Source organism: Parambassis ranga, chromosome 9 (genome assembly GCF_900634625.1).
Source record: "Parambassis ranga chromosome 9, fParRan2.1, whole genome shotgun sequence".
NCBI classification, from domain to species: Eukaryota; Metazoa; Chordata; class Actinopteri; family Ambassidae; genus Parambassis; species Parambassis ranga.
This window is the reverse complement of record NC_041030.1, coordinates 321474-459407: the sequence shown is the minus strand read 5'-3', so window position 1 is coordinate 459407 and position 137934 is coordinate 321474. Positions and strand designations below refer to the sequence as shown.

At 41.3% G+C, this 137934-nt stretch overlaps 15 protein-coding genes and 1 pseudogene across 28 annotated transcripts; 9 read left to right on the top strand and 7 right to left on the bottom strand.

Annotated features, from left to right (window-relative positions):
• The first annotated feature begins 10180 nt into the window (after nt 1–10180).
• aplnra (apelin receptor a) lies at nt 10181–12069 on the top strand. Its single transcript, XM_028414389.1, has one exon. The coding sequence runs from the start codon at nt 10284–10286 to the stop codon at nt 11367–11369; it is 1086 nt and encodes a 361-aa protein (XP_028270190.1). The 5' UTR covers nt 10181–10283; the 3' UTR covers nt 11370–12069.
• Nucleotides 12070–20384: 8315 nt separating this feature from the next.
• Nucleotides 20385–24104, top strand: hpdb (4-hydroxyphenylpyruvate dioxygenase b). Its single transcript, XM_028414583.1, has 14 exons — nt 20385–20438; nt 20559–20585; nt 20745–20807; nt 21133–21237; nt 21491–21533; nt 21909–21991; nt 22082–22171; nt 22242–22345; nt 22454–22531; nt 23010–23172; nt 23257–23328; nt 23409–23531; nt 23779–23895; nt 23994–24104. The coding sequence occupies exons 1-14, from the start codon at nt 20436–20438 to the stop codon at nt 24102–24104; spliced, it is 1182 nt and encodes a 393-aa protein (XP_028270384.1). The 5' UTR covers nt 20385–20435.
• A 578-nt stretch (nt 24105–24682) lies between these two features.
• LOC114441074 (histone-lysine N-methyltransferase SETD1B-A-like) lies at nt 24683–31804 on the bottom strand. Its single transcript, XM_028413843.1, has 18 exons — nt 31718–31804; nt 31358–31510; nt 31148–31252; nt 30794–31064; nt 30601–30713; nt 29530–30516; nt 28731–29447; nt 28527–28640; nt 28383–28440; nt 28120–28286; nt 27891–28023; nt 27428–27802; nt 26215–27237; nt 25892–26052; nt 25676–25795; nt 25320–25439; nt 24950–25087; nt 24683–24856 (listed from the first exon to the last, which is right to left on the bottom strand). The coding sequence occupies exons 2-18, from the start codon at nt 31493–31495 to the stop codon at nt 24683–24685; spliced, it is 4914 nt and encodes a 1637-aa protein (XP_028269644.1). The 5' UTR covers nt 31496–31510; nt 31718–31804.
• Nucleotides 31805–32436: 632 nt separating this feature from the next.
• On the bottom strand, nt 32437–36162 carry LOC114442014 (calcium release-activated calcium channel protein 1-like). Its single transcript, XM_028415249.1, has 2 exons — nt 35847–36162; nt 32437–34573 (listed from the first exon to the last, which is right to left on the bottom strand). The coding sequence occupies exons 1-2, from the start codon at nt 35958–35960 to the stop codon at nt 34025–34027; spliced, it is 663 nt and encodes a 220-aa protein (XP_028271050.1). The 5' UTR covers nt 35961–36162; the 3' UTR covers nt 32437–34024.
• A 3525-nt stretch (nt 36163–39687) lies between these two features.
• LOC114441599 (histone-lysine N-methyltransferase SETMAR-like) lies at nt 39688–41737 on the bottom strand. Its single transcript, XM_028414593.1, has one exon. The coding sequence runs from the start codon at nt 41441–41443 to the stop codon at nt 40412–40414; it is 1032 nt and encodes a 343-aa protein (XP_028270394.1). The 5' UTR covers nt 41444–41737; the 3' UTR covers nt 39688–40411.
• A 637-nt stretch (nt 41738–42374) lies between these two features.
• kdm2ba (lysine (K)-specific demethylase 2Ba) lies at nt 42375–51026 on the top strand. 2 transcript variants are annotated; one of them, XM_028413536.1, is made up of 10 exons: nt 42375–42502; nt 46150–46374; nt 46503–46646; nt 47292–47378; nt 47617–47892; nt 47972–48780; nt 48894–49057; nt 49139–49300; nt 49392–49610; nt 49882–51026. In XM_028413536.1, exons 1-10 carry the CDS (start codon nt 42449–42451, stop codon nt 50061–50063), a joined length of 2322 nt encoding a protein of 773 aa, XP_028269337.1. In that variant the 5' UTR covers nt 42375–42448; the 3' UTR covers nt 50064–51026. The 2 variants fall into 2 exon arrangements, with proteins under 2 accessions (XP_028269337.1, XP_028269336.1); XM_028413535.1 differs by having other exon boundaries at nt 47608–47892.
• A 329-nt stretch (nt 51027–51355) lies between these two features.
• On the bottom strand, nt 51356–56487 carry rnf34a (ring finger protein 34a). 4 transcript variants are annotated; one of them, XM_028413537.1, is made up of 7 exons: nt 56210–56487; nt 55658–55876; nt 55004–55390; nt 54464–54526; nt 54165–54366; nt 53742–53783; nt 51356–53335 (listed from the first exon to the last, which is right to left on the bottom strand). In XM_028413537.1, exons 1-7 carry the CDS (start codon nt 56234–56236, stop codon nt 53148–53150), a joined length of 1128 nt encoding a protein of 375 aa, XP_028269338.1. In that variant the 5' UTR covers nt 56237–56487; the 3' UTR covers nt 51356–53147. The 4 variants fall into 4 exon arrangements, with proteins under 4 accessions (XP_028269338.1, XP_028269339.1, XP_028269342.1 ...); XM_028413538.1 differs by having other exon boundaries at nt 56346–56480; XM_028413541.1 differs by having other exon boundaries at nt 55658–55895; nt 56346–56473.
• Nucleotides 56488–59471: 2984 nt separating this feature from the next.
• On the top strand, nt 59472–64689 carry c9h5orf34 (chromosome 9 C5orf34 homolog). Its single transcript, XM_028413842.1, has 11 exons — nt 59472–59766; nt 62031–62120; nt 62243–62506; nt 62624–62859; nt 62957–63049; nt 63416–63536; nt 63841–63932; nt 64007–64085; nt 64166–64257; nt 64351–64397; nt 64508–64689. The coding sequence occupies exons 1-11, from the start codon at nt 59563–59565 to the stop codon at nt 64687–64689; spliced, it is 1500 nt and encodes a 499-aa protein (XP_028269643.1). The 5' UTR covers nt 59472–59562.
• A 3261-nt stretch (nt 64690–67950) lies between these two features.
• On the top strand, nt 67951–86069 carry LOC114440802 (rapamycin-insensitive companion of mTOR-like). 2 transcript variants are annotated; one of them, XM_028413313.1, is made up of 38 exons: nt 67951–68049; nt 68174–68221; nt 69393–69490; nt 70736–70800; nt 70909–71040; nt 71748–71811; nt 72206–72332; nt 72417–72586; nt 72850–72917; nt 73288–73355; nt 73568–73650; nt 73932–74019; nt 74228–74318; nt 74410–74476; nt 74636–74716; nt 74932–75032; nt 75154–75319; nt 75841–75942; nt 76017–76063; nt 76145–76280; nt 76372–76571; nt 76657–76783; nt 77071–77235; nt 77397–77473; nt 77596–77674; nt 77772–77881; nt 77960–78047; nt 78141–78233; nt 79121–79227; nt 79346–79575; nt 79672–80770; nt 80973–81053; nt 82894–83201; nt 83290–83496; nt 83582–83734; nt 83890–84013; nt 84276–84414; nt 84507–86069. In XM_028413313.1, the coding sequence occupies exons 1-38, from the start codon at nt 68001–68003 to the stop codon at nt 84585–84587; spliced, it is 5319 nt and encodes a 1772-aa protein (XP_028269114.1). In that variant the 5' UTR covers nt 67951–68000; the 3' UTR covers nt 84588–86069. The 2 variants fall into 2 exon arrangements, with proteins under 2 accessions (XP_028269114.1, XP_028269113.1); XM_028413312.1 differs by lacking the exon at nt 80973–81053 and having other exon boundaries at nt 82942–83201.
• Nucleotides 86070–86275: 206 nt separating this feature from the next.
• On the bottom strand, nt 86276–94753 carry npc1l1 (NPC1-like 1). The gene is made up of 21 exons (XM_028413315.1): nt 94506–94753; nt 93487–93648; nt 92479–93390; nt 92106–92399; nt 91807–92030; nt 91617–91717; nt 91369–91541; nt 91098–91226; nt 90480–90662; nt 90276–90390; nt 89907–90172; nt 89731–89820; nt 89448–89638; nt 88769–88896; nt 88555–88684; nt 88417–88472; nt 88152–88302; nt 87803–88034; nt 87474–87587; nt 87220–87382; nt 86276–87124 (listed from the first exon to the last, which is right to left on the bottom strand). Exons 1-21 carry the CDS (start codon nt 94545–94547, stop codon nt 86895–86897), a joined length of 4086 nt encoding a protein of 1361 aa, XP_028269116.1. The 5' UTR covers nt 94548–94753; the 3' UTR covers nt 86276–86894.
• Nucleotides 94754–97088: 2335 nt separating this feature from the next.
• On the bottom strand, nt 97089–98802 carry nono (non-POU domain containing, octamer-binding). Its single transcript, XM_028414783.1, has one exon. The coding sequence runs from the start codon at nt 98657–98659 to the stop codon at nt 97334–97336; it is 1326 nt and encodes a 441-aa protein (XP_028270584.1). The 5' UTR covers nt 98660–98802; the 3' UTR covers nt 97089–97333.
• Nucleotides 98803–99238: 436 nt separating this feature from the next.
• pold2 (polymerase (DNA directed), delta 2, regulatory subunit) lies at nt 99239–105193 on the top strand. 2 transcript variants are annotated; one of them, XM_028414781.1, is made up of 11 exons: nt 99239–99761; nt 99908–100171; nt 100423–100544; nt 100624–100747; nt 100834–100948; nt 101029–101227; nt 101313–101393; nt 104004–104161; nt 104242–104369; nt 104448–104549; nt 104671–105193. In XM_028414781.1, the coding sequence occupies exons 2-11, from the start codon at nt 99946–99948 to the stop codon at nt 104829–104831; spliced, it is 1416 nt and encodes a 471-aa protein (XP_028270582.1). In that variant the 5' UTR covers nt 99239–99761; nt 99908–99945; the 3' UTR covers nt 104832–105193. The 2 variants fall into 2 exon arrangements, with proteins under 2 accessions (XP_028270582.1, XP_028270581.1); XM_028414780.1 differs by having other exon boundaries at nt 99246–99761; nt 99939–100171.
• A 449-nt stretch (nt 105194–105642) lies between these two features.
• On the bottom strand, nt 105643–111824 carry LOC114441323 (uncharacterized). Of its 2 annotated transcripts, none has more exons than XM_028414197.1 (7): nt 111706–111824; nt 110748–110844; nt 110518–110614; nt 109616–110162; nt 108986–109123; nt 108215–108341; nt 105643–107590 (listed from the first exon to the last, which is right to left on the bottom strand). In XM_028414197.1, the coding sequence occupies exons 2-7, from the start codon at nt 110782–110784 to the stop codon at nt 107454–107456; spliced, it is 1083 nt and encodes a 360-aa protein (XP_028269998.1). In that variant the 5' UTR covers nt 110785–110844; nt 111706–111824; the 3' UTR covers nt 105643–107453. The 2 variants fall into 2 exon arrangements, with proteins under 2 accessions (XP_028269998.1, XP_028269997.1); XM_028414196.1 differs by lacking the exon at nt 111706–111824 and adding an exon at nt 111081–111522.
• Nucleotides 111825–111927: 103 nt separating this feature from the next.
• Nucleotides 111928–119911, top strand: LOC114441072 (uncharacterized; annotated as a pseudogene).
• LOC114441322 (3-hydroxy-3-methylglutaryl-coenzyme A reductase-like) lies at nt 111950–130374 on the top strand. 6 transcript variants are annotated; one of them, XM_028414191.1, is made up of 22 exons: nt 111950–112081; nt 119819–119916; nt 119999–120085; nt 120464–120643; nt 120932–121043; nt 121161–121248; nt 121329–121413; nt 121499–121604; nt 121926–122032; nt 122108–122224; nt 122299–122459; nt 122964–123211; nt 123285–123460; nt 124702–124896; nt 124977–125135; nt 125888–126045; nt 126128–126233; nt 126409–126579; nt 126759–126899; nt 126984–127142; nt 129068–129222; nt 129949–130374. In XM_028414191.1, the coding sequence occupies exons 4-22, from the start codon at nt 120479–120481 to the stop codon at nt 130016–130018; spliced, it is 2679 nt and encodes an 892-aa protein (XP_028269992.1). In that variant the 5' UTR covers nt 111950–112081; nt 119819–119916; nt 119999–120085; nt 120464–120478; the 3' UTR covers nt 130019–130374. The 6 variants fall into 6 exon arrangements, with proteins under 6 accessions (XP_028269992.1, XP_028269991.1, XP_028269994.1 ...); XM_028414190.1 differs by lacking the exon at nt 111950–112081 and adding an exon at nt 112134–112150; XM_028414193.1 differs by lacking the exon at nt 111950–112081 and having other exon boundaries at nt 118271–119916; nt 120467–120643.
• A 1932-nt stretch (nt 130375–132306) lies between these two features.
• Nucleotides 132307–137459, top strand: fxn (frataxin). 2 transcript variants are annotated; one of them, XM_028414328.1, is made up of 7 exons: nt 132307–132481; nt 133059–133836; nt 134453–134533; nt 134851–134942; nt 135021–135141; nt 136130–136227; nt 136616–137459. In XM_028414328.1, exons 2-7 carry the CDS (start codon nt 133474–133476, stop codon nt 136752–136754), a joined length of 894 nt encoding a protein of 297 aa, XP_028270129.1. In that variant the 5' UTR covers nt 132307–132481; nt 133059–133473; the 3' UTR covers nt 136755–137459. The 2 variants fall into 2 exon arrangements, with proteins under 2 accessions (XP_028270129.1, XP_028270130.1); XM_028414329.1 differs by lacking the exon at nt 133059–133836.
• The last annotated feature ends 475 nt before the right edge of the window (nt 137460–137934 follow it).

Sequence of the window (137934 nt, the reverse complement as noted above, 5' to 3'; positions counted from 1 at the left end):
CGATTAACAAGCATGTCTTTAGAATGTGGGAGGAAGCTGGAGCACCCGGAGAAACCCATCAGGAACAGAGAGAACGTGCAAACCAAAGATAACCACTGCACCACCGTGCCGCCCATCAGTGTGGACATAGCACAGAGAAAAAAATAATTGTCTTCTTCTTAATTAATGACTTAAGGGTCAGAGGTAATTGCAGACTTATTAACCTGACATAACTTGTATTAAATTCCTTCTGCTGATGTGCTGTGTGACAACAAGTGTTATGACACAGATTAAATGTCTGTATTAAATACAATAATGCTCTGGATAGTGTAGGTATAGGACACTGAACCTTTCAACACGTAGGGCTGATACTACCCTGGCCAGCTGAGCCATTTACTGCTTTTACTGCTGTTGTGTTGATTTGTTAAGTTAAATATTTCCTGTTTATGTCTTCAAACCCTGAGGATTTATGGATGGTACCTCAAGAACGCAGTACAGTAGAAAATCTCTTTCTCATGCGAGGTCACACTGTTTTTGACATCTATCCACAAACAATGTCCAACACAATAGACCTTAGGAGGCACAACAGTTTCTCAGAATCAACAGTTCATAGTGCTGCCTTCCAGTTGACCAACTGGCCACAGGAGAGTTCAGTCTCCAGACCCTGTGTGGTTTCCTCTGCCTGGGCAGGGAGGATACCTCACTACCTCCTGTTTACACATTACACTGGCCAAAGAAAGTGGTGGGGACTACTGTGGAGAAAAATGCCTTGACACCACAGGGTGCATGCACAGAAGCCTGTTTTAGTTTAGACTAGAGTCATCCTGCCTTTGCAGGTCCTTTTGCTAAGGCACAAAGGTCCACAGGGGAGGACCACTGCTGCACGGAGCAGGCAGCACCTGATGAAGGATCATGACTGCAAAAAAACAAACAAAAGCTGCTCTGACCTCCAGTCAGTTGCTCTGTGTTATGACACACTCAGCACCATGACTAAAGTAATGCATTATAATGTTCATGATTCTTATCTCAAGACATTCATGTCATGTCAAACAATAAAACTTGACTCAGTGTCCCATATTGTTTATCGTGTTCACTTTCAAGCTAAATTTGACTCAATGAATCATCTTGTCCAAAATATGCATAAACTGAAGGATTTATCAGACCTTGTTGTCCAGACTGGGGCTCTGCACGTAACTGTGTCTACTACAGTAACTGACTGAGACACAGATTTGACCAGTGCCCTCCTTTCAGCTTCAAGGAGGTCCAGTTGATGGATATGTTCTAATCAGCAGCAGACAGGCCTGCCACAGGAAATATCTCCCCATCACGTTTACGGAAACCAGCACTTCTCCGGAGAGCAGCATTTCTCCGGAGAGCGAGGGGAGGAGGGAGGTGTACAACAATAGGATTCTCCCTCATTTTCTGTAAATAAGGTCAGCAAACTGTCTGCTTTTCATTCACCAGAGAATGATTTGTTGGCCTTCTGCCAAATGAGATATTTGTACAGCACCATAGTTTGCTTGATTGCCATTAAAATACGATACGTTTTGTAGCCAATGTATTCTGTGCTAGGTTGTCTCATGAAATATTAGATGAAAACACTGATAGCTGAGTGAATGAAGCTTCAGCCTGATGACCCCTTAGCATAAATACTGAAAAAGTGTGGAATGCTCTTGTCTTCTGTTATACCATGGGGGGTCAGTAACTTCTCTGGAAGCCTTGATGCTTCCTGTCAGTTTGGTAGTGTCATAAAATATTATGAGCATTAATGTGTCATATTAATGGTAGAATGGTAGAGTTTGTTACGTACTTTGTGTACCTAACGGCTAGAACACCCCCACCCACCCTCCTGCATGTCAGGATGAGCAGATGAGTCGCTGCTCAGTCTGCATAGGTAAAGACTTACATGTTACATGTTTTCCATGATGGAATGCTGAGAGCTGTTCGGTTTTTGGGCAACTGAAAGCATGTCACTCCACATATAGGTTGCAGAGATTATTGCTGAGAGGGGTCTGGATGTCCTCTGTTCCCTTCTCTCTTCAGAAACTCTCTGACCCTGATCTTGTTTTCAAGCATTATCCTGCCCTCTGCATAGTCCCATGCAGTCACACACAGATTTTCGGCACTCTAATTAAGGAGGTTTCGACATTGCTGTGATCAAAAGTTTTCCACTTTAAGTTTTCATGACTGAGTTTTATTTTTAGATGTCTTTAGATGTGTTCTACGCTGCATTCTGCATCATTTGTTGTAAAGCCTGTGAAGTAAGATCCTATATTGCATGAATGAAAGGCTACAGAGCAAGTCTAAACCTGCTCTGTAGCCTCTTCATAAAGGCCTTCAGGGTTGTACCTTCAGCCTCTGCCTTCTTTTAAAAGCCTTCAATTTTCTTGACACTCATGAAAGCAGTCATATATTCATATATGTTGTCTTCGGTTTACAAATACATACCTTGAATTTACACTACAATTATGTAATGCTAGTAATGCTAACTCTGATCTTTGAGGGCAGGCCTGTGAAGCAAGGGTCATGCAAAAGGCACCCCTGGTTGCTGAAGGCGTACTACCCTAAACAAAGACCAACAAAGGCAGGAAGGGCTGAGCCAGTGAACCCAGGCCATACCTTTTACATCCATCGTGTGCATGGAGTGTCAGCAGAGTATGATGGGTCCTGCAGACTGTTTCTCCCGTTTAAGTGTTCCCTCTCGAATGATTCCGTCTCTGGTGCACAGTGTAAACACTCCAATTATGGCTCTGATGTGGATTTTTAGACATCAAAAGGTGACCACCTGTCTACCCTGAGATGGGCGTATGCAACAAACTGTGAAGCACTGTGTGTTCTGACACCTCTCTATCAGAACGTGTTAACTGTTTCACTACAGCAGTTCATCTGTTGGATCAGACCACACAGGCCTGCCTTGGCTCTTGCATCAATAACCCAGTCACCCGTTCACCTCAAACTAAAATCCTTCCACTTGCTTTTCTTGCTTCTAACATAGTCTTCACTTGCTACATTATATACCCACCCACTGAGGTGCCATGGTAATCAGACAATCAGTGTTATTCACTTCACCTGAATGTTATGGCTCATCAGAAAGGATCAGTCATCCTGTGACTGCCATTATATGAATATATAATAATATGTACAATATTATATTGTATGACTTCTAATGATTCCTTACCCTTATATTTGTACAAAGGTGCTTACATTTCCTGCAGGCTATATGCACATTGTTCACTTACTAGTAGGAAAGCCATGCCACACCAAAAAAGACTTTTAGCTGTATTTTGAAGCCTTTAGTTGAGTGAAACGAGGTGCAGCAGCATTTGCTAAATGTGTGATGAGTGGTATGTGGATCTAGCCATAGTGGAAGCTGAAATAGTACAGGGCCTTGTGCAAATATTTTCTTAGAGTCCCCATTCTTTTCTGAGGCAGTTGGCCATCCTGCTCAGGTTTCAGTAGAGTGACACATGGCTTTGACATTGACTTAAGGCCTGTTTTTTTTTTCTTTTCATTAAAATGCCAATTTGTCATCATTCAACAAGGGGCAGACAGTGGGATGTGTTTCATGGGGCCTCACATCTGCACCTTGTGATTTAAATGTTTTCCTTCCTCTTTTAGAAACCTGAAGTGCAGGTATACTAGGATGGCCATGTTGTCTGATTTGATTAACATACCCTGGCTGTGGGGCACTCACTCATAAACAGGGTTTTCAAAGACAGTCGTGTCTTTTTTGTTTGTTTGTTTTTAAACTTCCTTATTTGCAAATAATTTGTGCTGTTTCTAGTTTTTAATACTGAAAAGTACTAAAATGTACCAGTAATCTCATTTGTGGCATACCATAAATTAACCGCAGTCCAACCATATTTACACACAATTAGTCCATTTTATAGTTCCTGCCAATTGGCAGCTTAGGTATGCTCCAGCCCCCTGCGACTGGAGGAGATTGGATGAATGGATGGACAAAGTGTCATAAACAGTAAAAGTGAAAACTTGTAGTATGAAAATTGGAAGAGAGAAACAGTGCATCGTTCCCTTCATCCTTCAGGCACATAGCATGATAATGGTCATTAGCTGCAGTGCAGACTTTGTACAGTCAGCAGAGGTGGAGACGTGTGACACAAGGCCGAGGTCGGGTTTGGTAATCAGTCACTGTGAGGGCAGCTTGATTAAAGGAAATGGACTGAGTGGAAACTTTGAATGTGTGTTTTCAGTTGTGTTCAGCCTGTCTGGGTGATAGCCACAGCAGAACATATGCTGAAACAATTAGAGGGAGTCAGAGGATGTTTTTACTCTCACTCTGCCCCCTTTCTTCCTCTTGCCTTGTGATTGCACATCAAAGTTGTCGTTGAGTGTTAATGTTAAGTTTATTTTTTGCTCTTACAGTAGTAGTTTGTTTTTAAAGGAGACATGGTTTATAACTTCATCACAAGCTGAGAGCTCAGACAGCTTCAGATAGCAAACGCACGTCAAGCAATCGGTGTTACCCACGGACAAATGAACAAGTTTCAGAACCTCAAAATGTGACTTATCTATGATGCACCCAATCCCAGACAAGGCATTTGTGTGATCTAACAACAAGATATTAAACAATAATAACATATTGTATCTATTTGAATTGACGTTTCTGAATGTAGTTTTTTAAAACCAGGTAAACTTACTTGCCAACACTAATCAACCAAACCTACACTAATCAACCAAACCTACAACCAAACCTACACTAATCAACCAAACCTACAACCAAACCTACACTAATCAACCAAACCTACAACCAAACCTACACTAATCAACCAAACCTACACTAATCAACCAAACCTACACTAATCAACCAAACCTACACTAATCAACCAAACCTACACTAATCAACCAAACCTACACTAATCAACCAAACCTACACTAATCAACCAAACCTACACTAATCAACCAAACCTACACTAATCAACCAAACCTACAACCAAACCTACACTAATCAACCAAACCTACACTAATCAACCAAACCTACACTAATCAACCAAACCTACAACCAAACCTACACTAATCAACCAAACCTACACTAATCAACCAAACCTACAACCAAACCTACACTAATCAACCAAACCTACAACCAAACCTACAAAAATCAACCAAACCTACAACCAAACCTACACTAATCAACCAAACCTACACTAATCAACCAAACCTACAGGGGTTAGATCGTATTTCTTGTTTTTTATTTTACATTTCAACTTTTCCTGATCCACCTGCAAGACATGTACACACACACACACACTGTGGTTTTGTTTGCTGATGAGGGCTGGCTGCATCTCAGAGGTGACTGATTTACAGTTTGTTGCTGTCTGTCAAACAGCTGACAGATGGAGAAACCAGCACAGCCTCCGCCACACTGTCGCCACTGTTAGATGCTTTGCAGTTTTACCAGGAACAGGAATGCAGAGGCCTGCTGCTTCAGTTTGACAGGAAGGGTAAAAGCTGCCATAAAGTTGTAACAGTAACGCATCCTTTATTAGACTGAACTATATTAGGTTTATATTTAAGGTTTTTAGACACAAAGCAATAAATATGCAACACAGGTCTTACGTACATATGTAAATAATATGTGATACTCTTGCTTTAGTTAGCGGGCAGGCTATGCTGCATGTTTTAGGGGGACGTAAAAGATTATCTTAGGTCTTATCTGGAAATGTTTTGTTGCTTCAGCTTGCTTTTTCATACAAAATCTTTAGACCTATAAACCAAAGAGTTTAGAGTAATGTTAAGAATTAAAGCATAGTGCTCAGTAAACATTTACTCATTTGCACTGCTGTTTCCTGAAAAAAGACTTCACTGAGACTTTATAGAATTCTGGGTGGAAGGTCTGCAAACCAAAGGGGCCACTGATCAAGTATTCCGTTTAGCTTCTTATAGGCAGGCAATAATCATATTTAGACTAGAAAAGTACTAAGCACTCATCAGACATCTCCTTTCACTAAGGAATAGATCTCTAAAAGTGGAGAAAAAAGCAGGCATGTAGACCACATGATGCCAGATATAATATTAGCATTCTGAAAGGTAATGTGCAGTGAAGCTGTTGTGGCAGAGGAGTAAAGCAGGCTAATTTCCTCCTAATTGAGCCATGGGGTTTTTGTTTGGTCAGGAGATTTTAGCCAAATGGAGTCAGATTCCCACAGATCTCCTGGGAAGATGGGAGGGCCGGGAGTCCAACAGAGCCTGGTGAGCCCAGCAGTTCCCCAGCTTCTAATCCCTTTCATTAACTCTGCTGCAAAGAGAAGACTGGCCTGCCGTCCACTCCCCTCTCATCAACCCTGTCCTTTGTCCTTTTGTTTCTTCTGTGTCATCCTCTCTTTCATTAGACTCATCTGGCTTTCTGTTGTGTTGCTGTTTCTTATACATATACGAGGTTTCCATCCTGATGTTCTTGTGAATGTAGACATCTGAAGGGACTCGTTTTATCAATATTTCATTCAAGAGAAGAAGGACTGGATAGAAGACCCATAACTGCTATACCAAAACAGATGTCCGAGAAGTTTGTGGCATGACAAAAAACAATCATGTTTACATTATGATTCAATCAGAACATCTGCTAAACAAATAGCAATAAAACAAAACTCTCACAGCATCTCAACTGAAGAGACAAGCTGCCCTGTTATAGCACATCCTGTGATGCATGCTGTTTTGTGACATACACACAAACACACTCACACGCACGGAGAGGATGGGTACAAGGGTGGTGTAGGTCCTGGGAAGGGAGAAGGGAAACACCTTGTGACCCCCATTCCTGACCAATCTACTGGAGCTGCAGAGACGTGGATGGAACAGCAGAAAGAACCACCAGACAATGTTTATTGCCTGCTAACAGCTGTATGTGACAAACAAATTAAACTGTGTGTATGCGTGCAAGTATTTAAATCTTGGCAGACATGTGTTAAGAAGGTAGATGAGTAAGAAGTGAGAGTCCGATTTAGTTTTGTTTTGTTTGCTGCAGCTTGGCTCTGGCTCAGCTATGTTTGGGTTGTGGATGTCAAACTTGACTGTTTGTTGGGCACAGACAGCAGTACTTCAGATAAAAGACAAGATAAAACCCTGCTTACTCCATTTGAACCATCCGAAACTAAGCTTTGATCCGACTGTACATTTGCCTCCTCACACTTAACTGTTTAACAGGAAACAAATAGGAAGCAACAAGGTCTTCCTCCACTGAAGTACTCAACGTTTCTATCAGGCTGACTTAAAGCAGTTGTTTCCTTGTAATAAACAAAGAAATTGCATCTGTTACCTCAGGCTGATCCAAGGTGGTTGAAATAATATTTTAATAATAGACTCAACAGGTGCATTGCTCATTAACAGAAGTGCTTAGAGCGACAAAAATGAAACAATAGAGTGGCCTTATCAAGACCAACATTTCTTATGATTGGGTGGAGGCCTCTATTCATTTCAATGCTGAGGTCAAGAGTAGGCAGATGTGGGGAAAAGATAGCAAGAAGGGTTTAACTAGGCACAAGTCAAGTACAACACCCTGTAGATAGAATGAACTAACTCACATGATGTCCTCTCTATTCTTTGACTTGGTTGGGTTTATGTTTACAGATTTGTAATTTTACTGAGACAAAACATGCAGGGGTAACACACAACAGCCAGGGATCTTGTTAACCTGCACTTTGACTAGATGTGCTGCCAATTAGCAAAGCGCTCAGCAGGAGCAGCACCCTCGCTCATTTGAGGGACCGCTGCTGGCTCCATGGCACAGGAGTGTGACATCGTCTGACACAGCAGAGGCGGCACTTAGCAAGCCGATGTGAAAGGTCTGCTGCTGTGGCTCAAGGTTTTCGGTAAATGAACACACAATTTTGTGAAATAATTTTCTCTTATTTTAACTATAATATTTTCACCAAGTAGGGACAATCAACTCCAACCTTGTTCCCAGTCTGATTTGTGAGACGTGGGGTCTGATTAATAGCTACAAGTCAAGAGTGGCAAGTCAGTGTCTTGCTAACAATTTTTACATTTCAAACAAACCTCTGGTGAAAAATTACACCTTCAATCACTTATAGTATCTCCTCCAGACTGGAGCTGACTACTTCAAATGTACCCAACTCTAATGCCAACTCTAAGAACACATACCTCACACCTCCTACTTAAGACTTATGTTAGCTTCAGCTTCCCCTTAAATTGCTACATTTTGTCCCTGCACAAACAAAATGAGAGCAGCATGGTCATCAAAAGCAGCCACTGCTGTCACAGGGACACATGTATGGTCTACGCACTAAACACACTGACACAATACAGCTATGTCTGCCAGCAATGTGACTATGGCAATTTGCAAAGAAAAGAAGATATGACCTAAAAGCATGGGATGACATGTGGTCAGAAATGACAGTGTTTATGTATGTTGGTTCTGTTTTTTTTTGGAAAGGTCTCCTCTGTGCTAGTAACACTCGCAGCAGGACTTTATCTTAGCACCTATGATGCTGTGGTTAAAAAATGAGGTGGTCTGCTGAAGACATCTTTGATTAAGGTCTAATCTGACCAACTGGTTCTTATCTACAAGCTTTTATATTTTAAATTTGCTAATTTATTTGTTTAAGGGATCCTAGGTCTGCAAACAGCAGGCGCCAATCCTCTCCCCAGGAAATGAAGTGGGTGGTGGTGGACACACCTGGTGTGTGTGTGTGTGTGTGTGTTTGATACCAAACTGGTTTAAACATTTTTATATGCATGAATCAGAAGCAATTTACATGCAGTAATTACTGTTGTGATTGTTCCAATATGTAGACAGATGATACCATAAAAAAATTAATTGCTTGCTAATGCCACAATAGCAACATACTTCAATGAATGTCTTAGATGGACAGTCTAAAGATAGAGATGGACAGTCTAAAGATAGAGATGGACAGTCTAAAGAGCTTAAATTTGTGTGAGTGCACAAGTGTGCCTCAGTCCAGAAACACTTAAGTGATGTGCATGTGCCTATACCTCAGTGGTCTTTAGTGAGTCGGGACAGAGAGATGACAGTTATCTGACATACTGTGGTTTTGAAACAAAGGTTTTCCTCTTTTTTGTGTTTATTTTTGGCCAAATTATTTCGAATCAATTTCAAAGGATGAAGTATTTGTTGTATTGGACTCAGATCAGTCAGCTCTCTGTACAGTACGATCAGCAGTGAGTCTGTGGGGTGATGAGCCATGGTCCAGACGGCCATCTTTCATCATTTCTAGAAGCAGCTGCATTCACAGTGCAATAACCCTGCAAGGGTTGAACCCATAAAGGACCATTCTTATCACCACTAGAAGGCTTGTTCTGGACAGATTATCCCAGCTAAACCTGCTGCAAATAATTCAATGAAGCAGGAATATTTTTGCAGTCCCTTTGTCATGAGATGCGTTAAACTCCTGATGTGATGCAATCAGAGGTGAAGTTAAAAGCGCATGTGGCAGCCATCCAATGAAGGGATTTAGAAATCAAGGTGGCGTCAATGCGAAGTTTCCTTTGTTTTTGTTCCAAACCGGTGTGTTTGCTTGTCCTTTTTATCATGGAAATGAATCCTCAGACTTGTGAATTGGCTTTACACACACACCCTCCTGCGTTGCCCTCTGACTTTTAATCTAATCTTCGAACAGCTTGCAGTTTATTTATCAATACTGCTTAATTTCGCAGGGTTTAGACTGAATATTTTTCATATTTTAATTACACTTAGAGCTGTAGTTTTTTAATTATTATTATTATTTTAAAAGGCACCGTTGCGTTAGAGAATATACAAAATCACTCGGTTTGCACTTTTAATAGCCGTTTGACTAGAGTGATTGTGATGTAAAGTAAGAGGAGCTGAATTGTCCAGACCTGTTCTGCAACGAGTCTCCGTTACTAAATCACTGAAGGGGTTAAGTTTTTTTTTTTTAAATTAAGATTAAAAGATAAACAGTGGGCCACATCAGTACGCTTCACACGACATAAACAAAGACGTAGTGATCACATTATTTTTGTTGTTTTTATTTTTATTATTATACCACTGTTAAATACGTGTTAAAGTTTTACCTTTCTTTCCTCCAGCAAGAGCAGCGTATGAGGAGGCAGGGGCTGCGCCATGAAGAGGTGAGGGCGGGGGAGATGTTTCAGGGAGGGGGGTCGTCCTGGGAGGGAACCAGGGGTGTGGACGGCCGAGTTTAAAAAGGCAGACACCGCCAACACTCTCTCACTCTCAAACATAAGCTGCAGCTCCTGCGACCCACATATTTTTTTCTGTACTTCACTTCTTTTGGATCTCAAGAGGACTGTCTTTTTAGAGGACTTTTAAAAACTTTTTTCACTGCACTATGGAGACAACTACTGGGGAATATGTTGATAATTATGAGTATTATGATGACAATGAGACTGCCTGTGACTTCTCAGAGTGGGAGCCCTCTTACTCCCTAATCCCAGTCCTGTACATGCTTATTTTTATCCTTGGCCTGTCAGGTAATGGCGTGGTCATCTTCACCGTGTGGAGATCCAAATCTAAGCGTCGGGCTGCAGATGTCTACATTGGGAACCTGGCTCTGGCTGACCTCACCTTTGTTGTAACCCTACCTCTATGGGCTGTGTACACTGCGCTGGGTTACCACTGGCCATTTGGGGTGGCTCTGTGCAAGATCAGCAGCTATGTGGTTCTGGTCAACATGTATGCCAGTGTTTTCTGCCTTACCTGCCTGAGCTTTGACCGCTACCTGGCCATCGTGCACTCCCTGTCCAGCAGCAGGCTGCGCTCACGTGGCACTATGCTGGCATCCCTGGGTGCTATATGGCTGCTGTCTGGCCTCCTGGCTGTGCCCACACTGCTTTTCCGCACTACTGTGAACGACCTGAACAGTAACCGGACCACATGTGCCATGGACTTCAGTCTGGTGACCATGAACCAAAGGCACGAGTCCCTCTGGATAGCAGGGCTCAGTCTGTCCTCATCTGCTTTGGGTTTTCTCCTACCTTTCTTGGCCATGACCATCTTCTACTGCTTCATTGGTTGCACAGTCACACGTCATTTCAACAACCTCCGTAAGGAGGACCAGAAGAAGAAACGGCTGCTGAAAATCATTACCACACTGGTTGTGGTTTTTGCCATCTGCTGGACTCCCTTCCATGTGCTGAAGAGCATGGATGCTCTCTCCTACCTGAACCTAGCTCCAAGCTCCTGCGGCTTCCTGCGTTTCCTGCTGCTGGCTCACCCCTATGCTACTTGTTTGGCTTACATCAACAGCTGCCTCAACCCATTCCTATATGCTTTCTTTGACCTGCGCTTTCGTTCACAGTGTTTGTGCCTGCTCAACCTGAAGAAGGCCATGCATGGCCAGATGAGCTCTATGTCATCCACACTCAGTGCCCAGACTCAGAAGTCAGAGATTCAATCTCTGGCCACCAAGGTTTAGAGAGTAAAAAGGTGAAGCAGGGCTGCAGGACAGTCTCAGCTTTAACCACTGGATCATATGTAAATATAAAGACTTTATGTGTCCATTGTTCAAAGCTGGTAAGATTCATGATAAACTATTTTTGTCACTGCCAACAGTCATGAAATCCATAAGATGTTCCTCCCATTCTACAGAAACAGAGGCTGAGGCTTTGTATGTTGTGTGGATTTGGGAAGCTGGAGTCAGCTGGCTGAGCTCTGTGGGTGTTTTGTTCCTCAAATTCTCAGAGAAAAAATATATATATATATATATTTTTTTTTGTCCTGCTCTGCAAAAAATCTTACTTCTTGCCTACTTATCATAAAAGACTGAAGACTGAATTGTGATTTTTTTTGCATGTACATCTGTTTACACTGGATGAAACAAAGCTATTTCAACAAAGCAGTATTTTCATACCATTTATTTTGTTCAGATCTTTTGCATTTTGTTTTAGAAGCACTTGTTAAAAATCAGCAGGGGATCTGACTTCTCTGATGTTTGTTAAGGTAGAAGTATATTCTGCAGTAGGGAGGTGTAAGAGGAGAAAAGGTGTTGCAGCTTAATTATATAGTTTGTGGAGAGGAGATGGGGCAGACTGGCAGATGGCAGCTGACAAATGTTGAGAAGACAGAGTTGGGTGGGGCGGGATGGTGGGTTTCTGCAGTGTGGTCTTGGCACTAAAAGGGACAAAGGAACCTTATAAATGTTCCATATTTGATGTAAAAAGTTTATTTTTTGACATCACTGTAACTAACTACTGTATTAAAGATGTGTGCTTTAAACCAGATCTCATTGTGTGGTTGACATTTTCCCAGTATTTTAAAAGACAAGAAAGTTCTGATACCAAAATGCAAATATTTCAGTTTCACATCAGTTTCATTTCAAACTCTTGTTATTTCAGTGTTAAGTATCTCCAAAGGGTCAAAGCTTTGTCATGAATGAGCCTTGAATTGGGTTTACTCCCTCAGACTAATAGATCTCTAATCTCTATTGATTCACAGCCAGTATCCAGACTGTAACCAGATTATGCAAAGTAACACCCTCCTAACAGTGTGTATTCCATACTGATGTGACTTGAATCAGCAGTTTGACTTATTTTTTGGTGACACAGTTTTGTGGTTATTCAATTTGAGTGATGTTTGTTTATGATCAAATGCATATATATCAATTAACAGTACCTAAACCCTGTGTAAAACAATGTCACAAGAAGAAGGCTATTTACTTGCCAACAAACCCCACGTCCCTGAATAATGGGGTCATTACCATTACCAGTTAGCGACTCTTCATGGAGATCCTTTCATTTGACAGTAATGAGCGCTGTTGGACATAAGTAGCGTTTAGAGATGGTGACACTGGGGAGGTGGTGATGGCGGGAATGCTGTTGGGAAGGGGGGTTGGGGGGAGCTGTAATCCTGGCAGAAGTTGGGCCACAAAACAAGTCAACATTTGTCCCTGCTGACAAGAGATTGCAGTTAGAGCAGGGCGGGGTTTGGGACAGGAGGAGGGGGTTTCAGACTGCAGATGCTTCAACACATTGAGCATGCAATAAAAACCAAAAATTATTATATTTAAAAAAAGAAGAAGAATAAGAACGTAGTGACTGAGGAAAAATCATAGCATATAAAAAGTTACATTTGCATCATCATTTTAAGAAGCAACATGTGTGTGTAAAGCCACGTGATAAATTGTGTCTTTGTGTGTGAGATCATGTGTTACTTATTGATCAGTGGCAAAATAAGGCAGACTTGCAGCAGACCATTAGATCAGGTCATTCTGATGAAGCTGTGGAAACACTGATTTTACTTCAGTCAGATGTGGTTTGGTAGGATTGGTAGGATGTGATATGCCTGTGTAAAGTTGCTTTGTATGTCAAACTGAATCCATAACACAGGCCATCATGCTGCATCATTTAAAAATTGGATGAGAAGAATTTGTAATTATCTATATGATCCATGTGTGGCTCACTCTTACATGCAGCAGTTGGTGTAAGTGTAACAACATGACAATGAAAACAGGGTGGAGGTAATCATGTGCACCGAACTGGCCAGACATGTTGTTCTTATTGAGATGAGCTGGCCTGACAGCTTGTCAAATGCTGTTAGCCAACAAGTCTACTTTGAGATAGCTCACCCAGAACACCAGCTGACCAAAGCACTGGGGCTGGGGGTACACACAAAAACAACAGTTGTGTAGTTCTGTGGATAGACATCCATGGCGTCTGTGTTCGGGTGTGGCCTGTGTCCTGTTTGTGTATAGTGTTTGGGTGTGGAAAAGTATACTTGAGTTCAGCCATGTTGATCAACTACCATCCCAACTTTTCATTTTGATATCTTTACAAACCCACAATATATCAGTGTATATATATATATATATATATATATATATATATATATATATATATATATATATATATATATATATATATATATATATATATATATATATATATATATCTTTCTATCTTTCTAGTTTCCAAAATCACAAAGAACCCCCTCTCTGGTAACACCATCAGCCTACAACTCCCAACATAATAAATTCATTTCATTGCTCAGTGTAACCTCTGCTGTGCATTTGACAATAAACATCTTGAATAATAAAGCAGCCCACACAGGTTCCTCTGTCTTCTGTTAGTGTGAGCTGCCACACCCAAATGTGACATCTCAACCAAAACACAACTGCTTTCCTTAGATCTCTCTGCTCCAACATCCCACCCACGCTGCAACAAATGCACCCCATTGTGTGTGTAAATAAATGCACATGTAAACAGACCTGTAATGTATGTGCTACTTGATGCTTGGATTTCCCTCAAGAGTAATAAAATACGCATCCTATCCTATCCTGGCAGAGCATAAGCTGTTCATGCTAACCCTGCTTTCTCTGTAATACTCATCCACCTGCTTTTGGACTCAAACACATAACACAACAGCTGTACATTCCTCAAATCACTCCCAAAACAATCAGCAACCAGTAAAATCATATTACAGGGGGCATAATCCATCTCTCTATGCAGTGAATGAACTAGCCATGATTCAGACACAGTGGAGGAGGGGGGATGGGATAACAACATTTTTTGTGGGTCCCTTCTGTGCTGCAAAGGGTCAGAAAAATGAACTTGGTGGAGGTTTTGTGGACTGCATTTGTCCCTTTGTATGTAGATAAGCAGGAGTGTGTCTGCTGCAAGAAACCTGCTTTTTCTCACTCCCTCCTGGAAAGTGTTGTTTCATTAAAAGCTTTCTATTACATGCAACACCTTAAATAAACACTGTAAATAGTTCTGGTTTGTCATCTTCTCTGTTTTTACATCCTCACCTTGTTTTGAACATGAACATAAATGTGAACAGGTGGGATGTTTTTGGGAACATTGTTTTGTGCTCAGTGAGGGGTTGACAGCCCTGTGATGAGAAACTGTCTAAAGGATTAAGTGCTTACACCGTACATTGGCTGAGACCAGTATGAGCCCAACACCAGTCTAGACAGCAGAGCCGCTGATCCACCAAAACAAGTCAATTCAACCTGATACAGAAACAAGAAGACTGTGCCCCCACCCCTCCCACTAACACCATGTTTAAGTGTTTGTTTACAGTGTAGTTTTTGTCCTTTCTGTTTCACCAAAAACATTCTGTACAGTAACGAGCTCTTAGCTAACAAAGCTGTTGCTGCATCCTTTGCAGAAAACAAAGTAAAAGTCTCTCAGTCTGTAAGTCTGTTAGCCATGTCATCATTTGAAGTTTGTGCTTTATAGATATACCCTTATCTCCACATCCTTTTCCTTTTGTATGAATGGTGGCTTAATTTAATGACGTCTGTTCCACAGACCTTGGAAAAAGAGTCAAATCACCACAAATCTTATCAATAATGGCTCAAAAATAATGGGGCATAACATATCTAATCATATCTCACACAGGGTCACACTTGAATGCTCAGAAACGCTACAGTTCCTTCTATACGATGACTGCAAATTGCTACCATGTCCGCTCACTACTGAAATCAGCTCTCTCAGTAATCTGTCTAGCCTGGAAGTGGCCCCTGGCTGTAATTGACTTTGAGAACCAGGGCCTAGAAAAATGCTGCATTTACATGAGATCAGTGTTCTCAATTGAATGTTGTTGTCTTGTGGCACGTTTCAGCAGGTGATTTTCAGATTGAACTCATCCAACACTGCTTAAAAGGCATTGCTTAGGGTCATGTCCACTCCACCCAATGTAGCACTGACATGGTCAAATTGAGTGACTGAGAGAGGGGATTTTAGTCAGATGGAAAAAAATTGCATGTAGTAGTTTAGGAGTTCTTCTAAAACTGTATTCCCCTTTGATGACTGCTGTGCAGTGCATAGTAATGAGTGCTGCTTCTGGTAGACATCATTAGGCGAGAGATGCTGCTTCCGATGACAGCTTGGCTTGGCCAGACCTGAATGTGCTGGGCCGTCACCCCCTCCGGATATGGTCGTTCAGGGCTCATCGCCCCATAGACACAAAGGTCCTCTTCACATCCTTCTCTATTCCATCCATTGTGAAAGGCTCTCTCTGAGGCACACGGCTCCTGCGCCTGATTCGGCAGCTAAATACATCTCCTGTCACTGGCTAGCCCCAGTGCCAGTTCAGCTGCTGGAAGCACTCAGGTGCTCATGTCTCAGACAAAAAACAGGTTCAGATTACTTTTCTTGCACCAGAAGGGACCCCTGTTATAAAGAGGAATAGGATATAGGGCATCAGTTTGGACCCTTTTAGCCTTTCTCACCTTCACCAGAAACTACAAATCTGCTATAGTTTGCAGGAACCATTTAACCATTTAATATGTGCTTAATCGTGTTTCCATGGTTCACATAACAAAGGTTGTAGAATTTGCATTAATTGGTTGTATCATTGTGTTGTTTAGATTCACATGTCTTCTTTCCTGGGAGATAATCAGCACAGAGTAGTCCTCTGCTGTTTGGCCACTGGGGAGCAGCAGCAGTCTGAGTTTAAGAAAGCAGCTCTATAGAGTAACTTAGATCTTCATATTATGGAGGTTCATAGAATCAGTGGATTAACATAATAGTGAGACATGCAGTTAACGTGTCCAAGTACGTGACGTTTCTCCACTACAGCTCAACAGATATAAAACCGAATCATCACTGTAAGGAAGGTGAGACATATGATCAGTTCATCCAGATACATTTCTTGCGAGCACATGAAAACAAACTCCTGCCACCTGTTGGTGAAGTTGAACAATTACCAAAACATATTTCTTTCATGACATTCACACAGAGCTGTGTTAATGATTTGGGTACTTAGTAAGACCTGGCAAAATGTCCTTGTGTCTATATAATCACCCAAAACTGTGTTTAATAAGGATTATTTTATTATTATTTTAACAACACGTTTTATGTCTACATTAAGCAGGTTATGAGCAATATGAGAGATCATTCTTATCATTTTGATCTGATCACTTGTCATCAGATATGCGCTCTCCCAGAGTATCACACTGTGTCAGTGTGCTGTTTTAGCTTTGACCTGGCTCTGCTTTTTGCACTGGTGCAGTGGAGGGCAGGCTGGTGGGAGAGGATTGCGGCTGTGGTAAGTCTTGTTCCCTGAAAAGGACAGGACTGTATCTCTCAGTATATACCGAGAGCTTTCACCCTTGGAGGAACTCAGTGTCTCTGATTTTGCCCGTGGACCAATGATGACAGGAGTGCAGGTCTTAGGAATGATGGTAGTCATGGTCCGACTCAGGATCCTTCCTCTTCTGGCTCCCAGAGAAGTAGCGGTTGAGGGCTTCTGTTTCTTGTCTTGACTGCTGCCCTCTGCTTGCCCTTTGGGTTGTGTTTGTTGAAGGTTGTGACATTTGCAGCTCGGCCTCTTACAGTCCAATACCTTCAGAGCCTGGTCAGTGTAGGCCTGCATTTCTTTACGTACCTGAGAAATCTGAACCTCAAATTCAGCTTTCAAGGCCTTCTTACTTTCTTCTAGCTTTTTCTCAAAAATCACACACAGCTCCTGCTCAGTTAGACCAAGCCCATCTTTGCATTCACCTGTCAGCACCTGATTTTCTTCCTCACTGTAAACATCTCCGCCATTAAGCCCAGTTTCTACCTGTGTAATCTCAGTTTCTTTGTCTCTAACTTTCTGTATCAGTTCCAAGATGCTGCTCTTGCTGGCTTTTTGTGATCTGATCTGGGTACGTACCTGTTGGAAAACAGATTTCATCTTTACTGGTATCTCGTTGTCTGCTGCAGTGCTGTCCTCTGAACATTTCTCATCCATATCAACAGAGACGTGCTCTTCTACTGCAGCAGTGTCTTCTTGTTCCTTCTGTTGGTCATTATTCACCAGTATCTCTGGACTTGATGGAGGGAATGGTTCGCTCATATTTATTTTTCGTCTTGACAGTTAGTATGCTTCCTTGATCTGAGATAGTACTGTGTGAGTCCTAACTGACTGAGATGTTTGTCCCTAGAGGGGCTAAATACCAAGGGCTTTAGTGTAATGCAGGTAATGCAGTATGTTATACATGACAAACATAGGCTCATAGTTAGAGATTCAAATGTATCCATTTATAGGCATATATAAGTACAAAATACAGCTCATTCAGCCCCTATTACCCTATCAAATTAACTGTAAAGCATCTGTAATTATTTTTCATGCAGCCTGTTGTGTTCCTCTGTCTGCATGTGTGTAGTTGCATCCCATGGCAACAGAGAATCTCCTGGTAACAGAAAGAAAAACAACAACCTCCAGGGACACTTGCAGTGGGAGCACTGAGGGGTGGGCTTGAAATCCTCATTAGTGTGAATAAATGCACAACAGGACAACTGAACATAAAACAAAGGTTGACAAAATAACTGGCTTGTGTTGGGTAAAATGGATCATCAGACCTGTGTCTGTACACAAAGTATACAGAAAAAAAATCCTTCTTTATCAGACAGGGAGCTGAGCCAGACAGAAAATGAAGTTGTGGCCAAACAACTGATATGATATGACCAGAATAGGTTCTCATGGTTGAACTCCTCCTCCATCAAGAACTCCCTCACAGACACGGAGGCAGAACAACTCAGAGACTGAAGGACCAACTCAGTCATTGTGGCTAAACATTTGGCTAACGTTTTGGCATCGCTAGTTGAAAACACTCCACACCACATCCACATCCTCAGGACTTGTTAACAAGGTGGAGAAGATTTGAATGGACCCATATGAGACATGATTTTCTTTGTCACCTCTGTTTACCTGCATCCCTATATCGAAACTTACAAAGATAGTAAGGAGAAGCCTCACACAAGACAGCACACTCATGGACAGAACCACATCTGTGACCTGCTGGACCTCTGCCTGAACACAACTTATTTCCAGTATAATGGGAGCTTTTACAGACAGAAGCACGGCTGTGCTATAGGATCACCTGTGTTGCCTAGTGTGGCCAACCCTGAGTTCCTTTTCTGGAACTGCTCCCACCCACTGGTTTAGATATGTGGAAGACACCTGGGTCAAAATCAAGACCCATGAAGTGGAACGGTTCACAGAACACATCTTTTCTCCATTGGCCCCCAATAAGATCAAGAATAAACTTCAAAATTCTTTGCCTTACTTACAAGGACTACCTGATAGTACCGTATGTTCCTAATAGAACACTCCGATCTCTGAGTGCAGGTTTACTTGTAGTTCCTAGGATTCATAAAAGTAGAATGGGAGGACGAGCCTTTAGCTATCAGGCACCGCTACTATGGATCCAGTTTCCAACTTGGGTTCAGAGGGCAGAAACCACCTCCACCTTTAAGACCAGGCTTAAAACCTTTCTGTTTAGTAAAGTGTATAACTATTTTAATTCAATTTTATTTGACATTCCAATGTCATTGCTGTATATCCTGGTGGTATGAATCAATAAATGCAGTCCGGTGCAGTGAGGAATGTTCTGATCTGTACACTGGAAAGACAAAACAACCATTCTGCAGGTCAATGGCTCAGCACAGGGGAGCCACCTCCACAGGACAGGACTCAGCTGTTCATCTTCACCTCAATGAAAAAGGACAACAATGTCCACATCTTAGACAGAGAGGACAGATGGTTTCAAAGAGGAGTCAAGGAAGCCATCTATGTTAAGATGGAAAAACCTTCCCTCAACAGAGGTGGTGAACTCAGACATTGTGTTTCTACCACATACAATGCAGCTTCCATCCATTCCCAGGAAGTTTCGCTCCAAGTCACACAAACCAATGGTCATTAACCAATTTCACCAATAATTTTGCTGAAAGAATTTATTCACACATCATGTTTAGTGAAAGTTTCCTCTTCTGCAAATCTCAGATACTTCCTATATGACATTTAAGAAAATGTGTACTTAGGTACAAGGTTTGCTACATCAAGAATAGTTCTCTGAGTCAGTAAGTGCAAATAAGATAAGTGAGAAAGCAGCAAATGCCTAAAAATGAATTTATGCTCAGAGTTTCTTTAGTCAAAATAACAGAAATATTTAAAAGACTTAAGACTTAAGATTTAAAATAATGTATTTCTATATGTGGGGGAAGGTCGAGGGGATGGGAGCATTTTAATGCATGCCAGGCGTTGCACAACATGGGCCAATGAGAGTCCTGCATGACTGAGCCTCCTCTTATAGCTAAACACTAACATATGGGCCTTTCTTCTTCAAGAAACATGTGGCTGTAAACATGCAGCTATGATTGTAAATGTATGTGGTGTAGTGTAGTGACACTAAATATATATACTTCTTGGGCTTCTTTGTCTTTATATGCAATATTAGCACCATCTTCAGACATCAATATCAATAATGAATATTCATTCATTTTTCCTTTATAATATGAATTAGTATCACCACGTTGAAGGAAGTGATGATGTGCTTTAAATAACTCTTAATTACATCCATAATTGAATCTTTGACATTTTTGCACAAGTAATCATTATATAACAACAACAGTGCACCCAGCATCAATACTTCTCCTCCTCCGATTCCTCCTCGTCATTGGTGGGAGTGGATTCAGAAACCTACTGCTTAGCTTTTAAGTTCAGGCATGCACCCTGGACTTCATTCTGACAGTCAGGTCAGGTCACTAGGAGCAAGATGGTGAGTTTTCACTCCAGTGAATATTTTCAGATGTTTCCTTTTTTTATTACTTTTTTCACTGAATGCCTGTCCACTTTTTTCTCCATTAAGTTTCTCATTATGCTGTCCTTTTTATTACAGACAACATACACAGACAAAGGTGAAAAGGTAAAATCCCATATATTGTACTTGACTCAGTGTGGACTGGACTCACCTTAGTTACACTGATTATTAATGTGGCTGTAATCAATTAGACCACTGCAGGTTCAACAGGTTGATTTTTTTAAAAGAATTGTTGAATGAGTTTATGTCTTTTTTCTGTTGTAGCATGAGCAGGGCAGGTTCCTTTGCTTTGACCACTTAACGTTCTGGGTTGGTAATGCAAAGCAGGTACGTTAAATCATAACTTACTGTCTGTTTTGTTTGTTTTTGTTTTTTTGTGTTTGTGTCCACATTGATTACTCTTGCTGCTGAGGAAACTTGTTCTGGATTGTTCTGGATATCTCCAGAGGGGTGGAAGGGGAACAGCATGCAAAACACTAGACCACATAGGACTTTTAAGCTTCAATGTACAGCACAAGTTGCAACTGATGGCCAGGAGATGGCACTAGCAGACAGTTTAAAGCATCCTGTTTTATGCAATTGCGTTTAATTTGAATTTAGTGTGTTATGTAATTATGGGGATGCTGTTAAAAAATAATATTGTTTCCGACAGGCTGCATCATATTACTGTAACAAGCTGGGATTTGAGCCTCTGGCTTACAAAGGTCTGGAGACAGGCAGCCGTGAAGTGGTGTCCCATGTTGTGAAACAGGGAAAGGTAAAGAACCATCAGTGGAGACTGAGTGCAGAGCACACCTCATCAATCATTTAGATTGCAATAGTGAATAAACTCAGCAATAGTGTTACATTTAGAGCAACACAACACTGTTGTGCGCAGGTAGTTGTTTTTGTGTAAATATCTCATTGAAAATATTGGCACACATTAGATAAGTAGTTTATCTTAACTATAGCCTTAGAATTACCATTAAAAGATAACCGTTACTGATAGTGTCTAACTTTATATGTTACAGATCATTTATGTGTTCTCATCTGCACTCAATCCTGGAAACAAAGGTACACTGATCAGCACTATTTATGGCTTTTAGCCTTAAAAGTCATTTTGAAGTTGTCACACTTTTCAAAACATAGCAATAACATTTTTCTTGTTGCAAATCATTTTTTAAAATTTGTGTATTTTGCTTAAATAATGTATTCACACATCAGTGTTAAGTTAAATCCTTTTGTTATTCTGCAAATGAATTGCATTTCAGATATACACTTTCTATATGACAAGACTTGACAAGACAAGGCTAAGAAAAACTGTTTGTACGTATAGGTTTGCTACATTAGGCTGCCACAATATTTTCCTCAAAGTCAATAAGTACAAATAAGTGAAGATCGAAATGCTCAGAATTTCTTTCAAATCATTCAAATGAATCTTTTCCTCAGAGATGGGTGATCATTTGGTGAAGCATGGGGATGGAGTAAAGGATATTGCATTCACAGTAGAGAACTGTGACTTCTTGGTTCAGGTAATGCCACAGGTTTCATTTACAGGAGCTCTTTTCCCTGTTTTAAATGTGTTTCCTTTCATTATGGATCAACATTTTCTCCTTGTACAGAAAGCTTGTGAGCGCGGTGCCATTATTTTAAAAGAACCCCATACTCTGGAGGACAAGTATGGTAAAGTGAGGCTGGCTGTCCTTCAAACGGTAAGATAGGTCATTATTCAGATGTATATAAATATGTCAGAGATGTCAGTTTTTATTTGTGATTGCTCAGTATGGCGATACCACACACACATTTGTGGAGAGGACAGGATACACTGGTCTGTTTCTGCCTGGTTTTCATCCTCCCCTGTTCAAGGACCCTATTTTAGCCAAACTGTGAGTGAAAACAATATGTTTTGGGACACTTATAAGATGATTCTGTCTGAATTAGTATTATTTTTTATTTTATTTTATTTTATTTTTTGCTTTCATCTTTTCGTGCAGACCAAGTGGAAAACTGGACTACATCGATCATGTTGTGGGAAACCAACCAGATGATGAGATGGTTCCAGTGGTGGAATGGTAAAAGACTCAAAACTAGTTCTATTACTATCTATTATCTATTATGATCTTAAACTAACAAAAAACTGCTGTTCCATCCATCTGAGTGTGAACATCAGAGGGTGGATGAGAGGAGGTGGAGCTAAAGGGTGCTAATTCTTACATAACTCCTTTTGGCATGATTTAACGATCAGCATGACTTTGCTTTTTCTTAAGTGGGTCTCTTGTGGTTCTCCCCATCTGGATCTGGTTTTTACTCCATTATGTAGGCATGAAAAAGCATGGAGAGGGAGTTCTCCAAATGAGCAAGCTCATTGGTTAATCCCAGAAGGAGTGAAGCTACACAGGCTTGAGGATGTCAGATGTGAAGGACCACATGGGACCACTTCATAAGAAGTTGTGCATATGTTGCAGGCGGCTACTCTTAATATGATTCTGTAGATACCAGTGAAAACCCAAGCATTCACCCTAAACTCTAATCACGTGTGTGATTTATCAGGTATCAGAGAAATCTCCTGTTTCACCGTTTCTGGTCTGTGGATGACAAACAGCTTCAGACAGAATTCAGTGCCCTGCGCTCCATTGTAGTGGCAAACTATGAGGAGACAGTAAAGATGCCCATCAATGAGCCTGCCATGGGGAAGAGGAAGTCTCAGATCCAGGCCTGTCTTAACACTCTGATATGTTAAATCAAAACGAAAAAAGTATGCAAGATAAAAGTCTGAACATCACTTGTTGCCTTACAGGAGTATGTGGAGTACTATGGGGGTCCTGGAGTGCAGCACATTGCCATGAACACAGCAGACATCATTACAGCAGTGAGACACATGACAGTAGCCTTCTGAAGTGGTGATTATTGAAGACAATAAAAAGATACTGATGGATCTTTTGTTTCTAGATCTGTAACCTAAAGGAGCGTGGCATGGAGTTCATGTCTGTGCCTGACACTTACTACAACCAGCTGAGAGAGAACCTGAAGCACTCAAAGGTCAAAATCATAGAGGACCTGGATGTCTTGCAGGTCAGAAATATGGCCATGTTTTGACAAAGCTGAAAAACCAGTGCCTGATCTTTATGGTTTAGAAAACAATAATAAACTCAATGTCCACATTGAACCTGTTATTTATTTATTTTTTTAAGTAATCAATACTTCAAAAAATCCATTTACTCTCTGGGTACAGCAAATTGAAGATGTACATAGATTATCTGCTGTTGGCTGTTTAAACTTTAAAGCAACCTTACACAGAAATGATCTTGATCTATTTCAGGAAATGAACATCCTGGTGGACTACGATGACAACGGTTATTTACTCCAAATCTTCACCAAGCCAGTTCAGGATCGCCCCACTGTGTTCTTGGAGGTTATTCAGAGACACAATCACCAGGTGAGGCCAACACTGGACAGACAAAGCAGCAGTTATCATTGTATTTATGTACACAATTTAAGTTTTCATTCGCTGCTAAATTCACATTTTATCCACAGGGTTTTGGTGCAGGAAACTTTAAGTCTCTTTTTGAAGCCATTGAAGCTGACCAGCGTGCTAGAGGAAACCTGACTATCCTGACACCCAATGGAGTGTCAGAGAACATGTGAAAATGTGTGTTATTCCCTTTACACACTGACAACTGTCATTTACTATGAAAAGTCTTTTTTACTCTTAATGTGTTACATCAATGCTCTGACATTAAGACAAACAATGAGCATATATACACATTAAACCATATTTCAAGTCTTTTTGTTTATTGCATGACAGTTGATGTATCAATAATTCACTTAACACTTGTGTTTTTTTATAAAATATGAACAAGAAATTCCTTATTAGTGATACAAGCTTGACTCAAGCAAAACACTTTTAAGCTCTTATGAATTAAAGCATATACCGGTAACTTTATACACATTTGTTATCAACATCCAGGGTCAGCAGACAACCAATTGTAACCTAATGTCTTATGTTATGAATAAAGAGTGGATTTTTTCCATCCTCTGGAGCAGCACTTGTTGTTAATCATGTGTCAGCAAATTTAGTATTTAGTTTTTGAATTTTTTATAACATTTACCATTATCATATCATACTTGCAAAAATGAAAACAAATATTTTAAAAAGGTATTTTGTATCAGATCTTCATTCTCTGTGTTTGACTGCGGAGATTGTCACACCATTTGGTTGGATGTTAGTTCAAGGAGCCTCGGCAGCTATGTGCCCCACACAAACAAGGAATCTTTGTATCCTCAATAGGGAACTTGTAATCATATGTAATCTCTTCATTGATGCTGATTGGCTGCCGGGAGTAAATCACAATCTTCTTCTGAGACTCCACAGTGATGATCTTTGCATAGCAATTTGGCTGTGAGACAAAATAAGAAGAATGTAAAGAATCGTAAGGAAAAGTGTTGTTCTTGGTTTAGTAGATCACAAAGACCTCCCAGCTGATACTCACATTGCAGCTGTGGTTGATGAACCTGGCTAAGTTCCCACATTTAGTGGCATCAATGATAGTATCCTGATCAACCCGGAACAAATAGCTGCTCCCAATGCCCTCCTCTTCATATCTCTGCTCTCTCATGTCAGCAATCACCTGAGAAGCAAAAAAGCACATATACTCATATATGACATTGTTGTTTACCACTGTTGCTCTGCTCATACTCCTGGAAACTACCGAGAATAACCCAGACGTCCCAGTGCACCACTGGACCAATGTGAGACACAATCAAGGGAAAGGTTTGCTTCAAAGCTCATCTGATATAATCAATGGGGCGGTGCTTCTAATGTGGTTTATGTCTCAATCCTGTAATTTGTGTTCACATTACCTGTCTGATGACTTGGCCCACATACTCGATTACCATCTCATCTGCAGCTATGGGCTCCATAGCAAACAGTCCCCACTCATGGATGGGACTCCTGCTAAATCGAATCCTCTTCTTTCTGAACTGATAATGAAAGATAGAACACAGATTTTTTTTTACAGAGACCTCGACTGACCCACATGACTTCCTGACATGGGTGTCAGGAAGTGTTTTATATTTAACAGCAATTTATATATAACAAGGCATAACTTTAAATATTGCTGTGTTCCCTTTGAATTTTGCTTGTAGTTGATGACATGTCCATGTGAAGATACTTGAATCTTTAAAGCCGTGTGTATCTAAAATAATGCCTTGTTTACCTTAAGTTGGTTAAATTTGACCAGATCACTGTCACAGCTGAAAGAGGACAGCAGGCGGCGCTGTTCAGACCTGAAGTCAGATCCAGCCCGCAATGAGGTAGGCTGCTGGACTGGGATGCACTAGAAAGAGAAAAATAAATAAATAAAAACATAAATAATGAGAGGAATAAACACTGAGTCTGAGATCATCCTGTTTTCTCTTCTCTTTTTCATTACCTGGGCATTTGTACATGGAGGCTCAGTGGCAAGTTTAGTGTAGTGAAGGTATTTCAATTTGTCCTTCCTGCTGATTTTGTAGAAACCTTCACTGCGAGCAGAGCCAGTCCTGTGGTTTGGCCACCAGGAAGAATATTCCACACTCTTGAGGACCTTTGTTAGTGAGCAGCAGTTAAGGATGTGACAGATATGCCATGATAGTGATACAATGTATCAATCAAATAAACTTTATCTCATATCTACTTGTGTGTGAATTGAACATTTAAAGGAACCTGCAACAGTACCACACACTTGTACTCACCACAACTCATTAAAAAGGATATGTGGGTGAGGGATCCAGAGTGTGTCACTGAGCCACCCAGCATCATTATCCTGCTCTTGCAAACTTTCATAAGTACACTGCAGAAGTCTTGAATCTTCTTCATCCAGGCCTTCCCTCCAAACACTATGCAGGATTCTTCCTTCCTCATATCCTGAGCGCCACCTGAGGCAACGACGGCAAGCGGGGAGAGAACCATCGATTCTTTTAAGAGATAACTGCCGATGACTGGCTTTCTTTCTCCTCTTTAGCCGCAGCCACAGTTTTTGCCTTAGTAAGGATTTCTCCTCAACCAAAAGGCTTGGCATATTCTCTAGTCCCTGCAAGGGCTTCATTCTCGCATCTGAACTGTACCACACATTACTCCCATTAGAAGTATTAGAAGTGTCACCTGTAGATTCAGAGAGGCTGCACGGAGAGGACACTGTGAGGGGATGACATCTAAAAGAGTCATCACATGAAGGAGGCTGTGATTGAGCAGGGAGTGTGGTCATTTGTGTTTTACTCTTGTGGACCGTGGCTCTTCGGGGCAGGATAATGTCTCTTCCAGGAGTCTTTGGGGCCATGACATATGGATTGCTTGAGAGAGGTAGAGATAGAGGGCTGCGAATACATGGGAACATCGTGCTATCTTCTGACATTGTCATCCCCCTGCCAGGTGTGGCTGGTGCTCTCACAGTGCAGCAATGAGTCCAGACACTTCTTTCCTCTGTACCAGGAGTTTTAGGCATCTCTTGGTACCAAGGGCACGAGGCTGCCAAGAGATCACTGCTTGGTGAAGAGAGGACCTCACTGACTTCTTCTGAGTCCTCACTTGCCAGGAGAGGCACTATTCCCTTACCTGGCGTCTGAGGTCGTTCTGCCTCCTCCACAACTGGAGATGATGGTTTGCTTTTTATCAGAAGGTCAGGATCAGTATCCAACAGGCAGCCTGTTGGGGTGGAAGGCCTTAGGGTTTCCGTGTCCTCTAGAGACTCCACTATCCATTCCAGGCTCTCCATCTCCATGCCATTGCCAGGCTCCGCTGCTGTGAACATCAGGAGAGTTTTTTACGATACGTGTTTGGACAACGTATAGCTACACATACTATACAAGTAGTACTATGTCTGAAAATATAGAATTTACATTCACCAAAATTACATTTCGGGAACATTTGATTGAAACGTTGTTGAATAAAATTAAACTATGGCAACTATAAAATATGGTAGATATTTCACCGGCAAGTCCTATTGGTGAAGGGGGATGTAGATAATGTGGTTCGCCAGTTTGGAGCTCCATCATGACATCAAGGTTGTATGACTCTGGATCACAGGATGTGTCAGAGTTTCCCTCCTTTTCCTTCCTCTCAAAGAGATCTGTCCAGTTCTGCAGGTCTAGATCTAGTTGAGCACCAGGAGTCAGTGGGGCTGAAGGAGTTAGTGGAGGCTCAAGCTCCATTGTCTCCTCATCTGATGATATCACTATACATTTTTCACTCCTGTTGTCTTCTATGTCTTCATCTTCAGTATTAAAATCAAAGTCCTCAAAGCTCCCCAAGGAAAATAATTCAGAAGACTCTGAAGAGTATTCACTTTCCTCTGAAGAGGTACACTCTGAAAACAGCCCTGGGAAAAAAAATTACTATTTACTCACAGGTGACTGTTTATTTGTGTTCAATGACTAAATGGTCTTCAAACATACCACTGCGTGAGCTTTCGGTTCCACTGTTAGCTTCAAAGATTTCCACTCGCTCATCATCATTCTGGTCTTGTGATAACATGTCTTCTTCTGGATGATTACTGTCAGCGTAATCATCCAGATCATTCCTGTCAGACTAAGCAGACCATCAGTTATTTTGTGCAGTCTCAGGAAGTTTAAAATCCACACAGTTGATCATATAAAAACTATTAAAAACTAATTTCCCCTTTACCAGCATTTCTGACACAATGGCTTCTTCTTTGCCAGATGTTTCCTCATCTGGATGTTTATGATCTTCTTTCCCATTATCATCATCATCACTATTAAGCTCAGGTGGTCTTGCATGTCTGCGTTTGGCTTTCTGAGATGCAGATCTGAAATCATCATCCTGTTTCACATCTAAAGCCACAGGGAAGGTAAAGGGGAAAACAGCTCATTGGAGCACAATCTGGTATAGATAGTGGTGTTGATATATAATAAATGTGTGGTACACACCTAACCCTTCATGAGCAGAACTCTCATTTGCAATCTGTTCTGATCTTTTCCTCTTCACCTACATGACAATAGGTTGTTTTGGATTAGGTCAGACATCACTCAACAGTTATTATGCTGCTGTGATTCAGGTGACAGTTTGTTTACCTTGAATGATGGCAGTGGAGGTTTTTTGCCCTTCTGACTGACGTGACTCAGGGATTTTATGAGTTTGTTCCTCTCATCCACGACTGCTCCACTTTTCAAAGTTGAAACTTGAGACTTGAAAAACAGTGTGTACACAACATATTTATTCATATGACTTCATGGACCTCTTAATGAACTAATAATAAAAAGGATATAAAGATGTACCTTTGTTTTCTTATCCTGATACTCCCACCATTCCTCAAATGCCTTGAAAGCAACCACTTCAATCATTCTTCGGGTAATGTCCTTCTTAATGATTGATTTCAGCTCATCCATGAGGACCTCTACAACGTTTTCAACTGTGATCTGATGTTTGTTTTCCTGTATGGGTGGGTACCCTGGTGGTGGGACAAGGGGATTAAACCTTGGAAATAGTGGAACAATCTGCGGTGGTTGAGGAATTGATAATGGAACTCTGCCATGCTCTAAAGATATTCCTTTCTCCAAGGGAAATGCAGGCTGGGCAGGTAAAGTGTACATGTGCACAGGAGGTGAGGCCATCAAAGGAGGAGGGGGTCCCAGAAAGACTGATGGGGGAGGACCTAAAGGAGGTGGTGGAATGGGAGGCGGAGGTATGGGAATGCCAGAGTGATGGCCCAGAAGCGGTATCCAGCCCGGGGGAGGGATTGGAATAGTGCCATTTGGCAGACGAGGGGGTGGAGGTGGAACAGATGAGGGAAAGGGAGGATTAGGAAACGGGAACGGGTTAACTGGTAAATGGTTGGATCCAAATGTAGCAGAAGGTGGAGGTTTTAGTTGTTGAGTGGTGCTACTGAAAGAAGATGGAAGTGAAGGAGGACAGGAAAAATCTTTTGTTGGTGTCGGAGCTACAGACAGTCGGTTGTGGGTGTACTCCGGATCCTCACTCACTGCATGGTGTTCCTGAGCAAGACACAAATAACACAAATACTTTACCCATGTAACAATGTGATAATTACTACTACTTTTACAAATCTGGATTTACCTTTGTGCACAATGACTGAATGCTTCCTGCCTCATTTTCCTTGATTGCATTAACCTTTGTTTTCAAATGTGTGAAGTCAGTTAGAGGCTGTGAGTTTCTTGTAAGGAACAAAACAGTCTGACAAAGTTCATCCTCTTCATTTTCAACAAATGATGCAGGACTGACATCCATCACACCACTGTAGGAGTGCTGGTGGCTGCTACTGAAGGATCCACCATTTGGTGTGCAAACAAGTGAGTCATCTGAGAAAGAGGCATTAACAGGTGAACAAGGTGAAGCTGGGCTACCATGAGAAGGTGCATCAGCCCCCAAAGTCTTTCCACCACTGTAGGAAGAAGCAGTTATCTGACTGTTTATCAGCAAGCTTTCAATGCGAGAGTCCAAACTCTCGACAGCTGGCTGGTGGTCATCAGGTGAAGAGGTTGTTGCTTGTCTGTCATCTGGGAAATTAGTGCTTAGGTTGCTGAAAGAGTTGCAATTCCGAGGTAAAGCTGTAAGAGCAGGGTTAACAGCATGTTTAGTCTCATGAAAGGAAGAGGAAATGTTCAAGGAGATTTCTTTATTATTATGACTAGAAGATCCAGTGTGACGCCACACTGCAAGCTGCTGGCTACTTGTTTGTTTTTGGGTCAAGAGTGGGTGTGGTGGCAGTGATTGGCTGTGGTTCCAGATGAAGTTGCCAGGTCCTCTGTAATTCCTTGCAGGTTTACGATGGCAGCGCTCTTGTCTTGAAGGTTTAGGAACACTATAGGTAGAGGGCTCCCCCTGGAAAACCGGAGTCACTTGAAGGCTGGAGTAGCAGGAATCCTGGGACAGAGGAGTCAAAGACAAGCAGGGAGTGTGCGGGGTTCCCTGAGAATGTGGTGTAAGCCCAAAACTGCAAGGTGTATCCTGCCAAATACTGGAGCAGGCTGTGTCCAGAGAGAGCGGTGTTGAAGTGCTGGTGGGGCTGAGTATACTGCCCAGTCGCTGTGTGGGTGCACTACCCTGGAAGAGAAGAAAACAGTCAACAGTGGTGTTGCAAATATTGACCATACAATTACTATAAACAGCTTATTACTACGTATTTACCAAAACATTGTCAATTAAGTTTTGAAGAGCTTGCTCACTGCTTCCTACTGGCAACGTCCACGGATTATACAGGCCACTAAAAAGGAGCTGGAGATATCGTGCTCTATTTTCACCTAGGGAGTTGCATGTCACAAATAACAAATTCAGCAACATAATAATTACACCTTCATACATATGAGATATCAAAGATTACCTTTTGGATCAATTTCCACATGTATAATATTTCCCATTACTGACGTTTGGTGGAGGCACTTCACAGCGTCTTTGGCAGCCTTCACTGAGTCAAAGACAACCTTTGCAATCCCTAAATGCTTTCTGTTTTTAGGATCACAGAATATTTCCACTTCTTCAGTGTTCCCATATTTTTGGCACAAACTTGTCAAAAAGGACTCCCTCACATTGTCGTTCAACCTAGAAAATGTCACTTCTTTTGGAGGAACAGGTCCAACATACCATTTATCAACCTGGAACAGACATGGATAAGCACTTATTGTAATGTTATTTATCATCATGATTATTAAACTAATATTATTTCCAGAAAAGTGACCTTAAATTTAGGAACCAGAAAGTCAGTGTGGTTACTCCTGCTCCAGAAGCGGCAGATGCGTGGATCTTTCACTGTGTCCACGGGAAACAGACCTAAATCCTCCACCTGGAAAAGAAGCCCTGTCATTACTGTCGGCCCCTCTTGAATGCTGTTGATCTCCTAATGGTATTACACCGATACACACAGATAAACAACCATTGAAGAGCTTACGGGTAGGTTGAAATATTGCCCATCATATCGGCACACTTTGTACAGTCCTTTTGTTAATGCAGGGTCAATAATCAACTTGCAACTGATCCAGAGTTGAGGCGCTGTCTCTCTCTCAGTAGTTGGTTTTTCGCTTTCCATTACATTCACCAAAACCTGGAAATAAAACAAAACATTCACTGATGGCGCACCGAGCTAAAGTGAACAGCTGTTAGCTAGCTGCCATTATTCCTCACTGAAGGGTAACACACCCCGACAGGTGATGGAGAGCATCACCTGTATCCTGCACTAAACGATCACAGGTCGTGACAGGAAGCATCACCTAACGCGTAAAGTGAAGTCTACAAGAAGACGGTTTCTTACCTGTACCGAAGTTTTAGCCTTCGAAGGAACATCATTGTTGAAAGTCTGTTGTGAATTTGACAGTATTTTTACATTTCGTCGCCCAGTGTGGATAATGGATCCCTCCGCGGAGGACGGAAATGGAAAATAGATCCTCCAATGAGGCGGAATAATACAACGGGTTAAAGAAACTAAATTAGACTTTAAGAATTAAAATTGTCATAAAATATATCGTATCATATAGCCAGTGCGGCGGAGGTTTACGTAGGTTTCCATTAGGAGAAGGTGGGACTCTAGAGGTCTTATTGTGTCTATTTAACCCTTAAATACAGACTCCACAATGCAGTGAGACTGGCTGACATCAGCCCGCAGGGGTTCTGTTTATTTTTGGATCACCTCTGTATACACACTAGCAGGACAAGCGGTCATTGCATGGTGCACTTGTTTGTTAATATAATGTGATCCAAATAAAATCAGTAAGAAGGAATCAAGGTTATCTCACAGTTTACATTACAAGTGTTTCCAGAGGCAACACAGTGAGGATCAGTTTTATCATAAAATAATGATGCTGCCTAAAATTGTGCAAAACATCTTCAAAAACTCTACAAGTCCAGTTACCTTGCTTCAACTTCTTAAATGAAAATGACCTGCTGAGTGAGAGTCTTTATCGACATCGAATTTAAAATCATCCTGTTAACCAGGAAGCTCATGACAAATAACAAATAACAAACTCGCATGCATTCAAATTTAGTTGGTTCCGTTTTATTTATGACATTATGTATGACATTTGTCATTTCAAATGCACATAATGATGGTCATCGGACCAAGCAGCCTCTCGCTTACCAGAAACCCAGTGTGGTGCTGCTCTGTCATGACTTTTTGTGTCGCTCAGCTTTGGTTAGATCTTCATAAAAGTATTAAGTGGCATAACTTAACATTCTGAAAAATGTGAGCAATACACCCCAATATAAATGTTATCTGTTATGCGGTACCCTGATGCGCAGTATTTCTGTGACATGCACTCATTCCTATTGGGTGTAAAGCAGGCCTCAATATAGTCCAAGTCCTAAATAAAGAAACTCAACTCAGGCAATACAGACACAATAAAAGAATGGCTCAGCATTACTGTGACACAATGTTAAATATATGTAACAACACACTGGGATATAGTATACATCACATAAAATGTAATATATAAGCACCAATGTTAAAGACAACTAAAACTAAAACAATTCACCAGTACCACGGGACAAAAACACAAATTTATATATATATAATATTGTAACTAATTATGTGTAAATGCTCAACTATGAAAAGTGGAAAGCATACAAATATTAATAATACCTTCATGCTTTGTAACAATACATTCAACATTTCTACTCCAGACAGCATTTGTAAACTCGCAGAGGCTTTGGGAAACTGATGTCTCAGATTTGAGTTTACAAGAAAGAAAAAGGAATCAACACATACAGTAGAAACTCGCTTTGATTCCTGAAAGAAAATCCTTGAATTTAGGGATTTAGTTGGTGTGTGCTGTAATAACCCTTTGGTTAAAGGCACCCTGACTAGTACGTTTCATTGCCCATGATAGAACACAAATACTGATGGACGTCGACATCAATTCATTTCAAATAGTCGTGTGTTCCCTGCAGCTTGCAGTGCTATTTATCCAGCTTTAGGTGTCAGCTTAAGAGTTTTGGAGATATCAGCCACAGACCTTTTTCTCCTCTCTAATAAAACAGAACTAGATGACTCTTGGCTTACAGTGCTGAAAAAATAAAAAAAGCAACCAAACCAATTATAAGAACCATACAAGATAAAAATGTAATGTTTTTAGACTGCATTAACATTTGACAGCCTTGTTTTAGGTTGTGCAACAATAAAGTGATGTGGATGATTATGTATCAAACAAACCAGAGCACTGAGGCCTGGTGATACTAGACCTTACATGAAAATTGTAGAAATCCAGTAAGCAGTATGTTGATCCTGCAGTAGTTTCAAGCTGTGAAGTACTTTTCCATCAGTAGCTAAACTGTGTGCGACTCACCAGTTTTAATTTACATAGATACTGAAAAAAAAACATTTTCCTGCTTGAATGTTAAACTATTCTGATTCTGAAAGGTACTGACCCTGTTGAGGTCTACTCAAACCAACAACATAAAGGTAGAACTAATACATAATGTACAGAACTTTGTAAATGTTCAATATCCAAAAGTGGGCTGCACTGAAACAATCTAAACCATTTCACAAGGAAAGTGTCTGGTATGTTTGATACATACAAATAAAGCTTTTATGACCCAATTCCCAGCACTGCTGCTGTGTGCTCATTCAAGGGAAATTGACACCGGCCTTTAGGTCATCATTCTCAGCCCTGTGGTCCAGCTGGTTCTGGAGCCGAATGACCTGTTCTAGCTCTCTTTTCTGCCGATCTGTTTTATGACTGACAAGCGTGCGGTAAAAGTGGACAGCGAACACTATAAAAACAAGTCCAAATGGCACCATAATACAGGTGGAAGCGATGGCTGCAGCCTCACCAGAGCTAATGGTGCTGTTGGCTTTTTCAGTGTTGCTTTTGAGGGGTAAGAATTTCACCCAGCACAGGAGCATCACTTCTGTCAGAAACAGAAGAGTGCCTATGACTGTGGAGAAAGCCCAGGCCAGTTCTATATGGCGGTGCATGCGCTCATGGGGAGACTCGTTCACAGAGTTCAAGTTGTGAACATTGCTGACAGCCTCCAGGTTTGGGAGGATGCAGGTGCTGATCATGAGGGCGAAGAGGTGCACTGCAACCAGGACTGTGGTGCAGGCACTGAAGGCTATCAGCAGCCCTGGTGGGTATTCATGATCCCGCTCCAGCTGTACCTCCACCATGGCGACCTGGAAAAATTAAACAGGAAGAAAACTTAATGTTAACTTAATGTTAATGTCTGTAGTTTGTCTTTGTTTTAATTACTGTTATTTATTAACTGGTGATATATTCATCCACTATAATATAAACACAATAGTTTGCTTGTCAACACCAACAACCTGTCATGTTTGTTCTCTGTAATGTGTGAAGTTTGCTGCTCTCTCTCTCTCTCTCTCTCTCTCTCTCTCTCTCTCCTTCATCCTCTCTGTCCTGTCTCCCTCTTCTTCTCCTCCTCTACCCGGCCGACTGTCAGCAGGAAGGTTCTCCTTATGAGCCAGGTCCTGTTCAAGGTTTCTTCCTGTTAAAAGGGAGTTTTTCTTGCCACTGTTGCTCTTAAGGGGGTTCAGGCTCCCCATGATGATCCAAACTGAACAACAGCTGCTCATTATTGTAAAAGACGTGTACTGAATGGTACTTAGCTGAGGTACCACAATCCAAATCATGAAAGAACACCATTTAGTTCATTGTGTGTCTTATACAATATGAAGGTTTGGAATGAAGATTGGCGTTAGTCTGCCAAAATAAATCTGTAATTGTAGTTATGGTAGTTATGGACTCATGCATGATTACAAGTCTACTCTGTTCCACCTAACATCTGAATACTCTCTGTGTATTGAGCTACATTTCTTAGCTGAAATGATTTGATCCATGCTGCATCATGAGTACAATAAATAAATAAAACTTGCATGCAGCATGCCTATATCGTATCATCTCATATTACTTCTAACGAGTTTTAGGGTGCATTACATTTATACAAAGTTACAGAGATATTGGCACTATAAAGACAGACATTTGATAATGTAGGTAAATGTGAGCCAAACATACTTTCATAAAACATTCATAAAAAATCAAGTCTTCTTTTAGGATAACGATGTTGATATCTAATTTGGTGCAGTTTTTGATAGATAGACTGGGACTTACAAGCATGTGAAGGCATTTGAAGTAACCCTTTAAGTGCTGTTATTACTGGACAGTGGCATCATGAGATATTTTGTGTGTGTTTGCCCGTTGACGGTCGTTAGTGTTTGATATCGTGACTTCGTTTTCACGCATTTACAGAGTTCCTGCTAAAGTAAAGCAGTCGTTAAAGGTAACACTGCACGGTGGTCGTCATTGGGCCTGTTAATATAACATAAACGCCAACAACCATTTACAAACAATAATCTGCGTCATAAACTATGCGGCCTAAGTAGAGTGCGTTCACGCAGGAAACACTGCGATATGCGTGAAGGAAACACTTACCATTGCGAAGCCCGACAGAAGAGCTGAAGTGCGACTGGTGGCTTTCAATTTAGCACGACTCAAGTACAGTTTTCTCCATGACAGAGCCTGCAGGGAGTGCTCGTTCAAACTCATTGCGAATGATTTCCTAAATTTACTGATAAAGTTTTATATAAAGATGCCGGATTGCTTCACAGGATCGTGTTCCTTGGCAGAGGAAATGCGCACGAAGGAAAATCGGTTACAATTGGTTTCAACATCTAAAAAGAACAAGCAGCAAACTGTCAAAACTTTACTGCAGCAACAGCTGGCTGCCTGTCACAGTCTATCAGGAAACATAACATACCCACAATCCAATGCGCTGCATAGCCGCCGCAGCGTTAGTCGCCTTCAATAACACACTGTTCCTCACAAGCTTTCATTTCCTTCACACATTTTCTGCAGCTTTAAAGTTGCTTGTTATTGCTGCCAGGTAATATGAATGTATCATTTTATTCAAGAAATCTCAGGCTGATTATTAGATAAATTGAGAAAAAATACAGATAAGATAAGATAAGATTTTGTTTTGTTTTTAGCATTAGTGTCATAAAAAAATAATACTACGGAATAGAGTAGTACAGAGAAATTTAAAATACAGATGCAAAACAAATGCCTGATCCACCTCAGCTGGCTCCCCTTGATGTGGAGGAGCAGCGGGTTCACTCCGAGCTCCTCTAGGGTGGCCGAGCCCCTCAGTCTATCTAGCCCAGCCACCCTTCAAAGGAAACTCATTTCAGCCATGTGTATTCGCAATCTCATTCTTTTGGTCACTAACCAGAGCTTATGACCATAGGTGAGAGTAGGAACATAGATTGACCAGTGAATTTAGAGCTTCACCTTTCGGCTCAGCTCCTTCTTCACCAAAAGTGTACATTGACCGCATCACCTCAGAAGTTGACCAAACCGTCTATCAATCTCCCGCTCCATTTTTCCCATTTTTCTGGTTGAGAACCATGGCCTCAGACTTGGAGGTGCTGATCCTCATCCTTGCCGCTTCACACTCAGCTGCAAACCGTCCTAGTGCACACTGAAGTCCTTGTTCAATGAAGCCAGCAGGACAGCATCATCTGCAAAAAAGCAGAAAGGAAATCCTGTTGTTCCCAAACAAGACCCCCTCCGGCCCCTCGCCTAGAAATTCTGTCCACAAAAATTAAGCACTGAACTGGTGACAACGGGCAGCCCTGCCAGAGTCCACCATGCACCGGGAAAAGGTCTGACTTACTGCCAGCAACGGTTGAACGCCTTCTCCAAATCCACAAAGCACACGCCCATGAGCCTTCTAATACCCTACAAACACTGCATTGCTCCTCCTGGATCCGAGGTTCGACTATAGGCAGAATTCTCCACTCCAGTACCCTGGCATAGACTTTCCCAGGGAGGCTGAGGAGTGGTCCGGCCACCAGGCAATCGCATTTGAACCCCAACCCTGGGCCTGGCTCCGGGGAGGGGCCCCAGGTGCAGCAGGTCACTGACCTTGATTTAATTTTTTTTGAACTGCTGCACCTGGGGCCTGACAACATAGCTCCTAGGGTCATCTGGGCACTCAAACCCCTCCACCTTGACAAGGTGGCAGTTTAAGGTGACAGGGTTATTTATGCTGCAATTTCATTGGCTGAAACAGAACTCATGTTCTCCTCACATTGATGAACACAAAGAGAATCAAGTGGTGGCAAGTAGAAGGAACGACAAAGGGAGCACAGGCCTGTGTGCTGTGCTGACAACAGAAGTTATCTTTAGTAGGCTGCAACTGTATGTCCTCAGACAAGGGTCAAGCTTAACATTACATGTTCGAACTTATTTTGTCCGATTTTCTGCTTTTTAGCCTAGAGACAATGTCACCAAAAAAAGATATACAGAGCTATTTCAACACACAGAGAGTAAGCAGTGCCCAGAACAGGTTGACCTTATTTAACTATACCACCCAATGTAAACCTCAGTCTTTCTAGCACTACTGGTGTGATGTTAACATAGCCTACAGGAAAAACCGACCCAATCAGGTTGATGACAAGGGCTGATATTAAGCATGCAATTCATGCAAAAATGCTAACAATCTCCTGGCTATAGAAATTGTAGGATATGTCACATTTTTAATTTATTTGGTCTCAGTCATTGCATAATTTTGGTTGTTTTGTAAGTACCCTATAGGTCAAAACATTTGCATAAAAGGTATATCTTTACTAATGTTAAAATAGGTTTATGAATCATTTTCATCAGCACATGAAAGAAAGGCGTTGGAGGAAGATGTGTGTGCCAAATGTGTGTAGTTGACAGAGGACAGACTCCAGCTGCAGCCGCTAAAGAGAGATATGGAAATTATTTTCTATTGTCAGTGTATAAGTCTATTGTGCAACGTTTGCGATGTCAATTGAGCATAGTTTATTTTGTAGAGCCCAATACACACCATTATACACAAGTATCCAGTTTCAAGCTGAAAATAATAAACATTCAGAAGTGTAATATATTAAATCTTAAAGAACAACAACATATTGTTAAAGTGTTTTCTGTTAACTTACCAACATACCTTAACTTATACCCAATATAAAGGCATTGTAGAGCTAGCTGCTGTTTAATCTATTCAAATTCCTCCTCCATGGAAAAAGTGGGCCGTTTGGGCATGAAACTCTGGGGTGTAGCAGTCTAAACAGGCTACTCAAGGTCCCCACTGTCTCATACAGAGGGTGAGAGGGGTTGTTCCGGGTCCTGCACAGCTTAGCCAACATCTTCCTCTCACCTACAGAGTCCGCCGAGTCCAGCGGACATTCCAGGAAAGGGCTAGCCCTCCTCACCAGTTTATTCCAGTTTCCTCTTTTCCCTGTCTGTAGTCCTGCCACTCCAGCATACTATGGGACAGAAAGTTGCTGATGCAACGGGTGTTATAAAAAGTCCTTACACACACCTCAGTCTTTATTGTGTGTAGGTGGAGGCGACTCTGGCCCTTCTTGTATAGCACATCTGTGTTGTCTGACCAGTCCAGTGTATTGTTGATATGAACACCCAGGTACCAAACGTTTGGATGTGGCAGCTATCAATCCTACAGTAAACTGATTGCATCCACTCAAAGATTATCATTCTCTAGAAAATGTGCACTTCTGACCACAAGGTGCAAGATAAAAAACTGTTGAACCACACTTATTTTGTAGCTGTCCGTGGAGACACATACCTCACCTGACAGATGTCAGTGTACAGGGACACTTGTACAGAGACGTGTTCTTGAGGTCATTATTGTCCACCACTGCTTTACAGTCGATCAGAACAGAGGGAATAAGAAACAGGAAGATGAGTAAAATATAAAGGATGAAGAGAAGTAGTTAGTCCAGGACAGATTCCTTCATTTTCAGTACATAATGCTACTGCAGCTGTTTTACATTTTGTCACATTCAGTTGTTGTCCACTTGAATGAATGACATACCACATACTTGCCATCTGGAAATTTAATTTCAAACGAAGCCCGGTCCACAGGTAAAGCATTTTCAAATCCTTAGTGAAACATAATATATTATACAAAAATACAAAAAAAATAACTATGTGTAAATGCTCAAGATTGTAAACTATAAAAAGTAAAAAAAAACTGAAACATTCTCAATACCTTTGTGCTTTGTAATAATATATTCAATAAATAGTTTTTAATTAGAAATCAAATGTTTTATTTTAACCTAACTACAACCATACATGAATTACAAAGGCTTTGGGAAACTGAGCATGTCTCAGATTTGACTGATTTTACAAGGAAGAAAAATGAGTGAACACATACAGTGGAAACTCATAGAATCCTTTCTCTCTCTCTAAAAAACAAACAAACAAAACCATAAAAGTGCACACTGCAATAATAACACTTTGGTTAAAAGCACTCCCTGGCCAGATTTTTTCCAGGATTGCACATGAATACTGATGGAATCTGACATTAATTGGACACTCTAAAGTCAAACCGTCATGTTTCCTGCAGTCTGCTGTGCTATTTGTCCATATTGGGTGTAAGAAAGGAGTTCTGCAGATTCACATTCAGACTTTTCTGTCTTGTCTCTAACGCAGCAGAACTGGATCTCTCTCAGCTTTGCTCTTGAAAATCCACAGCCAATGTTTGTTGTCAACAAGGTTTAAAGCAATGTAAACAAGATATGTTCAATGCACAAGGCAATTCTCTATGGCATTTACAAATGCTAGTGTTTTATACATCCTTATAATTAATATTGCAGTCAGCTCCTGAGTGAGCCTTTGTCATTTTTCTTTTTTTACATCGGATCTGAAACACCACATTGAAGTCCTGACACATTTTTAGCTTTAAGGTGTTTAATATATGTGTAATGGATTGTTTACTGTACACAGTGTATATACATAATAACACAAAACCTAAATAAAAAAAACATTTTTATAAGCGAAGGTTGTTTTCCAAAAACCCTTACTTTTTGCTTGTATTGCACCTCAGTATGTGAAACTCCTGCCCCAAAACCAGCGAATGCATGCAAAATTATCCTTGACACATACTGTACATGTATGCATATGTTGTAATCTGTTTTATTTCTTTCTCTTTTAAATCGCAATTATTACAGTTATATTTCAATATAGTCTCCTCCTACATTCACACATTTAGTCCAGCGCTCATGGAGCATACGGATTCCTTCTGTGTAGAAGTCGGCATTCTGGACCTCAAGAAAGTGGTCCACAGCAGCAATAATATCATCGTCACTGTCCACGTGGCGACCACTGAGCTCTTTCTTCATCTTGGGGAAAAGATAATAGTCTGAGGGCGACAAATCAGGTGAATAAGGCGGGTGCAGGACAAGTTCAAACCTGCACTGCTGTATGGCAGTGTCTGCTGCTGTGGACTTGTGGACAGGTGTGTTGTCCTGATGGAACAGCACTCCTTGTGCCAGCTTTCCAGGCCGGCTGTTTTTGATGTTGTCATGTAGCTGTCTCAACAGATCAGCGTACTTAGCCCCTGTAAGTGTGTGACCTTTTTCTTGGTAGTACACCAGCAGCACTCCTTCGGCATCCCAGAAAACCGAGACCATCACCTTACCCGTGGACCTCACTAATTTTATTTTTTTGGGAGCCGGGGACTCCGAGTGTTCTTTCGTCTCTGGTTGAAAGTGATGGATCCAGATCTCATCCACGGTTACAAACTGCTGCAGAAATCTTTGAGGATCCGAGTCAAAAAGAGCAAGATTGTCCTTAGAAATGCTGAGCCGAATCTGCTTCTCGTCAGGCCCAAGGAGTTTCGGAACCCAGCAAGCTAATGCCTTGGTCATTTGGAGTTCCCCATGAATGACTGCATGGACACGCTCCTGGGAGATACCGAGCTCTGACGCAATGTACCGCTGTGTAATTCGTCGATCAGTCAAGATTATGTTTCGGATCTTGTCAATGGTCTCCTGTGTGGTGACGGTGACTGGCCTTCCAGACCGGGGTTCATCTTCCAGGTTCTCTCTACCGCGTTTGAATTCGGCAGCCCACTTCTTCACCATGCTGTATGAAGGAGCACCCGCCCCTAGTGTTGCAACCATGTCCTTGTGGACCTCCTTAGGCGATAAACCCTTGAGACCGAGGTAGCGAATAATGGCACGAAGGCTGACATTGTCCATTTTCCCAAACTGTTTAATTTTTCATTTCACGAAACCACAGACTGTGCCCGAAATACACACCTCAAAAGTTAAAGCTAAAGCCCCGCCCCCTACTCTGGACCACATAGGACAAAATCGGGAAATGCTCTTAGTTTGTTATGACTTACAAAATGATGCATGCCTGGGTCTATTGACAGAGCGAACGTCAAAATGTATGATTTAAAAATAAACACATTTTATTTAACATTACTGTAATGACTGATGCAGCAGCGAAGACGGACATGCGCAACAGTTAACGCTCTCGTCCTACGTATTTATCTTCACTTCCGGTTACATTACAGATGCATTCACGTCCCGCATATTTTACTGCAACTGCAACTTTATAACGCACTTTAAAAACAACCAGGTTGATCAAAGTGCTACAACGAGCAATATAATAATAATAAAAACAATAAATCAAATAATATATTTTTTAAATACGTTAAAATAATAAAATCAAATTAGTAAAATACAATAATAAATAAAAATAAAATCAGGTCAAACTGTCAACGTCTCATTGCTGTGCCAAAGGCCAATGTGAACAAGTGCGTTTTAAAAAGATTTTAAAACAGGTCTGTCTATGTACGGAGGCAGGTCGTTCCAAAGATTTGGTGCTGCTAAAGCCCGGTCCCCTCCGAGCTCCCGGTGTGTTTTATGGATGGAGAAGCTCAAAGAGGTACAGCCGGGCAATACCATTCACAGTTAGAGCAGATTCACGTGGATCCTAAGGTGCACAGGCAGCCAGTGCATGAAGATAAACCCGGGGTGATGTGCTGGTATTTACGTGCAGCTGCATTTTGTACAATTTGCTGCAGTCCAGAGATAAGGGGCTGACTCGCAAGGAAGTTCCAATTTACCATTTCTCCTGAACGTCACATGATGAACACAGCCAGCAGCGCACAGCTGCTCGTGTCGCTGCTGGAGGGAGGGGGTTGAGTTCAGCCATGTTGAGTTTCTCTGTTGCTCACAAACGATGAGAGCGGAGTCATGGCCTTGTCATTGAGCGGAGACGACGAGGAATATGATTCTGAGTCTGAGCAGGTACGAGCTTCTACATTTCATTACAGGTCTTTGTAACTGCGAGATAGAAAATGGGCGCCTTTCCTTAAGTTGCTCTAGGCTAATGTAAGGCTTTCATTTGCTGTTGTCTGTGCCTGGTCGAGGTGAGAAGAGAGAGGTGCCTTTTTAAAGCTCGTTCTTTCAGCCAGGTTATAGTGACGCATACCTTCATACATTCTATGCGCCTAGTTAAATGAGCGGGTGCTGCTTAAACACACCGTGTCCTCCCGGATACCATCGTCTCATGTTAACCATGATGACCCATTTTGCACTGACCACGTAATAGTTTTCATCCAGTAATATAATGCATTTCTTAGCTTTGACCAGAATCTCAATTTGTTCCGCTGTGAAGCCATCCGACTTCAAGGTGGCCCTGATTTGCTCCTGTACAGGGATCTTGTGATTAATTTCCTTACATTTAGAACACTTGTCCCACTCTGTGCCTTTAAGACGGCTTCAGGCTGGATGTTGTTGGAGCTGTGACTGAGGAGGGGGATGGGAGCAGGAACAATGAAGTGGCTATGTGTCTTCAGTGGTCCTCAGGCTGGGGCACAGTGACCTCTCAAAAACCTCTTTTATGGTGACACATTGTTAGAGACAGTAACACATGCTGCTAGTTGTGCTAAGGACTACTGTACATCAGCAGCAGATGATGAGTCTTGTGACTTCCTCCCACTGAAATCCATGCAGTCAGAGGACTGTGTTCATGTTTTTGTTTGCAGGACAGAGTAGCCAATTCCAATTCCTGACATTGTGTAAAATTACAGTAAATACAAATAAGCTAGTAGTTACTCTGAGGACTCTGCACTCTAAAGTTGCCCTAACTTAGTTTGTTGCCACCATAAGTTTCTGGAGTAGAAGTAACAAGGTAGAGGTTCAACAGTTTCTAAGGAATGGGGAAAATGTGAGTAATTGTTTGTGGTTAAAACATTGCATGGACTTGACAGATTACTTGTGTAAAGGCTGCAAATCTGACTTCATAAGTGATGATAAACGAATGAAAAACAATTGTCAGACAACATCAGGAAAAATAGTGAGGCAGCTTCAGTGAGAAGACACTGAATGTATGTAATGTCCTGATGCTTTCAGACAAGTGAGAAGCTGTTAGAAGTCCTGTTTTGCCTAAATGTTCATGCAGCAGCAACAGGCAAAGAACAAGGCACAGCGGAACAGGTTGTGGTGCAGGAATATGTTGTCAGAACTTTGTTATTAATGGGTTACAGAAACTTGTCTTCTATTTTAAATGTAATTAAAAAGCATTAGTCAAAATTCGTAGAGAAGGTTGAAGCAAGGCGTCTGGACTGTAGAGTTTCCTTGAAGATGCTTCGCTGCTCATCCAAGCAGCTTCATCAGTTCTAACTGTTTGGTGGGAAACATGGTTTATACAGTTAGGTCCAGATATATTTGGACAATGACACAAGTTTTGTTTTTTGAGCTGTTTACGAAAACACATTAGGGATACAATTATATAATCAATATGAGCTTAAAGTGCAGACTCTCAGCTATAATTTGAGAGCATTCACATCCAAATTGGAGCAAGGGTTTACAGATTACAGCTCTTCAATATGTGGCCGCCTCTTTTTCAAGGGACCAAAAGTAATTGGACAATTGGCTCAGAGGCTGCAAAAAAAACAAGGCTACATGGGCTCATCCCACGTTAACCTGTCATCAATTAAGCAGTTAAAAGGTCTGGAGTTGATTCCAGGTGCATTTGGATGCTGTTGCTGTGAACACACAACATGCGGTCAAAGGAGCTCTCAATGGAGGTGAAGCAGACCATCCTGAGGCTGGGAAAAAAAGAAATGCATCAGAGAGACAGCAGCATGAATTCTGAAGTGTACAGGGATATACTGTCTGCTCAGATTCAGCCAAATGCAGCAAAGGTGATTGGACAGCGCTTCACAGTACAGATGGACAATGATCCGAAACATACTGCAAAAGCAACCCAGGAGTTTTTTAAAGCAAAGAAGTGGAATATTCTTCAATGGCCGAGTCAATCACCAGATCTCAACCCAACTGAGCATGCATTTCACTTGCTCAAGACAAAACTTAAGGCAGAAAGACCCACAAACAAGCAACAACTGAAGACAGCTGCAGTAAAGGCCTGGCAAAGCATCACACAGGAGGAAACCCAGCGTTTGATGATGTCCATGAGTTCCAGACTTCAGGCAGTCATTGCCTGTAAAGGATTCTCAGCAAAATATTAAGAAAGCATCATTTTACTTATGGTTATGTTTATTTGTCCAATTACTTTTGAGCCTTTGAAATGTGGAGTGTTTGTGTAAAAATTCCTACATGTTTAATTATATATTTTTGTTCAACACCTTAAATTAAACCTCATTAAAACCTGCACTTTAAGCTCATATTGATCATGTAATTGTATCTGCAATGTGTTTTCATAAACAGCTAAACTGTGAGTATGTGCAAACTTCCTGGGAATGGATGGAATCACTGCATTGGATGTGGTAGAAAGATGATGTCTGAGGCCACCACCTCTGTTAAGGGAAGGTTTTTCCAGCTTAACATAGATGGCTTCCTTGACTCCTCTTTCAAACCATCGGTCCTCTCTGTCTAAGATGTGAACATTGTTGTCCTCAAAGGAGTGTCCTTTGTCTTTGAGGTGGAGGTGAACCGCTGAGTCTTGTCCTGAGGAGGTGGCTCTCCTGTGCTGAGCCATTCTTCGGTGAAGTGGTTGTTTAGCTTATATGACATTGCTGTGTTTCTCCCTGTGAGTTTTATCCTTTGGGTGAACCACGGGTGCTTCTGTCTCAGTGTTCTGTCTTATCGCCATTAGCCAGTCGTTAGACACACCTGGCACAGTCATTGTAAGTTTTACCCAGACCCACCCACTGGGGTCTGCAACCACATATAAACCATGTTTCCCACCAAACAGTTAGAACTGATGAAGCTGCTTGGATGAGCAGCGAAACGTCTTAAAGGAAACTCTACAGTCCAGATGCCTTGCTTCAACCTTCTCTCTGGATGACTGAGAATCTTCATCAACCTATAACTGCTTGTTTTTTTTCTCATGTTTTAGCTGTCTGTATTTACAGCATGATCTTAAATTCTATTTTACATAATAATGTTTTCTAAATATGTTTTAAGTTGAAATGTAAAAGGCCAAAGGAATATTAGTTTTTGTTCATCTCTGGCAGTTCCATCAGCAAGGCAAATGTGTTGCTATGGTAATCTCTCCTTGTTAAGTTAAAATCATAGCACCTGACATAAATAGAAATATTTGCAAATTTGGTGTTAGAGGAGACCCTTGCCCACTGGAGACCCTTGCCCACGAGGAATGGGCCAAGATTCCCCAGGAATGCTGCCAGAAGCTGGTGTCTGGCTATCCATCTAGCAGCAGGTCATAACAGCAAAAGGGTGCTGTGCTGAGTAATAAAGATGCTTGTCATGAAGGGGTTGAATAATCATAGTCGTTATTAAAAGTGGCATTTGGTGTAAACAGCTAGCAACTGCAAACAGCTGCTAGTTTGTACATTTTGCCAATAAACCTAATTTGCAGTGGGGGCTGAATAATTTCAACTGCAACTGTACCTCCTAAAGTATTTGAGATGTATTTCACCATTTCACGTTGACACTAATATTCTGTCTTTTGTCACTGTTGGTTCTTTCAGCAGCGGGCAGCCAACCGGCCAAAGCCCAAAATGGGGACATCATCAGCTGTTAAGCTGCCGTCAAACCGCACTGCGTCTGGAGCCAGACGCAGGAGGACACGCTGCCGAAAATGTGAGGCATGTCTGCGGACAGAATGTGGAGAGTGTCACTTCTGTAAAGACATGAAGAAATTTGGTGGGCCGGGGCGCATGAAGCAGTCCTGCATTATGAGACAGTGCATTGCGGTGAGTTAGTTATCTGTTTGGAAAAAAATACAAATATTCACAATGTATTGTAAGTAGGCACTCTTATGTTTTGTGAAAGTATCCTCAGTTGGTGTAATTCACTTTATGTTGTTCTTGATTCCATGCAGCCTGTCTTGCCTCACACAGCAGTGTGTGTGGTATGTAAAGAGGCAGGGAAGGAGGACACCTTGGAGGACGAAGAGGACAAGTTCAACTTTATGCTGATGGAGTGCTCTATCTGTAATGAGATCGTCCATCCCAAGTGTCTCAAGGTACAGAGAACAAAACTGAGAACAGTTGAACAACTCCACCTCAGTCAAGTCGTTCTCAGGGTGACTTCGTCTGTAAAAGCAATGTGCCTGGAATTCCATGTAATTGTGATAGTTTTAGAGTGATTCAGTCGGACTGTAGTCACTGAAGGTAATTAGATGTGGAAACAGGGCTGGTTATATAATATTTAAAACACTCATTGTTTTTCTGTGGTTGTGAATTTTCCATAGTATTTGAGGATTTGTCTCTCAGCACAGTTTATGCTAAAGAGATTTTATAAGCACACAAAAAGTCATTGTTACCATAGGCATACTCAAACCAGTTTCTAAAACATGCACCGTCTAGTTTGGTTTCACATTGTTTTCATTCAATATATTGAACTTTCCACAAAGTGCAGGTTAAAAAAACATCAAATTATTATTTGGGGTCGAAGTCTTTTCTGTTCATTTCTATGCACTTTTTCTATGTATTCCATAAAGCAAGAGTTTGCATTGTAACTGTGGCTTAGGTTAAACGCGCTGTCCCAAACAAGCGCATGTCAGAACACTCAATTTCATTTCCCTTTTTTGTATTAAACACACTATGAATAGGACTCTAAAGCTTGCTGGTACAGTTGAAATCCAGCTCATTTGCTTTCGGTTTATCAGGTGACTGATGCTACAGGAGTGGTGAATGATGAACTCCCCAATTGCTGGGAATGTCCCAAATGCAACCATGCCGGGAAAAGTGGAAAAGTAAGTACAAACGTGTGCGTCAGGGGATTTAGATGAAGTTACAGCTTCCTGCATGTGTGTTACAACAAAACAATTACTACTAAACAACAGGAAACCACTGATATCATGCGTTTGGTTTTTAGGTTTTGATCAAAGGGGGGGATTTATGGAAATTTGTAATTGGTTAGTTGGTTTACATTGTCGCTATAGGCTAAAGGTATAAAGTTGTCTCGCAATTTTTTCCCTTTTGGTATTGAAGCAAAAAAGGGGTCCAGGGTTCAAGTATGCCTCCAACCTCCCTGGCTCTCTGCTGAGGGAACAGAAGCCTGTGAAGGAGGAGGGGGACATTGCTTCTGCTGCAAAGAAAAGATCAGACAGGGAGGAGACACCCAGGTACAGACCCGAGGAGTCTTTGCATCGACAGCCACCACTGGTCTCCCCCAGCAGTCTGCCCCGGCCCAGGCCTGAGGACAAACTGAGGAAAAAGAGGAAGCTGTTTGATGATGAGGATGAAGATGAAAGCCAGAGGAAGAGGGTTTGTTCATTTGAGGGTAGCTCATTTTTGATATTTTAGTTTTGGTCATACAAAGACTTACGCCTTATCTTTCTTGCAGGAAAAGTCAGATGATCCATATTTTTCTAAACTTCTGAACCAAATCAAGACAGAAGAGGATGAAGATGCATTTGACGAAGAGAGCGAAACAGGAAGGGAGCCTCACTTCCATAGCAGTGTAGAGAGGAAAGGGCATTTTGGAGACATTGAAGAAGAGGATCATAAGGACAAGAATGACCTTCTGAATCCATGCATTAAAATGCCAGTTGGAGACAGTGACCAGTCCCACTGCAGTTCTCCACAGGCTGGCCCCAGCAGCGAGGGTGGAAGTGAGACCCAGGAAAAAGGTCTCCGTCCAAAAGCTCGACGTAAGCGGCGTTTACCTAACAGAGAGCTTAGCCGAGAGCTGAGTAAAGCACTAAACCAAGAAATCCAGAAGACTGAGGACCGTCTGGCCAATGAGAACCGGCAACCAGTCAAAGTAGAACCAGAAACGGAAAATGAGGAGCCCAAGAGATTTTTCCATAATGGTAATGAACATGGTGAACAGAGGCCCCATCTCAAGCCCAAAGAGATGAACGGAACCCCCTGGGAGCTGCGCCACTTCTACCCCAGCCAGATCACTCCACTGGGTTTCAACAGAAGCACCCCAACCAGCCGGCCGGTACCCCCGCGCTCCCCACCAAAATGTGTCCAAATGGAGCGGCACGTTATTCGGCCTCCTCCTATAAGTCCACCTCCTGACAGACTTCCTCTAAAAGATGGTAAAACGCACATCATACAGCGTGAGGTCTGGATGAAGATATTTTGCTATCTCACACACCAGGAGCTTTGTGTCTGCATGAGAGTGTGCAAGACTTGGAACAGATGGTAAATGCACATCACGTTTTAATGGTCCAGATCAGATATAATAGAACAGCTTTTCTTTTTGATTGCTCTGCTTTGACACTGTAATGTAAGGAAAAATGTTTCTTTCTGTCTAGGTGTTGTGATAAAAGACTCTGGACAAAGATCGATCTGAACCGCTGCACCTCCATCACCCCCCTTATGCTAAGTGGAATTATCCGCCGACAGCCACTTTCACTGGACCTCAGTTGGACCAACATTTCCAAGAAACAATTAAGCTGGCTTATTAATAGATTGCCAGGTACTTAACTGTGATTCTGAGCTACAGACAAAGAAAGTTCTAGTTGTTTTGCATCAGTATAAGTACAGCTTTGTCTTTTAGGTCTGCGAGTGTTGAAGTTATCAGGGTGTTCCTGGGCTGCTGTATCTGCCCTCTGCACTTCTAGCTGCCCTCTGCTACGCACCCTAGATGTCCAGTGGGTAGAGGGACTCAAAGACACGCAAATGAGGGACCTCCTCTCGCCCCCTGCAGACAACAGGCCAGGTAAAACACAAGCACTGACATAAACGGGTTTTGTACCCACCACACTAAAGAACTGTTTTCCAGGCTGATCAAATGTCTTACCTCCTGAAAGGTCAACTGGATAACCGCTGCAGATTGCGGAACGTGGAGGACCTGCGGCTGGCTGGGCTGGACATCACCGACATATCTTTGCGCCTCATCACTCGACAGATGCCTTCGCTGTCCAGGCTGGATCTGAGTTACTGCAACCATATCAATGATCAGTCAGTCAACCTACTGACAGCTGCAGGGACCACCACCAGAGATTCCCTCGCAGAAATCAACTTATCAGGTCAGTCAGTCAATCTAAGGAGCTGCATTGTAGAGGGTTTCTGAGTCCTACTATTCTGCTACTAGAAATAGTACTATTGTTAATATTAAGGGAGCATCAGTGTGCACACTACCAGCGGCCCCTAGGAGTTTTTGCACACTGAGATATTTACTGAAAGAAGTATGCTGTGATTAAACACATCAGTGTGTATTATTATGAAACACATCATTGATGCATTTACTGAATTAACTTATCCTTCATTCTGATCGTTGTTCTCGCTGTTTTGTTTTAGTTTGTAACCGAGTCACAGATCATTCCCTAAACTTTTTCAAGCGCTGTGGAAGCATCTGTCAGATCGACCTTCGCTTCTGTAAACAGGTGACAAAGACTGCCTGTGAAAGGTTCATCGCAGAGATGTCTGTGAGCGTACCTTTTAAACTGAAAGAAGACAAACTGCTGCAGAAGACAAGCTAGTTCCGACAAAAATGGACTGAAAGATTGTCTTTGCACTTAATGGAACGGTCTTGCAGGTGGAGATGACTCTAATGTAACGGAGCAAATAAACTTTCACTGGACTGATAAAGAAGAGATGACATGCATGTATTCTTGTTAAGGCTTTTGTAAAGATTTGCTTGTATTTGATTGTTGGGTAATTTTATTTTCTTTGAATATTGTAAAACAGTATTTTTATACCAGCTTCTTTCATAAGTTTACAGTGTCTCAGGAGCTAATTATCAGAGACTGTACAGCATGTGACCTGAAAATCCTCCTTGAGTTTGTCTTCATTTGTGTTTATGTGCCAAATTTGCATTTGACATTCATGTCACTTCAGTGTCAAATAATAGCATATACATGAACATCTGACTTAGAATGTATTTCAGCAAAACTGACTTCATACACCTGTGACAAAGTCATGCCTATAGTTCAATACTTTGCACAGTGGAGTGTTTTGCTTCATGGGGTTTTCATCAACGGTTCAATATTAATTTATGGACTCTTTTTTAGTACAGTTTGTATTTATTCATTTATTACAGTTATGATAATTTATCACGGTAGCTTGAGCATGTTGCAGCACCTACTTGGTGGGGTTCAGCAAACCCGATACTGACTTTTATCTAATGCAGTCAATCCCACACATGATGAAGTTAAAAGAACCATGTTCTTTTATACTATATATCCAATTATGACTTTTGCAAATAATTTATTTGCAGATATTACAAAAGTATACTTCATACAATAAGCAGTGTATGTTTGGGTGTTGTGCAGTAATCTGTCACCTCAGGTGGATGTGATAATATTTGTATTTGTAAATGAAAAATGAAGTGTTAATATGCATTAAGAGGATTTCAATTGTATTATTATTGAGTCTGGTCACTTGTCTGATCAACTTTAGGGATGGGGGCTTATTTTGTTCACTAAAGCCAGGCTCAAAAACAATGAGGCAGCTTTTGACACTACTTACGAGTTACAGATAACTAAGGCAATTACGGTAGTTTGTCTCAAACCTTTTGTGTTGGACAACCAGTCATGGCCATAGCTGTTGGTAGTGAGTTGATGCGCGGGTAATAAATAAGCATTTTGAGTCGTTTCTACTGTAATAAAAGTAACAAATATTTCTCAATTACACCAAATTTTCCAAGTGCATCTTTACAAATTTGTTGTGTGTATCTAGTTCTGCTATATATTGCAATCACACAATAATTCATGACCAAAGACCTGTGAATTATGTTGACTTCAGCCACAACCCCCAGGGCTACAACCTGTGATGCATGATTATACAAAACTGACTTTATTAAAATCTTTTACTACCAAAATAAAAAGTTAAACATTCCCAAACACCAAGACCAAACATTGCACCCAATTACACACTGTTTCTAAATGAAAAGTGCAACCTGCTCTGTTTACTCTTCACAATCATAAGGGACATCATTACTATAGTAGCAGCATAATGGATGTTGTAGGGGTTAAGTACAAAGTGTTGTTCCTTAAAGGAGCAGTGCTCTGGGAAAAGAAAAGCAGGCAATTTGTTGTATAGGTAGGGAAGATATGTAATGGGGAAACAACCTAAAAGGTGTCATAAAGCTTTTTGTCATGCTCTGGTTCAAGAGACAGAATTCAAGCAAATTAATGCAGATTAGACAACACCCACTGGACAAGACAAAGATGACCCTGCAATAATAAACTAACCCCAGTCTATGGGGAATTTTATAATCTGATTTTACACAATTCAAATCAAATGGAAAAAATATAGATATATACATTTCATATGGATCAATATATGCAAATGTGCATTAGCAAGTCATTTCTTTATACTTTCTGAACCACAGGGTTACCTTGAATGGTTAGTTAATTTCATTACTCTTACATAAGCAAACAAAATCAACCAGAACATATTAAGACACTTCATTTCATTCTCAACAATAAACAAAAAAACATTTAGTTTAATTTACAGTTAAGCTGAATCACTGGGGAGATGGGTGGATGAGTTAGCACCAGTTTGTCTCGTCTCCACTGAAGTGATGAGACGGGACACATGACAGCTGAGGTATTGCTGCAATGACAGACTTTGTGACCATTCAAATGTGTAATGTATTATACACACACCTATTGTGCATACGTAACAAAACTCTAAAATGAACAATGCATCAATATATTTCACAGCAGCAGAGCCCCTCATCTATGAACTCAGTAACATTCATTTGAAATGAAAACAAAAGCACAAAGATCTCTGATTTGCTTCCCCTTCTGACTTGAAGACCTATTCAAGATTTAGTACCTGCTGTTATTACAAGTCATAATTTGTGGTGCTGACAGTGTGACCAAAGTGCTTTCTGATGTAACATGCTAAAGAGCGAACAGCCCCACAGTCTCCTACAGGTAAGGGAAAATGAGTGAGGAAGGGAGCAGGTTCGGTTATTTGGGCAGCAGTGGCTCAGTGGTATAGCAGGGTTGTCCAATAACCGGACTGGTGGTTCGATCCCAACTTCTCCCTAGTCACTGTTGTGTGTCCTTGGGCAAGACACGTTACCCGCTCTGCCTCCAGTGCACTCACTGGTGTGGTGCGCCTTGCTGGTGACACTGCCTTAAAAACAATTTCCCTCTGGGATTATTAAAGTATCTAAAATAAAAAAAATACACTCACCTCCTCTCTCGTGTAGTGGGTCAGTATGTATCTGCCCTCACTGTCACTTGTAGTAGTTTTACAGAGAAGCGTGCTGGGGAAACCCTGCTAGACTGAGTACTGGCTACATTTCAAGACAAATCAAAGATGCAATCTCTCAATAAGGTTGCAGGTGCCTCATGCCACCCATTTTAGCTCTAAAAAAACTGTAAGGAAATTAAAACAGATACTTCAGAAAAATACAGGAATGACTCAGGAGGCGATGGTCCTATACAATGCCCACAGTAGAAACCAAATTGTCAAAAAAATGATTTGAATGTGCAAACCATGTTTGAATTTAGGGAATACAGACATCCACAGAATAAGTCATTTGGAGATTATGAGCTGCATTGTTGAGTTACGGTACAGTCTCAGTCTGAAGTAGGTGCCGTGCTGCATTAGGATTTAAAGACATGCACAGCCCTCACAACATACTGTCTGCAGATTGGGCATTCATTCATCCTCTTGCCACATTTGGTGCAGGTGACCATGTGACCACACTCCAACAGAACGCAGTCGATCACAGCATCCATGCAGATCCTGCAAAGGTTGTCATCGTGAATCGTCAGTGGACAGTTCTTACCATCTGTAAAAGAAAAACAGAGGTGTGACTTAAGTTATTACGAGCCAGCTTTGAACAAAGTTATACATCATGAACTGAAGAGTGACACCAAACAGCTTAATAAACCCTTAATAAATGGCAGTATTCAGTACAATTGGCTTTACATGCTCAACACACACACACACAACAACACATGACTAGGGCAAAATGATGCCATGGTGGTGGTCATGAAAAACAATGCAAAAACAATTATATTTGTGAGTGGGATAAAACACTTATTTTTCAATCTTTAATCTCTGTAATATAACAGCAGGGGGAACCTCAGAAAAAGTGAACAAGTGAACCGGTTCATGATGAAGATGTAGCAAATGTGAATCTGTTCAAATAATGGTGATGTCACCACAAAATAGTGGCGAGAATCACGCCTTACCTCCAATGGCACCATTGCAGATAGGAGGAGGGAAGGCCATCACTTAAGTGTGGGAGGAATAAAGGAAGCATGAGATATTTCATCATGATTGTCAGTAAGAGACCTACTTGAATGACCCTGCTTGTAATCAGTGAAGATTTCTGCAAATGATAACATACAGTGCATAATACTGTCAGGTGAAGCCGGGATACTAGGTTTCTATACTTAAAAAGAGGATGAGGTATCCAAGACTATCAGCGACTGCAGAAGGGTAACATTATACCTGTCATAACATTGCTGCTCATTTTTCCACTGCAAGAAAAAAATACTTACTACACAATTTTACTGTTGCAAGCTATAACCATGTCCAATAAATCAGTTTAAGCATTATTAGAGCTCTACACTAATGAAAAACAATATTTAACGAGAGTAACAAATACCCACCTGAGTTCCTATTTTCCTCCATCTCTCTGTACAGTCTGCTGACGCGTTCCACCAGCTCCCACTTCTCACAGCACCCTGAATAGTTAACAAAGTTCCTGGCAAGGATCTCTTTCAGTTGCCTCACAGACAGGCCCTCAATATCTCTCAAACTGGAGATGTCTGAGAGGGATGCTCTGGCCCGATGTCGTGTCTGAGGACTCACCTAAAAGGCAGAATGTATTACTGTGTATATGAATGTATGTGTTTCTGTGTATATGTTTAATTTTTATTTTTCTTATAAACAGGTAGAGGTACATCACCTCAGGAGTGTCCTCAGTGGGGTCCAGGTTCAGCAGAGACACTGATGTGGCATCGCCAATATCCTGGGACATACCAACAGAATCAGGGTGTACCACATACATGCCTATGCCAGTCTACTTAGGGTTAAGATTTGACACCAATCAGCAATATATCTTGGAAATAATAGTGCCTAATAAATTCTATTCAAAAAAAGCATTTAAAGAGGATGCTAACTGCCTAACACTGAGCTGCCAGTAGTAGTAGTACCCTTTGTTGTCTTTATATTTTAATCTCTGTCATAATTAGAGCATAACTTTGTGGTGCTGAGTGACACTGAGAACAGTATGTTTGGCAACACTTTGCTTGTATCTTTGTCTATGGTCAAGGGGTTTCCACAGACAAAGACACTTCAAATATATAATATTTGTGCCAATTCAAAATTCAAACTTCTGCAGAGCTGCCTTGATAATTACTGTCAACTAGCTTGAAATACATACAAGAATGTCTAGATACAGTCCTGTGATTCTACAGGTAACTGTCCCAACATGCTTTCTCCTGACCTGGTTGGTGTCAGAGCTCTCACTCCTGCTGAGCTGTTCCTCCTGAGAAGCAGCAAAAGTTGATAGCTCTGAGGCAGATTGTGTGGTAGAAGGGGTTGGTGTGTATAGGGAACGTGAGTGCAGGCTGGTCAGGTCTGGGTCCTCCTCTTCTTCAATACCTTGGTGACAAAGCACCAAATCCACCAGATCTTCCTTTTCCCTGCAGGTATCAGTGGGGATGTTCCGCAGCAGCAAGTACTGACGCAGGTCCTTCACACGCAGGCGCATGAGCCGTGGCCGCTGAAAGGTTGTGGTTTTCAGCAGGTGACATGTGGCACAAATACGTAGATTCTCTTGAAGCACAGAGCACACTGAGCAGAAGCTCTTTTTGCAGTCACAGCAAATATACTATGAATGGAAAAGAGAAAAAACAAGACATTTACAATGTGATTAATGCACACCTTCTACCATATGTTACAGACAAAACCCTATGTGTAGGGCCAATAATAGATACAGATCATTTGTAGGTATGGCAACAGCCACACTTGGGAAAAGACCAATTTCCCCATTGCGGGACAAATAAAGGTTCTCTTAAACTATATTTGATTCTTGAATATAAATGAGGCTCCCCTTCACCTTCTACACATGCATCATACGCAACATCCAAACACCTACCTTTCTTCTGAAGACTGAGAAAGCCTGGCCACAGGCCTTGCAAACAACACTGGGACTCCCTGAAGTGGTCGGCGGATACGTGGAGTATCCCGCACTGGGGGCAAATCTGAAGGGTCCAGCTCCGGCCCCAAACCCTGGCTGCTGGCCTCTGACGGCCCCAGTACCCATGACTTCATTCAGCAAACCACAGCATGAAGCCCACATGGACGAAGCCCCTGCCTGACATTTACAAAAACACCTGCACTTGAATAGATACTAGCCAGCATCACACAAACACATTTGTATAGTCGCCAAATATGGCTCTGATTATAGATTAGAGACATTAGACTACAGCCTCTACCAAGTGCGACTTTAACACAATCAGCAGAAACAGGGCAAAGCCACTTGCAAATAACTAGCACAGCTATTTAACCGCTAAGTAATCATGTTGCGTTACAAAAAAAGCAAAGAAATAAACGAGTATGCAATTTGAAAACAGAATCTGTATGGGTTTTGTTTTTTAAAAAAAGGAAGTTGTCACAGCAGCAGCCTGTCTGTGTGCTGTGGCAATACCTTGCCCGAGGTGAGGAATATCGTCATCAACAAGAAGCTTCCGTTACATTAAGTAGCTAATATTAGCTAGCAACTAATTGTAACAGCTTAAGCGGACCTAAAATTGGGACAAAGGTTATGTAAGAAAAAAATGCACCTTCATTACAGCTCTGACGGCTATACTAAGAAAGAATAGACGGACAGCGTACGCATTACGTTACTTATTATTTAGCTAAACTGCCGGATACGTCTTCATGTGACAAAAACGCCGACGATCGAAAACACTTCTTCTTCTTCCTTTAGTTTTACGGTGGTTGGCAACCAACTTGGAGCATTACCGCCACCTACTGCTCCGGAGTATGGGATATTGTGTGAGCACTTCTGCTTCTTCTACTTTTAAGTGTATTGGCGGTTGGCAGCCAGTTTGCCTATCCCTGTGGTTTTAATATACTTTATTAATAGGTCTCTCATTCTTCCAGAAGTTTCCTCTAAAATACTGTTAACATTTTTTTTCATAATCAGTTAGTAACTTTCTTTCTGTTTGATAGGCACAGCAGTCAATGGGAACATGTCTGCTGCTGCTGCTTCTTCATCTTTGTTTTAAAGGCTAATGGATTATCTGCCACCTATCGTTGCAATAAAGTGATGTTGTTTTTGTAAAATTTCCAATTTCCATTTGTCTTTTTAAATAATATTTACCTTATCAAAGTTTAACGCTATAATCAATATACTATCCATTTTTTGAGCAATTTTCATCATTGTCACCACCCCCAGAAAATTAAATAAAAATAACACATAATAAAAACACTTTTGTAATAAAAACTACATTTGACAAAACACGGTGTTTATGTCCTATAATATAACTTGCTGCAAACACTTTCTTCAGAGGAAACATTCAGGACTGGATGACCTCCAATTTTTTACTGTTAAACTTTGGGGGGGGGGTACAAACATGATCCACTGAGCAGTTTCCCTCTCACCCGCAGACCTCTCCTCTACTCTCATTAGTCTGGTACATACTGGTAATTTCATGTCATAATCTGTGACTGCTGTCTTCCTGGTAGTTTTGTGCCTCGCTCTCCCTCTCTCTCTCTCTCTCTCTCTCTCTCTTTTTGCAGGTCTGCTGAACTGACCTGCATGCTGACCCTCAGTCCGGCCCCTGAACTCTCCTGTGCTCATTGACTTCACCAGCCTCTGCTGCTCATCTTTGTTTTAATTACTATCAAATTGCTATTACTACTCATGGACCGATGATATATATAGATATCCATTATAATATAATCACTGTTTCATCTTGCTGTCATGTTTGCTGCATGTTTGTTCCTCTCTCTCTCCTTCATCCTCTCTCCCCTCTCTCTCTCTCTCTCTCTCTCTCTCCTCCTCTCTCTCTTCTTCATCCTCTCTGTCCTGTCTCCCTCTTCTTCTCTCTCTCTCCTTCATCCTCTCTGTCCTGTCTCCCTCTTCTTCTCTCTCTCTCTTCTTCATCCTCTCTGTCCTGTCTCCCTCTTCTCCTCTCTCTCTCTCCTTCATCCTCTCTGTCCTGTCTCCCTCTTCTTCTCTCTCTCTCTTCTTCATCCTCTCTGTCCTGTCTCCCTCTTCTTCTCTCTCTCTTCTTCATCCTCTCTGTCCTGTCTCCCTCTTCTTCTCCTCTCTCTCCTTCATCCTCTCTGTCCTGTCTCCCTCTTCTTCTCCTCTGGCCGACTGGCAGCAGGCCAGGTATTCCTTATGAGACGGGTCCTGCTCAAGAGTTTTTCCTTGTCACAGTGCTCTTAAGGGGGTTCAGGCTCTGGGTCTCTCTCTGTGAAGCGCTTTGAGACAATTTCTAATTGTAAAATGCGCTATATAAATAAAACTGAATTGAATTAAATTGAATTGAATTCAGGCCACCCTTCTAACTGACCTATAAAACCGTAATGCCACTAAAGTTTCTCTTCCAGTTCCCAACTCATATCCTACCAGACATCAATAAACTATCATAACTGTTTATGCACTTTACAGCCCATCCATTTTCACAAACCCCATCTTAAGCCCGAAAACCTGCAGCAGATTGTCTACAGTATTTTATATTTTCCAGCTGTGCTATTATATGTTGGATGAGGATATTATATGTTAAATGAGATGTTCAATAAATAAATAATCTGTCATTTCACTTTTAATATTGCTCTGCTTTGTTGTTGTAATCTGTGTCACTGCTGACTTTGTAGTTTGAACACTTTTGAGTGTATGAGCTGCACACAGTCTTTAATCATAGCATTTGAATTCAGGATCTATTATTGTTTGTATTTGGCCTCCAAATGAACAACAGCACACATAATCAAAGTATTTGCATATGTTAATGTCTTTGCCACACAGTCCCTTTCTGTCAGAGACAAAAACCTGTTGTTTCCTCCATATGCTATTGACACATTGTGTACATTTTGCAGAAAGTGTGAGTGATGAAAACGCCTTAGTGCGACTTAGTTTCGCAATTGACTTGGTTATAAAGCACTCTCACTTAGTCCACAGTTTCTTTTATTCATAAGTAACAATATACATATTCATTTCAACATTTCTTACCTTTAAACTTACTTTTGTAGGGAAAGAAAGATATTGAGAGTATTCTGTTTGAAGTTAAGTAACTGGTTGGGGAGGTCACTAACAGGCGGACCGCAGTCCTGGTTCAGACCCAGAAGCCGTCCCATGTGGCCAAAACAACAGGTTATGAAAAGACGAGAGAAAGGAAAGGAAAGACAGTGATATATCATGCTTTCTAGCTATAGAGGCAAAGCCAGTGGACATTTGAATTATTTTCTGTGAACTGGAGCGGTGCATCGGTGCATTTATTCATTTAGAACAGGGCTCAATAACCATCATTGGACGGAGGAGGATGAAGGAAGAGAGGACAGAGGATTAGAGACATAACTGTTTTATAAAAAGTTTGTTTATTTATTGATAATATTTATTAGAAATATGTTACTTATTAAGCATTCAGAGTTTCTTCCTTTATGGAAATCTATGGGGCCTCCTCTGCTATAAACAGTTTTACAAAGTTAAGGAGGTTATACATGCTGCACGCTTCTGTATTCTAATCAACATCTTCAACACAACAAATCCAACATGTAAAAAAATATATACATGGTCACAGGTCAAATGGGACAACGAAAGAAAAGAATTTAGATATCTGAAAAGTGATTTCGCTTGTGGAGGGTCATGCGCATGCGTTCGTAAACTTGCGCACGCGCAGTTCCGTTAGGTAGCACCGCTGCTCACTTCCTCTCGGCGAGCGGAAGCAGAAACTAGCGGAAATGACGTGACACTGACCGACCTGACCGACGGTGTGTTTTGATACTTTGCGCGGCAGCTTTTGAACGTTCTGGTTCATGTGTACGTAAACGATGGAATCCAACGCGGGCGTCACTTTGATGATAATGTATGAGGATGAATCCGTGGATATTCGTTACAAAAGCGGAGCTCAGTTGCAGTTGTCACCGTGTGGTTGTGAGTTCATGCTGCTGAAAGGCAGGAACTCCATTGGACATCCTCTTGAGCCCACCGAGAGAGTCCGACAGAGGACTAGATTCACCGTTAGCACATACAAGGTATAAACCAGAATACTGTGCGGTTTGGGGTGTTGGTAGGACGCCTGGTTGGTTACAGAGGATGACTAACAACATTAGTAAGATGTTGATGAAGATTCTCAGTCATCCGGGTCATCATACGTAGAGAAGATTGAAGCAAGGCGTCTGGACTTGTAGAGTTTTCTTGAAGAAGTTTCGCTGCTCATCCAAGCAGCTTCATCAGTTCTGTTTGGTGGGGAAACATGGTTTATATGTGGTTACAGACCTCAGTGGGTGGGTCTGGGGGAGACTCAAAAACAATAGCACTAAATGTTTCCATAATTACCTGTTATTATCTGGCTGACTGGGCCAGGTGTGTCTAACGACTGGCTAACGACTATGAGACTACAGGAGGGGGACTGGTTGACAGCCCTTTGTTCTTACTGTGAGTATGTGCAAACTTCCTGGGAATGGATGGAATCACTGCATTGTATGTGGTAGAAAGATGATGTCTGAGGCCACCACCTCTGTTAAGGGAAGGTTTTTCCAGCTTAACATAGATGGCTTCCTTGACTCCTCTTTCAAACCATCGGTCCTCTCTGTCTAAGATGTGAACATTGTTGTCCTCAACGGAGTGTCCTTTGTCTTTGAGGTGGAGGTGAACAGCTGAGTCTTGTCCTGAAGAGGTGGCTCTCCTGTGCTGAGCCATTCTTCTGTGGAGTGGTTGTTTAGTTTCTCCAATGTACAGATCAGAGCATTCCTCACTGCACTGGACTGCATATATCACATTGCTGTGTTTCTCCCTGGGAATCTTGTCCTTCGGGTGAACCAGTCTCTGTCTCAGTGTTGTCATAGGTTTGAAATGGACCGGGATGTCATGGTTGTTGAAGATCCTGCGGAGTTTCTCTGATACTCCTGACACATATGGAATGGAGATGTTCTTTCTCCGCCTGGTGTTGTCCTTCTTGTTGTTGTTGGGGGGTCTTGTTTTTGTGGCTTTGATGAGTGCCCACTTCGGGTAGCCACATGTTTGCAGGGCCTTCCTGATGTGGTGTTGCTCCTTCTTCTTCCCCTCTGAGCTGGTGGGTACAGTTTGTGCTCTGTGCTGCAGGGTCCTGATGACTCCCAGTTTGTGTTCCAGTGGGTGGTGTGAATCAAACAACAGGTACTGGTCCGTGTGTGTGGGTTTCCTGTACACTTCCACATTGAGGCTCCTGTCCTCCTCAATATGTACTGTGCAGTCCAAGAAGGCCAGATTGTTGTCCTTGGTGTCCACTTCGTTGGTCTTGATTTTGACCCAGGTGTCAAAATCTGAGACAGAGACTGGTTCACCCGAAGGACAAGATTCCCAGGGAGAAACACAGCAATGTGATATATGCAGTCCAGTGCAGTGAGGAATGCTCTGATCTGTACATTGGAGAAACTAAACAACCACTCCACAGAAGAATGGCTCAGCACAGGAGAGCCACCTCCTCCGGACAAGACTCAGCTGTTCACCTCCACCTCAAAGACAAAGGACACTCCTTTGAGGACAACGTTCACATTTTAGACAGGGAGGAAAGGTGGTATGAAAGAGGAGTTAAGGAAGCCATCTATGTTAAGCTGGAAAAACCTTCCCTTAACAGAGGTGGTGGCCTCAGACATCATCTTTCTACCACATACAATGCAGTGATTCCATCCATTCCCAGGAAGTTTACACATACTCACAGTAAGAACAAAGGGCTGTCAATCAGTCCCCCTCCGGCAGTTTCATAGTCGTTAGCCAGTCGTTAGACACACCTGGCCCAGTCAGCCAGAACATCACAGGTAAGTATGGAAACATTTAGTGCTATTGTTAAGTTTTTTTTAAGTTTTACCCAGACCCACCCACATAGGTCTGTAACCACATATAAACCATGTTTCCCCACCAAACAGTTAGAACTGATGAAGCTGCTTGGATGAGCAGCGAAACGTCTTCTAGAAAACTCTACAAGTCCAGACGCCTTGCTTCAATCTTCTCTACGTATGATGACCTGGATGACTGAGAATCTTCATCAACCTGTTAATATGTAAACTCCTTTTTGATTCTATTGTATATTTTATTGGTAGTTTTTATGTATATAGCTTCTCTTATATTATCTTTTGCTTTCTGTGTCTGCTGTTGCAAAAACGCAATTTCCCATTTTGGGACTAATAAAGGTATTCTTAATCTTAATCTGGTCTCTGAGGTGGAGGTGAACATCTGAGCTTTGTTCTGTGGAGGTGGCTCTCCTGTGCTGAGCCATTCTTCTGTGGCGTGGTAGTAAGCAACTTACTTTAATTCACAGGAGATGGTACAGGCTGCTTTGGCATTTAGAAATAAATATGCTACTCGACCATATCTGCCAGAGGACCTTGTTTCTGGTGACCACAAAAAGGTATTTGAGATTCTGTTCTAAGCCTACTGTTAAGTAAACATTTTGTTAAATAAGCTGAGAGAGTACCCTCAGATCACAGGATGTGTATGATTTTATTAATAGCTTTATGTTTCCTTCTGCAGCCTTTTGTCAGCGATGACTCCGGTGTAGTGTGGCCTGAGTGGTCGTCCAGCGAGGCTGAACTGGGACCTGGGGGTGAGATCATCATCAGGTCAGAGGACAGTCAAGCTGTCTTGGCACTGTCCCCCTCAGGTGAAGAATTCTCTGTGGAATTCACATGCAGTCTCAGTCAGATGCAACATCAACACCACAGCATGCAGTCTTCAAGCAGAGGTCCTGAGGGTAGCCCGACAGTATCACTCTCCTCTTCTCCTTTACAGCTGCAGGTAATGCTGCTTCTTTGCAATTTCCTCCTGGGATTAATAAAGAATTTCTGATTAGAAATTTGTGTGTGCTTATATTTCAGTTTTGATAGGAAGATTCACTTTCTCATCTCTTTCCAGCCTGAACAGATATACCAGTCTACCACTGTGGTCCATCATCTGTCCTGCTGTGCTCTTGCCCCCATGTGGAGCTATCCTCTGTCCCTGGCTCGCCATTATTGGATGACTCACTTCTCCAAAGATGTTAGGGATGGAGAAACAAGCAAATCTAGCTTGTCAGACTCTTCCATTGAAGACAGAAGATCCCAACTTCCTCAGGCACTGCCTCTCACATGTCAGTTACCTCACTGGCATAGGTTTGCTACTTCTCATGTATTCTAGCACAGCTCATATGAGTGTTTCTGTTATTTTGAACCATGTGTGGAGTGACTAATTTACACTAATGCATTTAAGGTGGAAAATTGAAGATCCCTTAACCAAAGAAAGACATACAGAAATTCCAACAGAGCTGGTAAAAATAGTATGGTGTCAAGGAATCACCTACAGGTATGTAAGGTTTCCCTATAAGGGCCTTAAAGGAATTGTTCACTTTTATTTATAGACATGTCACATATCACCATTCCTTACTTTACTACTGCTTTACTGCTTCTTCAGTCACTTGATTATTATTTTCTATCCTGTTGATTTAGCCTCTAAATAACATTTTAACAAATTAAAGTCGCACAGTGGTAGACCAGCAACTCCCACATTCTTTTAGGTTAAAAGACATTTTTGTCACTGAAGTTGTTTTTCTGACAGAAAGGTAAAGCAACAATATATTTATAATATAGTGTAGACTTAAACTGATCCTGATGTTTGGTTTGTGCTGTGATAATATGTACAGTTACAGTATGTACCTGTATGTCTGTGTAGAATACAGAGAGGTGCTGTTTCCCTCGTAGAGATTTCTCCAGGAGATGGATCTGTCATTCGGTCTAACGGTGGCCTGAACTCTTACTTTGTCCATTACAAACCAGAGCTCCAATCAAAGCAGGTAATTCACAGAAATGCTATTGATCTATTATGCACATTAACATACTTCTGTATGGCCATTTCCATCTTCAGGACAATATCTTAGGAGATTTATTTATTTATTGTTTGCACTATCTCTATTTCTTAAAGCAATACTTGTTTTTCTCCCACGGTGCAACACACCTGTTAGTGGTGTTAGTATCTATAATATAGCCTATATAACGACATAAAATATTTAGTCGCATCCCTGCCAAACCTGTGTGAATAAGTTTGTACAACTGTAAATGTTTTTAATTTATATTCATATATTTGGAATTGTCTCACAGGTGAAGGAAGTAATTTACCATTTAAACAGTCTTCCACCTGATGTGCTTGGCCAGGTCTATTCTGTGTGCTCTGTTGTGAGTCGTGCAAGCAGGTAAACTGTCACTTCATCAGATGACTTTTAATTATTTATTTAGTCTTCAGCCCATACCTAACTCTTTTTCACAGGATCCTCGCCTGCTACAGCCAAGCCAAGCAATTACTGAAGTTCCCTGGTGCACCCAGCTGTTTGCAAGAGGAGAATGAAGTAGCCCCTGCTAAAATATTCATGCAGTATTTAGATGGTATACACAAACTGTTAATAATGGAAAGCATTTTTCGTTGTAGGAGAGACATTTTTCTATACCATCAGCCCATGACACAACCCTGTCCAACCTTGTTAAGCATCACATGAATGTCACAGAGACAGAAGACAGTCTGTGAGTTCAATTTTTCTCCTTTCTCTCCTGCATTAGATTTGTTGGGAATGATCCATGGACGCCATATTAACAGTGATTTTGTCTTCACTTCAGGTCCGATCTTGTTTCTGCAGAGCTGGAGAAAATAAGACGATTCAACTGTATCCTTCAGTACTTGATGTGGTAACAAAGAAGTGCTGATGTTTTGTTATGAATCTAGCCATGTTTATTATAAGGATGACTGTGGATTTCTTTAACATCCTGTGCCCAGTTCTGCAGGAAAACAACTACCTTCTTTGCAATCCAAAAAGACACCCAGAGTCAGAGCACAGCTCTGCAGTGGTCACTCAGGATGAACTAGTAAATGAGAAATGCGTCGCTCAAGCTCTTCAACGTACCTCGAAAGCCATTAAAGACATTGATGCTGTGATATCTGCAGTCTCATTGATGTAAAAGAGTTTATTTTCAGTTTAAGAGAGAGACATTCTTGAATAAAGACATTGTTCTATAATTACGGCAAGAGTCGTTTATTATTATTTATTAGCATATATCAGAAGTCAGCATCACAACACACTCCTTTCCAGTCAGAGATAAGAACTTAATGTTTCTTTTAACACCTATTGTAGTTCTAATGTAGGTGTGAGTGATTAAAAGGCTTCAATGTGAAAGTTTTAACAGTTTAATACATGGGTGGGAATTTAGGTTGTAGATAAGCCACATACCACTGTACCGCAGCATAGACGCTGTAGATATTTTATTTTTTATGACTTTTATGGTCACACACCAAGAATTCAGTCAATCTATTTTTGAAAATCAATAATTGGTCATTCTTTTTTTGGTACTGAGATAATAAAAATGGCCAGTGACCTAAGATTTCAACGGAATTTAACCCTTCCTGCACCCAATCAGAATCTGTTTTTTTTTTCTTTTTGAGGGGATCAAATTATTGGTGGAGGAAGTCCCTGCTAAGACTACGCCCTTGCTTTAATCATACCAAGCAGACCGCAGCTGCCAATTCTGCTGAATTGAAAAAAGCCTGTCATTTGTAGGTGGAGCTTGTTTGTTGAACAATTTCTCATGAACAGTAGCCACACAGAAATGTCCAAAATTTGGGTGAGTGATCATTCTGAAACTTTTTTTCTTATGTAGAATTGTTTCTGTTTTAAACTTGCTATGTGAAGTGCACACAAAGTTGTCATTAATGTTAATGCCCACTGATAAGGTTTGACTTGAAAAGTTTCTGATGGTGTCCTTTCTGTCTTGACAGTTAGGGACTTTCTTCTTCACTGACAAATAGAATTTAACACAACAAGAGCAGGACAGGCGTTCCAGGCTGGAAATATTTTACATAGGAAAAGACAGCTCAATTAAACAGATGCAGCTCTGTGCCAGATGCTCCTTATAGAATGGAACTACAGCAAAACGCCTGTGCTGGAGCAATTGTTAAAGCCAGAGTAGCTGCACTGGAGAGGAACCTCTTAAGTACCACAAGCTTCAATATTCCTAAGCCTAGCAACACAAGAAGATTCACAGCTATCTTCCCACAAAATGTGCAGCCAGTATCATTCCAATCAGTTCTTCCCGCAGAAACGCAGAGAGAACCCAGCTCATCTTGTTCCTCTGTGCCTTCACATCCAAACAACAAGATGAAATCTGCAATGGAAACAAATGACGATGTTTCTAGCAAAACTAACGTCACTTTTGGTTCAGCCAAGCCAGCATGCAATAATTTTAGCAAATTGGTAGCCACCAAACCTGGCAAGCCCAGCATGCCATATCTTCTGAAACCAACCACCTCCAACCTATCTCTGGCACAGAAAGATAGTGTTGGCAAACACCAAAGATCAGCAGGAAATAATTATTGGTTGAAGAACATCCCTCAAATTGAGAAACCTAATAACATCAGGAGAAACACATTCTCAGATAAGCCTCTAAGAAAGCCCCTTCCTGATGGGCCATGGGAACCTCCTCTGAAACCTTGCAGGCCTCAAATTGTTGACATTCAACAATATGGGAGAAACAGAAAATGTTTGGATGATGGTGAGAATGAGCTTTAAATTTGTTTTCATTTAAGGAAATGATCATTTCCACATAGGCTTATTACTGGGCAGCACTTAACATGTAAAGTGAAGCTGAAATGTTATATCATGTGTATTTTTTGTGGGATAGCACGTGTGTTGATTCCTGTTGCTCCTGTGCCTCCACCTATATTTACATCTATTATTCAATCCCAGTATTCTTGAAGGCAAATGCAAAGACAGTGCTAGTGTCAGTACTTAATGTTTCTTCATTAAAATGTTAAAAGGAAGGTCACTGTGATAATGTTTGTATGGTGAACCTTCTCCTGATTATATTCTGATTTTACTTCACTTTTAAAATTTAGCCTGAAATTGCAAAATGCTAAATCCAGGAAGTCAGGGACAATTTGCCAAATTGATGATGATGAATTGATTTGTTGCACTGTCCTCACAGAACCTTCTCCGGTGAGTGTAGAGAAATTTCATCCAGACATTTATGAAGATATCAGGACACCAGCTGAAAGGTACTATCATGTTGTCAATATATTCTCTCTGTACATAAATATGTCCACACTCTGATCTCTCTCTCTTTTTTCCTTTTCAGTGGCCTAAATGTTCAAAATGGTGAGGTGTTCATTCCTTGTTAATCATATAGATGATTGAACTAATTTAAATTTAATAATGATCCCATGACTCTTCTCTGTTTTTGTACACAGCTGGCGGAGATGGTGGTTATGATGATGTAGAGAAGAAGGAAAGGTTGTACAGTTTTTCTGTTTTAGGTTTACTAGCTAATTAAATCATAGCAGCAGAGAGACACTAGAGGTCAATGAAGATCAAAAATTAAGACAATGTTACTTCGAATCAGGTGTTCAGTCACATACATATAAATTGTGGTATTTAATTTAAATAATATCTGCCCACTCTGGCAACATGTTGACCATTTTGGTTTTAAACCTGAAACCAAGACCTTTCTACAAACTGCTTTTGCTTCTCTCAATCTTTCATGTAACCTGACAGTATCTCATGTATCTAAAAAAATAATTTTACACAGGTTTAATATCTATGAGAACTTTAAAGAAGGTAGGTACCAGTGACAAGAGTGCACTGCACTTTGTACTCATATACTTCTCATTTTTTTATGAACACATATTTTCTTACAGACTATGAAGCCACTGATCAATGGATGAGACACCATGAGGACCATCGAGTTAGTACAGACCATGGATCAGACTGCTGAGTTTTTTGCCACCATAGTCATCATTTCATGTTTGTGTCCATATGAATGCAACATTGCCCACGGATAAACAATGACTGTAATACTACAGCCTGTATATACATATCTCTGTATCAGTGCTGAGCTTTGAGCAAGACAGCACAAAGCTAACATGTTTTGACAGATATGAACAACTGCTTATCATTTTTATATTTGTTTGGGGAAATGTTTGATCATAAATCACATTTTCTGTATGTGACTGCCAAATGAAAAAATAAATACTTTTATCATGTCTAGATGTGAGTTGATTTTTGAATGATAAGCCCAATAATAATAAGGACTGCTCCCTCTTTTCCGACGATAATGCACTCGACAGGTAGGATGTATGTTTTTATCCCCGGTTACAGGAAGATTGAGTAGGGCCCAGATGGCCCCAGGTCTGTGGACGGGCTCTGCGGCTAACAGATGACGACCTGTGTTGTCTCGCGAGGAGCTACGAAGTTTCCGGTGTTGTGTATGTTCCTGGAAACATGGCGGCTAGCTTCCGCGGCCGTCCTATCCGGAGTCTTCGGATGCGAGGTAAGTGTGAAAAATACGATTCCCTGATAGCTGTTATAGTGGGGCACTGCTAAATTGATATTGTCGTGCACTTGATGACACCGGAGTGATCGCTCAGCATATCCGTGGTGTGTGTTTTTGACAGGTCGGAATGACAGCGGGGAAGAGAACGTACCGCTGGATCTGACCAGAGGTAAGCAGAGGCTCCATCACATCACCCTGAAAGCGATTATTGTTTAAAAAGAACAAGGGGGCTTTTGCAAACATTACCCCTTTCATGTGAACATTTGGATAGTCTGCGCACTTGTGCCTGCATTGCTGTAGTTACTTCGTCAATTCTCCTTTCTGTTTCGGGTTAAAAGATTGACATTAATACCATAATATGAGGCGGCAACATGCTAACTAACTAGCTGAGCTAGCGTTAGCTAGCTACCACAGCTAACCAGCCATGACGACACTGTTTTGATCGAGTGGATTAGATACCGTGTTATTTAGCTTAACAGCAGTAAGTGTTGTACTCGTGCATTGGTCATCGCTGCCTGCTTTAGAAAGTGGTTCTCGAGGCTGTGCACTGATTAGTGTTTAGGGTGTTTCTTCTTGTGGCAGACAGCTGCACAGCTTGGTCAGCCTGCTGATTTGCTGTTCCAGCAACAACACTGCATACCAGTTTGTTTACACGGAGCGGCAGTTGCAGAGCCCGATCCCTGCCGGCGGTGTAACAACGTGTCATGTAGGGACATTTTGGGACATTAGGGACATTTTGCATCTGAAATGTCTGTAAAATGTAGCCCGCTCCCCTCCCACCCGCGGAAGAGACTGGATGGTTCATTTGTGGTTTGTGCATTTGCCACGGACAGAAACTGAAAAGGCAATCTTGGCTGTGGGCACAAGTTTAGGATCATAAAACCAAATATCTTTTGCATTAATATTTCCACCTAGGACATACCCAAGCTCTAAAATCTATTTGCAGGGTGAGCATTCCATTTGCAGAATTTGGCTATAAAAGCATACCTATGCATGTTTCCCTTTTTTAAAGACTTAAATATAGCCATTTGGTTTTGTTTGCACAAATTTATTCAGAAAAGAATGTTTCCTCTGTTTTAAAATAGCATTTGACATTTGTCAAGTACATTTGGCACTGGGTACACGATAATTGAAAGGAACTGAAAACAAAAACACTTCCCTGCTCAAGTCTTGCCTTTTACTGTCTCAAGCTTGTTTTGACTGTATACATTAAGTTAGTATGACCAACTAAACCAACTTCCTTCCTGCAACATATCAAATACGGTTCATCGACTGATATTATGTCAATAGCTTAATGCTTTCCTTGGTTACATTGTATTTTCCTTCCCATTCTCTTTCAGAGCCGTCAGAAAACTTCCGTGAAATCCTTCAAAATGTGGCCAAATCATATGGAGTCAGTAACATGCGAAAACTGGGCCACCTGAACAACTTTATAAAGGTAACACTGTCATGCAAGAATAAGTGCAGGCAGTACTGTGTAGATTAAATTAACTTTAGTGTTTTTCCCTCACAAATATCCATCTCCCGATGTTCAGCGCTTTAACAAGTACCTCCTGGTTAAACACAATTTACTGTTCATTCATCCTCGCCTGTGCCAGTTTTCTGCTATGGTTGGGAGGTATTGCTGCTTTGCCACTTTCCTGAAGGAACATGTGCCGCACATGTTGACAGTGCCAGGCATGCTGCACCTGCATAAGTGTCTGGGGAGGCGACTTGTTCCTCCTTGAGTTCCTACAGAATGTTGACGCCGATCTTAGGGACGTCCTGTGCTCTTGTCCACTGACCGCCATTACTCCTACGGGAAAATGAGGTCTCTCTGAAGCTCCAAGGAGAAGCTGTGACACTTGTCCATTCAAAGGCCGTTTCCTTGCCAAGCTGGACCTGTACTGACATAATTTGGGCAGGGTTAGCTAAAAAATATTCCTTAACTTACCATGCTAGATTCTTTATAACATTCATTTTTTGGAATAGGCTGGCAGTCTTCTACTTACACTCAGGCACTGGATGAGCTGATTGTCTGCTTCCTTACACTCAGTGTTCGACTTACGGGGGAACTAAGGAGAGCCGAGTTCCCCTGAAAAGGACACAAGCTCCCCTGAAAGCCTACTTTATGAAATTTAGGGGGAGCTCTAAAATAGTGTCAGTTTTTGGGTCACAGTTTACAGGTTACGACATGCAGCAGATGTAACCTCTGCTCTGAATGCAAGTTGTAGAGGAGATAGAACAGGAGAGGGACAGAACAAGCGGAATGGGATATCAGGACAACCGCCCCTCCACCTGAATAATATAGAATAGAAGGTCAGAACACTATACTACAAATATAGTATACTGCATGTATTTCATCCATCTATTTTCTGGACTCGCTTATTCCTGAATCACAGGGTCAGGTGAAGCAGCTCCTGTTGCACAAGTGAAAATTGTGTAATTTCTTTTTTTTCTGCTCTTTTGTATTTTTATCTCTGATCTATTATTTACAACAACAGTGCAGCAATCGTTTTTATGAGGTCCAAGTTCTTTCTTTCACTTTTACTTATACCTTCGTAACAAAGAGTGCCAGACTTGCTGACAAATACTACACTGTTGCCGTAATGCCAGCCAGGTCTACTTTCATCTTAACCCTCCTATCCAACCCATGTTCATGCAGTCACACAATATTCAATAGTTTGTTCTGAATCTCTTACAGCTGTTATGCAGCATTGGCCACCGTGAGGAAAACTTTGGGTTTACACATGAAGAAATCATTATATGGTAAGCAATATTTATCTTTGCACACTTCGTAGTTTGAGTGGATAACACAAGTAAATACATTATTCATGTTGCAGTTTCATATATTTGTGTATTTTTTCTTATCCCTAGTCTGCGTCTAGCTTTACTAAATGAGGCTAAGGAAGTGCGTGCTGCAGGGTTGCGGGCACTCCGCTACCTCATTAGAGACACCAGTGTGCTGCAGAAAGTCCTTCGACTCCAGGTGGATTATTTGATTGCCAGGTGAGGTCCTGCTTTCATCACATCTGTCAGACATCAGAATCAGAATTACTTTATTGATCCTAGGGGGAAATTGCTTGCATTCCAGGTGCTCCATGTATACTCAAAAAACAGGTTAGAAATATGAAATAAGGTAAAGTAGTAAGAGTAGAATAAAACCTAATAAATTCTAAACATTAATAAACATTCAAGTACAATCCAGGCAAATGAAGACTGTCATATATAATACAACTAATACTGTGTGCAGTATAAAAGGACTGCTCAGCTGCTCTGAGAGTCAAAGCATTCTTTTCTTTTCTTTTTTGGAAAACAGGTGGAGTCTACACTAACACTAAAGACTAGGCTACAACTACACCAGAACACATGATGCATACTTCGTACCCCCACTGTTTTGTTAATTTAGGGGCTGCATGCAGAGGACTCTTTTTCACGGATTAGAGTTTTGTCATATGATGTTGTTGGACTCTTCACTCAGTGTGCATGTGTGCAAATATATACCTGCAATATCCAGTTGAAAGAATGACAGTTGCCAACTTAAAACATATAGCTTAGTCCTTAAGGGTCGTTCCTTTGCATTAGCATTCTGTCAACACTACAACTTAAGTTACCTAATTTGATAAATTATATAAAAAATAACATATAGGATATCTGCTAAAAATCAGTGTTATGCATTGGCAGACAAGACTGATTATTCCTGTGGGTTGTTTCAGATGCATTGACATCCAGCAGAGCAACGAGGGAGAAAGGACTCAGGCTCTACGACTAGTCCGAAAGGTAACAAAAGATGTTGTGTTGAATTTCTATTTCCTTTTAACCATTTGTAGAATTGCTGTCATATCACTGGAGGACTTTGGCCTTACTGCATAGCTATGTGCCAGCATACTGCCACTAAAAAGACTCTGGGGCTAGCAGTAGTGCCATTGTGGATGGCAAACACCACTCTGGAGGAGAGGTTATTTATAGTTCTCTCTATAATTTACTGTAAACCTTGTTTTAACACAAACACACAGACACACACAGGCTGTAACATAACGTTTGTGTTTAAGTTGTAACTGTTATGTACTGTTCTAGAAATATATTAGTTATAAGGAACACTGCACTTATTTTTTTGCCTGTTTGTCTAGACTTGTTTTGATGACTCATGTCTGTCCTCTCACTCCCTCTGCAGATTATCACAGTCAATGCAATGCTGTTCCCCACCTCTGTGGCAAACGCTTTAATTGCTGTGGGGACTGATGGACTGCAGGAGAGAGACCGTATGGTCCGTGCTGCCATTGCCATTGTCTGTGAGCTAGGTGTGTGAGCTTAGCTTATAGATACTCAGTCAGTCAGTGGTTATCATCACATATTCATTCTTTATTCATTTGTTGCTTGTGCAGCTCTGAAAAACCCGGAGGTGGTGGCTAAAAGAGGAGGCCTTAGCACCATCCTTAAGAGTGTGATTGACTGTCAGCTTAGTCGAATCAATGAAGCACTGATCACCACCGTCCTGCATTTACTCAACCACCCATGTACTCGCCAGTATGTGCGTGCTGACGTCGAACTGGAGGTATACACACCCACACATAAATGCAGAGAAGGCTGCTGTTTATAGATGACGTTTCTCATCTCTCTCCAATGAAATTTACCATAATTATTCTCTCAGGCCTTATTGTCTGGAAACACACCAGACAGAAGCAAGGCGCTTGATTATCATTGATCATATCTATGAATGCCTCCATTTCATTTTTGAAAATTAATACAGCACTGTGCTGTATTAATTAAAATATTGTATGTATTCATTTTTTGTATGCTTTGTGTTCTGTCCCCCAGCAAATCCTCGCGCCTTTCACAGATTTTCACTATCGTCATAATGCCGACACAGCTGAAGGGCAACTCAAGTAAGTGTGTGTTTGGGTATGAAGAGTGTCACTGTTACTGTAAAACAAAAAGACTAAATGTCTGACATTTTCCTCTGTTGACTGCTGTTCTCCAATATTGGTAACAGTGCTTTGAGAAAGTTGAGGGTTTTTATAGTGTTTTTATAGTGTTTTTGTTATGAGACTGTTGACTCCAGAATGACTTGCCAGAGGATGTGAATAAGGCTCAGTAATAATGTGATGCTTAAGATTTTCTTTTATATGAAACTCTGTTTATGGATGCTTAATATCCTGCAATGTGTTTTTCTTTCTAGTGCCACTAGAAAACATTATAATAACGTGTATAAAACATGTAGTTCAGTTTTAAATGTGTTATCTTTTATGCTCAAAGGGAAGACAGAGAGGCCCGTTTCTTGTCCAGCAGAATGGCCATAGTGGCTGCCTTCCGTTCCTGGTCTGGTGAGTGTGCCATTAATGGACAACCCAGTTGGAACACTCTGTGTAGATAAAAACTTATTGCAATGATCTAGAAATCATGAAAATGATCTGTTCACATACATTTTGCATAGCATCCTAACATTTTGGAAACAGGGTTGTAAATTGTTGTTTATTTATGCATTGCTTGATGGTATCAGATGTTAAATATCTCTACTTTTCTGCATTTCACATAGGCATCATTAATCTTTGCAAAGCTGGCAATTCTGGAATCCAATCTTTAATTGGTTTACTGTGCATACCAAACATGGAAGTAAGGGTGAGTATTGTTGAAGCAGCTTTAACATGTTCTTAGAATAGGAAGTGCACAGGGATTCTTCTCTTGGTGGAAGGTTTGTGATTTTGTTTTCTGTAGATAGAGAACATATCAAAGCTTTCATTTTAGCGGGGTTGTGTCGGTATAGCATAAACAGGCCAGTTCAACGATCCAAGCACAGATTATTTTCTCTTCCAAGTTACTACAAGCCTTTTCTCTTAATTTAATTTGAGCAGCATCAGACATGCATATTATTGACTGCTTTAACCAAATTTGCCCTGCAGAAAGGCTTGTTGGAGGTGTTATATGAGATATTCAGGCTGCCTGTTCCTATTGCAACTCAAGACTTCACGGAAGCTCTTCTAAGTGTGGGTAAGGATAACATGTTTGTACAGTATATTAAGAATTCCTTTGTATCCTTTCTCCATGTGTTTGAGTGTGGTGTTTTTCATATAGAGAAATGACTGTAATATGTAAATGCACTGTGTCTAAACATGACAAGCTCAAAGTGTGTCGATAAGTTTTGTTATTAGTATGTACTGTATATTCCTGCAAACCAATCTGTTCTCTGGTGCCCCAGACCCAGCCAGGTTCCAAGACACCTGGAGACTATCTGATGGATTTGTGGCTGCTGAAGCCAAAGTCATCTTACCCCATCGTGCCCGCTCTAGGTGAGAGATGATAAGAGAGGGGATGAGAAATGTGTTCTCAAAATAGCTGTTGGTTCTGTGGGTTTGATTTTTTTTCTGCTTGGTTCTTTAGGCCTGATCTGATGGACAACTACCTGGCATTTATTCTTTCTGCCTTCATCACCAGTGGGCTGTTGGAGGTGAGCTGAGGCAGATTTTTCATCGTTTCATTCATTGTATGGCGTATGTGGCTTAAATGCTCTTTGTGTCCACATTAAACGATATCACACATGTACTTTTTTGTGCACCCAATGTTAATATTGCCTATAAGTTGTGTCCTCCTCTCCACTGTACTGTAGGGCCTTGTTGAAGTTGTGACCAGTAGTGATGACCACCTTGCTATCAGAGCAACCATACTCTTGGGTGAACTTCTGCACATGGTAATATCAACATTAAAAAGGTCACATATTGCATAGATTAAAGTACTATCACTTAAATATTGATGTGTAATTAATAAATATTGTTTTGCACTTTGAAGCCTAAATGTGCATGTGTGTGCACGGCAGAGTAACACAGAAAGTTGACACTGATTCTTTTTTTTTTTTTTTTTTAAATGATAAATTCATCTGCTTTTTCCCCCCTCTTTCTTTTTTAGGCAAACACCATCCTTCCCCATTCCCACAGTCACCACTTACACTGCCTTCCTACTCTCATCAACATGGCTGCCTCTTTTGATATCCCCCAGGAGAAACGATTGTGAGTACCATCTGACATGCGTACTCATCTGATTTTTTCCCCTAACACAGATCTTACTAAAACTGCAGTCGGTTGCTCTCTCTCATAAATTGATTCTAATCAGTATGTCCATTTTTTGCAGGCGGGCAAGTGCAGCAGTCAACAATCTGAAACGTTTCCATGAGAAAAAAAAGAAAGGCTTGAAACCACACAGTCTTTATCTAGACCACATCATTCGCAAGTCTGTCTCGTCACATAACCGCAGAGATTCACACTCTCGGGTCCACAGAGACATTTATGTCATAAAGGTAAACATCAAGGTGCTTTTGCCAGATTTCAATTTTAGCTCCCCCTGTGCCATCTTACCGACAGTTTATATACTACAAAAGTATGCAAAAGTACGGGCACCCTTTCAGGAAATGACTGCAGGGATTTGTATGGAGGAATGGGCCAAAATACCACCTGCCAGACTTCAGGGACTTGTTTGTGGCTACAGGAGGCGTCTAAAGGCTGGCAGCAAAAGGAGGCTTTACTAAATATCAATGGAATTATTTCTTTGGGGTGCCCATTCACATGCCTTGTTTTGTTTAAATGTTAATAAAAATGTTTCTGTTGGGCCAACAAAAATATCTTCGGTTTCTATAAGGTATAACATATGTTAAAAAAAAAGTGACAAACTGATGCAGTGATTTTCCTAAAGGGTGCCCAAATTTTGCATACCATGGTATATGAGTTTAGCACAGCAGTTTGGGATGTGTTCAAGAGAAAGACTTTACTGATAAATAACATTCTTATTATAGTGTCAAACGTTTTGTGTGCTTGTGTTTAGGACACAGAAGAAGCACTGATGATCAATCTGAGAGACAGTCACATTCTCAACCACAAGCAGAACTTGGAGTGGAACTGGTTGCTTATTGCCACTATACTGAAGGTCAGGCTGTTCTCATGTAGCAACACAGACATTTTGTTTTTAATCTCATCTAAAATGTTTTTTTTTCCTCCCAGTGGCCAAATGTAAACCTCAGGAACAACAAAGATGAACAGATGCACAAGTAAAACTCTTCTGTGTAATTCACCAAGGCAATTTTAAACAGTGTTATATGCTTTTCTGACATCTGACTTATTTTCTACAGGTTTGTTCGAAGGCTGCTGTACTTTTATAAGCCCAGTAGTAAACTGTACGCTGGGCTGGTGTTGGATCACTTAAAGGCCAGACAACTCACTGTGGTTGGCTGCCAATTTGTGGAGTTCCTCATGGATTCGGATGAGGTTGGAGAACTTTGCACAAACAGACACATTCATATTTGTGTCGTTTGCCATATTAATCTGTTTGTCCTTTTTGGCTTTCCACTATTTCTAGGATGGCCAGGGCTACCTGGAGGACCTGGTGAAGGACATGGTGTTGTGGCTCTCCTCATCCTCTGGGCTGAAGCCTGAGCGCTGTCTGCAGAGTAATGGGCTTCTCACCACACTTAGCCAGCACTACTTCCTCTTTCTGGGGACGCTCTCTGCACACCCACAGGGAGTCAAACTGCTAGAGAAATGTGGCCTGTTTCAGTGGTAAGTGACCTTACACAGGCCTATAGAATGCAGACATTTTGCCAACAGCTCAACATGACACCAGTTTATTTTTCTGTATTGGCAGCCTGCTGAATCTGTGCTCTGTGAAGAACCAAGATGCAGTGCTGAAACTTGCTGTATCCACACTGGACTACAGCAGAGATGGTCTGGCCAGAGTGATCCTCTCCAAGATTCTCACTGCTTCTACTGATGTAAGGCAGACAATTGTGACATATACATGCAAATTACCTTTAGTTATGGGGAAGTTTTTTGTGTTTTAGAAGATGCTGTTTTTTTAATGACACCCTGTCAGTACACTGTGTGTAAACCTCTGTGCACCACTGTGGTCTGGGCCACATGAGAGAGGGTATAGGTGTCATGTGAGACATGGGTGCTCCTGATAGCTATCCTGCACCCACCTCTACTGAAGACTAGCTTACACAATAATAATCTTACACCCCATGCTTTATCACACAATCTTTCTTGTTTTACTGAGTAGACGTGCAGGCTCTATGCAACTAAACATCTCCGCGTGCTCCTACGTGCGGGTGTGGAGTTCTTCAGTAGCTGGGGCATGGAGCTGCTGGTCACACAGCTTCATGACCACAGCAAGGCTGTGTCCATGGAGGCCCTGGACATACTCGACGAAGCCTGCGAAGACAAGGTAAAAAACAGAGGCATTGCTAGATTAGCATGAGTCTAAAGAGCTGTTTTTCAAATTAGGATGCATTTTAGTGATAGTGTATACTTTATGAATGTATTGACAGAGATTAAGATGATAGGTTTTATGTTTCTTATTTTATACTTATTTCTGCTGCTTCACAGGCAAACCTCCATGCTCTAATCCAGCTGAAACCTGCTGTGTCACACCTGGGAGACAAAGGCCTCCTGCTGCTTCTCAGGTGAGGGCTTACCAAAACAGCTGACTGGATCATAGAACATAAGATGCACCAGTGTTGGAAAGAATAAAGAAGCAGATTATATGCTTTAATAAATACACATACATGTTTTATCTACTGTTTAGGTTCCTGTCTATTCCTAAAGGTTTCTCCTACCTCAATGAGAGAGGTTATGTGAGCAAACAATTGGATAAATGGCACAAGGTAATAACAAGTTATCAGCAAAAATACTGTCATAGTGATATTTTTTAGCTAGACAGATTACATAGTGACAAGTTTTACACTTTCCTCTGAATTGTAGGAGTACAACCTCAAGTATGTGGACCTTATAGAGGAGCAGCTCAATGAAGCACTAACAACTTATCGCAAACCTGTCGATGGAGACAACTACGTAAGACGTAGCAACCAAAGGTGAGAAGATGCAGTTGTAACAACCAAGCCTCAAGGAGCGAAACATTGTGAGCCTGATTTGTTTTGCTGTGTCTCCAGGTTACAAAGACCAAATGTCTATCTCCCTGTGCACTTGTATGGTCAGCTGGTCCATGATAAGACTGGCTGTCATCTGTTGGAAGCTCAGGTAAGTTCAGCACACCCATGTTTTCAAGTTCTGGTCATTATTTCTTTGGGCTGTACAGTAGTTCTATCTCTTCTTTTTTCCATGTGTGTCCAGAATGTGGTTCCTGACCTCAGCTACACTGTCCGCTCCCCGATGCTGGACACCTGGGAGGGCATTAAGCAGCTTAAAGCTGCTCTTTGGGCACTGGTCAGTCATGCTGTATTTATGTCACCTTAGTTAAGATAAGATACAACTTTGTTAATCCTGGAGGAAATAGTTTTGCCAGAGGTTACAGGTTACATTAAACTATAAGTATAAATAGGTATAAAGTTATTCTTTTTCACTATAATTACTAGGGATGCACTGAAATGAAAGTTCTTGGCCGAAACCGAAAACCGAAAATGAGGAATCCAAGGCCGAAAACCGAAACACTGAAACAAAACTTATTATGCCAATTATTAGTACCAATGCATTTATGGCTATAACTGTGTACGTACCTCACTAAAATCAAGGCTTTGCAATTGCACAACTTAATATTATTAATGTTTCAAAGAATAAAGCAATTGAAAGTATTTATTTAGAACATTCAAGGGTGCGCTGTGCGCTTCTCTGTCTCCAAGCGGTTCTACACATCCACGCGGCCTGGATCATTTCTCGTGTGTGCTGCTTTATTCCCAGTATGATCTTTATAACGTGGATCAATACCGTCACGATGAAGTGCAGAAAATCTGATTAGATCTTAGGGAAATGCGTGCTGACGGACTACGAGTGTACTTTTCAATGTTTTCACTCCGCGGTCCGTTTCAACCTCTTTGCTTAAAAGACGCTTTAGTGCTGTGTTTAAAGGAATAACGTCAGCTGCAGATGCATCGGAGGAGCGGATCTCTTGAGTTAGCTGCTCAAATGGGGTAAGAAAAGACACCGCAGACATGCTGGAGCGGCATCACAACAACATCCTGTTTCGGTGAAAAAAGTGTTTCGGCCGAAAACCAAAAGTGCCATTTTCAGACGAACATTTTCGGTGGCCAAAAATTCGGTGCATCCCTAATAATTACTATACAAAAAGATGACTGAATGTGTGTGTTCTATTGCAGGGCAACATTGGCTCCTCAAACTGGGGTCTTAATCTCCTGCAGGAGGAAAATGTCATTCCTGACATCCTCGCTTTGGCTCAGCACTGTGAAGTTTTGTCAGTGCGAGGGTAAGCTTTCCTCTGTCCATTTGTACCAAATATATTGACTCAAATGATTAAAGGGATATAATAAAAATAGGTAAATAGAAGTTGTGCCTTGATTTCCCTAGTCATTTTCTGTCTGCAGGACTTGTGTTTATGTTCTGGGAGTAATCGCCAAGACCAGGCAGGGTTGTGAGCTGTTGAAACAGTACAGCTGGGATGCAGTCAGACACAGTCGCAGGATGCTGTGGCCTGTCACTCCGGATGAGGTTGACACACAGCTAGCCTCCGAGCTTTCTTCAGTACCAAGCACACTTAGTCTGAACTCTGAATCTACAAGCTCCCGGCACAACAGTGAGAGTGAATCTCAACCAAGTATGTAGGACATGATCTATACTTGAAGAAACTGCATTCAAATAGTTGGGGATTTGTGGCAAATGGCTCTTATTCTTCTCGCTCTTTTTTCCTTAGACATGTACATCATAGATGATGACAAGTGTGATGTTTTGGACCAGTCTGATGAATCTTCTTACTATCTACACTCCAAACCAGTTAAAGACCGCAGTCCGTTTACAATCCTGGCCTCCACGCGCTTTGTCCGCACTCGCTTTCTTAATTCCCTGTCCCTTCCCAGCAAGAAGCTTCGTTCGACCAGTGACCCGAAGACACCCTCCAGCTCTCGCGCTCCCACTGAGTTCAAGACTGGGAGTATGAGGCGAAACAGGACTGTGACAGAGCCGTCTGTCTACAGTCCAAACATGGGAGAAGTCTTCATCCCAGTGTTTAATGGCAGAGAAATGCCAAAGAGTCCAACAGTCAGCCTGGAGACCTCCTTTGTTGGAACCAAGGGGGGATCTGAGGAGCATCTTGTGGATGGCAGACTGGCCAGAGGAGGAGGAGGCTCTGGCTTTGGACTCAGTGGTCTAGGAGCTGTGGAGCACCACCACCGAGAGAGGGAACAGACCAGCCGAGAGCGTCTAGTAGGAGATGGCAGCTCTTCTTCTAGTGGAGGCAATGTTGGAGGAGGGGGAGGAGGTGGTGGAGGTACTCAGTTTAAAAGCCGTAGTCAGAGCTTTAACACAGACACCACAACCAGTGGCATCAGCTCTATGAGCTCCAGCCCCTCCAGGGAAACAGTTGGGAACACTGAGCACCCTGAGCATGAACCAGACTCTTCTGACTGTGTGAGCCTTAACACTGTTGTTTCTGCTAAGACTGCTAAAACACTCTCTTCCCTCACCCACCAGGCTCAGACTAATCACATGTCCACATCTAAATCATCCACCGTCTCTCTGGTACCACCCGGCTCCTCGCATACTCTCCCTCGCAGAGCTCAGTCTCTCAAGTCCCCCTCAGTAACCACCATAAAAAGCCTGGCTGACTGTAGTTTCATGTACACCAGCCCAAGAGATGCACTGGGCTATGCTACACTGAAGAGGCTGCAGCAGCAGAGGATACACCCGTCTTTGTCTCACAGTGAAGCTCTGGCTTCACCTGCTAAAGATGTACTGTTCACTGATACCATCACAATGAAGACCGGCAGCCTGGACTCCAGATTAACACCTCGCAGGTATTTCATCCATCATATATGAATGTATTTCTTCCTTTGTGTTTGGTTTCTTTGATAATTGATTTTTTTGCTTGTGGCAGGTGCCACCCTTTCAAAAAATGTGCCTCTACTGTTGCTTAAGCAACTGTAGATATGTTAGGGTTCTTCCTGGACAGTAACAGGTGTAAGTGTGTTTTTGTGCACCTTCTATTATGTCTGTCAGGATATCAGATAGGAGGGGTACGTGTCCAGAGCCCAGCGTCTTAAGTCCATACCGCAGGATGTCCAGAACACTCGTGCCGCGGTGGGTGGGCCTACCCAGTATTCTGTGTAGTGTGTAGCATCTAGCTCCAATCCAGACAGATACAGTGGTGCTTAAAAGTTAGTCAACCATTTTGCATTTTCTGTACAACTGCATAAATGTGACCCACATCTGCAGCATTAGACTTCAAAGTAGAGGAATCAAACAAGGACAACTGATTTTTTGTGGAATAATTGGTGTGCTTGGCGTCCTGCTGCATGACCCACTTTTTCTTGAGATTTTGCTCAGAGTAAATTCCATAAAGTCAATCAGGAGATGTCCAGATTTTTTTGGTATAACTGGTTGTTAAATCAATGATGGAAAACCCTTCTGGGTCAAAAACAACAATGACAAAACAATGACACTATTGCCACGTTTACACATGTATTACGGTGCTTCTGCTGTGTTTGTTTTCCTTTCTCTAAATGTAACTGTTCATATTTCAACCAAATAATTCCATTTTACTCTCAGTAGGACCAATACACATCTCTCTTTAGATCTTTGCTGATCACTCACTCTTGGGGATGCTAATAATGGGATTTTCCATGTCCATAGTGTTCTGAAGATCTGACCTTTATAGATCCCTGCTGTTTCAACACGGCGGGGCTCTCAGTGACACATCATGTTCATTGAAAACACCTAATTTGGCCTCCAAAGTTATAGCTAATCCTCGAGGTTTACATTCTAATGCCACTCATAGAGATATATTGAATATATACAATAGAATATACTTTATTAATCCCTTTGGGAAGGTCCCTCAGGGAAATTCGGAAACCAGCAGCAATACAACACCGACAGTCAGAGCAAGAGTTAAATAGAATAAAATAGAACATAGTACAGTAAAAATAAAAGATGAGAGGAGTTATGTACAAACATTGCTCACCAGCATAGTTATTGATACACAGATGGATTATTGGACATATAAATGATTGCACATGTGTTGTATCAGGCGGGCTCCTCCCTCCTCCTCCTTTATTCTCCCCCTCCTGCCAAAAGCAGAGTTGTAGAGTTTGATGGATCGGGGGACAAAGGAGTCTCTGAGTCTGTTGGTCCTGCTCTTGGGGAGGAGCAGCCTGTGACTGTTATCTACTATTAGATAATGTTCCTGAATTATTAGCTTATATTTCTGTCCCATTTGTTTGACTTAGTTCTCTTTGGCTAAAAAGGCAGCAGATATTGTGGGTCTTATTTATGCAGAAATATACAGTAAATTCTTTTACAAGCACTACTTTATATTGTCACCTTTTTTATTATAGTAGTTAACAGCACCATGCCTACAGCTGGACTGGCTTTTTCCATGACCTGACCCTAGTATGAGAAGCCCCATGTAGAACAGTCATTTTTAGTAGATGCCTGTAACCCTACAATGATACAATTAGTTGCTGTGGATGGAACTACTGCTTGTTCAGGTATAAAATGCATTTTATCAGTAAGTCACTGTAATGTACTAAATGTCAAACTGACTGAAGGATACGTTTTATAACAGCACTGAAGGCAGGGAACATGTTCATTAGTGTGAGGATATTGTCTTAAGGTGATAATTTAAGTATTCAAATCACTTCACATAATAATCTGGTCTTTTGTCTTGCTTAATCTATTGATAATGAATCTATTGATAATTCAGTCTGTGAATTGAAAACATTTATTTCCACTATCTTGTGTTAGAAAATAGTTCGGATCCTTTCTATGAAGTTCTTCTTCCATTTAGTAGGTGTTGTTTCAGTCGGTCAGAGTTGCGGCTCCCCTGATAGTTTTCTAGTTTACCAGTAGCTTATTAACATGCCCCTGTCTGTGCTTTGATCCTATTTGTTTCACTTACCTTCGTATTCCTTTTCTGTCCCAGTCTCTCCCCCCGGATCCTCTCATGTACCTCTCCGTTTGCCCTCCCTAGGTTTCTGAAAGCCCTGAGCTTTGCCTCTCTTGATAAAGAGGAGCTGCTCAGTCCCATTAACCAAAGCACCCTGCAACGCTGCTCTTCAGTGCGCTCTATGGTGTCTAGTGCCACATTTGGTTGTAATGATGACTACATTGGCCTCGCACTGCCGATGGACATCAATGATATGTTCCACATCAGAGACTCGGCCTACTTTCAGCAGAGGATCAGCCCTCCTTCAGAAGAACGGAAACGGTTCCTTTTTGGTGATGGAGATGGTAAAACTCATTCAAGGCCCAATTAAGCAATAACACTCATTATCATAAATAAATATTTTAAAATACACGTTTGTGTTTACCTCTGTAGGTGATCGCCCTGCAATCCCAGTACTGAAACAACAGTTCAGCATCTCAGAGCTGATTGTATCCCGAGGTGACAACCCAAACCACTTGGTGGGTTCAGAGGAGACTGGCCTGCAGGATCACACTGAAGAAAACTGTCTCTACTGTGTAGGTGCTACTGTCCTTGGATACCCCACACAGCCACAGATCAGCAGTACACAACCCCGGACAGGTGAGCCAACACATACTGGGTCAATTATACACAAAAACCTTCAATTCTCTGCAGAATACAAGAGCTGCTCCATTCTTTCCACCAGATTATGTTGACTTCCCGTCATGGGGGGGGCAGAGCGGCCATCGCCTGGAGGTGATGCCTCAGTCTAAGTTCTCTGGAGTGTCTGGCTGCAGTGATGCTGCTGTGTCACAAGGCTCACTCTGTAGCACACCAACACCTGGTGACATTGTCATTGGTAAGACAACAAAAACCACAATGTGCTACCTTGGGTGCATGTCTGCCTCTGGACTTTTGTCATGTTTTTCCTTAAGTTTTTGAAAATAGTATAGTAATTTTGTATGTTTGTATGTATGGTAAGTTTATTTACATGACATCGCTCTTCCACTTTAGGTGGAAAAGCGATATCAGAAGATGGTCCAGCTTCACGTGTCCTGCTGCGGAAGGAAGTGCTCCGCCTAATCATCAACCTTAGCTCCTCTGTTGGAACGAAGGGACACGAAACAGGACTGCTGACGTAAAGCCCTATTTTCTTCTCATACCTGCAGTTGTCATGCCTCTGCACCCCCTGTTGGCCTTACAATACAAGAGTCTTTGGGTGGTGCAGTGGTTTCACAGTCATGGAGACACTTGCATAAACCTTGAGCGGCTTATGCAAGTCTTACACTGCAATGCTTGTGTGTAAATGCACATGACACTACGAAACAGAATGCACACACACACACACATATATATCATAATATTGATAGGATTTCACAGTCTTTTTCTTCTTTCTTCAGGATAAAGGAGAAGTTTCCATATGCGTTTGATGACATTTGCCTGTACTCTGAGGTTTCTCACCTCTTAGCTCACTGCACATTTCGCCTGACCTCAAGACGTTTTATACAAGAACTCTTCCAGGATGTGCAGTTTATGCCAGTAAGAGATTTTTTTCTACCTTTTTTCAAACTGACCACCTGTTTATACTCTCCCACATATTCAACACAATCAATTTTCATCATATTTTTCAGATGTATGAGGAAGCAGAGGCAATCCTGACAAAGCTACCAAAACCTGTTGAAGCGGATAATGACCCTACTACAGAATGTTGATCATCCTTCTTCCCCATGTTATCTGTCCAAAGCTGCAGTCATGGACCCTTAAAAACCACGGAAAGAATATGAGACTAGGAAATTAATGTTGTAGCTCTGCCTACAGGGGGAGCAATTGGTTTGTTTCTGTTGCAGAGCACCATAGCCAAGGAAAAACAGATGGCTTTTACTCAACTGTCTTCTAAGACAAGCTGGACATAACGTACATCAGTATCTGTAAACCAATGTAATCAGACACGGCTAATGCTGTTTCACACTTTTAGGTCTAATAGTAAAAAGTGGGCGCAGTTTAACCTTTACTGTTTTAAGATGGATTGGCAATCTTAAGTGACACTTATAGTGACAGTACAACAACATAATGCTTAAGGACAAGCTGGATTATTAAGACTTGAGCTGTGTTAAAAATGTGTTTTTGTGTAATGGTATGAATAAGGCATGTTGTCGTGTCTACCCTGTGATTTCTCAAAACTTGCATTATTTTCTACAAAACACTACAGAGGGATTTTCAAATCTTACCTGGAACCATCATGGTTTAAATCCCTCCCTGACTTATGATCTCTTCTAACCAGATGTTTTTGCTTTTCTTGCCTCACCACTTCTAACAACCTCTAGCCTCTTTGTCAGCACAAACAGCCAATTACTTTTCTATTTATTGTATCTCAGACAATCAAACATCACTAGTATTATATTTTCTAAAGAATTATATATACCACCCTAATACAGTACATAAGGAGAAAAGCATGTAATTTAATCCTATTTTATTCCATCCTTTACTTGCTTAGGACCTTTTAATGTTTTTCTTCAACAGTTGCATTTTAATTGAGCTTCTCAGGAGGTGGGTTGGTCTTTAGAAAGATGGCTAGGTGTACAAGTTATCTGTAAAAGGACTTACTACAGATTTAGTACTAAATTCTCACAGACCTGCAGCTACCTATCACTATGCCTTCTTACCTCTGTGCTTATCTCCACTGCATGTCTTGTTCACAAGCATGGCAAAAGTATTGTCACCTTTAACCTGTTTCTTCTTGTAAAAACCTGCCATTTCATGCTTCTATTACATTTTAAGAATATTACCCCAGGATCTGTTTCCACTGTCTGTCATTGGGGTGAGAAGGAGGAAATGAGATAAACTAAAGGATTTGTACAAGGTTTTTAAGAAAATGGGGATCTGTTTCCATTGGCTTGTTTTTGCTATAATGCTGCTACACAAATGGAGAGTAGAGAGTTGATTCAGCGAAGTGATGTCAGATCCGAACTATTTATTATATATCTGTACCATAGTGTGAGCTCCACCAGAGAAGAAAAAAGTTATTTATATTTTTTCCTCAAGACTGTATTATAATTTAAGTTTTTTTGCCTGAATAGTGGTTTCCCTTGTATAATGTGTACAGTATGTTTTTGGGGCATTGATGACCTAAAGAAAAAACATACAATCCTATCAAAGGGATGCATTGTTAATAAAATGACATTTGAAATATCCAACATTTCTTGTTGTCTTTCATGTGAGCCTTTTTCTTCATAGTCAGTTTCAGTTATGATCTTGAAGAAGCTTTCAGGTACAGTAAATGAAAAAGACCTCTTTGCTACGTCAAGAACACAATCAGCACACAAACCCAGCTGCAAACAATCTCTGCTCTTCATGAGCGGGCAAAACCCCAGTCCTTCACACTAAAGGATTATTTACCTTGTAGAAGAATTCTCTCTTTATTTTTCAGCTTATTACATTAGGCTAAAAGTGTTAGCCATGTCTTCTTCAGTGCTTTTGTTCTTGAAGAAGTGTTAACATTATTATATATAAACATAGAAGTGGACAGTTTTATTTTTGTAGTTTATATATAGTTTATATATTTTACAATATATTTCATAGTAAACATTTCCTCAAAAACGTAGAATTACCTGTCATGGTAAACCATAATGACAAACTATACCTTGCAATGCTGGAGTGTGTGTTCCTTTTAAGTTTTCACACATACACAAAATAATTGCTTTTAGTAAAAATAAAAAATAGAAAATGAATACTTTAAGATTCTTTGTCAACCTTCTGCCTGGTCAAATAATTCCACAACTGAAGCTTTTCATTTGCGGACAGGAAGTTTGGCTCTTATTGCAGTACACCGCTGCATTTCTCCAAAATATTGCACAACTGTGTGTTTGTTCAGTCCCACCGGTCCATTTCTGATTGAGGTACATAGTTAAGTTAATGATTTCCATAAAAAGCCAAATACATGACTCCTGGTTTGCTATGTGTCCTTTTCTGTGTCCACCTATTACTCATAAGAGCTTAAAATCTGTTTTTGTAGTTGCCACTCAAAACTTGTCGATTCTTTCCTCTTTGTGGTTTTCTGTAACCTGTGAAGGTCTGCTAGTGTCAGTGGGACCATGTGTGGTGTTTAGGCCGAGATCCTGCTTTATCTCGTTGTCTTCATAGCTCAGGTTGTCATAAAATTCTCTCATGCTGTTTTTCATCTCCAGTCCTTGCCTGGCTTTTTCTTTGGCCTGCTGGAGCTGCAGCAGTACTGCCTTATTCACACCAGGACCTAAGAGAAGAACACATATGGACATTAATGTAGGTCTCACTCTTGTATTAGTTGCATCAGTGACAGATGAAATACAAAAGAAATAAAATACATACCAAAATAGCTGAGCAGCACAGGCAGGAATATGAGTCCATGAGCCATCCCCAGAAGAGTAATGACAAGGTTTAACCGGAAGAAAAAAATCTGGATGAGCTGTGCTTTGGCAAATGCCAGCACAAGGATGCCAGGCAGGTTGGTCATAGCAACGCCAGCAAATACCTTCAAGTTACAAAATAAAATACAGAAATGTATTTAATCGAACACAGAGTGATTAACTACTCCAATCTAGACTGAACTCTAATTTACTTACGGCACTGCCCATAGTGGCTGTAGCCTCTTTTGCTCTTTCCACACGTGTAGGCTTAGTGCTAAGTGCAAAGGTTCTTGTCATATGGGACACAAACTCTACAGAGATGCCCACTGCCTGCAAGGAACGTAGATGATAAAATCCGTTCAGATTATTCGATTCTTGTGTTATATCATGAATATATCATGTATTCAGTATTAAACATCATGTTTTGAGTTGAAATACTCAAAACATTACAAAAAGTCAATCTAGTGTCTAAAACATCTTGGTCAGTCTCCAGAACAACCATGTTTAGGAGACATTACTATATATTTTTACTGAAAAAAACTCACCGTGACCAGATTGATTAGAGCCACTGCATTGTAATGGATGTTCCACAATGTCATAACACCAACAGTGTCCACAATGATCATGATAATGGTGAGCAAGTTGAGCAGACCAGAGAGCAAATCCAAACCCAGCAGCAGGCAGCACACCACAAAGGTTGGCAGCAGACACAGGGAGATGTTGAAGAGCCCCTCTGGCACAATCGTCAGGTACTGCTCATAAAATACATTAGTTACCCTGTACCCAAACAGAAAAACATGGAAAACAATGTTAAAGGAAGAAACTACAAACTGCTGTTCAAATTGAGAAACTGAAAGAAAAAGACCTTTTTATAGAGGACAGTAAAGTACATACGTGTAAGGAAACACTTCAAAATCCTCTGAGGTGCCATTTATTTTCCTCATGCCCATAGTGATGTTGTGTGCCAGCTCTCGGGCCATTTGCAGGGCAGCAGTGAACTCCTGAGAGTTGGTCAGAGGTGTATGGTAAGCCATGAACCGAGAGGCTGGGGTGACAGGAGTGAAACGTTACTTACTGGCATCACCTCTGTTTACTAATAATGTCTTTTAATATCTCTGTTAATACATTTGACTTCTTTGGCATGATTCAAGGGACGTACCTATAATTTCCCCACTTTCATCTTTCACTACAGCTTTGTCATAGGCCCCTAGACCACTGTTAAAAAAGACAACAAGGAGATTATACTTGGCCCGCTCTGCGATGTGATGGTATGCATGTATGCAGTTTCAGTACTCACCCTTTGGGGCACTGCAGATCAGGCCTGTTACCCAGGAAGTCAGGTAGAAAGCGATTGAATTGCTCCACAGAAGGCCTGAGGACACCATTTGGAGGAACAGCCATGCACTTGCGTCCACAAAGGAAAGCAGCTAAACATGTGAGCAGAGTTCTGTTACTAAAGTAGGATTGTCTCTTCATGTAAACTGTGTTGTTTTCTCAGCAGTGAGTCTCACATTGGTTTGCAGGACAAAACTGCCCAGCATTTGGACCGAGAGTGTACAGACGGCAACATTTGGACCCGGGGTTCAACCAGTCAATGAAATCATCCACCCATGAGTTAGCAGGAATTGCCAGATAGGATCTAGAGAGGACATCATAAGTGAGATAAGACCAAAATCCAAAGAGTTCAACAAAATCAACAGTGTAACTCTCAGGCAAGCTGTTACTGCCTCTCTCCTGTCACTCAGAGGCTGTGGTGAGCTAACACTCTCCTGGTGAGATGATTGACTCATAGCACTAACGATAAATAAGCATTAAAGTTTGTGTTCATCTTTCCATCATGAGTCACACAGAAAGCAGACGTCACGATGAATATCCTTCTGGAGGGACTGAAATGCACCGAGACGTTCTGTTGCTCCTGACTGTTATCCTTATCATATACAGAGCAGCATGTAGATTTGTATCAGATATATTTGGGCTGCTTGCTCTCTCTGCTTGGCACATCTCCTCAGTGGGATTCATTACCTGAGTTTATGATTAACATATCAGATTGACTTGTACGTGAAAGGTTACAACTATGATATCAGTAAGTTCAAGGCTCTGTCAGTGAAAATGGCAATGATGTGAAAGACACAGGAGGATACTCAGTACTCAGTGTGCAACTTGTTTTACATTTCTCTCAAATGGACTCACAAATCAGGGTAGCTGGTGGCATACTGGATCTTCTGGGTCAATGAGAACTGATCACAGCCCACACTGGAGCAGGCTGCATTCATGCCCTCCACAGTAGTGAAGTTGAAGCCCCTTTTTGTAACAAAATAAACAGGGACACCAACTTCGAAGTATTTGTACAGGTACTGGAAATAGCGCAACATATAAGAGTCCTGTAGGGAATAAAATAACAGAATAATCTTTGTAATGTTTAAAGAGATCAGCTGTTTAATAGCAGTGTATGTATGTAGCTGTGCTTACTGACCTGTGGCATAGCTAGCTCCTGATCCAGACCCACTGTCACATTAAACATCAGGAATAGGGATCCACACAGCATGAAGATGAAAACTAACATCTGGCAAGAACATACAATTAAGAGTATTCAATTCCAAGGTACACATGTGCTGAAACAGTTTTGTGTAATTGTAAAGAAATAGTTACCACAATGATTCTGGTGTAGCGGTGTAGCAGAACAGGGGCATAATACTTCCTCATGAAGGGCAGTAGCAAGCCCTCATTGGGTTTGTTGGGTCGCTGTGTTGACACTTTAACACAACAGAGCAGTTCACAGCGGTTGTTGTCTTGGCGCCGAGCATCCAGGGACAGCAACGCCACAAAGGCAGTCATCTGCAGAATGAAATCCATTAGCACAGCCAGAGCAGCATACAGAGCAAAAGTCTTCACTGCTGGCATGGTGGACAGGGCCCCTGGTAGAGCAGAACACAAACACATTTAGAAATGTATACATTAGAATGTTACTGTTACCAGTATTTGTTCTTCTCTCACATCAAACATATCAAATGTTTCTACCTAGAAAGAAGCACACAGACTCAGAGAGGCTGCACAGGAGCATACTGGGAGCTACATTTCCCAGGACGCGACCAATGTGCTCTTCTCGCTTCTCTCCAGGCCTCCTGACGTCTCTCTGCCAGGAAAGAGGGTAACGTTACTAAAAAGGATGATATACTCAATAATATATTAATCGAATAAATAATAACACATGTCTATACACACCTGGTACTCCAGCACAAAGATGAAAATGTTGTCAGCTCCAACAGCAAGCACAAGGAAAGGTACAACCTGCAGAATGACAAGCGAGGATGGGATTCCAATCCAGGAGTAGAAACCCATGGAGGCTAGGACAGAGCAGGCAACAACCAGGATCCCACCCAGACCCACCAGGAACTTGGAGTCCACCTACAGTACATAGATAAGAATAATTGTATACTCAGTGAACTTACAGTAATCTTTTGCAACATATCTTTACTGTATTGTATAACCTAATGGGCAATAAACCTATGTGCTCAACTGTTAGAATAAGCAGTTGTATCGCTGACACAGCAGTGACAGCTTATCATATATGTGAGCAGTACTGTTTCATCAGGTTTGTGTAGGACCGTGTATACCAAAAGCACCTGCTTCATGCTTTATACCAAAACAATCATCAAATACAGCAACACCTTAGCCACTTGTTTGCACCTCTCTGAGGCTGCAAACTTTGAGCTTCATGCTAACAGCATCAAAGGCTGTTTACTGTATGCCACAAAAATAAAAAGTCAATGGAAGATGAAGGTTGTGAGAATTTATGGTATGGGGACCATGAAAGAATATGCAAAACCTTTTCTCTCTTACCAGTATGCGTTTCCATGAAGAGTACTCCCCCAGAGCCACAGCAATGTAAACAAAGATCACAGCATAGCTGATCATGAAGATGGGGATGTCTTCTGCTGTTGTTCGATTAATCTCATCCTCTAGAGACCTCTGTGGATATGTCCAGAGTGGGGATGGTGGAAGGGATTCAGGTTTAAGAGGTTAGATAGTGAATACTCTTGGTGGCTTAGAGAGCTGTGATCACTATCTTCTAAGCATTTTTACTTGAACAAGATTCAATTATTCACTTTACCTCTGCCATGTATGCAAAGGTGAAATTGTAGTCTGGGCTTTTCTGGTAGTCCTGGACAATTTTAAGGAAGTGTTTCTCCCACTGCATGGCCACTCTGAACTTGGGGTTATTGCGAGCATAGTTGTTAAGCGAGAAGGTCAGGATGAATGCCTCAGCATTGGTGAAGTCATCATCTGAGAGGAACAAAAAGGGAGTTTTCTGTTTTGCAGGTATTTCATGTTTAAACGATGCACCTGGAAAACACTTACTCTCATAGCCTCCCACAGCCAGGAAGGGAAAGACTGGAGCTCCGTAATCAGCCATGCAACTCATCCCTAGATCAGTGATGTCTTTGAAGGACAGTGGAGAGCTGGAGAAGAGCAAGGAAGAGAAGGAAGGTTATGCCCTATAGCATATAGTATAGGTCCATTCATAGCCGTATTTTTGATGAATACTAACTTGAGGCAGTAGATAAGATGGTCTCTCCAGTCCACCTCCTTGGTCACTCCCAGCTCAGTCATGTTTACCTTAGCATTAATGTTGTCTAGGCTATTCTGGAAGTACTGTGGCAAGCTGTTAACTGCACAGTCAGTCAGAGAAGGGTTGGATGGATTTAGTGGGGCAAAACACACATCCTTCAGACTTGCTGTGCGGTTTAGATCCTCTGACCAGAATGTGATGTTCTAGAAAATGCAAAGGAGAGAGTCAGTGATTCAGAACAATTTTCACTGTCAGCCCTACATGCATGACAACTTTACCTGTATCTGTTTCTGGAGCTCCAGCAGCTCAGTGATGAGATCTTTGGACACAAGCCCACTAAAGTTCTGTTGTCCGAACAGCAATGAGTCATAGATGTGACCTTTCCTGCCCGGCGCAGTTAAGATCAGCTGGTTTGTCCTGAAGAATGGGTCAAAGTAGGAGTCATGGAAGTCTTTCTCCTGCCTGGCCCGGCTGTTGGGAGCAGACCACAGCTCAACTGGGTCAGTGGTGAGCTCGATGGACTTGAGGCCAGCAGAGAGAACAGATACAACTACAGCTGACAGCAGGAGCACCTTCAATGAAGATAATAGTGTTTTTAGCTTCTATGTGCAACAATAAAGAGTTCCACTTTTGCTAGCTAAAAATACTTACTGTGAGAGGATAAGATGCCATGAGGGTCCCCCAGTGCTGAAACTGTAAGCTCAGGAAAGCCTGAGCAGCTAAGCTGTTTCTGTCTAACCATGTCACTTCTGATGGATTAATGACCCGCTGGGTCACATCATTGCTGTTCTGGTCTTTGATTTTCCTCTGGTGTGTTGTCTTCTCTTTATTCTTTCTTTTTTGATACACCACCAACCAACAGACAAAAAGGTAAAACAGGAAGACAAATATCAGGAGACAGAGTAAGACAATGGAAATCACAAGGAAACCATCTGTCCCTAACAGTCTGAAGGGGCCGGGTGGCAGTGCAGGAGGAGGCACACTCGGGCACGACTCTTGACAGTCCTGGCAGGAGCACACCTGACCTCCTGTTGGAGTGGTCTCGTTACACTTCAGAGCACGTCCATTGTAGGGAATCACACCCTCTGGCAGTCCTGCAGTGTCTCCATCTTTTATCAGTTGGAAGTCAATGTCCAGTGGAGCCAGGCCATTGCTGGAGTCCCCCTGGAAATCATACCAGCGCTGAGGGGTGCACAGTTTGGCTCCATAGCGACCACACATGGTGGAAATAGCAAAACCTCCTGTAGCCGGGATCCTGACATTTTTACAAGACTGGAAAGCAGCATCAGCAAAACTGGTGCTGATAAATGCCTGGTAACCCACCACGGCCTCCCTTGTCTTGCCCAGGGTGGTGACATTCATGACCTTGGTAATATTTACAGTTTGGGTCTGGTTCGGGCTGCAGGTGTTGATGCAGTGCAGGTGGGCAAAGTTCTCAGCACAGGAAGGGCAGCGGACCAGCACGGCCTTAGACAGGGTCAGGCTCATTTCCAGGGAGGTCAGCTGTTTGATGGAGCAGCAGGCAAATGTGTTGCCCTCTCCGCGGTCCAAAATGGGACACACCTGCAGCAACACCAACATAAGCATAAGCCCATTTGGACAAAGAAACATATAAAATTAGATGTGGCTCTAACAGCAGACAAAGCAATATCTACAAACCGCTTTGAGTTTCCTGTAATGTTCCCCTGTGATGGCCCTGGCACGGCTGTAGTTGAGACAGGGGACAATAGGAGGAATGAGGGTTTCTCCTAATGATGGGTTACGGCCACACTCTTCATAGAAAGCACAAAAGCCTGGCTCATGCAGGGCCTCTGACAGCACCTGTGTTTAACATAAGAGTGTTAAAAACAATCAACGAATGCTGAGGGCAGCTATTTCTTCACATTATTACAGAAGTATATATATCAGTCTGGGATCATATAGAGGTACCATATCTCTCAATACCATAAATAGCTTAGTGGTCATGACTACTACGTTATGGTTTATTATTTACGCTATCTGTAAATTTTGTCATATAAATAATAAATGTCATGATGACTGTACTGTGTCCTGCCTTGTCAGCTGTACGCTGCAGTAATTAAAACCCATCTAGGATCATAAAAACAACAAATTACACACAGGCATTAATAACTGATTATAATACATTGATTTTAAATTTTAAATTGAGTTACAGCACTTTAGATTTCCCAGGGGTACTTTGTGAATGAAGTATACGGCTTTTTTGAAAGATCTTTTTCTTACTTTTTCTTTTTTAGCTTATTTATTATTATTGTATTCTTTTCCTTTCACTATAAAATGGATTGCCAAAAACAATGTAAACTGCTGCAACATTTACGAGTGAGATTTCAAATCATTTTAGTCCTACTTATCTCTGTCAGAGTTGACATTTTATCTAAGGAGTCATTGATCTAAATGGTTTGCATCTTTGCTGTTACTGTATGTTTAATAGTATAATAGTAACCTTTGTATTGTATTAGAACTACAGTACAGGCTTTTTTCTATTTTTAAAACCTTGTCACATGTCAGATCTTAGTAAAAATATTTAGAAAACAAGTACTTGTTCGTGGACTAAGACAATTCAGTGTATACGGCTGTACAGTCAGTACATTTCATTCTCAGACTTCAGGATAAAGCACTTGTTCTAAAACAACAGAAAGAAAAACATCAGATCAACTCACCATAAAAGTTAGAAAAGTGATCAGGGCTGCGACGTGGACCATGATTCCTGAAAATGTTTCTTCAACAGAAGAGTTAGAGCCCTCAGTTATTCGGTAAAATGGAGTGTATATTAATCACTGCTGTCCTACTGCAAGTTTCATTCTACACAGTCAGGAGAGGCGTATGAGAGTTGTCCTCTTTCTTCTATCATTTGTCCATCAGTCTCTTACAATGTTAAGCTTGTGGAAGGAGAAACATCATGGCATGTGCAACGTCACCGCTGATGTGATGTCACACCTATCTTATCTGGTCTGATGCAGCTGCTGACCAATTGCAGCTGTGAAGCAGCCATTCCTCTCATTGATAATTAACCTTGGATATATTCTGATAGTGTTGTTTAGGAAAAACTAAGGGAATCCATAACGACTGCCACACCCAGTTATTCACTTACAGTAGGTGTCTCATCAGGCGTCATGAACATAGAGAGGGTTTTTTTATTATTACAAGATAGAGAAGTGCATTTAGCAAAAATGCAAAGTACTCTACAACACTGACCTTTAGACCATCATCACGGCACAGTGCTGTGTGTAAGCTATCTAATCTATAAGGTGCAGAGACAGTCCCCCATCTTCTGACGATGTCCCTGCTTATTTCGAGTAAAACTTTTTGTCCAAAAGTCTTACGTTAAATCCTATGACTGCGTAGACAGTAGCAGGCCAAGACAAAATGACTTATAACTTCCTGGATCACGTTCCACAATATCAGATCAGCTTTGTAATTAATGCTGTTATCATACATCAAGGTCACAGCTGAGATAAAGCTGGCAACTGAGGCTCTGCACTCATAAGACAGAATCATCAGACCTATCAGGGCAAAGGTGCACAAGCATTCAAATTTGTGATAAACAGAGATGGTAAAAAAGACAAGAAAAAATACGGCAGATATGGAATGTGTTTTGTTCTTTCATACACTGATAAGTCACGGAAACACACAGAACTTAGTAACTTTTTTGTAACTTGCCAACAACATCAAATACTGATGCATATATAGCAAAGCAGAATATTATTCAGAAGAAGATTATTATAGTCTAATATATGGGCAAGCTCATAAATCCTGATCTCATATTTCTTTCTTCTGAATAATATTTTGCTTTGCTATATATATATATATTTCTTCTATATACTTGTTCTGTTTGTGTATTAAATATGTCCTTTCTGCTCAGTTTTATCATGGTATGACCTTGACCAATGAAGAAGGTTCTGGTGCATATTCTTTATGAGTGCTATCTCCACACCTGCAAGGGACTCTGCCCATTCATAAAATCATTTATGAAGATTATTGTTCTCTGTAATGTATGATGTTTGCTGTCTGAATGAATTATGATGAATTATATGATCATTTTGCTCTCTCAGAATTCTGAATGAGGCCATGATAACTATTGAACATAATAACAGAAACAGGCTAATTAGTGTAATGTGCACTAATACAGTACAGCATTTTTATTTTTTAAACTGAACATGACATTACTGGAGGTTGTTTCTTTCTGCTGCAAATTAAAAACTTGTTGGCACTAATATAATTGTAATATAGAGGGGATAACTGTAACTGCCTTACTAAATTAATGACAATACCTTTTAAATTCAACATGCTTCCTGAATTAGAATTATGCATCTTTAATTACACATTAAATCTAATACATATCAACGATGTCAGCAAGGATTTCAGTTTGGTACTGTAAAGCCTCAGACTCATTTTATTCAAAGAAAAACCTTAAGAGATCAAGTTGCAAAAAAAAATCTCACTTTCTTTGCTCCAAGGTACAAAGTGCTAAAAATAGATGATACACTGTTTAGTAATCTAAACCATCTACTTTTCCCTCTTTATGATCTGTTCCTTATCATTTATGGAGCTCTTGTCCTGGCTGCATCTTGTAGCGAGCTGACTTTTTGGACTCCGATAAGGACAAAGGGTTTTCCTCAGCATGGTTGTGGTCATCAAAAGAAAACTGTCTGTAAAGATATAAAACCTTCACACGACAGAGTATCTGCAAATATCAGGCTTAGCAAGTGACTGACAAATCCTCTAACAGATGGATGTTTTGACATGTTAACAGGTGATTAAACGTTGTGATTTAGTGATTTCAAGATAGCAGAGGGTTACCCAAAGTGACTAAGTTAAAATCCAAACCAGGATGATATTGGCATATGCTAGCTGCCACTGCTTAACTTCCAAACACGGTTTTTGTTCAAGCTCAGCTTTATAAGTCATTTCATGAAACTCAACACAAGAAAGTGATGTAGGTAATTGATACTATACCATGGGTCACAACATCAACTTCATGGCTAATACGTGATTCAACTTCATGATATCGGCATGTTAAATGGTGTCAGGAGCTAATATAAAGACCCCATTGTGTCTCTGATTGTTGTTTTGTTATCTGCAGCACAGGAATTAGGTTCAAGATCACTGATTAAATCAATCAAATCAATACTAGAAATCCAACTTAACCAAAATTGAAAAACCCCTGTGCACACAGGACCTTTCTGAAGTGAGCTCATTTACAAATATTTGGGTGTCTGCCCATTCTGAATGACAAAAACATGTAAGGAATCATGAATTTATTGAACAAGTTAACATATCCATGACAAAAACATTTTCTATTTCTATGAAAAAAACATTAATGAAAGTAAAAGGAAAACACGTGGTTCACCTGGAGAGTTTTGTTGTTTTAGTACTAAAACATAAAAATACAAATAAAAACATACAAAAAATACATGCATTTGTCAAAGTTCAAAAGTAACACTCACTATCTGCGCTTAACAGTGAGTATGAAAAACAGACATGTGACTCAGAATCTGCGTTGCTTATTGGGTCCATAGTCTCCAGGTCCAGGGAGGACTCTGGGGAAGCCTCCCTGGCCCCCTCCAGGCATGCTGTTGTTTCCTGGTCCTGGCATCAATGGAGCATTCTCGGCAGCCATGCCAGGGGTACCAGTAGGACCAGAGTTGCCACCCAATGAGTTTCTGTTCATTGGCATCCCATGGCTGCCCATGTGCATTCTTAAGTCTTGCTCCCTATTTTCAGAGAAGTTGCCCCTGAAACCCTCCTGCTGCCTCTTCATCATCTCCTCATTACGCATTCTCAGCTCCTCCTCTCTCCTCCGCCGTTCCTCTTCCTGCCGCAGTTCAGCTTGCTTCCTTTTCTGCACCTCCTGACTGTGGAGCTCCTCCATCCTTCGCAGCTCCTCCTGCCGCCTCAGCAGGTCTTGCCTCATCAGCATCACCTGATGCTCATGTCTGGCTGCCTCCATCTCAGCCTCCAGCTTCTCCTGAGCTTCTTTTATGTTGCGGTCCACCATTTCATACTGCTGCTTCTCCATCTCCATCAGGGCCTTCCAGCGCATGGCATACTCATATTCAAAGGAGCCTGGTTGAGCAAACCGTGGGGGCTGCTCACGTTCTTTGTAATACTGCTGGTTTTTGTTTATTAACTTTTCTGTCAGTCCCTCCTCCTCATCAAACTGCTCCATAGGCTCCACTGTCACCGGGCGAGGAAAAGCTGTGAGAAGATAGGCACCATCGTTACACTTGTCTAAAGCCTTCCTTGCCGCTGGCTTTGAGGTGTACTCCACTACCCCCTTCCCTGTGGGCCTCCCTCGGTCATCTACTATGACCACAGCTCTTTCAATCTGACCAAAGACCGCAAAGGCCTCCTCCAGCAGCTCGTTAGAAACAAACTCAGGCAGGTTCTTCACAGATAAAGCAGCGCCGTGTGATGCAAACTTCACCCGTATAGGCCTGCCTCTGAACGGTGTGTCATCTAGCTCAGCTCTGGCGATCTCGGCTATGATCCTTGTCTCCAGTCGGATGAATCCGAAGCCTCTTTCCTTGTTGATAAAAATCTCACTAGCTTTTCCGTACTTGGCGAACAGCTTTTCCAAGTCTTCCTCAGTAACTCCAGTGGGTAGATTGCCTACAAACAGCCTACTCCGCTGAGTGAAGGTTTTCTCGCCGGGTTTCCTGAAGCTCTGTGGCTCCAGTGTTAAGGCCTCATTAGGGTTTGGTTGCTCGCTAGGCTCAGGCTGCTGGCCGTTAGTGTTAGCCCCTCCGGGTGCTTTCTGGTCTCCCTGGCGATTGGGGCCGTGGTTGTGCTGGGGGCCTCGGTGTCCTTGCATTTCTTTTGCGGGGCAATTAAACCCGAGTCGGCGAAACGCTCCTACTAACCAAAAAAATATTATTAAACGGCGGTGGACAAAGAGCTTCTAAAATGGCGAGGTTGCGAGTTACCGCGGCGGTATTGTGACCTCATACAGTGCGACTTAAAAAAATATATTCATGACGTAGTGTCTGTGCGACGACAGCATAAGCTGTCTGCCTGTCTTAGCTTGGTCTTCGCTTGCTATTCTCTTAATGTTCTGCTTTGTGTTGCTAACCGAAACTTTTAATGCATAATTTCCACAGTTTTCCTTCACGAGAATACGCATTCGGCAGAAAGTGGGAAATCAAAGAAAGTAAAATGACAAGACATGAGGGTGCAAGACAAAAGACAGTAGTTTATAATCCTGTGACTTTAACGTGGATATTTCCAGCGGTGTTCATTAAACTTAAAAAGACACTAAATAGAGGAAAATCTGCAAACAGACTAAAAAAGAGCCGAAAAACAAAAATGCCTTTTGTCACCCAGACTTAAATATAAATGTAAAGGCAAAAACACCAGACCCCCTAGCTTTACAATCGACAGCAACAATATTGTTACGATTTCGTTTCCGCATTGAAGTAATAGAAAGAAACACAATCATTCCAGTCAAAACAAAAAGTGCAGGGTTGACGACAATAAAGAAAAACACAAAGGAGCAAACATAACGAATAACATTGACACGCAGGATTAAACAAAACGTGTGTGAATGCGAGTCAGAAGGGGAAAAGGTTTATAATGTTTCACTGCTGGAGAGCTAGAGAAAGTCAAGAAAAGCTGAATCTAAACAATGTTTTTAAAAGACTTTTTTCTGGATTCCTGTAGAAACAGTACTCCAGAAAAGTAGGTGGCAGCAATGGACCTTAATCGTTGAAGAAGAAGAAGAAGAAAAAAAGAAGCAGAAGAAGCAGAAGAAGAAGAAGAAGTGGTGGTGGTGATTTCGCGGGAACGATTTCTAGCTCACAAGGCAGAAAAACAACAGCTTAAAAGCCAACTGCAGACAGAGGCACAGCAAGCCTCCACCCGCCAGGAAACTACCAGAAGAAGAAGACATAACAAGCCGGCGCCCTTCGCATTTTAAGGTTCGATCTTTCATCTGAGCTATTCTCATTAAAAGTTGGCATACTTATCAATAGTTCAGAGAACTCGGGTTCAGTTAGTATGTAAGCGAGAATATTAACCTGCTAGCAAGTGAAATTGTATTTTAACGGTGCTTCTCTGCCAATAGGAATGTAAACACATGTCTGCATCTTCTTCAGGACAGTTATGTTCTCCGATTTGAGCGCCCAGAAGGAGGGCTCCTCTCTCCTCTGCCGTCCTGCCTCTGAGAATCAGGGTCCGGTGTTTGAACGGATGTTGCTGGCCTACAGTCCTTGCTGTGAGCGCTTTAAAGCTGGGGAGAGGAGCTTCGGTCGTCAGTATGCTCATATTTATGCAGCACGACTCATGCAGATGAGGCCTGTGTTATCAGCGAGAGCTCAGCAGAAGTGGGGTAAGCACTGGGTACCTGGCTTACATCTGGCCCAACACAACAGACCAGCTCCTCATAGATCCTATAGTATATCTGGATGGCATTACTTTGGCCTACAGTACAACTGTGAGGAGCCTCAGAGTTATTTTTGACAGGGACATATCCTTCACATTCAGACAAAGCTCATAGATGTCCTGAGCCAGTGTGATAGGGCTCAGTGGAATCTGGAATTGTGGGCAATCTAAACTGTGTTGGATTTTGTCTTTGTCCAGGAACAGATGTGCTCATCAGGAAGCTGTGTGATATGGAGACAGGGGAGCAATGCTGCATTGTAGGGACCTTGTTCAAGCGAATGGATCTGCAGCCATCTATTCTAAAAGAAATCAGTGAAGAGGTAGGCAGTTATACTAAGTTTTCTGTAAAAAAAAAACAGCTGCTGACTGCTGTTTCTCTCTTTTTCTACTCTCCTCAAGCACAACCTTCTGCCCCAGCCTCCACGTGCCAAATACATTAATGAATCTGATGAGCTAATTCTGGAGGATGAACTCCAGAGGATCAAACTAGAGGGTAAAATTGAGAAAGACAAGTGTGTCACAGGTCAGTTTTACAGGGTGCTCCATCTCACTGCTGGGTGTCGGCTGTGAATATGTCATGACTGTACAGGCATTGCTTTCTTTCTCCAGGAAGTGTTATTGCAATATATGGAGCTGAAAGGACTGATGGGAAGTTTACAGTTGAGGACTATTGCACAGCAGATCTCCCTTTGCAGCCAACAAGGCCAGAACTCAGCTCTGACAGGTAATCACACACATACACAGCAAAATCCCAGTCCTTTGCGATAGACTTGAATTGCCCCTTTCTGTTTCTTCTGTCTTTAGGTTTGTGCTTCTGGCCTCTGGACTTGGTCTTGACAGTAGTCAGGGTGACAGCATGCTGGGGCTGCAATTACTGGTGGACATGGTAACTGGTCAACTTGGTGACCTGGGAGAGCAAAGCGGGGCAGCAACAATTTCTAGGGTTATACTAGCTGGCAATCTTCTGAGCCAAAGCACCCAGGACAAGGAGGCGTCAATAAAGGTCATTTACCTAGGCAGGTTTACAAGGCACACGTGTACATTCTTTCACTTGCCTATATTACATTTTTCTTTTGTTTTTTTTTCAGGCCAAGTACCTCACCAAGAAGACTCAGGCTGGCAGTGTGGACGCCATTCGTGTGCTGGATGAGCTGCTGCTTCAGCTGGTGGTGAGTCTGGATTCTCTTATCTGAATGAAGATGCACTTTGTTCTTATTCACAGAACATGTAGTGTGAAATGATTTCTCTACCTTAAGAAATCTCAACACTGAGGTAGCTACACTATCATTAGTAAGGCTGAATGTGCTCCAGTCCACATTTTCTCAGTCACTGTCTGATTCTGGTATCTAAAATTAAATGTCTACCGAATATCTACTGAACCAGAATACCAAAGGTCTTTTGCCTTGATTATTTTTATTGTAATCAAAAATATATTGCATCATATATGTATGCCCTAGCCTTTTATTTGAACTGTAGTTTTCACATACAAAAGAAAATTAGGTTTACCTGTTATGCCATCTCAAAAACAATATGGTCTTAGTAACCTACCTAGTGAAAAAGGGTTAAAATAAATACATTTCAGTACATAGTTCAGAGGTAAGAAGAATTTTAAGATAATCCTTTATTAGTCCCCCACAGCGGAAATTCACAGTGTTATAGCAGCAACAGCACACGTAAGGAGAAAAAAACATATAGAAAAATAGATAAATAGAATGAACACAAGGTGAATGAATGCTTGATTAAATACCAGAATAAAGTGACTTGAGTACTAAACTGTTATTGCACATGATGACCTGGTATGGTGAAAATGAACACAAGGTGAAGAAATGTTTGATTCATTAACAGAATAAAGTGACTAACAGAATATAACAGAATAAAGTGACTTCAGTACTGACAAAAATGCTATGTTGTTGCTATGTTTTCGAATGAATAGTTGCTGTCTTACAGAGTAAGCTGCAGCACAGTGTGCAGAGGCAACATTTTTGCTCCTCCTAATGTCTGAGCCAGGTGCATTTGTTCATACACTGTAGATCAAATCTGCTGCCTCTATGTCTGTGATCTGGGATGGTGAATACAAAGGGGTGTTAAAATCACATAAACACTGACTTAGTAATTTGCTCCCTATTACTTAGAACAAGCCTTGAGTATGTCCTGTCGTTCTGATCCTCCTCCTCACTGGTAACTTCCTCCAGTTGTTTTGTTAAAGCACAACAACAAAAATGTTGATAATAGTTTTCAGTACCACTTCAACGCTTATCACTACTGTTTGTGGGTTTTATTTGTGCCTACGTATTTCTCATTGCTTTCAGTTTCTAACAGAGTGAGCAGATAAAGAAGATAGACACATATGTACACTTTGCTCTCATGTAGGGGAGACCGGGGCTTGTTGTCACACTTTTTACACTCTGTTATATATCTTAAAATTAGTTCATCAGATTGTTAAAAAATACTTACCAAATGAAAGAACAAAGTCTTGGGCACAAACTTTGTATTCATTTGGTTTTGATATCTCTTTTCTGTGCAGACTTATCAGCATTTAAATAGGGGGTGCACACATGTGACATGCTGCCCCATTAGCGGGTAAGTTGTCACACCGTGTGAAGTAATAGTTGGCATAATGAAAACAAGAACACTTCAGTTTATTTAATATTCCAAATTAAATTTATCTAGATAAAATTCGATTAATGAACTTGAATAATGACTGTCCAACTTCCTCTTCCTCAGTGACCTCAGCATCACGTCAGGTGCTGTGCGGCCATTTCTTGTTTTTTCTTCTCCTGTGGTTTTTCTTTGTTCTTTAAAAAAAATCACACATTGAACAACCATTAACAGCAGATTCTCTGTCTATTATTGCATATACTCAAGTAGTGTGACAAGTTGCCCCAAATTGGTTGAGACAAGTTGCCCCAAACAGCCATGTTTGTTAATATCAGCCATATTTTAAAGTTAGCTTGAAGCAGCACTGGAACTAAAGTCTGGCGTAACACTTTATTCTCAACAGGTTCAAATGTTAAATAATTGATATTTGTGTCTTTAAGCAGACAATTACAAAAATATTTAGTTGGTATTTTTTACTTTTATATGTAAAAAATGGGAAATTTGTCCTCACCTCAGTTGACAGCGTGCTGTGCTTTTCCCAGACGGGATGTGACATCACATTGTGTTTAAGCCCAAAACTAGTATTCCACTTTTGAGTAGACCCCCTTTGTGGTCAAGTTATTGCAAGTGTGACAACTTACCCATGTGACAAATAGCCTCAGTCTCCCTACAGTGTAATTTTACAGTGCCTGGTCATAATGTGCAATGACGGTACAGTATTGAAATCACTTTATTGTTGTTATCATTACAAGCATTCTTCTTTTTATATTCTTTTATATTTCTTTGTTACTATGCTTATTTGTGCTTCTATTACTTCCAGCTGCTGTAACACAGAGTTCCCTATATGAGGGACTAATAAAGGAAGAGTTAACATCTTATTCTGTTCTAATTTTTGAAAATGTGGCAGTTTTGTTGATTCAAATCACAATGGCAAGTGGGTGATGACATGTGACTAATGACTCAAGAACATCGGTCTAAAATTAACTTTCATGTATATTCAACATTACAGAAGAAGAGTAACAAGTTGTAGAGCCTAAGTGGCTTCAACAAAATTGTGTTTAAAAAGCAATACAAACTGATGATGTAAAACAATCTGTCTCTGGGTATGATAAGATTTGATGATTGGTTGTAATATGAAGATACATATCTAATGCTGTATGTTACTGTTTCCTTATGATTAGGCCTCACTTCCAGTGGATGTAATGCCAGGTCAGTATGACCCTACCAACTACACCCTTCCACAGCAGCCTCTCCATCGATGTATGTTTCCCTTGTCCTCTGCGTACCCAACACTGCAGCTGGAACACAATCCATATCAGGCTAATATCCATGGAGTGAGGTAAGCCGGTTGTACTCTTGCACTTTCTGCCTTCCATGTACATGTATGTTTAAGAATTAGTTTCAATTGTTTTCATGAAGGTTCCTGGGCACATCAGGTCAGAATGTGTGTGACATTCAGAGATACAGCAGCATGGACAGTCACCTAGAAATACTTGAGGAAACACTGAGACTCAGACACCTGGCCCCTACAGCACCTGATACTCTAGGTTAGTTGATCCATGCTAGGCTTCTGGTGGGACTGAACATGATATTTGTATTTACGCCATCATCCCTTTTTGCATCAGGCTGTTACCCATATTATCAAAAAGATCCGTTCATCTTGGAAGACTGCCCCCATGTATACTTCAGTGGCAATGCCCCAACCTTCGAGTCAAAACTTCTGAAAGGTCAGTGTCTGATGTGTGCACATCAAAGACCACAAATGCAGATTGTTACCTTTTTTTCTAGAACATTACTTTTGCCTTAATTGCACAGATTTGAATACGTTTCCTCTTCTCTTTGTGCCAGGTCCTGATGGTCAGGAAGTCCTTTTGGTTACTATTCCAGAATTCAGCAGCACCCAAATGGCATGCCTGGTCAACTTACGCACTCTTCAATGTGAGCCTGTCAGCTTCTCATCCTTTTGTACTGACGAAGACGAGGAATGTGAGATGAATGTCAGCCACTGAGTGTTGATTGCTGCTAACATGCAGGCACTTCTGGCACACCATTCAGACATAATTTCTCCTTACTACACTGAGACTGTTTGATAGGCTGTATAAGTTTGCTTCGGTTATGAGGACAAATGACAATAAGTAAAAGATTAAAATGATTTGCCTTTGAAAGAAGGAAACAAAGAAGTCATTATACATTTATAGATTAACAGCTGATTGTTAAAAAGAACAATTAAAAGCAGCTGCAAGTAAAAGATAAAAGTAGCACTTAAATATAAACAGCACCAGTCTCCAGCAGCATTGTCAACAATGTCTTTAGTGAAGATTTAATTTAGTCATCATGTGTAATTACTTCTTAATTAAACAAGTGAACAATCCTTTTTTTCGTGGTCAAGTCAATCTTCTTTAAACCTTTCCAACTTAGACTCGGTGGTACTCAATGTTAAACTTGCTAAATCACCAAAACATTTCTGGAAAATGTAGCAAAAGCACATTTTCACCATTTAACCTGAGACCCTTGCCTGTCCCTGATTTTGTTTTAAAAACGAGATTGAAAATTTCACATTAATAATGTGTTGTACATACATTGGAGAAATCTGTAAGTGATCAACAGAAACAGTTCAATCTTTCAGTTATTCATGTTTAATATATTTTTTACTTTTAAATATTTTTCATATTTAGCTGTTTTAAGATAAGATAATCCTTTATTAGTCCCCCACAGGGGAAATTCACAATTTAATGTCAAAACATGAGTAACTTATGTCAGATTACTCAGAAATGCCAACACCAACCCTGCAAATGGGTTGATGATTAACAAACTGGGTGCATGACAGATAACTGGGTGTAAGCATGTGTCTGCATATATGTTACACATGTTTTAACTACATAATATCATAATTATCATAAAGGATTGCCCTGTGTTCCAGAATTTCACTTATTTGCATTATTCTGGAGGTTTCATGTTTGGCCACTGTAGAAAAAAGAGGCTAAACTACGTCCTATGACGTATGACCAGAATCTACAAAGTAGAACAACAAGCCATAAACCATCTCTTATTTGAGGAGTACTTTTAGTTTCTAGTTGGGTCTGTGTACCAATACTCAACAAAGGTATCATAACTTTTTGATTGGCCATAACATTATGACTACGGGTCACTGCTCATGCGGTTGACCGTCAAAATTGCCCCTTGGGGACAAATAAAGTATTCTGAATCGGAAATAACAAGATGTTTACCATACCAGAACCTCATCATAACCACACAATCATCTGGAGCCTATCCCAACTCTTGATGGGCAAGAGGCGGGATACACCCTGGACAGGTCTAGAACACTCTACATACAGCAGAGTTTATGATCAATTCATTGACTACACAGCGCCCATGGCCGGAGCATTAAGTTCTCATCTGTCCATAGGATTTTGTTGCAGAAGTATTGTGTTGTCTATTGTTTGTTCACACAGTTTTGCAGGCAGAAGAGTCTCTCTCCTGGCAACACGCTGGGGCCACACTATACAATTGTTTTGCCTGATTTTACCCACAATTCCATGTTGTGTAGTGTGTGTCTTTCCCAGTCTTAGATCTTGAAAAGACAAGGAGTACACACTAACAAACTGGCTTCAGCTGATTTTTTTCATGTCGGCTGAAAGAAGGGATCATAGACTACATGATTTGTCAAACCAACTAAAGCCAACTGAATGCAGCATGCATGGCGACAGTTTACAAACAAACATACCAGTTGGTGGCAGTAATGCGTCAATTTGTTGTTTGTCAATTGCCAAAAAAACTGTACAGCTATCTGCTCAGAAAGAAAAACATCAAGGAGAAAAAACAGGTTTGGATCAAGTAGTGGAGGAGTCTATCATTGTTTTGATATCCCCACTGCTTCCTGTCGTCTTCATACGGTATCTGCTGTCTATCTCCCTCTCTTTTTTATTGGCTGTTGTCAACACGTTTTCAGTTAGGTCTGTGATCAATTCACACTACCCCCAAAAATCAAACAAGTCTGAATGACTGCGACTGAGGTCGGGTCAGGTAGGACTGGTGAGAAGGCTTGCCAATTCTTGCTGTGTCTTGGTCTTTTTTCATGCAGACACACATTCATATGTTCAAAGCTGATTAATAAATGTGCTAAAGCAGTGCACACACAGCTTGCTAAAAATCATAGAGTTGCAGAATAAAATTGTACCAGCTGGGCAGAAACTAGGAACTTTATGATTCCTTACACGTGGCTGACCCAGTCTCCTAGAAACAGTGGCACAGTGGAAGAGTAGAGTCCAGCCCCAAAGACTCAAAATATAACACATGAACAATCCAACACTCCAATTTGAAAACACACATTTAAAACTGTGTCTTTAACAAAACATACACTGTGAAACTATAGTCCATATAACATATATTATCAAAGGCATTTTAGTGATGTGTACAACTATCTGAAGTATAAAGTACTATACCAAGGGAAAAGAGGAGATATGTATAATGAATGTTATGTTTGTACAGTAATTCCATTAGTGAGGTTGTGAGGTTTTGAATTCCTCAGTAGTAGCCTAGGTGTAGCCTACAGTAAACTGATTTTGATGACTGAATAAGTGAATTTTGCCATGTGTATTAAAATAAAACACAAATTCTGCTGAGTCACATGCTCAGTCTGCACACAGTAAATAATTTGTCTTTAGAATCTTGTCCCAGTAGCAGTCCATTGTAGCATTTGGCAGTAGCTCTGCATCATCCACCAAATGGATGGTGTTGATTTTCATTTGATGGTTCTGACTAGTAGTCTCTGTAGGATTAGAAAACATTTAAATACATCTCAAACTATAGATTTATGAGATTTAGAAGACGTATGAAGCATGGAATGGAATCTTGTCCATTTCAGAATTTCACAACTACACATCTGTTTTATTTGACCTCTGTATATAGTTAAGGAGCAGAATCGATCGTACACCAGTGAGGAGAAATGCACTGTGTACACGCTTGTGCTAGTGCCCTCCATATCCACCATCAAGTACTGAACTGGATCTTTCCTATCTCTACCTTTACTGACAATTCCAAGATCTCTGTCTCAGACAGTGTTTCAGACGGTATACTGTGAGTTCATGTCCTAAATTATTAAAATACATTGCTCACATTTTCTCTATACATGTCCACAGTTATGATAATTTAGTTGTTAAGCATCATATATGACCTGGTGACAAAACATTTTTTTTAAATGGGTATAATCCTTTAAAAATATTACCAGCAGTTTTAACACTATTTGTGGTGTGTGTGTGCACTTGTGTGGAATGATTGTATTTTGAGTGTATATTTTCCTAGGACTGTGACAGTGAGCTAAAACAAAAAAAACCCTTTACTGATTAACACAGAAAATTAATTTAGGGCATGTCAACAGACAGAAACAACAAACCTGTCAGCATCTCTTGAGCAGAACCAATGTTGTTGTGTTGGTCAGCCATAAGATGTTTTTCTGATGTTCTTTCCATGGCGTCAGTGTTTAGTATGTAGTAAGACAAAGACTTGTCTCTGAACATCACCTGGGAAAACAAGTGTAAGGAATTCTGAGACATCTCATCCAAACCCCATCCATTATTAATAAGAATATCAAAATTTATTTTGTGTCCTATTGTGACATACTGAGTCTTTTTTTAAAAAAAAAATAGTGATACTGAACATATTGTAGACTGCATGCTTTAACACTGCAGACTGCAGTTAAAGCATGCAGTGTAGACTGCATGCTTTAACACTGCTGTCTCCATTAACCCCATCTTCATCAACTGTGTTGTGTTGCTTCCAGCTTCTGAATATCCCACTGTCCACTCTGTAAAACTCTGCAATGGCTTAGAGGACATTAAGAATGCTTTTAATGTAGAGTTCATAGAATGCAATCATAGCTTAAAAGAATATTTTTAGGGCAACTCCATGTAAGGAACAGACAAAAAGAAAAATTAGTCAATTAGTGAATTGGTAAATTCTAACCAGTCATTCTAAACAAAAAATACAGTTATCGTAGTTTGCACAGCTTCCCATTGGAATTAGTAAACATACACATCTTTCTTGTAGTAGTTTCTCTGCCCAAACAATACCTTAGGGTGCATTTGGGTGTTTGCATTATAAGGAAAAGGTAACAAATACAAATTAATTACCTAACTAATAATATTACAGCAATCTGGTGTCTAACCTTGTCGTGGGCATATGTTGAGCTGATAGGTAAACTGTTACCAAGGAAAGACTGCACCCATTGTTTAGGGTCCAGGTACAACTTGCCTTTACTCATTATGGAGCCATCAGCCTGAACATGAGCAAGGTGCCAGTGACCCTGCAAAGGGCATGAAAGTCAGTTGTTTTCCTGATTCATTGCAGATGTTTTTTGAAACGAGTGAGCAAACATTAGCAAATTCACATTACTCATGTTGATTCTTAAACAGTTTATAATTACATAGTGATTTCCCACCTACTCACAGGTACCTAAAGCACTGTAATGCTACTTAATATTTACCCTTTAGCACACACCAAAGGTGCAACTTCTGTGAGTGCCTTAGGGTTAGGTGTCATGCTTAGGGCACATTGGCACGAAGCCAAGGCAGGGAATGGAACTACCAACACCATGGTTATTGGACAATCACTCTACCACCTACTGCCACCCATCCCTTGCATTTTAGAATAGCAGCCAATTTCTTATGTTTGTTAAAACTGGAACGTATCAACTGTTATTGTTCATTTATATTTTATACATTATTTGTATGTCATTAGTACCATAAAGCAACTGAGATAACAGGTTGTTAAACATTAAAAGGGAGCTTTGACTTACCTTTAAAAACAGTTGTAGAGTGCCTCCAGGTGGTATGACCCCCCCTCGAATGAGCTGATAAAGATTTATCATGCTGTCTTCTGTCTTTGATTTTATGAGTGCCTTCTTTCTTGCCATCTTGATGTGTTGTAAAGTGTTGCAGGTTCCTTGTTTTGGGATACCTTCACAAGTCTTATACTTGTCATTAACAGTGTATAATGGAGCCTTCATGCCCTGGGTGTTGTTTCCAGAGGGCGAAGTGAACACACTGGCCTGTGTACCTGATCTTTCTCTGTGTTGTGCTTCTTGATCACAGTTGTGTGCTTCTTGATGTTTTAAAGATTTTGGTATGGAAGCTATGGGGAAGGAGAGGTCTGGCCTTTGATGCTCTCTTATGTTGCCTTGTTGATAAATGGAAGGCTGAGTTGGTAATTTGCCTTTCATGGTCACATAATTTGTTACCAAATACATTTGCTTATGGAGGATTTCCATCAACTTTCGCTGATATGAAGCAAGAGAGATGAGCTGACTTTTCAAGAGACGGTGCTGAAGAGAACAAGACACACTCCTGTATTGATAGAATCAAGAAATATTGCTGTTATCTAGGACATTGATGTGCTGGCACAGTGACTACACTTGAACAGCTATAATCTGATTTTTGTATTATTTATATTTCAACTAAGACTCTGCCATATAAACACTGTTTTCTAATTACCATAGCCCGATTAGGGTCATATTCACAGTAAGACTTAATTGCATTAAGGCATGTAGTATGCCGATCTTAGTCGCATTAAGTTGTTCAGACTCTGTAACTCCTCCCCTTTCTGTAGGGAGAAGAGCTTGTAAAACAGATAATGGTCATACTATCCACTGGTCTGTATTGCAACACCATTATCATTACCTTATACAGTTCCTGTACTGACCAGTATTTTTGGGCAAGATTATTCTTCTCCAAATGCAGCTTGGTGAGTACCTCAATCAGCACACTCTGGATTTGTGTGAGAGCTGTACGACATCTGCCTGAAAAACAGTATATGAAACTATTTTTATGCCTTTCTTTTACTGAGGAATTACATACATATCGTGTATTGAGAGCTGGATTTGGTTCTTATAAGCTATGTGCTTTAGCACTAGACATTGCTGTTAATCATACCTGCATCCATCAGATCTGTCAGAGGCCAACTTAACATTTGTGTTTGTTTCCTCTCAACCTCCTCCAAAACCACTGCTATGGCTTCTGAATGTTTTGACTATAAAAATGAAAAAATTAATAATGATAAAGTAATTCCACACAACTCCAAACCACGGTTACATTTTGTGCCATGATACTACATGTCCCACAATGACAACAATACTGTCCATTTAACATAAGATGGACCAATACAGTAAAAGCACACAAGGCACATTTAACCTAGTTTTACCTAATGATAACACACAACAATGATATCACACTCAAGTACACAAAGTTCCTGTAAGATGTTCTCACATAAATAATGTGGCTGTCTCTCTGTTGAATGGCACACTGTCTGCCTCCATCTCTGTCACTTCTGGACTGTAGGCTGGCTGTGTCACTGCGGCTTGGAATAAAACTACTCTGGTAGGAGAACTGCATGCTGAAGCTCTGAGGATTCAGCAGGGGACTGATGCCAGGCTGCCAGCACCAGGCTGCCAGCACCAGGCTGCTAAAGCACAACAAAAGCTGTGTAATGACCAAGCTTAATTTAAACAGTGAGGCAATATCAAGGTCATCATTGTCAACAATATATGGTTTGAAAGATCAATAACTGGGGCAACTTGTCAGGTCAAGAACACTTTCAACTATTGGCGTGTTGTGTGCGTGTGTGCGTGTTTCGAAGTGTCAACAAAGCCTTAATTAGCCATCACTACAATCACTGCGTTAACTGGAACTCCGGGAGCTACATGCTAGGTTAGGGGCTAAAGAGCCAGGTAATAATAAAGCTTTGGGTAGAACGGAAAACTAATAATGAATTGACTCCACGATGAGGACTAGGTTGCTGCTGTGGAGGCGGTGGCAGCATTCCCCTAAACTAGTGTCTCTGGACAGAGCAGGTGCGCCACACGCTGGAACACACCCCGACATGTTGGCTTACCTCGGATCAGGAAAATCTTCGGAAATTCTACCTCCAAATGAGCACCAAGTTGGGCTGGCTAAAGGCTAACCCTGCTTATCGGTCTTGGCACCAAATCCTGATCTCAATGGACGTCCTGGACCACCAATAATGAAACTTCCACAATTTGGGGGAAAACCCGGAATGGAGGCGGCGGCGCGTGGGCTTGGTGACGGCGACGACAGCGGGAACTCAGTCGGCTAAATGTCTGCTCAGCTGGGTGACTTAAAGTGTAACGCTTTTCCGTGAGGAATTAAATGGCCGGTGCAAGAGGGTTGGGGGTTTATTAGGGCCCGAGCACGAAACGTGCAAAATATTATAATTCCATATTCTTCTGCTCCACCACCCCTCTCTCAAGGTAACAAGTCGTCTCCTCTCCTACACACACACACTGTCCTGTGTCCTGCACACACACACACCGACACAGGTACGCACACACACGCACTCACTGAGTCTTGAGTCACTGAGTCACTATTTGAGCCTTTTGATAATACTGTACTTTATAATTCTACTATTGACATCTAGACCGGCTGTTTTACAGGTATACTGCTGCAGTCTGCATTTTAAGCATGCTCAGAATCAGAATCAGAAATACTTTATTGATCCCAGGGGGAAATTGCTCCACACGTTGTTCTCCCTTTATGCCCATAGCAACCATTAATGTAGAAAAATCTAAGGAGTTTACAAACTTTCACCCAGCACTGTATGTATGCACACGTTTCCTTTAGGTGGCAAACATGCAGCCAGGCTTAACTTTGTTTGCTATGTATCGCCATCTAGTGGTTTACCTAAAACATGACAGTTCAGGAAAAGGTGAACAAAAAATGCCAGTATGGTATTCAATTCTTAACTACAAATATTAAGTTGTTATTTCTTTTCCACATATCAAGCCAGATCAACATTACATTTTTAACAATGGGCTTTGATTAAGCAAAATACTGTGCAAATTGAATAGGATTAACGTGTGCTCATTACAGGTACACTTTTCATGTATCCATATTCTTCTGCTTATCTGGGGTCAGGAAATGGGGGCAGAATTCGAAGCAAGGAAACACAGACCTCCCTCTTTCTAGCTACCTCCTGCAGATCCTCTGGCCATCTGAGTCTTTATCTTTATGTGGTTTTTGGCAGGAAAAGTCCTATGTTTTTCATATAAACATGTTGAAGTCTTACACCTAAATCCTAAATCCCTGTTGTCCCTGTTTTTACCTCTATACTGGCTATGGTTAGTGCAACTGCTGAGCATAGGCTGATGTTACATTACACCTCATGTCAGATGGCCAGGCTCCAGAACACCAGCACAAGACGTTTTCCTATTCCAACTTGGTCACTTGTCTGCAGCAGCATAGTGACAGAGTTAATTAATCGCTTCCCTGATTCACCATCCTTTAAAAAAAGACTCATCCTATATGCTTTCTATGCCCTGAATGTGAATATTTTATACTGGTATTTATTGTAACTGATAAACATACTAAAACATATACCAACATGCATGTTACTGGTCCACAGCTTTGTGTTAAGAAGTTGAGTGAATGTCAGATACTTCTTATTTTCTAGAACAGATGAACTCTGTGAATAGGAATATTTTTCTTTAAAATCACTCTGCAACAAACAGGATTATCTTCTTCTGCTAGTTGGTTATTCATTGTCCACTCTGCACAGAATCATGGCTCTGTGTGTTGGGGAAACAGGAATGAAGAGGAAGACTTGTGATTTCTTCCTGTACTTCGCTGTATCCAGTAGGCTTTACTTTTGAAGCATTTGAACAGAGTAAAAGACAAGCAGCAGTGATTTTCATGGGCTCCTAGATGTTTACTACCTCTATTCCAGCAATTACAGATAATGTTCCTTTACAGGAGGATGATCCCACATTGCCTCAACCATAAGGTCTTACTCCCAAGATAGATGCAGATAGATGCGGTCTATTCTTTTGGACTAATACACCCAAGGCTATGGAACCTTGGCAGATTACTACAAATTGTAGGCAGCAGTCCAATACGCAGCCAGGCCACAGCTTGAGCAGACGGAGCAGGCAGAAAGAAACACCACAGGCTGAGTCCAGCACTCCAGTGCATACATAACATTACTACATCAACTTAACTGATAGAGGAAGGCCATAGGTAAATGAGTCAAAGGTTCTCCATTTCAGCCAACCATTTCAGCCAGATGAGAAGAGATTCATTTTAGAAGTCATTTTAGAAGAGTTCACTGCAGTCACCATGACATTTCTGTCTGTATGTTAGATCCGGGATGAAAATTCTAACCTACAGACACTAAAGCCTTGTGTAGAGAAGATTGAAGCAAGGCATCTGGACTTGTAGAGTTTTCTAGAAGACGTTTCGCTGCTCATCCAAGCAGCTTCATCAGTTCTAACTGTTTGGTGGGGAAACATGGTTTATATGTGGTTACAGACCTCAGTGGGTGGGTCTGGGTAAAACTTTAAAAAACGTACAAACAATAGCACTAAATGTTTCCATACTTACCTGTGATGTTCTGGCTGACTGGGCCAGGTGTGTCTAACGACTGGCTAACGACTATGAAACTGCCGGAGGGGGACTGATTGACAGCCCTTTGTTCTTACTGTGAGTATGTGTAAACTTCCTGGGAATGGATGGAATCACTGCATTGTATGTGGTAGAAAGATGATGTCTGAGGCCACCACCTCTGTTAAGGGAAGGTTTTTCCAGCTTAACATAGATGGCTTCCTTAACTCCTCTTTCATACCACCTTTCCTCCCTGTCTAAAATGTGAACGCTGTTGTCCTCAAAGGAGTGTCCTTTGTCTTTGAGGTGGAGGTGAACAGCTGAGTCTTGTCCTGAAGAGGTGGCTCTCCTGTGCTGAGCCATTCTTCTGTGGAGTGGTTGTTTAGTTTCTCCAATGTACAGATCAGAGCATTCCTCACTGCACTGGACTGCATATATCACATTGCTGTGTTTCTCCCTGGGAATCTTGTCCTTCGGGTGAACCAGTCTCTGTCTCAGTGTTGTCATAGGTTTGAAATGGACCGGGATGTCATGGTTGTTGAAGATCCTGCGGAGTTTCTCTGATACTCCTGACACATATGGAATGGAGATGTTCTTTCTCCGCCTGGTGTTGTCCTTCTTCTTGTTGTTGGGGGGTCTTGTTTTTGTGGCTTTGATGAGTGCCCACTTCGGGTAGCCACAGGTTTGCAGGGCCTTCCTGATGTGGTGTTGCTCCTTCTTCTTCCCCTCTGAGCTGGTGGGTACAGTTTGTGCTCTGTGCTGCAGGGTCCTGATGACTCCAAGTTTGTGTTCCAGTGGGTGGTGTGAATCAAACAACAGGTAAAGCACCGCCACTGCTAAAGCACCGCCATCCAACTTCTCCAGTGATGAAAGGAAGGCCCTGATTGCACTACAAAAGGACCGGGACATCACCATCTTATCAGCAGACAAAGGAAGATGCACAGTGGTGCTCAACACACAGGACTACCACGCCAAAGTGACAGAACTCCTCAGTAACACAGCCACATATGAGACACTGAAGAGGGACCCCACCGGAAACTACAAGAAGAAACTAGTCAGCTACCTACAAAAACTGGAGAAGGACCAAATCATAAACCGCAAGCTCTATTTTCGACTGTATCCGGGGGAAGCCATTCCACGCCTGTATGGACTCCCCAAGATACACAAGGAAGGAGTCCCCCTCAGACCCATCGTCAGCAGCACAAACTCAGTCACATACAACGTGGCTAAGCACTTGGCTGAACTCCTGACACCACTGGTAGGTGACACACCACATCACATTCACAACTCGCAGGACTTTGTGAACAAGGTGGAGAAGATCCAAATGGACCCAGATGACACCATGGTCTCATTTGATGTCACCTCCTTGTTCACCTGCATCCCTACATCAGAAGCCACAGAGATGGTAAGGACTTGCCTCACACAAGACAGCACACTCAAGGAGAGAACCAACCTAACGCCAGACCACATCTGTGACCTGCTGGACCTCTGCCTGACCACCACTTATTTCCAGTACAATGGGAACTTTTACAGACAGAAGCACGGCTGTGCGATGGGATCACCTGTGTCTCCTATTGTGGCCAACCTCTACATGGAAGAAGTGGAGAGAAGAGCCCTGAGTTCCTATCCTGGAACCACCCCCACCCACTGGTTTAGATATGTGGATGACACCTGGGTCAAAATCAAGACTAACGAAGTGGAACGGTTCACAGAACACATCAACGCAGTGGATAATAACATCAAGTTCACTCGCGAGGACACCAAGGACAACAATCTGGCCTTCTTGGACTGCACAGTGCATATTGAGGAGGACAGGAGCCTCAATGTGGAAGTGTACAGGAAACCCACACACGGACCAGTACCTGTTGTTTGATTCACACCACCCACTGGAACACAAACTTGGAGTCATCAGGACCCTGCAGCACAGAGCACAAACTGTACCCACCAGCTCAGAGGGGAAGAAGAAGGAGCAACACCACATCAGGAAGGCCCTGCAAACCTGTGGCTACCCGAAGTGGGCACTCATCAAAGCCACAAAAACAAGACCCCCCAACAACAAGAAGAAGGACAACACCAGGCGGAGAAAGAACATCTCCATTCCATATGTGTCAGGAGTATCAGAGAAACTCCGCAGGATCTTCAACAACCATGACATCCCGGTCCATTTCAAACCTATGACAACACTGAGACAGAGACTGGTTCACCCGAAGGACAAGATTCCCAGGGAGAAACACAGCAATGTGATATATGCAGTCCAGTGCAGTGAGGAATGCTCTGATCTGTACATTGGAGAAACTAAACAACCACTCCACAGAAGAATGGCTCAGCACAGGAGAGCCACCTCTTCAGGACAAGACTCAGCTGTTCACCTCCACCTCAAAGACAAAGGACACTCCTTTGAGGACAACAACGTTCACATTTTAGACAGGGAGGAAAGGTGGTATGAAAGAGGAGTTAAGGAAGCCATCTATGTTAAGCTGGAAAAACCTTCCCTTAACAGAGGTGGTGGCCTCAGACATCATCTTTCTACCACATACAATGCAGTGATTCCATCCATTCCCAGGAAGTTTACACATACTCACAGTAAGAACAAAGGGCTGTCAACCAGTCCCCCTCCGGCAGTTTCATAGTCGTTAGCCAGTCGTTAGACACACCTGGCCCAGTCAGCCAGAACATCACAGGTAAGTATGGAAACATTTAGTGCTATTGTTTGTAAGTTTTTTAAAGTTTTACCCAGACCCACCCACTGAGGTCTGTAACCACATATAAACCATGTTTCCCCACCAAACAGTTAGAACTGATGAAGCTGCTTGGATGAGCAGCGAAACGTCTTCTAGAAAACTCTACAAGTCCAGACGCCTTGCTTCAATCTTCTCTACGTATGATGACCTGGATGACTGAGAATCTTCATCAACTAAAGCCTTGTATACTCTCCTACAGTATGTGCACTACCCTTTTTGTTCATTCACACTGATCTCTCGTATCCTTGCACCTGACTGATACCAACAATGTCATAAGCACTCAGCATAGGTCCTATGTTTTTCATATTTTTTTATAATCCTTTATTATGTCATACAATGACCGGCAAGGCGGACACTGGAAGCAATGCGGGTAAAGTGCCTTACCCAAGGACACACAACAGTGACTAGGGAGTCACCAACCTTCGAACCACCAACCTTCCGGTTATTGGACAACCCTGCCCTACCACTGAGCCACTGCTGTCCATATAAACATGAAGTAATGTAATAAGTCATAAGTCTTATTACACTCAGGGAAATCCTAAATCCCTGTTGTCCCTGTTTCTACCTCTAGACTGACTATGGTTAGTGCAACTGCTGAGCATAGGCTGATGTTACATTACACCTTTTGTCAGATGGCCAGGCTCCAGAACGCGAGCACAAGACGTTTTCCTATTCCAACTCAGTCAATTGTCTGATTGTCAGCAGCATAATGACAGAGTTAATTAATCACTTTCCTGATTGTTTCCATGATGCTTCTATCTGTGGATAGTCATTTATCGAGATCATAGTCATTTTCAGTGTGGCGAAACGTCTTTAAAAAATAATCCTTAAGTCCAGTTGCCTCGATTTAAACTCTTGGACATGATGCACATTTGATGGTAATGGGTGGAGCCATTGATGTTAATGGTGCCAAGTACATTTTACAGCCCCAGTGCCATATAAACAGAAATGGGAGCTGAGACATGTAACAAATTATCTATTGCAACATGGCCTCACTGTCCCCAACTTAAAGTCGTCTGTGCCTTTTCCATTCATCCATTTTCAACCACTTATCCGCTGTGCCTTTAATCAAACAAATACATTTTACAATGAACTTCATAAAGTGATCTAACTGCAGCTGCGTGTGCATCGAGGATTGTGTAGATACAACTTGCTGCAGCTTAGGCCCCGTTCACGCTGGGAAAATCAATCCGGCTTGAGCGGGATTCGGGCTGTATTTGGATATATCCGGATAGTTTTTTTGAGTCTGAACAACGTGAATCTGGATATATCCAGATTGATTTCAATCCACCTCTGGGAGGTGGATCTAGCCAGATTGGTTCAAATGTGGCTCAGGTCTGAATGCAGGCTAGCGAATCTGGCTAGCGACGTAATACATCGGGGGACAGTGTCTGGGTCGCGTACAAAGGCCGTATGTAAACAACTCGAACTATGACAGCCTTGGCCTGAGTTTATTTTAGACAGGGCTACAAAGGAATAAACTGCTTTTTAAACCGAAAAAAGGAAGAAACGAGCAACACAGGCATAAAAAAAAACACACACGGCCTGAACGGACTCTGTATATGTTTATACAGAGTCCTCTTATACGAGGCACCACTTGGTGGTTTGGAGGACAGCAAACAAGCAAACACCGGATTGAGCACGGACACGTGTGTGTGTGTGATAGCTAGATTTGAAAATAGGTTTGAACGTATTCAGCTTAAAGGCTATCCAGATACAATCCTACTCTAGCTGGATTGACTTTTTCCAGTGTGAACAGGGCCTAATTCCCCTACTTTAGACCTGGAGTGTGAGTTGGGAAGTGTTACAGACAGTTACTTTAGAAGGCAACAGCCGTCTACCCCTCTCAGTACAAAGGTACTTCACCATTTCCTAAATTCAAAATATTTTTTGCACAGACTTTTTTACTGTCACATATTCACTAACTGGTCAGCTCAGCCCTAGAACAGAGTATGGTATATGAGAGCCAAACAATGTGTTGACACTACTTGCAGCCAGTAAAGTTGCCTGTGCAGCCAGCAGAGAGCAATCCTAATTTGTTTCAATTTGTTGAATGAAGCATGCAGTGCCATAATCAGAGAAGATGCTTTTACACTTTTAAAGTCACATCTCAGTCAACCGGAAGAAATCAAACTCACAGGTTACACAGAAACCTATGGGAATTGAATGTTTTGGGGCAAGCTCCCAAGGGCCCATTTAAGGTTTAGTGGACGCTTTAAGTGTGTAAGCCTAAATAAAATAAACCTCAGATTAGATTAGAAATAGAATAGAAATAGAATAGAATAGATAATAGAAAAAAGTACAAGTCAAAAAGTAAAGAGTGTTAAACATGCTTGTAATATAGAAGATGTATATATGTCCTATTATATAAAGATGCAATTATATATACAGTTGGGTGAGCAGTAAATATGTATTTTCTCATTCATTCAGTCCTTGTCATGCATGTTTTAGCAGACACCATAGGAGTGAGTACCAACAAAATGTCATGTCATTTTATCACAGGTCCATAGATGAGTGTGTATTTGTTCACCCTGAGTTACATGAGATTCACATTTAGATTTGTTTTTATTTATATTGTTTATATTTATTTATTGTAGAGCAGTGAAAAAGTTCAACATTTCTCAAATTATTATTATTATTATTAGTTTTTGTTGTTGTTGTAGTGTTGATTCTGTTCAATACTATCATTAATTCATCATTCATTAGTAAATCATTTTTTGTGTGCTATTAAATGAAAGCTTTACTGTTTGTTTTGTGTGTGTGTTGTGTTGTGTTTTGTTTTTTGGTCAGCACTGTAATCTAAGTTCCACACCAATCCGCCTACATACTGAAACACCAGTGGTAAAGCGCTCGCCCTGTCCTGTTCTGTAGATCTGCGTGATGGTGAGATCAGCCGTGTTCAGTCTGGCCATGCCCCATTACTGCAGTAACCTAGGAAACGGGGCGTGGATAAGGCGCTCGTGAAGCAGGTGACTAACGTGATTGGCTGAAGTGTCGCATGATGTAGTAGCGTGCCATGGTTCCATCGGTGTAATACTCTGTGAGCTGTAGTCTTTCCACAGTCCCAGTCAGACGGCTCTGTGGTCGCTTTTGGTTCGGGAGGCTGGAGCTTCACATCGGTTTGTTCCGCTCAGCAAGGTAAGCTGTCCGGCCCATGTGCAGCACTCGACATAGCATCTTCTGAAACGTTATAGGCTACTGAATGAGTAATTTTGACTACGTGCATGCAGTAATGAAAGTATATAAATCAATATATTTACAAGGTTACTAAATATTCCGTTTTTTCCTGATAACTTTGCCTGACGATAATTGTAATATGCAATGAATTAAACCTTCCCTTTGAATGTGTTACATCTACCGCACTTAATTATAGAGAAAGCCTAACGTATAAAAAGGCATGAATTGTGTCTAGTCCCCTAATTTCACTGATTTGCTCTATGATTCGTGTGAGTAGCATTAGAGTTGTTGTTGCAGTTGTATGTCATTTTCTTCTCTTATAGCCTACTTGTGTTACAGCAGTTCTGGTTCAGTATGCTGACCCGCCTGTTTCGTGCTCACGGCCTCCTGGTGGCCTCTCACCCCTGGGAGGTGATTGTGGGCACAGTCACCTTCACTATCTGTATGATGTCCATGAACATGTTCACTGGCAATGACCAGATCTGTGGTTGGAACTTTGAATGCCCCAAAACTGATGAGGTGAGTGACCAGTCACCAAAAAACACCAAAGTTAAGTTGTAGTAAAATAAGCTGCTGAACACAATTTTCCTGTTTGCAATAATATATTATTTGTTTAGTTTTCACACTGTTCCAGTTTAATATTTATATATCAAATTTATATGGTATGTAATTCATCAATCATCATGTGACTTTGTACCTCTTTTGGCAACATGTGTATTGCATACAATTTACACACTGTATTTAATTTTATATTATTATATTTTACCTTCAAAATATTATCTTTATTTTTCCTTTGTCTTTTTGCAGCAAATTCTGAGCAGCGACATAATCATCCTAACAATCACACGTTGTATCGCCATCGTCTATATTTACTTCCAGTTCCAGAACTTGAGACAACTGGGATCCAAATATATTTTGGGTAAATTACTGATGGTCACATCACGTGTTTCTGAAATATTTGGGGTGTCTAAGATATAGAAGGAGTGTTTCTACCATGCTAAGAAACTAAAACACTAATGTGCTCTCGTGCACACAGGCATTGCTGGTCTTTTCACCATATTCTCCAGTTTCGTATTCAGCACAGTTGTCATTCACTTTCTTGATAAAGAACTCACAGGCCTCAAGTAAGGACACACTCATCATACTGTCCTTTTTACAGACTTGCTTGTAAGAGTTGAACAGTTAAATCTCTCCTGTCTTCCAGTGAGGCTCTGCCCTTCTTTCTGCTGCTCATTGACCTCTCCAAAGCATGTGCCCTTGCTAAATTTGCACTGTGCTCTAGTTCTCAGGTATGAATTACTTTTATTATCAGCATCATTTGTTGCATCATTCCACATTATTTCAGAATCTATATTTTGCTGTGATCTTTTTTAGGATGAAGTCAGGGATAACATTGCTCGTGGCATGGCAGTATTGGGGCCAACCTTCACTTTGGATGCTCTGGTTGAGTGCTTAGTGATTGGAGTGGGAACCATGTCAGGTACCATCTGTTATCAGATCTTTACCAAACCATACTTAAGGTTTATGGTTTAGGCTTGGGTTATGGTTGCCTTTTCTTGAGCCACTGTCCCTTAGTATTATGAATAAAGGACAAGTACTGGTGAAAACATTAATTTGTGTAAAAGTACGTTCTGCCTTAAATTTGTAGCAGGCCCAAGAAAAAATGAAACAAGTCGAAGCCTCTAACCTGCTTTCCACTGTATGGAAATATAAAATTGTGGTTTTCTAATTTTGTAATTTTGAGTGCCCATTAGTCATTTGTAGTGTTGTTTTCTTATTGTGTTTGTCCTGTATGTTATAGGTGTGAGACAGTTGGAAATCATGTGTTGCTTTGGATGCATGTCAGTCTTGGCCAACTATTTTGTGTTCATGACTTTCTTCCCCGCATGTGTTTCACTGGTGCTGGAGGTAAGAGTGCAGTTTTTACTGTATGCGTGCATGTGTGTGGTGATGTCACTAATCAACTTGTCTCTGTTTATTCAGTTATCACGCGAGAGTCAGGAAGGACATCCTATCTGGCAGCTGAGCCACTTCTCCAGAGTCATGGAGGAGGAGGACAACAAACCCAACCCTGTAACCCAGAGAGTCAAAATGATTATGGTACACCTCTTATCCTTTATTTGTTTCTCTGGATTTATTTAGAGTTGACTGTGATTTGTCTGCTCTGTTGAAAGTCTCTGGGACTGGTGATGGTTCATGCACACAGCCGCTGGATTGCTGAACCCTTATCCATAAACACCACAATGGGCATCCCACAGGTTGACATGGAGTTGAACCACCTTTCCCCTCGGAGGATCGAGCCAGAGAAACAGCTTTGGCACTTCTACCTGACTAGGTCAGGTTGACAATATGCATTTGTTTTAAAAATCCTTCCATGTCTGTGATGCCTTTTCAGCTTTGCTTACACTCATTAGATCAGTCATTTAAACTGATGAACAGTGAAGATCTATTGTAAGGCTAATTTTAACAACACTTGTAGTTGCTAGAGGTTCCTTGTGCACCATGATTGTAGTTCAAGTTAGCCAAAAACAGCCTACTGCAGGATGTAGCATAAGCACACAGCAGTTGTCTTGTGGTTGTTGTAGTATTACAATTTGATATACAGCTTGCCAATAAATGGTTTTAATTAATTATTTAAATTCATGGGTAATGCTGATGTATAAAAATGAAAATCCATCTACAGTAGTACTTTTATACTACTATTATATATTTAGATGTGTTTCACACTTGGGCTGGTCTCCTTCAGTCCCAAGCCATAAGAGGCCAATCAGGAAATAACAGTCAGTCAAGGCCAGCCCTCTCTTCTGAGATCAATAACACTCTTTGTCTTCCACTGCAGGATGATAACTATGGACATTGAGCAAGTGATATGTCTGGCCTTGGCCCTGCTGCTCGCTATCAAGTACATCTTCTTTGAGCAGGTTGAGATGGAGTCTACACTCTCACTGAAAAACCCCATCATGATGTCAACCCCCACCCTTAACCTGCGACGACACAACACCTGCTGCAGGCAGGAACTGCTCAGCCCACGATCCATAGCCCTTGCTGCTGAATCAGCTCCATCCCATGCCCAGAGAGAACACAAAGGTATGTCTTTTCTCAGTGATTAAACAGCAGACCTGTGTAGCACTGTGGTAACAACTCTAACTTGTTTCCCTAGAAGAGGTTATTCGACCCCTGCCTGCCACAGCTAATGCTGACCAGCCAAAGACCTATCTTGCTCAAGAACAAGAAAAAGAGTTCATAAATGAAACTGCTCAATCTAGCTCACAACAAAAGAACACAGGCCCCACCAAAAGCCTCGATGACTGTGTGGCTATTCTCAACAATCCCGAGGTGAGACTGTAGACATGCATTTCACTTACAGATTATTATTAGTGTAACTGCTAAAGTACATCACTTTAAGCTCACTTTTGTTTGCAGTAAGGTGTGTCGTTTTTGAAGTCCACCAATGAGACTGCACAGTGGTGTGATTTAACATAGCTGTAATGAGCTTACACTCTTACTTTGACGCTGAACCAATTAGAGCATGACGGCAATAGAAAGGAGCCTCCCTGAATCCACTGGATCTATGTGGCCTCACATCCACTCAGCTCACTTTGTCACTTGCCCTAATACTCATATGCAGCAGTGTAGAGAGAGGCAGGAGAGCCAGGTTTCATTACCTGTTGATTGAGCTACTTCCTCTTTTCAATTTAATACCTTACAGTGTGTCAATCACAACAAGACAGCTCAATCTTTCTGATGATATTTGCTCAATTTACTTGAAATCTGAGAGGTGCCTACTTACAGTCATGTTCAAAAGTTTCTATACCCTCTTTTAATTCTATGTGTTTTTTGTGTTAAAACATAATAAAAAATGATCAGCAGGTGTACAGACCTCTATAAAAAGATATTCAGATATGTGTTAACACAATGACAAGAGAGAAAGACATGAACAATGGTGTTAAAGAAGCAGCTGTTGCACATTAATCTGGAAAGACTTCTAAAACCATCTCAAACAATTTGGAGTTCAACATTTTACAGTGAGAAAGATTATTCACAACTGGACAACATTTAAGATGTCCCAACAAATTCACCCCAACATCAGATCATGGAATGCTCAGAGAAATACAGAAAAACCCAAGAGCTACATGTCAGAGCCTACAGGCATCACTGAGCATGCTCAGTGTTAATGTGCTTAACACACCCTACTTCCTCGTGAGATTAGTATTTCAAAACAAGACAACACATGAAAAGTGGAGTTGTGGTCTTAATGCTCACCACCATGTCTTGCTCCGACTTGTCAGTATGTTAGACTGAGAAAATGGTATGTGTAAAAATATTTTTAGTTTATGAAATTATTGCAAGATATAAACATCAGTTTGAGTTTATTAGTTTTATGAAGTTTATGTTGAACTGCCACAGTTTTTAGGGTCCTTTGGCCTATGGTTTGCTAATAATGTTATATGTCATTTGCACCTGTTCTTTAAAAAGTATGCTAAAAGTTTCAGTCAGTCTCTTAATTATGTGGCTTTAGGCTTCAGCCACATGACTGGTCAGACCTTGAATAGTAAATTTGATTGTGCCTCTTGCAGCTTGGGCCTCGTTTTCTGAGTGATACTGAGGTAATGCTGCTAGTCAACAACAAACACATTCCTTCACACAAACTGGAAACCATGATGGAACGACCAGAGAGAGGAGTGGCCATACGAAGACAGATCATATCTATGAAACTTCCCTCTCCTTCTGTGCTCTCTTCTCTGCCATACACTCACTATGACTATTCCAAGGTAAAAAAAAAAACATGTACTTCTCATAAACAGTAACTTTATATGTTCCACTCAAAGTTTTACAAACTGATGTTACCTAGGTTGTTGGCACCTGCTGTGAGAATGTGATTGGCTACATGCCTGTACCAGTGGGTGTGGCAGGACCGCTGCATCTGGATGGAAAACAGTTCCAGGTTCCCTTGGCAACAACAGAAGGTTGCTTGGTTGCCAGCACCAACCGTGGTTGCCGAGCAATCACTGTAAGTGTGAGATTTCTCCTTATTTGAAATGTACCAGAGAGACAAAATATACTGTGTTGCTGTATTTTTCCATGTGTTGCACAAACAAGTGGCATTAGTGTTTATTGTATTAGTCATATGTCTGTCTCCATCTTTAATACAATGCTGCAGACGTTGAGAGAGGTTATAGTCCTGGCACCATGTTTCCAGGGCACAAACCTCCTCTCAGTAGGGTCTCATTGTGGGAGATGAGACCCAAGATTGTGGTATCATCTGCAAACATCAGGGTGGCAATGGAACTATGCTCGGCCCACACAGTCATGGGTCATCAGGGTGTAGAGGAGAAGCCTGAGATCACAGCCTTGAGGGGCACCTGTGCTCAGGGTCAGTGTGGATGAGAACAAGCTACCACTTTGTGTCTGTCCATCAGAAAGCTCAGAGTCCATTTACAGATAGATGAGTACAGTCCCCAGGTTTTGAGCTTTTGGATGAGCTTCATCAGCACTAAAGCGTTGAATGCTGAGATGTAGTCATCAAACAGCATTCTCACATGTGTGTCTCACAACCTGCTGCAAAGCTCTGTTTACCCCCTTTAACTCGTTTTTCTTTCTGTCTTTGTGGGTATTGTTTGTGCCAGGTGTGTGTGTGTGTGTGTGAAACCCATGTGTCAATCTCATATCTGAACCAGTGGGAAGGAGTGGTTCCTGGGAATGAGGTCAGTCTCTAGTACAGTTGTAATATCTGACATGTGGCCTGTCCCCCTCTTGCTGTAGCTGGGTGGTGGAGCTAGCAGTTGTATCCTGGCTGACAACATGACTCGAGGACCTGTGGTGAGGCTACCCTCTGCCTGTCATGCTGCACAAGTGAAGGCCTGGCTTGAGAGTGAGGATGGATTTAAGGTCATCAAAGAGGCCTTTGACAACACCAGCAGGTAAAATATTACAGCTGACATAGAACCTGCACTACACTGCATAAATATGTTAGGCTTAAGGCACTGTGATGGCTGCCGACAGATTCGCTCGGCTCCAGAAGCTGCTAGTTGGCCTTGCTGGGAGAAATCTTTATATTCGCTTCCATTCCAAGACTGGAGATGCCATGGGGATGAATATGATCTCTAAGGTAACTTTTAGCATGGCTGTGTGTGTGTTTTGTGTTTGTTTGTTTATCTCATGGCAGTTCTTCTGTATATTGTGTAATAAACAATAGACTAATCATCTCTAAATTGGCAGACAAAACAGACAAACAGAAGAAGTGTGAAAGATAAAAAGTGTAATACAGTGTGCCTCTGTTGCAGGGTACAGAGCAGGCTCTAACCAAACTACAGCAACACTTCCCAGAGCTGCAAGTGCTGGCTGTTAGTGGGAACTACTGCACAGACAAGAAACCAGCTGCCATCAACTGGATTGAAGGAAGGGGCAAGTCTGCTGTCTGTGAAGCCACCATCCCCGCTAAGGTGGTCAGAGAGGTGGGCTCTGATTTTCAACCCTTCTCTCAGATATTTAACAACAATCTGTAATATTGGTACAGATAGTATACTTTTTGAAAAGTATTGGCGAAGTATAGTTGTTGTCATGTAGGTGTTCTTTATAAATGTGTGTGTGGGAGAGAATGCAGAGTCATGTCTCCTCCTTGTCTATGCCTCAGGTTTTAAAAACAACAACAGAAGCTCTGGTGGAGGTCAACATCAATAAGAACTTTGTGGGTTCAGCTATGGCAGGTAGCATTGGTGGCTTCAATGCACATGCAGCCAACCTGGTGTCTGCCATTTACATTGCCTGTGGGCAGGTAATGTAGTCATAAGTAGATGTGTAAATCAGTTCATGATGAACTACTGCATCTCCTGTTTTAAAAAACGTTTGTGTTTCGTAGGACCCAGCACAGACAGTGGGGAGTAGTAACTGCATCACCATAATGGAGCCATCAGGACCAAAGGGGGAGGACCTCTACATCAGCTGCACTATGCCCTCTATAGAACTAGGCACTGTAGGTGGAGGCACCAACCTGCCCCCCCAACAAGCCTGCCTCCAGGTACATACACATATCAATCACATTTCAGGAACAGTGGGTAAAAAACCTCTAAATATGTATACATCAAATTTTGGTGTGACTGGTCCTGTTCTGGTTGGTCTGTCGGATGCTCTTTCTTTTTGCCCATACCAGAGCCCAGTTGGGGTAGCCACATGTTCTGAGAGCTGTGTTTATTTGTTTTTGCTCCTCCTGGCGAAAGCTGGAAAACGGAAAGAACAGCAGGCGGCCCAACCAGAACAGGACCGTCTGAAAAAACATGGTCATCCAGTATATATCAGGAGTTTCTGAGAAACTCTTTCGATACACATCAGATCCCAGTACACCAGCTCCAAACTGAGACAAACACTGGTCCACCCCACACTGTAAACCCGAATAAGTGCCTTGAAATTGTATAGTATTTTAGCATGTAGTATAGAATCAGAATCGTGTTTATTGCCATGTAAGAGAAGTGGATTCACATTACTAGGAATTTGCCTTAGTGATTGGTGCATACATAAAACGTATAATAATTAACATGAAATAAGATAAAACTAAGATAAAAAATAAGGTAAATCAGATAAAATAAGGTCAAGTAAACAAGGTAAACAATGTACGGTAATCTAAGTCGTTCTTTTTGAAACAATAGAAATAACAGGACTTGATCATTCTCAGCATTTAATCACTTAATTGTACTAAGTTGTACCTCATCTATTTTTTTAAGTTACGCTCACTTATACCCACAATAGTTCCCTTCAATCAAAAATATGAGTTAAAATTGCTCAAAAAAAGAAGAGCATGCTACAGAAACTTCACATAATTAAGTTAGTAGGACTATTTCTAAAACTTCGAGTATGCACAACTTAATCTATTTAATTACTTTGAACGTTCGGGTTTACAGTGCAAGGAAATGCCATGCTCTGATCTCTATATTGGTAACCAAACAACCACTACACAGAAGGATGGCACAGCACAGGAGAGACACCTCCTCAGGACAAGACTCAGCAGATCACCTACCCTCAAAGAGAGTGGTCATTTCTTTAAGGACAACAATGTCCAAATTCTAGACAGGGACCCACAGAGGTCCTGAACACATAAAAACACAGATTCCCAACCAGAACAGCAGCAGAACTAAAGAAGCCACTCGAGGGAGAGGTGAAACATCTTCAAAAAACAATCCTTTCAAGCCAGCCGTTCTCTCACAAGCTCCCTAGAATCTGTAGTGGGGCTGCATGTGAAAAGAGAAGCTACATCATAGGAGGCCATGGTGTCGTCTCTGTCCATCTCTTCACACTTAATCAGCAAAGTCAAGCGAGTTGTGGACATGGTGTGGCATGTTGCTGATCAACGGAGACAGTATTACGAATGCCTTCCAAAAAAAAATAAAAAATCCAGTTGCCTTGATTTAAACTTTTGGACATAGTAACTGTTAGTTAGGTTAGAGAAAAACTTTGACTGACCAGCAAGGCCATGTTGTTGGTTGTAGACAAAAGCCTTTGATTACTTTAAAGTACTTAAAACATTTCCTGAAAAAAGATGAGTGGAATAAAAAAGTAGATTGGATGATCCCTCTATCCCTTTGATATGATGGGCAAAAATAGCCGAAATAGTGCTAGGATATGACTGCACCACAATTACTCACTAAACCCATATGAGTGTAAACATCTCTAAATCCTTCCTGTCCCATCTCAAGCACTTAACACTAACAATATTTAAAGTTCAGCATCCTGAAGGTCACAAGACTGTTCTAAACTCAATTTGAAGTGGCTTTGATGAATATGCACAGGACAGAACACAAACACAAGAAAAACATATTTTTCGAACGAATCCTGAACATTGCTTCGTAAACCAATTCTTGAAGTGACACATAAGTCCATCTGCACATTTACACATTGAAATATAAAATAATTCATATTTCATCAAAAATCTGTGTGCATATGTGTGTGCAGATGCTGGGTGTGCAGGGAGCCAGTCAGGACTGTCCAGGAGAAAATGCCAGGCAGCTGGCCAGGGTTGTGTGTGCCACTGTATTGGCTGGAGAACTGTCACTGATGTCTGCTCTTGCTGCTGGGCACCTTGTGAAGAGTCACATGACACACAACAGGTGAGAAAATGTCCCCACCACGGAAAAAAATTACACAAGGTTTGAAAGATTGAAATCAAATTTTGCATTTTTTAAAACAGAGAATTTATTTATCGTTAGAGTCAGGGTTTCCCATTATTTAAGAGGCTGTGGTAGTAGATGTGGAGATCCCAAAAACTGCAGATAGGTGGTGGCCATAGAATAGAATAGAAGAGAATATACTTTATTAATCCCTTTGGGAAGGTCCCTCAGGGAAATTTGGGAACCATATATAAGGAAGAATGAACATGAGAAGGCTGGGAAAACCAAGAGCTGAAAGAAGAGCTGGAGAAGATGCGAAGGGGTAAGGTAAAACTAGTCCCTGTTGTTATCAGATCACTCGGGGCAGTGACACCCAAAAGAAAGAATGGCTTCAACAAATCACAGCAACAACATCCAACATTTTAGTCCAGAAGACCCCAGTCCAAGGAACAGCAAAGATACTATGTAGGACACTCAAGCTTCCAGGCCTCTGGTTGAAGACCAAAGCTTGTAGAAAGGAAAGACTGTCCACAGGAGGGCAAAAGGGAAGTTGTAGTAGACCAACAAAAAATGAGACTGATAAAGTCATACAGAAAAAATGGTTTGATCTGTAGTTTAGTTTACACATGTTTTTTGTAAAATATATGACACCATTATGTGATGTATGATGTATGTTACCTAGAAAAATACAGCTGAAACATCATGAACATAACGCTCTGTTTGCAGATCTAAGTTGAATCTACAGGAGACTTCAGAAATGTCAACAGCTGCTGCAGCTTGCTCCCCTGAAAACTGAGGTCACTAGTAAACCCAGGAAAACATAGATAATCGGAAATGGACCAATCATTGACCAGTGAATCTCTTTAAAGTGCTTTCAAGAAGAACAAATTCAAAATGAAACACATGAATAATGAACTATCTATATTCAAGAGGTTTGTTGGACCATGGGCCCAGAAGAAATGATGAACAAGTTTACATTTCAGACCACAAAATTTAGAAAAAATGAATTATTCTGTACAATTTATTGTTTGTGGTAGTTACTATGTGCACGAGAAGGCCTTTCCGCCAGTCTTGCCCAAAACTGGGCTCTAGATTTTCAAATAAAAGATATATGTTTAAATATATTTTGTAATAAAAAGATTTTTGCAGTTACATATTTTACTGTTTTTACTGAGTGAGTCGATTAAAGCCATGAGAAGGTCATTTAAGATTAAGATTAATTTTATTAATCCCCGTGGGGAAATTAAGTTGTAATACGGTAAACACAAGCAAAAACTCTTATACACACACACGGCAGCAACAAAGAGAGAATATACACACACGGCAGATCAAAGAGTAGATAAAAACACAGTTAATGTAACTCTGTGAAGTTTGTAAGCACAGCTCTGACAGTCACAGAGGAGTTATAGAGTCTGATGGCGGACGGCGGGAATGACTTCCTGTACCGTTCCTTAGAGCAGCGAGGCAGCAGGAGTCTGTGGGTGTAGCTGCTTCTCAGTATGTCCACAGTGTTGTGGAGAGGGTGGGAGGGATTGTCCATGATTGACAGCAGTTTAGCCAGCACTCTTTCCCTCGCCACCTCCTCCAGGCTGGCAAGCTTAAAGCCAACAACAGACCCCGCCTTTTTGAGAGTTTAACCTGTGCTGTGTCTGTGTTGGATACTGGTCTAAATTTTTGCTAAGATGACTGGGTAAAGAGTAGGTAAGTAAAGGGATACATTATTCACTGTTAAACTATGTCTTATAGCATGCCAAAATTCTTTTTAATTTTTGTGGAATACCACTTCCTTTCCATCTAGTCTAGCTTTGTGTGGGGAACCCTTCTCTCTCTCATTTCCTTCATTCATCAGCTCCTCAAAATACTCCTTTCATCTCTGCACACTCTGCTCACTAGTTAGCACCTTTTAATCTAATTTTCATGAGTAGCAATCAGTTCAACCAGTTTGCCTCTGATTTGTCTGTCTTTTTTTTCTCTTACCTTTTCTTTCTTCTTACCTCTGTCTGCTCTGCACTTCCTTCAACCACTCTTTACATATCTCAAACCTTCCTTTCTTTCTCTTGTTACCTTGACACTTTGTTTCTATCACAGCAATGAGTGTTTCACAATGTGTCACTCCTTTAAAACCCCTGCCATCTGCTGAGATATGTAACATCCTTTTTATTTTTTATCTCCATGCATTTTGCATCTCATTTTAACAGCTCTTCACACTTTAACATGGAAGATTGTGACCCCATTATTGTCAGATGAGTCTTTTTACTCAATGCTTAGTCACTTGAGTCTCCAAAGGATCAATCAAATGGTCATAAACACATATTTATGTGTATCTATTCCCTCTACCTTCTATTACCTTCTATTACAACTAATATTATATAGAGAGAGAGATATTAGGCCTATTTTATCACCCCTAAGTCCTTGACTAAGAACAGCACTTTTTAGTCTCTGAAGTCTCCGAAGGAAGGTCTTTTCTAAGCAGCTCGCTTCTTTTACCATTCATTATCTGACAGACATAACAGCTCCATACACAGTACACGAAGGGTCAAAAGAGCATAAGCATAGTCACAAGAGTCATTAAGAAAGAGGCTTAACATTTATAAGGGTATTATACTTACTTAGGAATCTAAAGAAATCCCCAACACCTAACTACCTCATCCCTCCTGACCATCAGAGGGCTCCCCATATTAGGCAGATCCTGCTCAAGGTTTGTTCTGGAGACTGTTGCTTTACCTGCTTACTCAGGCTAGGTTTCTATAAAGTGTCTAGAGACCATTTGAAGTGAATAACTCTATACACATAAAATGGAATAGAATCAAATATCTGCAGATGGATCATGGCAGCTGAAATGAAGGGTAAATAAAAGAAAAATACAAAGCATGGCAGGAAAATTGGGACAGGATGACATCTGTATACTATTCAAAAACATGAAAGCATACATGTCTGACGGGCATGGGACACAGGGGCCTGAGGAATACAGGATTTAGATTTAATTGAGAGTCCTGTAGGATATTTGTGTCCTGCCAAGCTTTCTCGAGTCTCCAGTCCACTAGATGGCGGTAATGGTAGGCTACTGGTTTGCCAACCGCCATGCAAAATCAAAAAAGAAGAAAGCAGGCAGAAGAAGAAGAAGGTGAAGGGTGTACATTCGATAAGCAGAAGAATGCGCTTCTTCAAAACTTGTTGGGATTACTCACTGATGTGTCACGTTGTAAAGGCACAGCTTAACATGGTGACAGCGTTGACGACCAGGAACCCTTTGAACCGGGTAACAAGCAACAAGTCTATTATGAGCCGATGCTGATGCTGCTAATTTTGTATAGCTAAGCTATAATCAAATTAAAATCTGAGAGACATTTGGCATTTAGCATGATTCTTAGCGGCAGAGTATGCTCGCAGTGCAGCTTCAGAAAACGCATGCTAAACAGAAAACAACACGGAACGGTTCCAGTCATGTGTGTTGTCATCGAAAGCTGGAAACCAGCCATCGATAAGATTGTAGCTGCGCCCCCACACGTGTCGTGGAAGTAGTGTAGTTATCCTCTGCTAACAATGTGTCCCGGGAAATTGTTTTATTCTAATGTACCTGCTATTTTATTATTAATGACTTGAAAATCAAGTCGACTGCGTGTCCTCCTAAATATGGTTTTATGACCGGCCATACAGTGCTCAAACACGTTCTAGCTGTCTATTTTTTGAACCCACTTTATTCTGTACTACAGGGTCACGGGAAGCATGGTTTATATGTGGTGGAGGACCCCAGTGGGTGGGTCTGTATGAAACTCACAAACAATAGCTCTAAATGTCTCCATACTTACCTGTGTTGGTGTGACTGTCTGTGTCAGGTGGAATCTGCCTGCTGGTCACACTTTCCTGGAACTGCTCCCATAACCCAGATGTGTGGATGACACCTGGGTCAAAATCAAGACCCATGAAGTGGAACGATTCACAGACATCAACACAGAGGATGACAAGATCAAGGTCACTCGGGAGGACACCAGGGCCTTTTTGGACACATTGAGGAGGACAGGAGCCCCATTGTGGAGGTGTACAGGAAACCCACACACACAGACCAGTACCTGTTGTTTGATTCCCACCACCCACTGGAACATAAGCTGGGACCTTGCAGCACAGAGCACAAACTGTACCAACCAGCTCAGAGGGGACAAAAACGGAGCATGAGGAAGGTAAAAATAAGACCTCCAACAAGAAGAAAAGGAACAACAACAACAGCTGAGAAAGAAAATCGTCATCCCATACATGTCAAGGGGGTGTCAGAGAAGCTCAGCAGGATTTTTAATCCCGGTCCATTTTAAACCAATGACAACACTTAGACAAAAACTGGTTCACTCTAAGGACAAAACTCCCAGGGAGAAACACAGCAATGTGATATATGCAGTCCAGTGCAGTGAGGAATGCTCTGATCTGTACATTGGAGAAACTAAACAACCACTCCACAGAAGAATGGCTCAGCACAGGAGAGCCACGTCCTCAGGACAAGACTCAGCTGTTCACCTCCACCTCAAAGACAAAGGACACTCCTTTGAGGACAACAATGTTCACATCTTAGACAGAGAGTACAGATGGTTGACATACCTGACACAGTCAGCCAGACCAACACAGGTAAGTATGGAAACATTTAGAGCTATTGTTTGTGAGACACTTAACCATATAACAAGAAGTAGTGTGAAGCGCTTTGAGTACCCGAGTAGGAAGAAAAGCGATATAAGTACAGACCATTTACCAGATATAAACCATGTTTCCCACCAAACAGTTGGAACTATTAAAGCTGCTTGGATGAGCAGCGAAACGACTTCAAGAAAACTGTACAAGTCCAGACGCCTTGCTTCAATCTCCTCTATGTATCATGACCTGGATGACTGAGAATCTTCATCAACATAAGAATAAATGCTCATCCTTTGTCAGTGCTGTAGAACAGTAAATATAAAAAGTATTTATGTACTCTGTAAATTTGGCCAAGTGTATCCCTGTCTGGTCAATCCACTTTAAGAGCTCTGAAAATATTTCTGTTGTGTCATTTCTACTTTTGTGGTAACCTAATTGTTGTTTGAAAAGATGTTTGCTAAATTCAAAGGGATAAAGCGAGGCACTTCGCTGCTCCTCCAAACAGCTTCATCAGTTTTGTTGCTTAATGTTTTTCTAGCTGCATGTGTTTTCAGTTACAGTAACACTGTCTATACCACTAGTGGAGAGTTAACTTACCCATGTTCCATTCCAGCTCAGGAGATTGTCTCACCACACCGGGGTTGGTCCAGTTACTAAACACAAGCTGCATCCAATTTGTCACCCCCCAAACAAAGTAGGTTTTGTTTCCAGTTTGTATATTGTTTGTCATTGATGCAATTTTGTGTGATGTCAATTTAAAAAAATGTTACTATATCATTGTCAAGAATGTTTCAAGAAGTAGGAAGAAGCTGATTGAACTTTGAAATTAGAGAATAAATCATATGCAATTTCCTCACTGTGGAACAAATAAAGGCTTTTCTTTCTTAATCTTAGTTGTATCAGTAAATACTTTTACAAGTTGACCACTCGCATAAATGTGAAAACTGTAATTATTACAAATTTGCAGCTTATTTAGTAGCTGATATGTATTTATTTATTTGGTGTTATTAGTTGTGTGTCAGCAGAATTGATGGTGCCATGTGGAGAAAAAACCTACATGTGACATCTCTAAAGCAGGGGAAATCCACCATTGTGCAGATAAGGTAACCTACAGTCATCTTCTTCTATAAACATAATCAAGCACTGGACAGTTAAACTCATTTGGTGTCATACTCCAAAAGTGAACTGTCAGAAGCAGCGTATGAGAAGGTTGCAGATGAAACACTGGATGCACTGGCTGATTACTTCGAAGACCTGACAGATGAAGCTTTCACTGGAGCAGACTATGATGTTGTTTTCTCTGTAAGTCCATCTTGTCTTTTTTTGCCACCTTGTTATATCGCTGATACAGGTCACAGTGGGAGACTGGGTCTGGTATACTGTAATGCCTAACAAAAAGAAGATGCAGCAGATTCCCCACATATGCAAGCAGTTAGACATTTATTATTAAATCTACCAGTTAAAACAGAGGGTAGTTTTTTAAGCCTGTTACTTGACGGTAATGCTAAAAACCTCCGCACTCATGAGGAGCAACTCTCGCTATCAATTTATTTATTTTAAAAACCCAGTCTTTTTAAAGACTATCCCCATCTCAGCCTTAGACAGCTATTTTTATCTGCTAGGCTGCTGTTAACAGCTTTGCCTGTTTCACCATATTTCAACACAACCACGACACGACTTAACACACACAGTAGTGGGGAGGCCCAGCTTGCAAAAAATTGAGAACCACTGATTTAGAGGTTTGAATAATTGTGATTGAAAGTACATCCCTTCTGCCCAGAAGATGTTTTCCAAAACATCGTCAGTAGCTACCACAGTGCATTTATTTGCTCCAGGCATAGGAGACCTAATGTTTGGTAAATACAGAGCTACCCTGCCCTGTCTTTGTGCTTATGTAGGGCATGTTTTTGAAAACGATTTGTGTTGCATTTTTTTTCACAGGAAGTGTTTTACTTAACCATTTGCTAACACTGTCCATTAAACAACTATGGTCTTACAGAGGCATGGATGAAAACTGCACAGTGTTTTGTCACTGTCTTTCTTTCTCCATACCATTTAAAGCGAGAGTACACTGTTTGGTGTTGAGTTAAGTCAAACATTTGTGATCTTTCTCATGTCTGAATACATTGGTTATAGTTTTGCTTTTTAATCTGACCTAACCACCTGTACTCACTGTGTGTTTGTGTTGAACACACAGACATGCCTTGATGGAAGTTTTGTTTTATTGTAAATTTTGGTTGGTATTATTGTTGTTCTTTTTACAAAGGAGTATGCATGTTTCTATGTACAGAGTGGTGTTCTGACAGTGAAGGTGGGTGGGGACCATGGCACCTATGTCATCAACAAACAAACACCTAACAGACAGATCTGGCTCTCTTCTCCTACCAGGTAAGAGCAGAATGTAACTTGCATAGGTAGCTGTGTTTTCAAAGGATCCCAAGTCCTAATCACGACCCTAGATAAACTGGTATTTAAATTTGATAATTTAGGAGTTTTTAAATTTCATCCTCTGATTTGTGTTAAAGAACCAACATTAATATTGCCTTTGTCCAGGAGTATTGCATATTAATTGGTGTACAGATTATTAAAGTACTCTTGTTTTTCTCTCACGAGACAGCTCTTGTGTTTAAAGTGTATGTGTATACCTTGTCTTCAGTGAGGGCTGCCACAGTGCATCATCCTCATTTAAAGACAATTTGCAAAACTGTGTTTAATCAATTAATTAATTAATAAATATGATGTCATGTTGATTCCTCTTGCTCTCTTGTGTTTTCAGTGGCCCGAAGCGATATGACTGGACAGGAGAACGCTGGGTGTACACTCATGACGGTATTAGCCTCCACCAGCTACTTGCTAGAGAGTTTTCCATCATCTTTGATAGAGAAATGGACTTCTGTTCTCTGCCCTATTCTTGAACCCAACTCTATTGGCTGCAGCAGGCTCACAAAACAACTGATTGATCATATGAGAGCCAAAGATACAGTTTGTTCAACCCCAATTCCCAAAGAGTTGTAATGCAGTGTAAAATATAAGCAAATACAATGCAAATCATATAAGCACAGTATTTAATTTCAAATAAAACAAAGAGAACATATAAACTGTTGAAACTCATCCACCACATTTTGAGTTTGTTACCAGCACTATAAAACAGGACAGGGCCATGTTTACCACTGTGCTTCATCTCTAAAGTGCTTGAAACTGATGAGACTAGCTGTTAAAGGTTTGAAAGCAATATATTTGTCTATTCCTCCCTAATAAATAATAATAAAGACATCAGCTGCTCACCAGTTCATTGGCTGTTTGTATTTTTGTTTCAAAATACACATTACCTATGAGTGACAGGTAGACTACAGGCTTGTCTCAGCAATGATATATTTGTTCATTGTCAGTGGTTTTCAGAACTGTCTCTCAGCCTGCAGTGTTTTTGGAGGGCCTGAAGTTCACCATTATTGAGTATGTGTACCTTTGTTATGTGCAAAGACTTCTCTAGATTCGCACAATCCTTGAACAGGCTATTATACACCAAAAGAGATGAAAACCCTAAAATTCTTTATTTCACCTTTGTAACTTGACTTCAACTGCCTGTGCACTGGTGATGTTGCTGAACTGCTGACCCATAACTAATTATGTTGTCTTTTATTTGTTTAAAATTTTTGTAACATGTTTAAGGTATGCTATTATATTCAAAATGTCAAAAAAATGTTATTATAAAAATTACAGTTTTCTGTATTTTGGTTGTGTTTAAGATTTATTTGATTTTTAAATGACTGCACCCTGGAGTTATACAAAATCTATGACCTTAGGTGTTTGGCCTGTTCTGTATTTGAAAACAAGACAACTGGACATATTGCAGAATCATATAAGCACAACTAATAGATGTATCGGTTAACATCACAAGTGAAGCTTCCTAAGGCTTAGTAATTTTCACGGTGGTAACTGGCGGCGGATGTTGAGGGATCTCCTCCCAGACCTGGATTAAAGCATCAGTCAACTCCTGGACAGTCCGTGGTCCACATGGATGGAACGAGACATGATGTCCCTGGATTCAGGTCTGGGGAACGGGCAGGCCAGTCCATAGACACACTTTAGCCACAT

Bases quoted from the DNA above. Each gene is read 5' to 3' on its own strand.
- aplnra (XM_028414389.1), top strand. From the start codon at position 10,284: ATGGAGACAACTACTGGGGAATATGTTGATAATTATGAGTATTATGAT.
- hpdb (XM_028414583.1), top strand. The intron at 22,346-22,453 runs GTGAGTGAAAAC...CTTTTCGTGCAG, and splicing joins GACCCTATTTTAGCCAAACT to ACCAAGTGGAAAACTGGACT. The intron at 22,532-23,009 runs GTAAAAGACTCA...GTGATTTATCAG, and splicing joins ATGGTTCCAGTGGTGGAATG to GTATCAGAGAAATCTCCTGT.
- LOC114441074 (XM_028413843.1), bottom strand. From the start codon at position 31,495: ATGGAAAGCGAAAAACCAACTACTGAGAGAGAGACAGCGCCTCAACTC. The intron at 30,714-30,793 runs GTAATCTTTGAT...GCAACTCCCTAG, and splicing joins TGTGGAAATTGATCCAAAAG to GTGAAAATAGAGCACGATAT. The intron at 27,238-27,427 runs GTGAAATATCTA...TGATGTTCACAG, and splicing joins TTCACCAATAGGACTTGCCG to CAGCGGAGCCTGGCAATGGC.
- LOC114442014 (XM_028415249.1), bottom strand. From the start codon at position 35,960: ATGAGTTTGAACGAGCACTCCCTGCAGGCTCTGTCATGGAGAAAACTG. The intron at 34,574-35,846 runs GTAAGTGTTTCC...TAATTTTTCCAG, and splicing joins TTCTGTCGGGCTTCGCAATG to GTCGCCATGGTGGAGGTACA.
- LOC114441599 (XM_028414593.1), bottom strand. From the start codon at position 41,443: ATGGACAATGTCAGCCTTCGTGCCATTATTCGCTACCTCGGTCTCAAG.
- kdm2ba (XM_028413535.1), top strand. From the start codon at position 42,449: ATGGCCTTGTCATTGAGCGGAGACGACGAGGAATATGATTCTGAGTCT. The intron at 47,379-47,607 runs GTAAGTACAAAC...TTTTCCCTTTTG, and splicing joins ATGCCGGGAAAAGTGGAAAA to GTATTGAAGCAAAAAAGGGG. The intron at 49,301-49,391 runs GTAAAACACAAG...ACCTCCTGAAAG, and splicing joins CCCTGCAGACAACAGGCCAG to GTCAACTGGATAACCGCTGC.
- rnf34a (XM_028413537.1), bottom strand. From the start codon at position 56,236: ATGACGATATTCCTCACCTCGGGCAAG. The intron at 54,527-55,003 runs GTCAGGAGAAAG...GGTATGTCCCAG, and splicing joins AGAGCTCTGACACCAACCAG to GATATTGGCGATGCCACATC. The intron at 53,336-53,741 runs GTAAGGCGTGAT...TTTCTTTTACAG, and splicing joins CTGCAATGGTGCCATTGGAG to ATGGTAAGAACTGTCCACTG.
- c9h5orf34 (XM_028413842.1), top strand. From the start codon at position 59,563: ATGGAATCCAACGCGGGCGTCACTTTGATGATAATGTATGAGGATGAA. The intron at 62,507-62,623 runs GTAATGCTGCTT...ATCTCTTTCCAG, and splicing joins CTTCTCCTTTACAGCTGCAG to CCTGAACAGATATACCAGTC. The intron at 64,086-64,165 runs GTAGCCCCTGCT...TTTTCGTTGTAG, and splicing joins GTTTGCAAGAGGAGAATGAA to GAGAGACATTTTTCTATACC.
- LOC114440802 (XM_028413313.1), top strand. From the start codon at position 68,001: ATGGCGGCTAGCTTCCGCGGCCGTCCTATCCGGAGTCTTCGGATGCGA. The intron at 76,064-76,144 runs GTAAAACTCTTC...TATTTTCTACAG, and splicing joins AAAGATGAACAGATGCACAA to GTTTGTTCGAAGGCTGCTGT. The intron at 84,014-84,275 runs GTAAAGCCCTAT...TTCTTTCTTCAG, and splicing joins CACGAAACAGGACTGCTGAC to GATAAAGGAGAAGTTTCCAT.
- npc1l1 (XM_028413315.1), bottom strand. From the start codon at position 94,547: ATGGTCCACGTCGCAGCCCTGATCACTTTTCTAACTTTTATG. The intron at 92,400-92,478 runs GTAAGTATTTTT...TCTTCATTGAAG, and splicing joins TGGCATCTTATCCTCTCACA to GTGCTCCTGCTGTCAGCTGT. The intron at 87,125-87,219 runs GTATGTATTTTA...TTCTTCTCTTAG, and splicing joins TGTGCTGCTCAGCTATTTTG to GTCCTGGTGTGAATAAGGCA.
- nono (XM_028414783.1), bottom strand. From the start codon at position 98,659: ATGCAAGGACACCGAGGCCCCCAGCACAACCACGGCCCCAATCGCCAG.
- pold2 (XM_028414781.1), top strand. From the start codon at position 99,946: ATGTTCTCCGATTTGAGCGCCCAGAAGGAGGGCTCCTCTCTCCTCTGC. The intron at 100,172-100,422 runs GTAAGCACTGGG...GTCTTTGTCCAG, and splicing joins GAGAGCTCAGCAGAAGTGGG to GAACAGATGTGCTCATCAGG. The intron at 100,949-101,028 runs GTAATCACACAC...TTCTGTCTTTAG, and splicing joins CCAGAACTCAGCTCTGACAG to GTTTGTGCTTCTGGCCTCTG.
- LOC114441323 (XM_028414196.1), bottom strand. From the start codon at position 111,206: ATGCAGTTCTCCTACCAGAGTAGTTTTATTCCAAGCCGCAGTGACACA. The intron at 110,163-110,517 runs GTCAGTACAGGA...CTATCAATACAG, and splicing joins AATCTTGCCCAAAAATACTG to GAGTGTGTCTTGTTCTCTTC. The intron at 107,591-108,214 runs GTTTGTTGTTTC...CTAATCCTACAG, and splicing joins TGCTCAAGAGATGCTGACAG to AGACTACTAGTCAGAACCAT.
- LOC114441322 (XM_028414191.1), top strand. From the start codon at position 120,479: ATGCTGACCCGCCTGTTTCGTGCTCACGGCCTCCTGGTGGCCTCTCAC. The intron at 121,414-121,498 runs GTATGAATTACT...GATCTTTTTTAG, and splicing joins CACTGTGCTCTAGTTCTCAG to GATGAAGTCAGGGATAACAT. The intron at 125,136-125,887 runs GTAAGTGTGAGA...CTCTTGCTGTAG, and splicing joins GTGGTTGCCGAGCAATCACT to CTGGGTGGTGGAGCTAGCAG.
- fxn (XM_028414328.1), top strand. From the start codon at position 133,474: ATGTCAAGGGGGTGTCAGAGAAGCTCAGCAGGATTTTTAATCCCGGTC. The intron at 133,837-134,452 runs GTAAGTATGGAA...GTTCCATTCCAG, and splicing joins AGTCAGCCAGACCAACACAG to CTCAGGAGATTGTCTCACCA. The intron at 135,142-136,129 runs GTAAGTCCATCT...TTCTATGTACAG, and splicing joins ACTATGATGTTGTTTTCTCT to AGTGGTGTTCTGACAGTGAA.